This window comes from Thunnus thynnus, chromosome 7, assembly GCF_963924715.1.
Source record: "Thunnus thynnus chromosome 7, fThuThy2.1, whole genome shotgun sequence".
Classification (NCBI taxonomy): Eukaryota; Metazoa; Chordata; class Actinopteri; order Scombriformes; family Scombridae; genus Thunnus; species Thunnus thynnus.
The window spans coordinates 22,601,916-22,707,083 of NC_089523.1; the positions used below are offsets into that span (position 1 = coordinate 22,601,916).

A 105,168-nucleotide genomic window follows, 5' to 3' on the forward strand; every position below is an offset into this window, starting at 1 on the left:
GATTAAATGATCAATGCCCTGTTCCAGTAACATTTTTATGCACAGTATCTCATCTGAAATGACACAACACTGAACTTTCTGTACAAGGACTTAGATCTAGCAAAGAAGTGACTTCATCACTGAAACAAGTAGTCACATGTAAAAAAAAAAAAAAAAAAAAGAATACACAATTTGCAGCAGAACTTTTTCTTTCACTTGTTTGAAGTGTTATACCTGAACTGTCATTTTTAAATTAAATGAGAACCTGCTGTAGAAATCACACACACTCAGGACATCTGGCAACATCTTGCTCTGATCACGTAAGGCTGTTGATTGCTTTGCAAAGGAGAAATGTGTCAGTGCTGACACATTCAAAGTCACTTTGTATATCAGCAGTGCACACAAAGTCTAAGTCAGACAGTAGAGCAATGAGATAATATACAGTAGTCTGTGCATGTTCTGCGGATATGATAAGTCCGGGGTTCTCGAATATTTTCATGCCACAGACTCACAAATCAACTAATTTTAAACCACACAACTCTTTTTGATAATATCTGGTCTTAGATGTGATCATGACACAAAAGACAGACACATTCTTTTGATCAGAAACATTATTTATTGTGCAGACTTACTGTACAGTCTACATTCAACAACCTTCAAAAGGGGTCTTTTCTTAACATTAGTTGTGTGTCCTTCCTCAAAGTCAAAGGGATGATTCATATCAGCTAAATTAGATCATTTCTGCCAGTTGTGCTGACAATATGACTCTCATATAAGGAATTTACTACTGTACTGACACATCAACAACATCCCTCTATTATAAATCTCAGCTGATTACTATCAAAGAATCATTTCAATACACATTTTGCCAACTTTATTACTGATATTTCAATATCCTCTAAGATAGATTAGAAAACGGGACTTTTTGTCAAAGGTACTGTATATCAAGGTGAAAAGTAAATCTAAGGTGAACAATATACTGAATCTGTTATGTATGAAAATTATAATTACGAACCACAAAAATCACCCCACATCTCATTTGGTTTAAATGTGAACATACTGTAGCATGTTCTTACATTGTGTTTGTTTGTCCTGAATCGCATTTTGATGTAGCACATATAAAGATAACTGAAAGTGTAACTACAAAAGTGAGGCTAGCCTCTTGTTTAAAACACTGCTGACCACTACTGGTCAAAAGACTGCTTTATATTTAGAGGGTGTGTGAGACTATATGGATGTACAGAGTTTATAAAACACCATAAAGAGACATGCAGCAGAACATCTGTGCAGCAGCCGGCGTGCGTGACATCTTGTTTGGTGCAGGCAGGTTAGTCAGCTGCAGGCTGACTGACCGATGCTGGATGGGGCCTTCAGTGTACACATCTATATGTCTTCGTGTCACTTAAGTATTTGAGTCTGTGTGAGTCTATGCTTAGTCACACGAATGCACGGATACATGGGAATAAAGGAACAATGAAATTGTATGGTTTTGCTTCAACATTATTGATTAGAGATGCCACAATCATATTCTTCTTCAGTTTTTCATCTATTTTTTTCTGCTTTGGAGGACATGAAATAAAGCCTTCACAATGTGAAACATCAAAAGGTTGCCTGCTCATAGTTGTGACAGACTCAAGAAGATCCCACTGGACAATGACCCTAAAAATAAATGAGTGTGCTGCACTTGAAGACAAATATCCATTCATTTTTCATTCCCTTACTTTTGGCAGGGCACTTAAAAGACAGCAGATGCAGAGATCTGATGCGGATCTTACCTTATCCTAGCACTTATCAGAAAAGAAAAATACGCAAGTGTTCTCTTTATTGCTTGTTGTTCAAAGTAAGACTATACAGTGATCAACCAATCAGTCAGTGGGGCAATTGGTTATGCAACAATGGGACACATACATTTAGAACATATAAAACACAGGGCACACAAATACAACACTAAGATCAAAAAACATAAATACACAGAAAAAATACTCAGTCAATTAAACATTATGAAAATAACTACCTTTCCCTCCTAGAGTTTAGGAGGGAGATGGCAGAGGGGATGAAGGAGGGTTGTGTCTTTTTGTTTTCAGCTAGTGGAAGTCTGAGGAGGGTAGCAGATGGCAGAAACTGAAACTGTTGACGGGAACAATCAGACAGGATGGATTCTGCTTTCTGTAACTGTTTGTTGTAAAGATCCTGCAGAGTTGCCTGTGCACTGCCAGTTATTTTGCTGCAGACATTAACCACCTTATTGAGTACATTTTTGTGTTTTACCTTGAGAGATTGATACTAGCAGATAAAGGAGAAAGTGAGCACAGACTCAATAAAAGATCGATAAAACGTTGTCATCAGGTTTCTGTCAACCTGGAACTTAGTTTCCTGAGACAAAAGAGACGCTGCTGGCTTTTCTTGTACACCTAGTCAGTATTACTCTCAAATGTCTGTTTATTGTCTAGTATAGCTCCCAAATACTAGCAGGACTATTTCTATATTCTGGCTATCGATCACTGTACTGACAGGAGAGGGGCGAGAACGTCTAAAATCAATACACATATCCTTAGTCTTAGACACATTTAGTACTAAAAACGATTCATGACAACAATTTGAAAAATAGTCAATAGGACCATGGGAAATTTCCTCACTGTTTAGTAGGCTCACTATGACTGTATCATCAGCAAACTTCAAGATGTGATGGCTTTCATACATGCTGCAGCAGTCATTAGTGTACAATATGTAGAGTAGAGGAGAGAGGATGCACCCCTGGGGAGAGCCAGTGGATGTTACAGACAGCTCAGAGAATTGACCATTTACTCTCACTCTCTGCATCCTGCATGTGAGGAAGTCTAGGATCCAGCCTGTGAGCTTCTGGACCAGCAGATGTGGCTGTATTGTGTTGAAGGCTGATGAAAAGTCTTCAAACAATAATCTTGCATGTTTAGTAGAGCTAATTTTGTTGTTAGAGCTAAGTTTTTTTTGTATTTTATGATCTAAGAGGCTGCAAACATGCACAAACATCCACATGAAAGTCAATAAAAGAGAAATCTGATTAATCACACATTTACTGTAACGAGGGCTATGACCATTTGCTACAGAAAATAATCCCATACTTGTTTGTCTGGGCAGCACCACTGGTCCCTGCTGCATTTAAAATTCAGAAAGATTTCATGTTCAAGCTCTGGCCTTTGGTAACTCAGCCATCCCCAATCTCCCCTGACAGGGCTCCAAAACTAATAGTTTTGTTGCATAAGAGATTATCTTAATTGTTCTTTTCTTTTCTCTTCCCTAGCATGTAGGAAATCAAATTTTGTAATGGAAACAAAGAAAAAACAATCTCTCCTCTGGCCTCATGAAGCAAAAGCCATTATGTCATGTGTGTGTCACTGTGGAAACAGACTTATGCTATTGAAGGTAGAGGCCTTTATGTTCTGGTGTGGTGTCAGGCACTCCTGTAACTTTTTTTTTGTGAGGGTTGGAGGGGGTGTGTGGGTTAATGCGACCTTGTTTTGCCATGCAGAGGTCACTGCACACTATTACACACCTCCCCTGACAGTAATTGTGAGAATCTGTGAGTCTGACGGATGCTCCACCTTCAAAATAGCTTGGCCACTGAAGATAACAATTCCTCTGTGCGGCCCTCTCTGAAGAGAAGAGTTTAAAACGTGAAATCCGTTTCTGCTGTTTGGTCAAACAGCTGCGCTACTAAACAAGAACTCCCTGCTGCACAGCTATTGATAATTACGATTCATAACTTATGACTCATAGCCTCAGTTGTGCGAGTATGCCTTCTGCAGAGAGAAGCTTTCTCTCCGGCAGTAGTCATGCTGCTATCTTACAAAACTTACGGGAGGTTTTTATGCCCAAGTTTTCTTTAGCCTCCAACACTTGATATCCCATCTGTACCTGCTCACACTGAATCATGTGCTGTGTGTATGCGGCATGTTGTGTCCAGCTGTGAGGGAGGAGCTCAGATGACTGAGTAGCATCATCCAGTTATACCTCCACATCTTTCTTTTTTTGTTGTTTTTTTGTTTAACCTCCACATCTTTCATATCTTTCAAATAATTTCTCTCACTCGCTCATCACAGGTTGCATGTCTGTAAGCTGTGAGCATATTGATCAAATTGAACAGTTTTTTAGAGGCCTAAAGTTGTAAAACTATCCAGAAACATCCAACAACATCCGTAGGAACCTCGTGACCCCCAGGTTTTTTAAGGAACACTAACGTAGAGACAGACAAATTAAAGTAGAATAAAAAAAACTCAATATTTGAGTGGAGAAACATAATGAATGCAGATACTTTCATACAGGACATGAGGGTTTACTGAACCGTTTGATGAATCTGAAAATGATGTGAATAAAATGTGATGACCTTTACAATCATCTTAACCCAACTGAACATTTTAGGGAGATTTTGGATCTATGTACTAGACAATGCTCTCCATCAAAACAAAAAAATGGGAAGACTGCTGCTCATCCCTCTAGTAGAGCTCCACAGACTTAAAGCTATTCTGGAGGCTGGTGGTTCATGCTTTTTTTTTTTCCTTTCATTTGCATTTAACATGCAGAGGCCTGATCTGATGCCTTAATAAGCTCACACGTGAGCACAACAGCCAGTGGTTAAGGTTTAAACACACTATGCTGCATGGTTGTAGGCTCAAGGGCTGCAGGACCGGACTATTCAAGTCCAGTAAGAAAGGAAACATTAAATTACAGTCAAAACTGTGCCAAGGCTGGATTGCAAACAGTGATAAAAAATTTACTCAGCAGGATATCAGTGCAAGATTAAAAAGGGCTAAGAATGGGGACTATTTAGACCGGAATAGGACATAAAAATATGATATAAAAAGATGGGAGGGGGGAGACAGATAGACAGACAGACAGACAGACAGAAACGCCGAGACAAAAATGTGACACACTCCACAAAAATGCCAAGATTTTCAGAATATGATCCACACTAAATTCCTCCCAAATGACAGATCACCTCCAGTAGCCTATATCTGCCAGTAACACTCAGCGGCCGGTGTAAGCGGTGTTATTTGGGTGAGATGTGAGCTGATGTCGAGCAGCCAGAGGCGAGCAGGCGTTATGATTCCTCTGTGGTCATGCATTTAGAAACAGGGAGAGTGTATCTGAGGTGGAGGGGAAGGGGAAGGAAAGGGAAGGGGGGCTTATCAGTGGTAACCATGTGTGCGCAGTGGGCAGCGCGATGGAGCTGCATCCTCGCGCTCGCGGCCGTCGAGGAAAAAACAGGGCGAACGGTATTGTAGCGATCTGTCGCCACACCCATCACAGAAAGCCAGACACGGTGCGGTAACGGGGCCAAAAAAAGAGCGTTTATATGTCGGTGACAGCGACATGACAACAGCCGAGGGCTATGGGTGAGCGACAGATGAGTCACACGCACACACATCCACCATGCAGCTTTCCCCCCCTTTTTCATCGCATATGCACCTGCGGCATAAACAGACGGTGCCAATATTGATATGATGAATTGTGCAAAAAGCCCGTGTGGGTGAATGGATGATGGGCGGTGATGGTGCACGTGGGGCCAGTTTAGGAAAGGTATTTAAAGATGTGGACACGGCTCTCTTGTCAATGCGCATGATACTGCGGTTCCACTACTACGGCACGCTCCAACTCACCTTGAATCGGCGCACGGCCGCTCTCCTGTCATTCGGGTGCGGGGCGTACGGAGAACCAATACACGCCCCAAAGCCTCAATCAGCAACCAATCCAATGACAGAAGAGGCGGACCTGTGGCTGCATTCTCACACTTGGTTTCACTATGCGCTCGTAAAACGGCTCCGTCTACTACAAACGCGGCGGTGCAGGTGCTCTGTCTCTTCGGGAGAGGATGCGGATGGAAGGACGGGGGAGGGAAGGGATGAAGGGAAACGCCACGAGGAAAGAAAATAGGATATGAAAAGGGGGTTTTGCTAAGAGACCGTGAGGTGCAAGGTCGAATATGAGAGATTGGTTGAACGGGGCACTTTGCGTGGTAATAGCTGGTCGGCAATAGTACTATGATTTGGTATGTGGCCACTCTGATAGCAAGTGTATTCAGCACCAGAGGAACGGCCGCTCAAGGTGAGTTGAAGTGCAATATATGTTGTGCCGCACATAGCAAATGATTTCTGGTGTCTTCGTGTGCGCTCTGTGCTGCTTTTTTTGTGATCGCATGACATTTTTTTTTGGGTATGTTAGGTCATATGAACTGTGGGGCTATTTCATTCTAACAAATGGCTGCATATGTCACGTGAAAGTTCAGCCCTGGTTAATTCGTATCAGGGAAACAATTGTCTTGAAATGGCCTGGCTCACATGCGTTCTTATCTGAGATCATCTGGGATAATTCACGTGCCACTTATAGAAACCCTAGAATGATTGGCCATGGCAAAGATAGGTTGATTGATATGGCTGTGGGTTAGGCCTGTATTGTGCTATCTGTAAGGCCCATTTGTGTGATAAAACGGCGAGCAAATTGGACATAACGTTACCGCTGGCTGAGGGGGAAATGTGTGCATTGTATCATAGCAAGCAGTCCCATTTGAGTTCTCCAGAGAGGGGTGTGACCGTCTGATCCCTCAAGATGGAAAAGTAACTAAATAATGCATCACGTGTCAGATAAAATGCACTCTTCAATTTGATAGAGCCCACTGCTGCATGCATGGGAATCATATGCTGAATTTCACATGCATAGGGTCACAGTGGCTGTGTGTGATGCACGGAGCACATACAGGCTGCAAGGCTCGCCTTGTGCTGATCCTTCATAAACTAGTCATTCCTGGAGCAACAAACTGCATAATATCCCTTTTGTTCATATTTTTTTTCTGACCCATGTACTTACTTAACCTTGCTTTCCCATTCATGTCCAGACGAGGGAGACATGTGCCAAGCTGTCGCCTGGTAACTGATCCCAATGACCCCTCATACCCAGTCAAAACTGGTCTGCTCACAGGTCTGGCTCCTCCAGTGATGCCAGCCAGGTCCAAGCTGAGTACAGTGTGAAAACTTCCTGTAATGCAGTGAAACACATTTGATTTAGGAACAGATAACCTCTCATGGGTGTCATTGTCATTAAAAGTCTCCATTTTATAAAAGCATATGTGGGTTAATATTATTGATTCAAAGGTGCTGTCTGCTGTGGCAACTGCATTGAAAGTGATGTGCTTTTGGGTAAGCCTACAGGCCGCACCGGAGAGTCGCAAATCACAACCTATTAGTAATGATGAATTAGAGTTGGTCTACTTCTTATATTACAGTGTCCCAGAATGTATTTTCTGAACCCAATCTTATATTCATCAACTTTTTCCTACTGTTAAGGACAACACTTGAAGCCTGTTTTCAGAGTTTAGGCAATATTCATGCAGTTTTAATGCTATGAATGCCTTGAAAGTCATGTGCATTTATTGCAGAATAATCCATTGAAAGACTGCTTTCTGAGGACGTACGTAAGTAAAAAAAAAAAAAAAAAGTTGACATTTTTATACACCTGCTTTGTGATGCGAAGTGCCATGCAAGTCAGCGGTTTCAGCATCTGCCCTATCTTGTTGGATTGGATATCATGCGAACTAATGGTGGTCCACACCTGACCATGATCTAGCAATTAGAAAATACTATATTAATGAATGTTTGATTTCTTTTTCTGGGATTTTGCGAGGTCAGACTTGGAGGATAATGTGATTGAATTCATGCATGGGAGCTGCAGGTCAGATTTCTAGGTACCAGTGAACATTAATCAAAATGTGGTTGAAAATATGCACTTTGCTTAATGTTAGACATCAGCAAAGAGCCAATGAGAAAACAGAAAAACTAGATTAAGAATAGCTTTATTTGCCTGTGGAGAATTACATTTCAAAATTGCTTAAATTTCCTGCCACAATTAATGTAAAATATTTTTTCTTGGAATATTTTCAGAGAATCATATTAACAACATATACAAGCAAACAATATTATTATGTGAGTTATACAATAATCATTATTTTATAATCGTGCCCTCAATGTGGGGGTGCAGAATAATAATTTTACTACAAAGAAAGCCTTAAGTAAGACATAAATGTAATTTCCTAGAAAAATGGCAAACACCATCAGATAATACTATATCCTGGACATCAGGTATTTTCAGGAGAAGAGTTGATGCGCTTATCTTTAATGGACTTTTACTGAACCGCTCATTAAAATATCATGCTATGGTATCACACAGCTGTGCTTAAACTGTAAAAATAAATAGTAAAACACAAATCAAAGATGAACTGAATGTTGTATTGCAGTGAGACTTTGCAAGATGTTCTGGATTGTCAGTCTAGAAGAGGTGATCACTCAGGCTCTACTGGAAGTCAGTTCTCACTTCAACATGTGAGTTTTGTTGGTTGCACAACCTGATGCGATGTGGGACGTGTTCTTTCCATACATGGATGTGCTATTCACGGCATGGTGGCCATGAAGACGGTGTCATCTGCAAACATGGGTAGTTTGAAAATCTGAGGCTGTATGATGTAAACGGAACATAAGAAAGCAAAAGCACATAATATATAGCTGATGAATCCTTCAGACAATTAACAGAAAATGAATGGGAATATTGAAAAAAGATTTCCCCTCTATGTTTAGTGTCACTGTGAAGTAAATACTTTTGGGTTTGCTGTTGTGTGAATCTGGGAAAAACGCCATTGTAAGAGACTGAATTTGGCTCCTGTACTATAATCTGTGATGAATATACAGTATTATAGACTTATCAAAGAGAGAAAAATTGCTACTGAACATAATCATTTGTTGCAGCTCTGTGTCCCTATAGAGTTGTGTTTATAGAAACTGTCTGACATGAGGTGTCTCAGATCTGTAAGAAAAACTAAAAGCTGCCAATGCAGTAAATGGGTCAAGTTTAGCTGGGATTATATTTTTTGTAAGGTGGCTGGCAGGATGGTGTTAAAAGTGGAAGGTGAAGTCAGTGAATAAAGACCTGACAGAAGAGCCGAGGGAGTCAGGATTTTTCAAGACACAATGTTGTTTGTTCGTGAAGCAGGAATAAAGCAGTGACTGTGTCTAACCAAAAGTGGGATAGCACCAATGTGTTTGAAGGTTTACATTAGGATTGAGGGTTTACATTAGGATTGAGGGCCTGAGTCGTTGTTCAGATAACCTTGTCCATCTTTAATGTGTGAATGGCTGAATATTCTGGTTAAGCCTCAGGACAAGCTTGTCCATCCAGCTATTCAGCCTTTTTGTTGCAGGCAAGACAACATGTCGGACTTACAACCAAAAGAAATGCCTGCAGTTACTAAAGTGTGCACAGAGTCAGCCTAAGACCATGTTCAGACAGTCAAAAAGACTGAGGAGGTGATGATGCAGAGTTTGGGGAAAAAAAGGAAACAAAGAAAAATGCATGCTTAACATTTAGCTCAACTCTTGCTGCAGCACAATGCAGTGTCATCTGGTGAGGTGCGGCATTGACCAAGCAAATATGCGCAAGTTAAAATGCCACATAACTTTGTAATGTGAACAACTTGTTACTGTTTTGGTATCTGATAAGCCTTCAAACTCATGAATCTATTATTTAGACTGGCCTATATTTCATCATTTCACCTGTACCTGAAATGACTCCCCCCCCCGCCAACACAGCCTCTGGCATTAATGCCCAGTAGCTTGTCTAAATTGTGACTCTAATGGTAACTTGTCTAAATTTGAATACAGCCTTGTTCACCTGCACGTTGTCAACAGTCTCATGTATTTGCCATTTGTCATTCTCGGCGAGTGCTGGAGGTGTTGAGCTTTGCAGTGAGCTGTGGATTAACTTCTTAATTAAAGAATGAATTAAACTTAAAGGATGGAAACAAGTTACAGCCTTATGAAGGGATAATTAATTAAATTAAACAAATAACCAGTTTCAAAAGCCACAGTGTTCTGAAATAGTAATTAATAAAACTTAAGTGACCACATTCTCATCAGAAAAATAAGACTAATTACAAAAACTCTTAAGAAAATTAGACCATTATCTTCAGATGTTTATCTCATTAGACTCTGTCCACAAAGCAACCAGTTAAGTACATCAATCAGTGATCTACACAAAATAGCTCAGGTATGAGCAGTCAGTCACAGTAAATGGACGGTCAAAGAAGTTTTCTTGTGCCAAGTGCCCATTGGGGAGGCAGCATATGGTCAGGGAGACTCTAGGTTAGTTCAGCAAAGTCAACGGTGACTTGGCAACCAATCAAGGTGACGCTGATGGCGATATAGAAGTAATTAAATGTCATTGGCAAGTGTCGGGGAGTGGTGAATTTGAAGGACTATTCTCACTCTGAGTCACTGATGGCAGACTGACTTTCCTCTCAGGTCCTGTGCTGGGACTTGGTGTTTTTTAAGCATTTGTTGAGCTGGCTTTTGGCCAGATGGTAGCCTATTCATCTGTAATTCCCTTCTTGTGAGCACGCTCCTTGATGTTTCACAGGATCCGGAGCTCACTCGGGAACCTTGGCGTGCCATACTTGTTCTTGTCACTGGGTGTCTTCTGAAGGCATGCTTCTTCAAAGAAAAAGATATAGATGCAGACAGTATTTTGTGAAGGTGTCACAACTGTCACTCACATATCTGAGGCCTCCCAGAAGTGCTGAGGCAGAGTCTGAAAGCCCTCCTACCTTCTCGAGGGTCCAGCTGTAGATTGTGGCTCAGATAGATTGGGCTGTCTTCAGTTTTTGTCTGGATGCCGGAACTGTCTGGGACATTGTGTGAGGCTGCGTGCTGTGACATATTTCAGAAAATGTTTTGACAGCAGTGTTTTAATTTGTCTGCTGTGGATTTAAAAGTCTTAATGATATTGGTAAGGGGCATGATTGTCTATTTTTCCTGTATTGTTATGACTGCTTTTCAGTGTTAGTTAGAAATCAGAATCCAAACCTCATAAAACCACAACAAAAGAATGGAAATCTGTCTCTTTGTAAGGGACAATGTTTGTTTTGGTTGAATTCCCTTTTTAAAAAAAATATGATTCAGTCATTGAATAATAGTTGACAATCCATCCATAAGAACTAAGGCCCTCTTGACCTCTGAGGTCTCTTGCAAGCCCTGGTAGTATTTCAGTGTTCAATGATGGACACTAGATGATACAATGCCACATGGGGTTGCAGAGGTGAGGTCAGTAAAAGCAATCAAGGTCATAAATGAATAGAGGAAAAAACGATATTTGAAGAGGACAGTTGTATCATCTCTGGATTGATGTGGTTATGGATTAGACCCGTTGCAACTTTGTATTTCTTGTTTTTTCAGCTATTACAGCTTCATATGAATCTGTGATGTTTAACTTATGTTGTCCATATGATATGAACACATAACATCCTGACTGATCAAAATCCTGTGAATTTTTTTTTTTTTTTTTTGTTTACGCCAGAATATTTTTATTTTTATATGAAGATATATATAAATGTAGTGGAGTGGCAGTATAAAGTTGCATAAAATTGAAATACTTGAGTAAATGTAGGTAACTTCCTGTCACTCATGTCCATTGCCTTGATTCAGCACCCATTGGGTAAAAGGTGGGAAACATCTTGGACAGATTACCATCTCAATATTATTATCTCAACAGGCCCAACAGATAACACACACAATATGACTTGGCAGTCTTTAGTTCACCTGCGCTGCAAGAACCAGGACTTTCTTGCTTCCATAAATAGCCGCCATGCAGCTAACTGCTGTATCATTAGATTAAAAACCCTATCAGCCAACTCAGCTCAACCTCCTGTTTTCATAGAGCATCAATAAACTGTGCTCACTTCCCCAATGTGAAGAGAGAAATCACTTGGGCACAATATTGTTTAATTACTGTCCATTTTTAGCAGCACTATGCAAGTTGTGCTGTCACCGATCCCATTTTTGGAAATTAGCTGGTTAACGCTAAGTATTTCACATATTTGCTTGACTGGTGCTTTAATTTGCCTGCCAAGCCGTTCTGAAATGATCTTCCCCTGATTTGGTCCAACCAGTTTGTCATTTTCCAACAAACCTACAGAACAACTTCATGTCTCTTATTCATTTTTTTCTTTCTCTGCTGTACTTTTTCGCTCACAATAATGACAGTAAAGCTTATGAGCTTAGGAAAGGGCCTGTGCTCAAGCTGTGGATGGCAGACTCACAGTACTGGGCATGTGCCAGCTCTTTCTGGTGATGCCCCCTCCACTTCCCTCCCGCTCCCCCTCCCTCTCCTCTCCTCTCCTCTCCTCTCCTCTCCTCTCCTCTCCTCTCCTATCCTTTCGTCTCCTCTCCACTCCACTCTCCTCCTGCAGCCAGTCCAGTCCCAGTGGAGTCTCCTTGCAAACAAAGCCTGCAGCATTCTGGGAAAGCCAGTTTTACAGATCATGTGGTTCTGGTTGGATGGACGTCTCTGCCAGCTACTAGATCCTCATCTCTCTGAAAGCATGTAGGGCTATTTTTTCACCATGCATAATAATACAAGTACAGTATGATAGTGTGTTGATATTTCTATTATAGTACATCCAGTTATATGATCTATACAGCAAATAGTCTGTCTCATTTGGTAGCTGAAATAATTAAATATGTATAGATCTGTGATTAATTAGGTAGTCAACTGATAAATTAAGTTAATCACGGATTAAAACTGAGAGAAAAAACAATAGTTTGTGGATCACTATAATGTAATTTAAGTTATACACAACATTTTATGTGGGCGTAAATTAGTGTGACTTTTTTGTCTCACGTTTAGGCATTTATGTGGTAACATACTGCAAAAAATATTTTCTCTGCACCAATTTCCAAATTGAAAAATGATTAACAATATACCAATTTAGCTTCTTAAAGGGGGCATAGCTTGGTTTTTCTGTTATTTTTACACTGTTATAATGTCGGATGTCTATGTTTAACATGGTCAAAGATCCAAAACTTTTGGTGAACAAATGTAAAATTGCTCCCTGAACATCAAAATCTAAGGTTTCAGCCTGTTCTGAATGCTACATTTGCAATGTTACCTCTATTTCCTTGATCAAACTGATGTCAAATTGTTTGCGCATGCTGACAAATGGCCGTCTATTCTTTAGACTTTATTGCTAAGGTTGTTCCATGGGTTGCTTCTGTTCTCCACTCGCATATTTTAGATCAGATTCAAGCTTAAAAGTGTACGAATATATTTGACAAGTTGACATTTTAAGTAAAGAATGGGAAAAAAAGTGAAATCCTGTTACTATAGCTTGTTGACGTTGCCTCCTGAGTTGGCAGAAGTCTGTGGAGGCACAGCTTCCAGAAGCTGGCCATTCAGAACAGAGTGGGCTCCTCGGGAGGGGGGCCTTAAAGAGATAGGAGCTAAGACTGCCTGTTAAGAGACAGAGGCTGAGCTGAGGGGCTGCCTTAAGTGCCAGTATAAGATAAATAAGTTTAGAGTTTTTTCAACTCTAAATTAAGCAAAGAAATTCCAGTAAAACCCCAGAATAAAAATATAGACCTGGGGAGGTCCATGATACGTCCCCATTAAAGATTATGTTGGTCAATGTTGATAGGTGCATCTCTACGTCATTGTACCTGCTCCACAGGGTGTATTCCTACCTAACGAGGGAGAATCAACTTTGATTTCTCTTACCACAAGGTTCAGACTACTCCTTTAAGACTCAACAGAAAACAACAGCATTGGTCGTTCATTCAAAATGACCAACAGTATGTTTCCAGTTTCCTGACGAGTGACCACTTCTGATTGTATGAATAATGACTGTTGTCTCTCAGTTGCAAAGGTGGAAGTAGTATAGTGTTAATGTCTTAGTGAGGAGTTCAGGTGGACTTTAGAGACAGATAAATAGAAATACTCAAAATACTGCAGGATTTGGGGACTTACTACAGCATAAACTGTATTTTTTCCCCCATCGTAACGTTCTAAGAAACATAACTGGCATCCCAGTTTCATAAGTAGGATCCGTAAAAGCAAAATGTATATATTTTGGGAAATAATGAGTGTGCAGGCCTATTTAGCAGTGTCAAATCTACTTTTATTGATTACGCCATGAGTATTATATTATAATATTTTAACATTTTTGTCACTACAGAGTTTAACCTGGGGAGAAAATCTTTTGTTTTCTATTATAAATCTTACAATGTTTGTTTTATTTGACCAGAATACTCATGATTTGACTGCTATTCAAGTGTTAAAACGTGCTTAAAAAGTAATTTACAAAACACAATAAGTAAAGCAAACAAAAGTCATTGTTAAATGATGGTAATGATGCTAATGAGTTAAAACAAGTTTCCCATATAATAAGATATTGAAACTTGAAACAAACCACATGATGAATAATAAATCATATTGATATAGTATTCATAGTGTATAGTATTCATTCCTTCAATCAAAGACACATTTCATGCATCTGAAAGGAACTTTTGAATCCTGAATATGTCATGTGTTCCCTCTATTTTCAGGAAACACATACATGTATTTGCCCAAGAAGTACTTATTTCCAGTGATCAGTGTTGAATCCACAGTGAGCACACTCATGTCACTTCTAACTGCAGCTTGAGTGTGTATACGAGAGACTCACAGAGGAGGAAGTGAGAGGGAGCGAGCAAATGGGAATTATATGGAAGTGGATACATTGATTTGAAGATATGTGGAGCCAATGTTGTTCTGTGGATGTCTGAGCAGCTCAGATGTAATATATGAACATCTTGGCTAAAGGGTTTATAACTTATCTAAAAAAAAATGCTTTGAGCGACTTTAAAAAAATGACTGAATTTCTGTGACTTACAGCTTCTGCCAAAGACGCCCTATAATGTGCACCTCCGGCAGTGCAGTACCCAGCAATGTTGGTTTGCCCTTTGTGCCTTTGGCAGGCAAAACTCATTTCACACATCTCTCTCTCTCTCTCTCTCCTTGGTCTGTGTTTGAGCAGGTGTCAGCACATCCATTGCATCCCTGACTGAGCATTGCTTGTCAGAAGGGGGAACTTTGCCATTAAAGAAGACTAAATAATGAAGAGACCAGGGGCCAGTTGCATAAAGATAGGCCTAGTCTTTGACTTGAATATAACTTTTAAGTCAGACTTGCTATAGACACTTAAATTTACTTCCCTATGAGTGATGAATGTAAGACTGAATTAGATTAGCCTGTCATGCAGTGCATTACGGGAGAAAACACTTCAAAGAAGAGAAAAAATGGCAGATGCGGAAGATCGACACATTTTACACTTGCTGAAAACCTGTGTCTGCTTTTTTAGTTTTTATCAACTTAACGGAAATCTGAAGTGACACCAAGTATTGGAGAAAATAACTGAAACGGTAAACAGCATAGATGCAACGGTTGTTAGAATATGGTACAAGCTGAAAAAGCTGAAAGCTGAAAAAAACAATTGACAAACTCAGGCTTAGGGCAGGAGGGGGAGGTGGCTAACTTTCCTACCTCAAATTAAGTCAGTCTTAACATTTATGCAACAGACACAATATGTCATTTCTACCGCACAATTTGTCATTTCTGCCACTAGGGATCTCTCGATCAAAACAATAACTAAAGATGGAGCTTGGTGATGTTGTGAAGTAGCGTGAAATCATAGTAGTTATTGTCTCCATTGTTTAACAACCAGCTTCTCCTGGTTAGGATTACTTCAGTGTTCAGCTTTCAGGATGTTTTTACCAAGAGCCGAATTATCTGCAGAAGTCTCCTCCTCTCCAAAACAAACAGACCCGGTGATTAAAACACTGAATAAAGCAGTTTCACATACAAAAACAGTGTTTTTCCGACGCTGTTGAGCTCCTGCTAACATTTGCTCAGCTTGTTTCTCTGATAACTTAAGATCCAGATGTCCAATGAAAAAAAATCCTTCATCCAGATAAAAGATATAGTTAAAAACAACCAAGATCTAACAAAGTTTAGCATAAAAATGTGGCTTAAAACTGAATAAAAGTAAATTTATGACAGTTTCTGGACAACCACAATGTTGACGTATGCATCTTGTGCACGTATAATCTTTGGTAGAGGGCGTATGATGCCATTGACAGACGACCAAATGTAATGGACCGTTACCTTGATTGAAATTATGGATTTCTGTGGATTTGAAAATTGTTGGAAACATTTGGGACAATGTAAGTACACAACTTAACAAAATATATGATATAGGTCTAGTTGGCGTGTAAATTGCTGTGTAAAAGCGTGCAAAATGTGTCAGATCACATTTTGAAAATTCAGGTTTTGAACGTCCCGCATGCTGAAGAGTAGTTGGCTTAGTCTTAGTGTTTCCTGCTTGATACGTGTAGAAGAGAGAAACTGAAAGAGGAGAGGAAACAAGGGAAACCAGAGTTGATTGTATCAGTCACTATGAACGATAAGAGTGGAAATGATAAGAGTCTTTGAGCTGGAGTCAGATTCCTGATGCTCACCAACAATCAGAGTAATTCTTAGCAAGTTGCTGCTGCTGAGTAAGAGCTCTGAAATATGTGGGTGCAGTACATAAGTGCAACTATCCCTCTTTTTTAAAATTTTTATTTCTTCTGTGCTGAGAGCAGTGCTCTTGTTCACACTCACACATTTACACACATTCATAACTTGATGCTGCCCAGTACACGTAACCTGCAAAACACTGCAGGATGCTGTGAGAGAGAGAATCGTGTCCTCTGGCACGAGGGGCATCACTTCCTTTTCTGCCACAAAAAGTATAAAATCAAACCGGCCTACTTTTATGGTTTATTTATCACCCTTTCACTCAGAACGAGAGGGTAAAAGAACCGTATTTCTGTGTAAAAATATGCTGTAAGTGAAATTCAAATCCAAGAAAGCCACATGAGTGAAATGTTCAAGTATTAATGGGGAAATGTAACCTTATCTTCAGTCTTTTATAAAGATGTTTGTTTCTAATAGTAGCATTTTAACATTAGCAAAGTGTGGAAAATGCTGACATTAACATTAGCTAATGTGCTGTTAAAAATTAGCTTGTTGTTTAACATTTCTGTATTTATGTATATGTTTTAAAATCACACATAATTCACTAAAATCAAATGCTGACAGCACAAGAGAAGTTGATTTCAGTTTTATTCCAGGGCATATATTAGATAGGTTTAGGTTATATAGGTTTTATAGGACTTCAGTAACATAAACATTAGCTTGTCCAGCAGGCCAACAAAACCTGCATTTCATGTTACGTCAACCAGGTTGTATTTTTTCGGTAACATTTTTCTTTCATACTTTATGTAGCTAGTTTTTTTAGCTGACAGAAACCAGAACATTAATGCTACTTAAACTCTTTAGCAGAAAAATGATTTCAAATGTCAAAAATAAAGAAGAAAAAAAGATTGCTAACAGAAGTGATGCATCTCACTTCTAGGGACCCTACTGGCTCACGGTAGGGTCCCTAGAATGGGTATTTGAAAAAATTTCCTTAATCGATCATTGGGAAAATTAACGGTCAATTATTGATTCATCTTTTTTTATATGTATTAAAAATGCCTCTGGCAGAAAATACTAAAGAAAGCGTGTTTTTCCTCAATGAACTCTTAATTCCAAGAAGAAATTATAGACCAACACCAGTCCTCTTATACAAGGCAGTTAAGCTCTTAAACAGAAAACAAAACAAAAAGGATATGTGGCGCGCTCGTAAAGGCAGCTCTGAGCCAAACCTCGCAAATTAACAAGCTAAAGCTATGGCGCTCGTGGTAAACACAATTGTTAGACACAATTCCAAAAAATCATAAATCATATCAAACGATAATATGTAAATAAAAAATATAATATTATTTAGTGCTGACAATTTTTACCTAAATGTAACTTGAATAAATCCAAAAGGCACGCAGCCGAGAGAATAAAGTTACTACAGCCTACTGATTCTTGTTGAGGAAGATGAGCATGTCAACGTGCTCAGGAGTTTATTAGTCTAGCAGCTGAAAACACCTGCTCCGAAGGGAGCGACGTTGCGGGGATGCAGAGGTATTACCCGCTGTGCATCACAGCTCCTCCGTGCTAACACTGAGGTGAAGGTAGGTTGAGAGGAGGAGGAGGATTCATTAACCAGTGTCGGGTGTAAGTTGTTCAAGTGGTACATCATTGGGGTCGTTGTTGTGTTGTAGGTATACACGGCATTGCAATGTTTACAATGAGCTTCGTTGTTTTTTAGCTCGAAATGGTTCCACACCAAACTTCGCCTTGCTCTCTTCATGTTTACTTTTCGTCGGCATCCCGCCGGCAACTGAGTATTCATTTTCCCTCTTGAATTTAAATTGCGCCCCCGGCTGGTTGCAGCACATTCATTGCAACTTCAAGACACATATATACATAACATACTTTGATACGAACGTTAAATCGATTTAATTCCACGTGATCGAAAAAATTCTTAACAATCAATCATCGATCATCAATTAATCATGCCCATCTCTAGTTGTAAACATCATATCCTGTTCAAAAAGCAGTCCCTGCCCTTATCCGGGTTTTAAGAAACCTGAGCTAGCTGGATTACCCCAGTACAAACCAGGATACTGTGGCATAGAAACACCTCAGGGACCTCAGTTGAATAATATTAGGAACATATACAGAGAGATGAATTACCAGGTTTCTCCATATTCCATGTAGATGTCATATCCTGAAGATGATCAAAACTAGGATACTAGTGAGCATGTAAATGTGCTGTGACAGCCTAAATTTCATCTGACAATAGGTGTCTAGTCATCCAGCTGTTTGTGCATCTGTAATATCCATTTCAGGTTGTGTGCAGTTTTATGCCATCTACTGTTTTCCTAAACAGGGGAAGTTTGTATTCTGTTGTACTTTAAATGCTGTATATTTGAATTTTACAGACCCAGATTAACAGTGATACACATACATGTACAGATACAAAATTCCCCAACACCACCACCTCTTCACACACACTCACACACAAACACACACACACACACACACGCAAGCCATTCTCTGATGTGACCTTCAGCACATGCAGGCTGGCATTCAATTACCGCCCTGTCAGTGGCCCATCCAGCCCAGTGGCTGCACGTCCTTGAGACTCTCTCTCTAGCCTTCGTCCAGTCTATATTCCATTACATCCTCCACATTAGAAGCTCTGTCCAGCGTAAAGCGGCGCTCATATCCTCATCACTGTGAAGCACACACAGCTTTTCAAATCTTTGATATATCCTCTACAAAGTCTCTAACCGCAGTGAGCAACGGTCACCATCGCTCATACACACAATTGAATCCAAGTGAGGTAAATGTTAGATTTTAGTTTTAAGTGTGTGAAATATTGTGCTGGTGTCAGAAAAAGAGGTTTAGACACCCAAGACCAGAAAATCCAAGCACTGCTCAACTAAAATTGTCTCTTATTGAACCCCCTCAGTTTTCATATTTTTTCTCAATATTGTACAGTGCGTTATTGGACCTCATTACTGTCAAAACATTTCCCAGGCTCTGCTCGGCCTGATTATTGCCCAAAATTGCCTTGAGAGACTATTTACTGTACAAATCTGTGATCATTACTGAAAGTACAGAGTAGTGTGCTTTTTGTGCGAAAGCCACTTTCAGCCACTGCCACTTGAAAACACTCCCAGCTGAAATCTCTCGTGGATTTAACCCCACATGACCCCCCCGTTCTGCCGTAATGATTCATGTGCTGGTCTGGGCAGCTGTTGCTTGACCTCGAACAGATGTCTCTTATTGGTTTATGATGTTTGTTACTTCACATTGTGTGTATCAGTAAATGTTTTTCTTTGGCTGCTCCGATCAGTTCATAGTCTTATTCACATTCGTGCTGTGCTAATACTTTTTTTTTTATTTATCTTCTAAATCATGGTGAGACACCTCTCTGATAAGTGCTCTATAAATAAAGATCATTATAATTATTGAAGCTGTAACAAAAGCAAAGCCCTCATTCTGACTAACTCGCCGTGGCACTGCCTGTTTAACCTGTGCCAAACAATGAGGAATTATTCCCCCTGTATTTTGCTTTTGTACATGAACTGCCTGCTGTACAGGTGATTTATCTGACAGTTGAGTGAAATGTTACCCTTCAGGAATTCACAATCATAGCAGTAAATCCACTGTATGGCGAGGATAGATACATAAAACATATTGGTCTCCTGGATTTATTAGCTGTGTGATTTATGCAGATCTTACTCAACAGATTTCTGCCTGTCTGTATTTGGAGAGTTTCAAGCTTCACTCTGCAACTTGAGTCCAGTTGACATGTACAGTGCCAAAGCAGTCTTGAGTTGCCATCATTTCTTGGCTGTATTGATCCCTTTAATATCTATAGTACTGTTTATTTGTAAGATTGCAGGCTGAAGACAAAGCTTGTACCCCTGTGTCACATTTATGTGTTGTTGAGAGCATAAATATTTTCCTCTGAATAAGCCCATAAACCCCTAGCGGGTCACTGTGTCTCCATTAAGGAAATGAAAATGGCAAAAGCTGTGACCAAGCCTGTGCTGATTGTCGCTTCATGAGGATCTCATAAAGGAATTGGATAATTATTAGCCCTGCAATACATTATCTCAAGCCTTTAAAGTCTATTCTCAGTCCAAGATGTGCTCTCCCCGCCACCAGGATCCAAAAATAATGTCAGCCAGAAACCTGAACCCACTAAGCTTTTGCAACCTGAACTGTCTGCTGAGAAAACAATGGATTTCAGCAGCATGCACTGTTGTGCCACAAGGTTTGAGCTTGTGCTTCATGTCAAGTGACTCTACTTACTCAAACCAAACAATGTATTCAGTGTGTTTCATTATGGATGGGAGCCTGCTTTGTTTCCTCTCAAAGCTATAGAGTGCAAGTGCTGGACCCGTAAGTTAAAGACAGTCAAAGTCTCTACCATCATTTGTTATCCGACAGTCGTGCGCAGGTACACGCGTGTTTCCAGAAAACCTAGAACAGTGGGTCCCAGACTTGGTTGTCTCAGACTGGAGATGGGGGCTGAGATGTATCAGCATTTCTGTGACAAATCTTCCCGTTGCTTACTCAGACAGTCACTATTTCTGACCGCTGCCCACCTGGAAAACTTTGCATGCCACAGAGCAGGTTGTGTTACTATGACTACCAGCAACCGTGAGCTGTTGTCACTAGTCTTAGCTGCAGCAAAAGTGCATATTCAAGAATTTTAATATGGGGATTTTGATGTTGATATCTAATTTCTTATGTTTTGAGACATTTGGAAATGTAATTTGTTAATGTAAATGTTGCCTTTGATGTGGTTAAATTTTTTTTAAAAATGTTCTGTAAATGTACAGTAAAAAAAAGGAAATAAATTGGATTTCTTCAATTAGCCCTAAGGCTGTAAACAGGGAAACAGCTAGCCTGGCTATGTACAAAGGTAAAATCCGTCTGCCAGTACCTCTGAACGTTTGTATGGATTCAACAATCAAGATACAACATTAATTAGTGAGTTTTCGAGGTGCTAGTAGGTGGATTTTGTTACCTTTGCACAGAACCAAGCTAGCTGTTTCCCCCTGTTTTCAGTCTTTATGCTAAGCTAAGCGAACTGTTGCCTGGCTGCAGTTTAATTTTTAACAGATAGACATGAGAGTAGTATTGATCCTCTCATCTAACTCTGAATAAGAAAGCAGGCATTTTTCCCAGAATGTGAAACCATTCCTTTAAAGCACCCCAGAGTGCTGCAGCACCCACTGATCTAGAATCTAAATTGAGTTGACTTTTCTAAAGAGCATTTAACAGGAAAGTTTTGTGTCATATGGCTCCGCACAAGCCCTGTATGGGGTGTTGAAAGGGGTTAAATATAATCTTTTTTTAAAGTTGTTATAAATGAGGCTGCAATGGAGCATGCTCAGGTGTGAATTTCAGGCTTTTGGAAAGCCTGGAAGGATTAGTTTGGGAGATTTCTGATTTTGTTTTGCTTATAACTGGATAGGACAGGTTTCTTCAGAAGCGTATTAAAAGGTCATAGTTTTTACAGGTTGTACGGCAGCATCATGCCCACAAAAGCTTTCCGCAACAATCAACTCTCCTCCTGTTCAGTCTTAGCAGTCTTTATGCATTTTGACACGCTACACTGTGCTTGAGCAAACACTGATTCCCCCTTAGTTTAATTTTAATGAAAAATGCTGCTTTATTACCGACATTATTTAGATGGTCCAAATTGGTGAATGTATTTTGTTCGATCTTTGATGCACAGCCTCTGTAGCTTGTCAATCAGCTCCCCTATGAGCTTTTTTAATTGTAAAATTTACCACTGGTTGGTGGGTTTTAATTCTGTTTTAGGTTAGTATTCAGAATTGTGTAGCTTCTAGTGTTCTTCTGCTGGTCTATCAAAAACCTACTACAGCTGTTAAATTTTCATGCATGGTGAGCATAGCATAGCTATTTTCCCCCTACTTACTAAAGAGGCACAAAGCAGATTTCAGGACTGAGGCCCATTAACTGGCAGACCACATCACCCCTTTAAAAAGTGTAATTTGATTTAATCTGCTCTGTTTCTGTCCAGAATCTGTGTTGGCTGAAATGAATAAAGTGGATTAACTCTATCACAGGATAATGCAGATTAAACTGGTAAACACAATCACTAAGTGATGCATATGGCCTTTAGGGGTGGAGTTAAGGCTTTATTTTTTCAGACAGAAGAGCTGGGAGAAAATATTTGGGTTTTAATTCCAGTGTGCATAGTTGAAAGTGTTGAAGTTGGAAGTTCAAAGTGCTCGCAGGTTAGACAAGAAAATTTCCATTTCACACAACAGCGATGGTGGTGAAACATGGCGCAGAGAACACAGATCATGATGCCTCAAAATCCCAGTATTTGTTCTTCCTGTAAAAATTATCCCTTATAATGCAAATGATACTGCTAATGAAAGTGTTAAGTTATTCAGGTGGTGTTTCTCTAGAGTGAAACGTCAGCATGTCTCTTGATCCCTGAAGCGATTTTCCCCCTGGGCGAGGGCGGGTAGTCATGCTTGCTCTGACGGTGGAGATACAGCCAGTTCAATGAAAGCGGGGGTGGCAGCTGGAGAAAATCCATTCCCAGAGTGAGCGTTCTGCTGAGGCAGGTATGCCGACCTTTCAGTCATCTGATAGGTCAACGCTCGGCAGCATGCCTGGACATTCATGGCTAAACGCCAGGCCTGGTGGTGCTCATAGTAAAGCTCATCTGAGCAGCAGCCAGCTATGATCAATGGAACCCCTTGGCAGCTCATTTATAGTACAGTATGGCAAAGCCACGAAACACACACCAACAGATGCAGGTGACAGATGACGATAGGCCATTCTGTGGAGAGATGAAGAAAGCTGGTAAAAGGGAGAGGGTTTACTCATGTGTATTGTCCCAGCTATCTTATTGTAGTCCATGAGAATTCACTGTATTTTAAGCTAACAATAGGTTTGTTCCATTTTTCTGCTTGGTCTGCAGGATTTCTGTGCAGAAGAATTTTCATGCACCTTGTTCTCTTGCATGTCAGACTCCAGCACCACTCAGATGAACATTAAGATTCCTTGGTTATAGTAACAACTACTTCTTCATCCTCTCAGGTGCCCACGGAGTGAGAGAGGAGCCCCGGTTTGTGACGGCACGCGCTGGAGAGAGCGTGATCCTGGGGTGTGACGTGTCCCCTCCCCTGGATGGCCAGCAGCCTCCCTATGTGGTGGAGTGGTTCAAGTTTGGAGTGCCTATTCCCTTCTTCATCAACTTCCGCTTCTACCCTCCTCATGTGGATCCAGAGTACACTGGTAAGATGAAGTAAAAGAAGAGTAATCCAGCTCAGAAAGAATGCAGAGACATTGTGAAAAATCTATTTGAGCTGTAGGAGATTTGGTTAAAAACTTAGATAATAATCATTTGGATAACATCTTGGGATGAATCAAGATCAAGATCTTTTTGATTGCCAAGAACAGTAAATCCAGAAGACTTGTCTTATTGACACCACAGCAGAAACAATATTGACAACAGAGTCCCACAGTACTTACTGATAAACAGTAGCCACAAACCATTAGAAGGACATCAGGGCTTCATATGTTCACAGGTTTGAACTATATTTTAGCAAATGTGAAAGATGGAGGCTTGCAGATAAAATCATAATTAAAGCTGCAATACGCTACTTTCCATGTGTTTAAAGGAGTAGTTTGACATTTTGGGAAGTATGCTGATTTGATACCACTCTCATGTCTGTGTGGTAAATCTAATGCTACTCTCAGCACCAGCTTAGCTTACCTTAGCATTAAGACTTGTAACACAGGGATCCTGTTGGCCTGGCTCTGTCAAAAGGTAACAAAATCTGGAGGTAATGCATATAACCAGTGTTCCCTGAGGGAGGGAAATGAGGTACAACACATCAGTATGGGGATTGCATCCTCGCAAGACCAACAAAGAACCTTTCTCAAAACACCTGTCAAGGCCAATGAGACTGTCAAAGGCAGGAGGAGTCCCGTCTTATCGTGGGGCTACAAAGGACCCTGCACAGTCTCTGGTCCTCAATCTAAACCGCACATCATCGAGCCAAACAATAGGCAGTGAGGGGCTGCCTTGTGTTGTACCTCGTTTCCCTGCCTCAGGGAACATTGGTTATATGCATAACCTCCAATTCCCTTTCGGTCAGTACACTCGGTACAACACATTAGTGTGGAGATATAGCAACATGCCCAAAAACACCCCTGCAGATAGAATTAGTTGCCCTGATACAGCAGGCGTGATGACGTCAGCTACATCACCCTCCTGCTGCGAGCACAGACTGAGTGACATCCTGGGCTGTCACATCCAGGCAATAAAACTTCATGACTGTATGGGGAGAAGCCAAGATCACAGCAGAGCACACATCCTCTAGTGAAATCTCTTTAAAAAGGGTCCAAGATGCAGCCATCCCCCTGGTGGAGTGTTTGTGCACGCACCCTCACGCATCTTTGAGGGCTTGCAGGTATAAACACACAAAATGGCCTCTACTGTCCAATGAGAAAGGTGATGCTTGGAAAAGTGCTTTCCCTTTAACTGGGTTAGCAAAACAGACAACAGGCTGGTTAGTTGTGCGTCCCTCATTTGCTCAACATACACGCGCAACGCACATACTGGGCATATATTATGCAGACACTGTTGCTCGGTTGATGCAAATGGGGACGGTGAAAAGGATGTGAGCTCAAAAGATATATGCCCTGTATGACAAGGTAGGTGCTTTAGGGATGTATGTGGGATTAGGCAGCAGTATCACCTCAGAGCTGTCCAGCGCAAACTGTGAACATGAAGGATGAACAGAGCATGAATGTCTCCCACGCGTTTCGCTGAGGGCCAATAGGAACGTGGTCTTATATGAAAGCATATCAATGCCCAGACTGCAATGGCTCAAAAGGTGCATCGCTGAGCAAGGTCCCCAAGGATTTTCCGTCAAATCCCACATGGCACGCAGAGATAGCCGAGAAATAGATTTAAATAGTGGAAAAGGAAAGACTTCTTTCCAATAATTCTTGGAGAAATGTCAAAATATCCACCACAGAGCTTTGGAACAGAATAATATTCCTTTCGTGACACCAAGCATTGAATAAACGCCACTTCAGCGTATATAACCCCTGCGTGGACACTGCTCTGGCACTCTGTATTATGTCAGTGACATTGGCAGGCAACTCCATCGCTGTCAGTTTCTCCCTTTCACGGGCCAGGGCCACAGATCCCAGATTTCGAGATGCAGGTGCCAAATCTGGCCCTAGGCCTCCGACAGTACGTCTCCGCGCACAGGGAGGCACCATGGTTTCGTGGGCCATCACGTGGCGATCAGAATCATAGTTAATCTACCTATGCGCGCATGTCCCAGTGTGGCCTGGATCAGCGCCACCGGAGGAAACATGTACAGGAGTGTCCGAGGCCACTGATGAGCCAGTGCATCTAACCCGAGGGGCATGCTCCCATCTTGTAGCGAGAAGAATATAGGACAGGGCATGTTTTCTCCTGAGGCAAACAGGTCAACGGCGGCTTTGCTGAATCAACCCCATATCTGTTCCACTACATCGGGGTGCAGTCTCCACTCTCTCGCCAGTGGAAAACCTCTTGAGAGAAGGTCTGCTCCTCTTTTCAGTATTCCCGAGATGTATGTCGTTCTGAGAGACAGCGGGTGAATGCTGGTCCATGAGAGTAGGCTGTGAGACAGGGAGAGGAGGGGAAGAGAGAGCATTCCTCCCTGTTTGTCTATGTGCGCAATTACGCATGTATTGTCACTGCGTACTAAAACATCCTGTCCCAACAGCAGACCCATACTGTAAGCAGACTGATATGCCATGACCTCTCCTCATCTGTCCATGTCCCATTCACATGCACGTTCCTGCAGAGGCCTCGCCAGCCCCATTTGGATGCATCCGCAGTAACTAGAACATGTGAGAGAACCCTCGCTCAAATGCGATGGTGTTCTCCATGGGAGCAGAGCCCTCAGGCACAATGGTGTGACCGGCCTCCTCTCCTCTCTCTGATGAGAGGAGAACACCTGTCTGGCCTGCATCCAGCGCTGGAATTTTCTCATCATCAGCAAGCCCAGAGGCACCGCTGGAATCATAGAGGCCACCAGTCCCAGCAGGCACTGGCACTGACGGAGACGCACAATGTCATGCAGCTGGAACAGAGACAGACATGGGTTGAAAGCGGTCACTCTCTGGGATGATAACCGTGTTCGGTTGTCTATAGAACCCGGATCCAGACAGTGAAAACAAATTTTGTGGCTGGGAGTGAGACAGCTCTTTTTCTGTTTTATGACAAATCCCAGAGACTGTAGGTGAGTCACCAGCTGGGATGTGTGGATATCGGCCTGATGCTCCAAGTCCAACAGAGTCAGTAAATTGACCAGGTAGTCAAGAGTTCGAATCCCCTGGCCTCTGATTGGTGCCAGTGCTGCATTGAGGCATTTGGTGAAAATGCAAGGAGCAAGGGATAAGCCCAATGGCAGAACTTTGTATTTGTATGTTGTGGCGTCGTAGGCAAAGTGCAGAAACTATCTGTGTCTCGGTAATATATATTTGACTTTGAACTTTTGCAGGTATTTGTTTAGTATCCCAGGTCCAAAATAGGACAGAGACCTCCATCCTTTTTAGGTATCACAAAGTAACGGCTGTAAAATCCGCCCTGAGCTTCATTCATGGGGACCCTATAGCCTTTTTCTCCAGCAGAGAGTGGATTTCCTCTCTTAATACTGAAGCACAGGATAGATGTACTTTTGACATTACAATGCCTCTGAATAGAGGGGGACGCTTCCTGAATTGGAGTCTGTAGCAATGAACTACATTTCTCATGATCCACCGTGATGCTCTGCATGTCTGCCAAGAGGTTTCCCTCACGGCTTATCTGCTGAGCATTCGTGGTACTGCATTTCCTTCTGCTGGGGGGCTGGAGCAATGACCAGGAGCGGTCTGAGGCTAAGTTTGGGAGTGGACAGAGGGCTATTTCCTTGTTTATTTCTGCTAATGAGGATATACTGTGGGGCAGGAACAGCCCTTTATTGACATACAGGTTTTCTGAACATCGTGAACTTTCTGACCTGGTGAGGAGGGAATGAGTGTGGGGGCTGTGCCTTAGTGCAACTGTTTGTTTAACCAAGGTTTGTTTAACACCAGTGCAAACTGAAATTGAGGGATCTCTCGATTTTGCCTTGTGGGTCAAGAGCCTGTAGTATAAAGGGACACCGCAACTGCCCCCAGCTCGACTGTCTCCCCGTTCCCCGCGGGAAAGCTAGGCGTAAGACTTGCTTCCTCCCTCTCACTGTGGAGGATGAGTTAGTAGTTGTTGCTTGTTTCGGGAAAAAAATGACGTTTAGCCCATGTGGACTGTTTCGGCTGGGATTGGGGCCACGGCTCAGGTGTGGGTACCGATGGTCTCCAGAGCCTGTCCGAATAAGCCAGCAGGCTCAACAGCTTGGTGGAGAAACTCGGTGTACTGCATCTCTGGCAGTTCCTTGAATGTCAACCACAGGTGACGCTGGGCAACTACCGTCTCAGCCATGCCTGTCCTCGGAGTTATGGCCACTGTCCTGTGTGCTTCATCCAGCAGCTTGGCGGGATTCTCCTCCCTTGCCAGGGCCTTGTGTAGATCCCACAGCATCTCCGCTTGATAAGCTTGCAGCATCAAGGTTGTGTTAAGCCTGTGAGCCATCAGCCCCTATGTGCGGTATATTTTCTCGAGCTGAAAGGTGGAGAATCTGTACTGCTTACTGAGTAGAGTGGGCTTGCTGCTTGTGGTGTTAGACTTTGGTGCCAAATGGATAGCACGTATCTCATCCATTGGAGAAATGTTAGCTAGCCGTGCAGCCTCCATATCCTCCAAGTCCAAGAACTAGGTAAACGGCAGCCTTATGGGATGTCCAGGCCCGTGTGAGCTCATATGTAAAGTCGGGGAAAACAGGTTATTTGTCTCACTGCTGTGAGCTGCTGCAGAAGAAAATAATTTCCTGCAAACTGAGTTTGCTGTTAGTGAGGAGGTGGAGCCGGCCACGGCACTTCAAGGCGCTCGGCTGTGTGGTAGCACAGGTCAATCATGGCCAAGGTGGTGCCGTTGGTCTCGGTCGGAAGATCTCCAGCACAAAACCCGGGAAGGCTCCTCTTCGTCTCCTCCATCTTCGACCTCCTCTTCCGAGCAGCCGTCTGAAGCGGTGAGGGAAAGCTCATCCTCAGACAGCACACTGAGCTCTACATTGTTGATGGAGACTGTGTGTCACCTTGTTTCAATGATGATGTTATTGACCAACCAGGTTGCTGTACATGAACACAAAGTTTTATGTCTCTAGCATGTAGTCCCATATGACAACCAGTTAAATATATTGCAGTGCAGATGTGCTGTGTAAATGCACTGTATTTTCCAATCCTATTTCATTGAGAAGATTGACCTGCAATTTTAGTATAATCCAGTGTGTTTTTCCCTCAGAACAGTATTTCAGCTGTTTGGGCTTTAAGACATAGTACAGTACTGAGGCCTTTAAGTAGTAAGAAAAAGACTTGGCCGGCTTTGCTAACTGTTCTTTCTTTTTGTTCTAATATGGCGTTCAGAGCTTTGCAGGGGCATCTGCTGTGTCTGAGTGCACAGAGGGAAATAACCATGGCTCAGCAATTTACTACTGCATTGTTCATACATGCTTTCCTACACATTCCAGTGACAATGCAGCACAGAGCACATACTGTACAGTATAGAGGCACTACGGTATATTAAAAAAACCTCCATGCTGTACATATAAAGACATATAGGATGGCAGTTTTAAAAGGAAAAAAAACAAAATGAATGAAATAAAGCATGAAAATCTTTGCTTTTATGAAGCTACAATTAACAAATTTTGGTGTGTTATTGATAAATGACTTAGACAAATATAGTATTTTACTCCAAGTTAATCATATATCTTGGGCTGAAACGATTACTTGATTAATCCATTAGTTCATCGAAAGAAAAATAATTGGCAACAATTTTAATAATTGATTTCTCATGTCAGTGATTTTTTCGAGCTCCAGCTTTTCAAATGTGAGGATTTTCTGCCTTTTTCTGTTTTATATCAGTATAAGCTGAATATCTTTGGGTTTTTGACTGTTGGTTGGACAAATTAAGACATTATCCTGGGAAATTAAGGGACAATTTTTCATAACTTTTTGATATTTTATAGACTGAACACTTAATTGATTAATTGAAAAAATAATCTGTAGATTAATTGATAATGAATATAATCGTTAGTTGGAGCCCTACATATATCTAGCCTGCATAGTAAGTCCAACTGAAAATATAGCCGCAAGCAGCAATTTGCAGGCTCATTCCTTTGTGTGCTCAACAGAAGGAAGCAGCTCAATCAGCCAAAATTAGAGACGTAAGCAGCAACAAGCAGGTTGCTGAGCAAAGTCACTAAAGGAGTGAGGCCAAGCACATACATGTTTCATTACAATGGATGCAGAGTTTCAATAACTCCTCACTCAAAGTTCTGCTCTTTGTCCCCCTTTCATCAGATGTGATGAAGGAGATAACACAGGATGTCTCCAGTGAGTTTAATCAGGAATGTTGAAAGCTGCATCTTGAGTTATGAGTAAATATGTGATAGGCCATGCCCACTTCTAAATGTTTGTGGCATTTGTGGCGCCCCCTATGGGTCAGGCTCAAAACATTTTCATAGACCTATTCCCAAACATGGACTGAAGTTATGTACCAAGATTTATGATGACTGGACAAATGGTTAATGAGTTATGGCCAATTTCCTGCAAAGCCCCGCCATTGCAAAGATATTTTGGTTGACGGTGGCCCTATTTTTGGACTGATCTTGTTAATTTATAGTAGAATTGTGTTGGCTATCTCAGTCTCCTTAGGCTGTACACCGAATTTGGTGTCGATTGAGTTAAAATCCAAAAAATAGATGTCACATTACTGTTTTTCAGTTCATGCAAATTAGCATAAAATCCATCATGGTAGACTTTTATGGGACAGGTCTTTTTTGTAGAGCACATTGAGCTGGACGTTGTGTGAAATTTCAAGTCAATTGGACTTACAATGTGAGAGGCGTGGCCTTTCCAAAATTGCATTTTTGGGCCTGAATTACAGCACCACCATCTGGATGATTGGGTTTGTATGTCTTGGGAAGAATTTGCACATTATTTCCAGTTATTGTTATTTATTAAATTTCATGGATTTAGCTCATTCCAGCTCACTGCAGGTTGTGCTGCAGCAGAAGACAAATAATAATATGGCACAAACTCAGTAGCGCTCTGCCCCTTCAGGGTTTGAACCCTAATTAAATTGCCTTTTTTTTGTCTACAACATTATACATATCTGCAATAACGAGCGATAACATGTAGTTCGATCACAGGCAGAACAGACTGTCACTCTGAGCCTGATAGCATCCTGCCGCAGACAGACAAAGCACACTAGCTTTCCTGCTAAATTCTCCTTCTTATCTAACTTACAAACATGAACACGTCTTGACTGCACCTTAGCTTGTTCAACGAACCACCAAACAAACATTCATCAGGATAAAGTGCACTGCCAATGTTAGTTAGCAGGCTAGATAGCTAATTAGCTGCTCAGCTGCAGCGCATTAAACAGCATGTAAACATACCTAAAAATGCTGGTGTGGTCATTGCTCTTCAAAATCCTTGTTAGTGACACACTGTCTGTCCATGACTTGTAGCTACAGCAGTTTTTTTGACTTTGTCTCTGTTGTGTATGGTGTAACACTGGTAGCCTGTCAGTTAATGTCAATCAACAACCCCCCCCCCCCAGCTGACTAATCTTTTCCAAAGACCTTTTTTCTTCATTATCATAGTACAAAACTATTAAGAATAGATTTAAAAGACATGTTGACATTATTTTTGACTGCAAAGAGGGATGGTTAAAAAAAAAAACTTCCTTCTGGTATAGACAATGTATCTGCAACTGCCTTAGTCCTTACGGCAGGAAAATTGGTTCTTCTGATGTTGCTTCAGTGTCAGTGACAAGATGGCGAGCTGTCAGAATGGGGTCAAAATCATCCCTTCCTGTTCTCACCTCTTTACCAAGTACAAAACCCCCTCCTGACCTGGTAATATGCTGTGAAATAAAGGCAAAGCATGGCTTGTCAAAAAGCTGCAGTCTAATCTCCCTAGTGTAGGTGTCGTAAATGTCGTAAATGTTTTTCAGTTGATAGATTAACAGGAGTAGAGTGAGAATTGTCTAAATAATATTGAATCCATTGAAATATCTCCCTGTGGGCATTTCAAGCAGGGCCATCACTCTAAAGAAGCCTAATGGCAGTGACTCACTGTCTGGGGAACCCTCCTTTAGTTTTGTAGTGGCTGCTGTAGATGCTCCAGCTGCTGGAGTGTTTCATTGTTTACTTTAACCTCCTGACTAACAGCAGGATATGAGTGAACAGTGCTTTTTCAAACAGCATCACACTCCACTGTGCTCACTTTGGGCTCGAGTGGGCCCCTGCCATGTGGCGTCAAGTCCACTGTTGAGGAATTAACAGTGAACAGATGCAACATGAATATGGCCAGTCTCATTACATAGATTAAAATGTATTTTGGGGATTTCATTTGCATGGTGACGGTGTGATAATGACACTGGACTGTAGTTTATGAGATGTTCTTTGGGATTGCTTAATGGGTCCATGCAGTCTCAGAGCTCATTTGGGCTATTCCCATGAATTCTTATCACTCAATATAAATAAAAATGGTGAATAGAAGTAAATGTGCTATTAATTCATCACACAGCTGCTACCAAAACAGAGTAGGACACACATGGATGCTTTACATATGGATCTATTCCAGTCCATCTTGATTTGTTTGGGTCAGTGAGTGTTACCACTATTCAGTTTCCCATATTACTAATTGTTAAGAGACCTATTAACTTTGATATGTAATTCAAGATACCTCAAAGAGAAGATGTGAATTTTTCCTCATTACAACTGTGTATTTTCCCTGTCTAATTTACTGCTAAATGAGAAATTGTGCATATCTGCTTGCAGACTAGATCTATCCTAGATCGTTCTGCCAGTTTGTCCTGCGGCTATATGGAAATTACAACATTTAAAAACATCTATTTTTGTGCCCACTCAAGCAAAGACGTGATCAATAATTCAGATGTGCAGCTTGTGAAATTTTAGTGTCAGATTCTCCCGCTTTGGGACAAGCTGTTAGGAAAATTAAATCATATCTCTCTTAACACCAGCTTTAGCTGCAGCCTGCACAAGAATAATATGGAGTTGTAGGTATATGTGGGGCATTATTGAGAAGGAATATGTGATCATATACAGTATTAAGGTACGACTCTTTGTTGCTTTGTCCTCTGGATTGTAAGCTATCTTGTTAGCATGCAGTTTATCTTCAATACTGGCCGCAGTACACCTTGTTAACAGCCCTTTTCATAGTAGAAAAATGCTATGTTTACATTATATTGGTCATCATTATTACCAGCTGCATGAAAAAAAACATGTTCACGTCAGCCTCCTCATTGTTATTCTGGGTCAGAGATCTCGGGAATTTCTGACATCTCCCATCTGGTGAAAAGAAGTGTCAACAGACTTAGTAAAATGGCTGCAAAGCCAACATCACTGACCGTTACATGTAAATGAAATCCAATATTATCTCTAATTAAATTGGATTCAGCTAATTAAATACACTGTTTGCATCTAGTTTCAGTCATAAACAATATATAGCCTAATGAAATGCTATTTATATGTGTCACTACAGGACTCCCAGGTCAGTGTAATGGGAGGCTTTCTAGTTCTTCTTATTTTGGTGACATTGCATGAACACAGCAAAACACAGGTGTAATTAACTACACCAATAATGGCTGCATTCTATTAAGTTATATTAGCTCCAGGCAATTGTGGTATTGTGCATGCTGACTCATTGTCACTCCTGAGCTTTTCTTGCTATAAAAAGTTAAAATGTGTGCTGGGTCTAATAGGGAGGCTGAAGGTTTCAGTATGGTTCAAATGAAGTGCTTGTCAGATCATCTAAAAAACCCTTTCAGAAAGTGGAATTGGCTGCATCCAACAATTTCTGTTACTTCCCCCGAAAAAGACAATATGACAATCAAGCCCACTTTAAGCAGTGATTGGCCGCAGGTATGCGGAGGTACAAGAGTGAGGCAGGGCTCTCTGTTTTCAGTCTTCACATTACTCCTTCTGTTACTTTTTGTGTATATAATCAAGTGAAATTGTGCGCTATTATCCACATTTGTACAATCCATTGCGTCAAGACTACAATTAGACTTGCACACTTACAGTGCCCCCTATAGGACGGATGGGGACCAGGCCACAAACAGAATAACCCATAGGACTGTAATGTGCTGTTTTCAAAAACATCAAAAATAATTATGTTTTATGTTGTGACAATGCTGTGGTTAAGGTCTGGTTAGGTTTAGGCACAAAAACTACTTGGTTAGGTTTAGGGAAAGATCATGGTTGGGGTTAAAATGATCACTTGAAATGTGATTTCTACTTCCTTAAAATTACGTTGTGGTGGCAACAGTAAACACCGTGTTACAGGTGTTACAGGTTTAAAAAAATGTCCCGACTCGTGGTTGGAAACGGCCACGGTGACGCGAACAGCGAACCCCTGCAGCAAAGTCCACTTTTTGCCATCAAACTGTGTAACCTATCTAGCCACTCCTCCTAATAAGGTAAATAATCAATATAAAGTTACCTTATATTGACTTCATCTAATGCGTCACTTCCCAGGTCATAATTACTATGGCCACTAGATGGCGTAAACATAAGTATAGGTCGTTTTTGATGGCCTGAATTTTAGACCTAATGTTATTACATTTAGGTAGCTTTAGTGTTCATAGTTCACTGTATTCATGATGTGCTAATTCCACGTAATTATAGACATGAGCATTGCCCTTTAGCTATATATTGTCTAAAGTAGTTTTTTAGTGCACCACACTGTGTCTGCCAACTTTGACATTTTGGATCTTTAGAATTTCCTCTTCAAAGCGTTCCTAATTGACAAAGCTTGTGATGTGATCTGAACAAGGTGTTAGCTCCTCTGTTTTCACAGTAGACAGAACTCTGTACTGTGTAAGTGGTGTATGCCCAGGGGGCCAGTCCTGACGTGGATACAGTGCTGTTAACTCTGTTTACAGCAGCACCCTCTCACTTCTTGACAAATGGGAGCTGAGGTTGATCCCTACCCTTCACGCCACCACCCGCCCCACTCAGCACTTCAATGCCCAGTCAAAAATAGACCTGACTTTTTAAAGACAAGCTACCTTTTTACTGCAAGACTGCAGTCCCCGCTCTTCTCTCTTCCCTTTTTGGTGTATCGATTTTCTGCTAACAAAAAACGTCAGTTTTCTACCGCAACTATGGCAGCAATCCCAGGGTTGGGGTATCTATCTGCTGCATTAATATACAGTGCTGGAAGAGCAGTTCAGCCTGCCCTCAACGTCAATATATTTGCCTGACACTCAGTCTGAAGTAACAGGAAACAGTACTTACAGTACATCTACACATCAAAGATTGGAAAAATACTCCATCTCAGAACACTCGTCAGACAGCGGAAGCGAATGTTTTAGTCTGTTGGGCTGTCAGAGGCAGCCATGTGAGCAGCGGGCTAGAAGCTTGAAGACAGACAGCTTAGCAGCTGAAGATTTCACCATGCCTGGTTTCCTGAACTTCCCTCATCCCTTGTGATTTCCTCCTTTTAGAATTCCAATTTATCCCAAGCCTTGAAGAAAAAAAGAGGCGGGCGGGGGTGGAGAAGTTTGATATGAAATAGAGAACTGGTAAAGATGGAAGGCTAGTCTGATACTTCATTTCAATTCAGCTGAAGGTATGGCCTCCATGTAAAATCCACCTACCTGCACCGTTAAAGCTCACTAATTAGCTATATTCTTATTTGTTTAATTTGTACAAAAAAGAAAGTCGTGGCTTAAAGGACTTCCAGTTATTATGCTAAGCTAATCATCTCATGGCTGTAGCTTCACATTTAGCGGACAGATATGCATCTAACTCTTGGCAAGACAGCGAATAAGTGTCAAATCTGAATCATACAAACAGAATTGCTAATACCCCTTTGAGTTTGGGGGGATTTTAGAGATTTTATATTCTTGTGTTTCCTCCAACAGTACTTGGAAGTTTATTGAAGGCTCCAAATTGCCCATAAGTATGAACGTACAGTGAGTGTTAGGGATTGCCTGTCTCTGTTGGCTCTGTGAGAGACTGGCAACCTGTCCAGAGTATTTTCCTGCCTTCCATCCAGTGCTTGGACCGACTCCAGACTGTTGTACTCCCTGAATAGGAATAAGTAGGTAAAAAACAACAAACGGATTAATGAATATGTTTGGCACACCCGACTTGCACTATGTACATCAAAATAAGTTTCTTTTAATAACTATTAGTCCAAAGACTGAGTTTATGGAGGCCTTGAAGGAAAATTCATATAATATTGTACTATTCCTGACCACATAGAGTGCACACATGAGGAATCATATGTTTTATTTGTCTTTTTAATATCTTTAAAAGACAAATGAAGCATTATCTTAACATCTAGCTCCTACTTGAAACTTTTATGCCTTGTGGGATACTGTCAATACAAAAGGCCAAACCAGAGCACCATAAATCTGTTTCATGCTCCAAGGAAAAAAGGTTGGAGACCACTGCCCTGAAGCGAAGCACTTAAACCCCAACTGTTATGATGGATCTCTGTGGCGACCAGCAAGCCACCACCGAGTACCTAGTTGTGAGTTTGTGTACACATTTAAATGCAGAAGCCGACCACTGCTGGAAAAGAGCATGCGTGTGTTTAGAAAGACAGAGAAAGACAAATACACAGTGTTGTTAATCCAAGTGTTGTTTTTCATCTGTCTCCAGGTAGAGCCTCTCTGCATGGGAAGGCCTCCCTGCAGATTGACCCAGTGCGCTCTGAGGACCAGGGCTGGTATGAGTGCAGGGTCCTGATGCTGGAGCAACAGTACGACACCTTCCACAACGGCAGCTGGGTGCACCTCACAGTCAATGGTGAGTCACCGCCACATTGTTTGCGCTCTCTGACCTGGGAACATATGTTTGTGGGTGTGAATGCAAAAGAAAAAGACAGAAAACATAACTATGTCACACACTTGAGCTCCTTATGTAATAAACTAATATTTGTTTGAGGATAGGGACATTTGGACACACATTCATTTCAAGGTCATAAGTACAACCATAGTAACTAGAGGACAAACAACACACCTGATGATAATCATATAATTATACTGGACAGCCATTCAGGGTGGAGCTACCTGTTAATGTGCCTTCAGCTAAATCCAGTTATGCCATTAGATCAGTTATGAGATTGTAATGTTATATTTGTCATTAGTTTTCAGATTTCAGTTTCTATATAAATGTTTCAATTACTTTTCAGTGTAGGGTTTGTTAGATTTTTACTTTTTAAAAGTCATAATGGGTTTTTTGCATCATGTGTTAGTCAGGTGGACGATAAATATCATTTTATACTGTGATACTGATACAATATATATCACAATATAGTACATTTTCTTGAAAATTGGATAAAATAATGAGACAGGCATGTCTGCTTTTGACTAATCCAATCCAGATTAAGTACCTTAGAAATCAAGGTACCTCATCACATAAACACTAAAGAAACATCTTCCTACATTTATATTGTACATCATCAAATAACCTAACTTAAGTTTTAAAGTGGACCTACAGTTATTTAAAAAAAAAAGCTTTAGGCATGTTTTTAACATCTAGTTTAGTTTTCGAGCTTATGTTTTAGTTTTCAGTTATAACCTTAATTTGATTAATTTTTGCTGGTATCTGAGTATCATGTCTCATTAAACTACAGTATGATATACTGTATTTTTAATAACATGCAGTTAAAAGTAGTAGTTAAGAGTCCTTACTCCAGTTGGACTTTTCGTTTAATTGTTTCCTAACTTTTTACCAGCCAATGTGGGTGAGTGGCCATTAAGCTCTGTTTTAGCTAATTCCTGCAGCTCCTTTTCAAAAGGCATCGGGTAAAAAAGGGATGAGAGGCTGGTTAGAAGAGAATTGATTGTGGCCTGTTTAAGGCGGTTCTGGCAGGGATCGTCTGTGATAGTCTGAGAGCTATCAAAGTGATGACCAGGCAGAAAAAAATCTGCACCTTTGCATTTCCCAGGAATGCCCCAGTGGCTTAGAGAATCCTACGTGAAGCGTGTCTTCACATTGTTGCAGCGCACCAGAGGCTACAGAGACAATGATGTCTTTTTTTTTTTTTTTTTTTAAGTCCTGTATCTGTTTCATATAAGGAATGCTTTTTTGACAGATATTAAATTAAGCTGCTTCATATGTTTTTGAATAAAGGCTTGCAGTTTGCAGATGCATGATGCAGCAAAGATGCAGTAAAGTATCTGCAGCAAATTCATGTGGTACAGTATGTCTCCCTCTTAGTTGGCTTACCTGCAACTGGTAAATATGAGTAGAGGAGTATTTCCTGAGTAGACATTTTTTAAAAAAAAAGAACAGTTCAGGCCGAAAGTGGTGATTTTCTGTGCAGAAACTTCACAGGTCTCTTACTTCAGGAAGCTATAATCCTCCATGTTGTTAGTGGCAGACTTTGCGAGCAAAGTACTGTCAAGCTCATTCACATGTATATTTTTGGTCTGTGAACTTATGAGCGCTGTGTGAAACTCATGCATATTCGATTTGATCATGCATATGTTTTACAATGGATGCGATTCTCGTATTTGAATAATGATTACGACGCGCTGTATGCGAAATACTGTGTAAAGAACCATTTATTAAGTCCATTGCACCGCGTAATCACTTTGGAATAAAAAATGCTGATCTGTATAAAAGGTTATTATCAATGCAGAACATAATGTTTTCTTTTGTGTGTATTTGTGTGTCAGGATGTGTTAGTACACCACACACTGCAAATTACTTTCTGCACAGTTTTCTGTGTATGGCGCATTACATCAACATTGACATGAGAGCGTCTCATCGCGTGTGTTTGTATGTGGCTAAATGAGACGTCTGCTGTTTGAAGTCGGAGTTGACGAGTGAATAGGTCATACTCTGCCGCCGAGTGTCACCTGCACACTCTCGTGATGTTTGGCGTCTGTGTGTGTGTGTGCGTGTGTGTATGAATGTCTTGTTGTGTAGGCATACTGCATCTCTGTAGCTTTCCTCATCAGTATTCACTCTTAACTTCAACTGCTCCCTCCCTCCCTCTTCTGCTGCTCTCCACTCCTGTCAGGCCTTTCAACAGAAACTGAGCTCTATGGGCTGTAGCAGAACTAATAATATCCCTGAATGTCATATGTAGCTGGCATATTAAATCATGGCATTTTACATGACCTCATGTATGTAATGTGTCTTGCTACAGAGATGCATTGGCCACACACACTCATATACTTGAGGTAAATATGTTAAACTGGTACAAATAAAACGTTTTCCTGGGGCTGTTATTTGAATTCAGATACAGACATTTATGGAAATATCAAAAGCTGCAGTTGTTTCAGAGTCTAGACATCTAACAAGAGAATTCATATGAAGACTTTATGCTACTGTTGTCCTCTAAATGGGTGTCTGTAAGGGAAGCAGGTGCCATTTTCGTCTGGCCTCCGCACAGACACTAGGGCACCCATTTCCTTTGGCCGTTTTTTTTCTCCTTTGGTATTTGCATACACTCCTCCTTTGAGTTCCTGTTTGCTGGCCTTCACTTCCTGCCAAGCTGACAGGGAATTCATGCCCACTCAGTGGCAGGTGTCAGATGGCAAGGCCTTGTGCCCGAAAAAGACACTAAGGCCACTCTCTGTCCTCCCTCCTCCTCTCCTCTCCTCTCTTCTCTTTCTCTAGTCTTGTCTCTACCCTGTGCTTCCCTTCTCTTTACTCTTCAGGCATCAGTAAGGTTTTCAGAGGTTTAAAAAATACGCCAGCGTGCCAACATTTTCATATCATTTTAAGTTAAGCATCTACACTGAAACATAAAAAAATAGACAGTGCTACTGTGTCGACAGGTTAGGGATTTGCTGGCATTTTGGCCCCATTTGGTCGACCCAATTGGGACCCAAATGTCAGCTCATTTGTCCATCAGCTACATACAGTATATGTGTATCTGCCATTGTCAGTCACTAATGGTCTCAGTATTGCAAGAAGTTGAGCCAATGTGAACAATCATCCTCTGGTCGATATGGGACCCCAAAATACTAATTTAATCCATTTTTTTTATTTTTTTTAAACATTTTTTCCCCTAAAATTGCTCACATGGATAAAAAATCAGCCCATTAGGAACCCAGATATGGTCTACTTGAACAAATGGGCAAAACTCTTACAGTAAATCTCAAGCCATTATTTTAAAATAATAATAATAAAAATAAAAAATAAGTTTAATACTGGGGTCACACTACACAATATCAGCCCAGGCACCTCATGACTTCTCAGCAAAAAAAATCTATTTTTTGCATTCTCTCGCCTTTTCTGGTGGCTTTGACAACAGTGCATAATGTGAATCCAAAGGAGAACAGAGCGTTCTTTCGTGCACTAACCTATAAACACGGAGGAGGAAAAAGATACTGTGTTTTACTTCATTTCAGTGAACCTGTAGCCATTTGTCTGTCACCTTCGAGTGAGGAGAATTATACCAAATTAAAGAGTAACTTAACTCCAGGCTGAAAGTCAGTGCTTCTCTGAAGTCTGTTTCACCTTTCACCTCTCACCACACCCAGGAGTGATGTCACAGTGTACTGACACACCCTGCAGTAAACTGCTACACCACTGCAGCAAGGACAGAAGTTAACCCAGTGGAGGTCAGAAAAAACAAGATTTTCAGAGGGTGTTAAGTCACTTTTTAACCACATCTGTGAGTGCGACATCACCCTCTACACTTCCATAGCTGTGTCTGAAATCACTCTCTTGCTCTCTCATTCACAGCAAGCTATGATTAGGTGGGATCCAACATGTAGTCTCTCGGCCAGGTCACTGCAAGAATGTATGACCACTTTATTCTCTTAATTCCAATTCTGTGTAGGTTGAAACACCTTGAGTAAGTTGATGTACAGTAAGAGGAGGGAGTAAAGTCTCCTTGAGTGTCTCTTTCTTCTCTCTGTAACAATTTACACTGAAACGTTTGAGGCTCATGATGTGAAATCAATGAAAAATGTGTACTCCATGTAGCTGCATTCTCTCAGGAGCAGAGACAAGAAAAGAAAGACCAAGCAAGCAAATAAAATGATACAGACACACTCTTGAGTAAGTGATCAAATAACATGTAAGCCTTCAAAGAACAGCCCCCGAACCCTGCGTCTAAACATCCAGGCCATCTGCTGGATGTGGTGTGTGGTATGCAGAGAAGAACAGTGGGGAGTGCGGGATATTTAAGCATCTTTAATGTATATAATTGATGAAAAGCTGCAATAAGTAGGGCAAGAGTTTTATGCTCCGCTTACTTTTTTTGTAGAGCAACTCCCATGCTTCCCAGCCATGGTGACACTTCCTCTGTGATGAGCTGTACCTGACGGTGTGAAAAGAACTCCCAGGTTGTCCGATGTACCTGCTGTTGTCGCTGCCATGTGTGCCACCTACTTCCTGTCAACTGATGCTCATTCCCTTGAGAGGAATCTAAATAAGGATGAAAATTAATATGTAAGAGGAGGATGTGGGTATGAGCAGCACCGGCTCAGTGGTTAAACAATTAGGATGGGCCAAGTTTCCCAATAAGAATCAATAAAGTATATCTTGAGATAAAAGCTCATTGCAAAGCAACTGCACAAGGTTGCCTCCTAATAACTACAGTGAAAAATGATGCGTCATGATGCGTTTAATGTAGCCGTTAACCCATCAACTACACGTGGTTCAACAGCAGCAAAAGTTACTTAAACCGGTCGTGCATTTCATTAGACTCTCCATTCATCTATTATATGTAACGTATGACTGTTAGGAAGTAAGGGGGCAGTATGGACAGGCAGATGTCTCAATGTGCTAATTGGGCGATTTGTTTACTCCATGCCAGGTGCTTGTGTGCAGTCTGAAGCATGGCAACACTCCCAGCGGCAAGCAGTGACCCACTTGTATGGCAGCGCCGTCCTCTCTTTAAACACAGTGCCACCATTTATAATCAAAATATTATGTTGAAACACTGAAAGCAGCTGGCTGAGGAAGACTACAGTTTATTGGCCTGCGGTACAGTAGGTGGTAAAGTGCTCCCTTGTGGCTGTTCGTGAAGCTCAGAAACATCAGGTGGAAAAGCGGTGATGTCGCCAAGTGGCTTCTTTAGGGTAAATGGCGGCATGCAGAGGAGAAACCTCATCTCTTTCTGATGTCCAGCTGGTCCAGAAAACTGTGGCAGCCACATCCCCAATCTGAGCAATTTATCCTCTCATTCAGTACCAGGGATAGGTCAGAATAGCCAACTAGTGTGGTGTTACCAGTGGTGGAATGTCACTAAGTACATTTACTGCACTTAAGTACAAGTTTAAAGTACTTGTACTTTAGTATTTTCATATGCTAGTTGATACTTCTACTCCACTATGTGTCAGATGGAAATATTGTACTTTTTACTCCACTACATTTATTTTACATAAAATAATAATAATGATGAGCTCATAAATTACACTGCATTGTTAAAGATCAGTTCCCAAACTTCTTGACTTGTGGCCCCTTAGCAGGCTTGGGGAGTAACGGAACACATGGAACGGTGTTACATAATTAGGATACAAAAAATAGGTAACTGTGTTCTGTTAAAATTACAGAAAATAAGATGTCATCAGATTGCTGATACATTTAGTGAAAATCAGGGTTTATTAGCAGGATTACAATTTTAAAATACATTTTAAAATAAAGAACGATATACTACCACACACTGTAAAAGTCCCAAATGTAAGCTGTGCAGAAACCAGAGGGTAAAATAACTCACTGATCCACGATGTTGTGAATAGAGGATGATAACACATGGCACGCGCAGGTGCGCACAGTGGGCGCATGTACACACATTTCACACGCAGGGAACCTATGTTGGGAGAGCAGGCAGGGACGGTTGTTACGTACTGTGGCAGTCCCAAAGACTCGTACAAATAAGTTAAAAGAGAGCTTGAGTATATGACAGCTTGTAGTGCACATAACGGCTCTCTTCAAGATGACTGTGTGGGTAACGTGTCCACAGCTGACAGTGTGTCACTGGTCGCCGAGCCTGTTCAATACTGAATGAAGTAGAGAAAACTGAGACATATCATGCAAATAGAACCGAATAAAAGGACACGGCGAAGCCCATGATGCCGCTGCACATATGTCTGCCACTGCCATTCCAGAGAAGCAGAACAGCAACAGCGACAACAACAACAATAGATACATGACTAGCAGCAACCACAGCTGTGTTGTGCACCTTCGTTGTAGGACGACAGGCTACTGCCTGAATTTGCTTAATGAAATTTTTTTTTAAAAATACACTGAGCACATTTTTGATTCTAAAAATCTTGGTTTCCCCATTTTCTTTTCTAAGGTTACATTGGTCTGTTGTCTTACAGAATACACTTAAGTAAAAGTCATCTTACTGATATTTCTTTTCTCTTGTCTTTATTTGCATATTTGGTATTGAGGTTATCCAAAAGTAACGGAAAGTAATCGAGTTATGTTACTTTAATAATGTGATTCTTGGATTAGGTTACTGGCTACAGTTTTTAACAGGTAACTAGTAATTGTATTGGAATACATTTATATAGTAAACCTATATATAGTTATATCTCCTTGTCATGTTTCAGATGTCAGAGTTGTTAGCAGTTCCACCAAAGATGCATTTCCCCTCTAAATATTCCCTTATATGGTTCAAATAAATAACTGTTTGAAGCCCAAAGAGATAAAACCCTCCATTATTTCTCAAAAACGCAAAAATTAAAGAAACATTTTGAAAAATTAATCCAAATTTATGTACTTTCCTACCCAATCTCTCATCTCAAGACCCCTCAGATTTATCATGTGACCCTTATAAAGCAGTTCAAACTAGCTCCACCTCAACCAGCTACAATAACAAAATGCTGCTTACACATTAACTGTTAAATGTATTAAATATATCAGTCACAACCCAATTTTCTGCAAAACAAATACTTTTACTTTGGTACTTGTAAGCATATTTAGCTGGTTATACTTCAATACTTTTACTGCAGTAGGATTATGAATGCAGGATTTTCACTTGTAATGACGTATTTTTACATTCTTGTATTGATACTTTCACGTAAGTAAAGGATCTGAGTACTTCTACCACCACTGGGTATTACACTGTCATTGCACCCATGGCAGCTGTTTCCAACAATAAAGCACTGATAAACCCAGAGTACACTACTTGCCCAGCACCAAACAACAGACAAAGTTAGCAGATGCAGTAGCTGGTGAACACAGAGTAGCTTTTAGGAGCAAAGAGCCAGATATTCTATTCAGGAGTTGGATATTGGACAGATGGCCAGAAACACGACTCCAAATGGATGCTAGATGTGTAAATAAACAACAGTTTGGTAACACGCTAACATGTGCCATATCAATTTAATAGGTGATGATGTGTTAATGTTGTTTTTACAGCTTGTGGCGCTGCCCCCAAACAGCCAAAAAAAAAAAAAAAATCAATTTCATACTGTTTTAAATCATATGTAATTTCTGCCTCAGTCATTTAACTCATTACAGCAACAGAAAGAACAGAACGACAAAGGCAAATGGATTCTAAAAATCATCCGTGGGAAGGCAGAAACATTATCTAGATTCAGGAAAGAATCTGAAAACCTTACATTGAAGACGACACCAGACAGGATGTTTTAATGCAGTGTAACAATTTCTGTTTTCACTCTCTCCACAGCCCCACCTACATTCACATCAACGCCACCACAATATGTGGAGGCGAAGGAAGGGGGCAGCACTCTGCTTAGCTGCTCTGCCCAGGGAAATCCTAAACCAATGATCAGCTGGCTGAGGGAGGGGGAGGAGCTTGCAACCAACGCAAAATATTCGGTAAGAACAAGATAATGGCAATAACTCAGATTTATGATTGTGTACAAATATAGAAGCAGGGCTTTTGCACAGATGGTGTCATCCACTGAGTCCATCTGTACTGAAAGTATGTTTATGGAGTCTATCTCACTCAGGCTAAAATCAGTTTATTCTGTTGTTGTGCTGCAAGGAAAATCATATTTTGTTGTAATAAAGCTTCAGTTGAAGCTTTAGTCTTTGAAATTATGTCGCAGGCCAAAAAAACAATAAAACATCCAGCAGTGAGTTAGTATTCATGTAAGAATATGATAAAAAATAATAGGAATCTTTTGTTTTTTACATTTTAAACATATTGTATCACAAATACTGAAACTGAATTTCAAAGCTGCAGACATTTGATTGATTAACTAGACCGCAATCTGTGATCGGCCCAGCATGACTGTCAGTCAGGCTCTTCCTGCTACTCTGTAATGTCTTCAGTAAAAATAAAAATACACCCTGAATCACTTTAACGATGTTAAAAAAACTGCTACCGGCAGCACACTGTGCATTTCTGAGCCCCCTTTGTAGTCTGGTGATACATGATTTTTATTCCCGTGGATAAACTCCCAAATGCAGACGGTATGATGTCATGACAAGATATTTTTGGAACAGCCTCAGTGTGGTTTGATATGAAAATGTTTCAGTTACATAAGCCATCAACAATAAACAGCAGGTTTGCGGTGTCAGTCGCACAGAATCAAAGACGTTTAACACACCGCTCCGTTATAGATGTATCAGACACACCAGATGCTTTAAACGGACCATGATGCACTGCAGCCACAGGATGTTTGCATCTTGAGTAAAAGGTACAAATCTCGCTTTTTCATCAAGTGGAAAAAGTCTCGCTCATTCGCTCTCACTATACTATCGCAAGTGCTCTTTTCCACCTACACGTCCGGTCCTCTTGGGGATTGTAAGGAGTCATTCTCGTTAAAGTAGGAATTAGACGTAGACGAGGCAGGTTAAGTAGGTTCACTAAAAAAAAAAAATCATCACAAAAAGAACTCCTGGAATGCTTTGAACACAACAACAGGTTGGTGATTAAATCTAACAAGCAACATTTAATGGCATTTTTAATACCTCCTTTTGTTGTTTTAGGAACTTTTTGAAAGGTAGATGCCTCCTTCCTTTTCTGCATGCCTTCACATTCTCATATGTCACTGATATTGCTGTCTGCTGCAGGCGCTATCAACCCTTTAGAGCCGCCTGCGTGATATAGTGCACAGGAGGTGACGGGGGGGGTATCCAGTAGTGTGTTCTCCTTCATTTTCCCCTTTTTTTTGCTCCGCCATTTCTCCCTCCAGTCGCCTCTTTTTAACACCGTCCCCTCAGTAAATGATTTGACAACATTCTGATGCATTATTAATCTCCTTCTTCTACATCAATATTACATAAGCCCTAATATGAATGTTACACTAAAAATGAAAATCACTACTGAGAGCAGCGTTTATCAGCTTTCCTCATCCATTTGCCTTTTCTGAGCGTATATGTTGAAGCAAAAACCCTTGAACTTGGGAAAGCTCCTTCTTGTGGTGAGAAGAAAGTATTTGTGTGTGTGTGTGTGTGTGTGTGTGTGTTGGAGCAAGCAGGAGGGTATATTTGCTCACCCACATGCTCAGTTCCATGGAGATGTCATGGAGAAAGGCAGGAATGTGACAGACAGGGTTAGAGAGGAGGAGGAATCCTCATCATCCTCTCTTTACTTTACTTTATTACTTTATTTGCACATGAAAAAAAAAAAGAACCAAGACGCCAAACAAAAGAGTCGTACAGGAGAGGATAGAAACCCTAGGTGGGATTATGAGGGTCTTCTACAAAAAGCGCTCAAACCACAAACAAAAAAAGCAAGCAGGAAAACAACATCAACTCTCAGCAACCGTCTTCTGCTTCACATCCAAATATTGGTCTCTCTGGATGTGTCAGAGTTTGAGATCCTGCCTTCACCTCATCTACTGCCTCTTCTTTCCTCTTACCCTTCCCCCTCTTCATCTACTGCTGACATCTTCCTCCCTCCCTCCTCCTCCTCCTTTTCTTTAATCTTGTCTCCCTCAGCTTGGATTGAGTACAGCTATGGCTCAGGATGTATTGGAATGGACTGATGACCATTACATATTATCAGATCCTGTTAAGGTTACTGTCTTGGAAGTCTGCTACAATCACCACTACATGTGCTGTCTGTAGGAGCGCAATGATTTGATCCAACAGATTTGATTCTGATACTTTCAGCAGAGATTTAGTGCAACGTAAAATCCTACAATGTAGTGAACTTAAATGCAACAGCTCTACAGATTGTGGATTGTAACAAAGCTGATCAAGTCTGCTGTTTATTTTCAAGGCAAAAATGAGCCTCAAAGGACAGCAGATCAGTAAAAAGGTACTGGGTCATGAGGGAGGCTGAAAATCTGCCATATCAGCCAGACAGTCATCAGTTCAAGTGTGTAAATATAATAAGGACAATTTTAATCAATTTTAATCTCTTCCAACTTTTTGAAAATCAATGCGAATGGCTTCCCAAGCTCTCACATCGATGCCTCACAACACTTGGGTGTTTAGTTTACACTCAGCATGACACACACGTTGTATGTTGCAGCAGTGATGCACAAAGTGTTAACCTTGATAGACAAATCTGAGCGATGGCGATACAGTTTGCCAACAGGCTGACAGAAGATAAATGCTACTCCGAGTCGATCTACTCGTAGCATCTCTCAGATAAAACATTTGAAAGAAGGATGAATTGGAATAATTCTGCAGGCGTAGCAGATGCCCCCCCCTCAGCTGCATGAATAGACAGACTACAGCTGTGTGTGACTTGAATGGACAGAGCCTCGCAACGTGTTGCATAATTTATGAGGGTATTTCTATTAGGTCTGGTTAATGTGTTTCTTCACCACTTATTGGTTCTCATCAGTGCCTGCGCACAGGGACACGCAACAACATGGAGTTAGACGTTTCCAAGGTTACCACATGCAGGAATCAGACCTGGAGTTAATTAAAGCATGACACATTCATGACTTTTAAGTGTTTGATTTGTTTTCTTTAGAGTAGACTCTCAAACTTACAAACTTACTTCAAGAGCGGGGGCGTTATATACATTACCATTCAAATGTTTGGACACTCTTTCTTATTGGTGTGTCCAAACCTTTGGCTGGTACTGTATCATCTTTTAGATTATCTGACTGTGTTGTATCTCTCTTTCTCCTGCACATGTAACCACAGGTACACGATGGCAGTCTAACCATCCTTGGCATCACTCGAGATGACAGAGGGGCCTACACATGCAGAGCCTACAGTGACCAGGGAGAAGTGCTCCACACTACCCGTCTGTTGGTTCAAGGTACAGTAAACATGAATTAGGCACTCTGTAGCATAGCCACTACAAAACAACTGTTTTTGATAGATGTATTTGCACAGATCACAGATTTTGAAATGAAAACATGTTTCATACCCTGTAGCTGTGGCCTAATATTGCATTTGCATCACTAAAGTAGTTAAAGGGGATTTCACAAATTTTTCTTGTTCTTTACTTGAAATGTCAACTTCTCAAATACATCGGTACATGTTTGAGCTGAAATCCAATCCGAAATATGATAGTGGACAACGCAAACAATATATGAAAAAAACCTTAGCAACAGCCTTAGCATCAAAGGCTAAGGATCGGACTGCTGTTTATGGGCATGTGTGACGAGTTGACATGCAGGGAGCATTTCTGTATATGTTAACCTCAAGTTTTGGACCCAAAAAGCATAATGTCCCCTTTTAAGTTTCACTATTTATACTTGAAGACATTTCTCTGGCTCTCTGGTGTACTAATGTATTTACTGTAACACACCTTCTGGGTCCGTATCAGTCAGTCAGTAGCTTAGTCTGGTGCCTCTATGTGCATGTGTGCCTGTCTTTTGTGCACAGCCATGTGTGTACAACAGGATCTGTCTGCGAGAACGTCACTGTCTGTCTCCGCTCCATTAACTAGGCTCTCTGCTAGACACAGATCAGATAGGTGGTTGTGATACCAGCCTCCAGTGCTTTCAGTCTCTTGACACTGCAAGGCTGGTGGGAGTCAACAGTGTGTATTTAACCAGCAAGTGAGCATCTTGCTTTTATGGGAGAGTTAGCGTAAGGTCTATTTTAACGCCTGACTTGTGCAGGTGCAGTATAGTAAACATATGTGCACACACACGCACACCTGCACACACGCATGCACGCACGCACGCACACACACACTGCAAACACACATTAAATAATCATTGCGATGAAACCTGAAGAATAGAATAACCAGTGGTGCATGTGTTGCAACTGCATTAAGGCTTCAGGCCTCCAGTGGGCTCAGTAATACTACGATACGTGTTCTTTCAACCACAACACACTGCAGCAGTGGTTGCATTACATCACAGCAGGATGATACTACCTGTATATTCAGCTACTGAACAAAAACTACCTTTATAGATTGTTGAGACTAGTATCATTATGTATACTGTGAGATGGAATAAATTTGTCTATCAGAGATTTTGTTGTACAGTTAACCATTCTAGCTATGACTTTAATATTTCTGGGTGTATTGTACCACTGTTGGCATGGTGGATATATCTGATGTTATCAGCTGATTTAAGCTGATCACAGATATGTCGGTAAGATATGTTTGAGGTCGTTTAGAAACAGTGTCATCATCACATACAGAAATGTGCAAAAGTTTTAGGCACTTTAGGTGTTTAGATTCTTATCCGTCACACAACACCATCAGGGAGGCCTCTGATGGGTCCCAAATTCATACTGCAGCCTGACAATGACCCCAAACATGCAGCCAGAGTCATAAAGAACTATCTTCAGTGATCTCAACATCATCGAGTCGGTCTGGATTTACACGAAGAGAGAGAAGCAACTGAGACAGTCTAAAATGTATTAATCTCTAAATAAGTTCTTTAAAATGCTTGGAACAACCGACCTGCCAAGAACCTTGAAAAGCTGTGTGCAGGTGTACTGAGGAGAACTGGTGCTGTTTTGAAGGCAAAGTGTGGTCTAGAGCTGCTGCGTGTTGACTTTTTTCCTTACCATACAAATTGGCAAAGCCATTCAAACCGTTGCGGTAAAAAACAACAAAAAAAATTAAACCTTATAAAATAATTGGTTCCTAAATACTGTATTGGCTCTAATATAAGGCAACCCTGATTATAAGACGACCCCCACTTTCCAACACCTGTTTTTGGAAAAATGCTTTTTGAATACAACTCACATCATATAGTTACATACTCACACACTCCCTTACCAAGCGGTGATCAGCTCGACTCTAAAGTGGGCGTGACGTGGTTGCGTTACCATGGTAATGCAGTAACTGTGTCAGCTCTAGCGTGGTCACACCAAATATTGATTTAAGTTTTTTCTGTTTACTGCACTTTATATGAAGCTAATTGATTAAGAAAAGCTATTCATGGCATTCTTTTTGACAGCATCCTCCCTTTACATTAGTTTTTTTTAATTTTTAATTTTTTTTAACTTTTGCACACTACTGTAGTTTGTCCATCACATAATCAATAAATTGTCAGTTATTCAATTAGATGGTTTATCCAAAAACATATATTTCTGTCTTTTTATTTTATCCATAAACATTTTTCAAGTTATTTTCCAGAAAATGTACCATATCATGATATATATCAATTGCGCAATATTGAATTACATATAACACGATAGAGCATTTTATCCATATCACCCACTCTAGACTGTGTCACAGGTGTTATTTTAGTGCTATGGTCATTTTTGACCAATTAAAGGAACCCCTAATAATATAATGTAATCCAGTACAACATCATCTCAAGCTGCTACCTCAAATTACCACAGAGTTTAATGATATTGGCATATTAAATCTGAATAATGTGAGCAGGATGTGTGATAGAAGCAGAAGTCTGATGACAAATATGTTACAGCGCTGACTGCACATACACGCAAACAACGTCACATTTAACTTTATAAAACCTTTTCAATGTTTAAAACATTTGAGTAATACTATAGAAATTTAGAGGGAGGTATAATATGAATATGAAAACAAAAAATAAAACGTTTTTCCTGGTGTTGAGTGCGGTTGAAAATTAGCATGAAAAGCAGTGTGAAATATGATTAGGACTTACACCCAGAGCAATAATAAGCAGATATCTGAGGAGTCATGATTCTCACTCCGGTGATCTGTTTTTAATTGTTATGTGAGACACACTGTGGTCAGTAGTCCCACCTGATGTATTAAGCTGTGCACACTGAGAGGAAAATAACTAGCAAGCTTGTATCTGGGCCCACTCATAAAAGACAGCTTACCTTTCATGGCTTCTGCTGTTTTATTGAGAGTTAAGAGAAACCTAGAGTACCTCGGGGGATGGGAAGGTTACAATGTGAAGCACGCATAAGCTTCAACACTGACTACTGTTAAGGTTACAGTAGCTGGCTGCTCGCTGTATTTTACATCAGAGTGCGGTGATATATTGTAAATAATACATAGTGTGTGCTCTGTCTCACTCTGATCTGTTCCTGAAAAAAGGCCACAATCCCAAAGTGGAAGCAGAGTAGGCCTGCATGTGGTGCAAAATCATTTCATAATACTTTTTATAGCTTTAATGACCTTCTCTACCATTTGGTAGAACATATTATAACTTCTGTTATCCTGTTGAGAAATTAGCTGAATATTGCCATGGAATACAAAGTTATTGGTTGAAATCATTATCTCAGTATCATTTGTTGGACATTTTCAGATGATTACATTAAAATTGCATCCGTAGTATTAGTCTGATACATCTAGTATTAGTAATTTAAGCACAGTTTCACAGCTGTGGTTATCGACCACTTCACTCTGATTGCTTGAGGCGGTGCAAACAAAGAGTGTGTGCATATTGAAGTGTAGAGGAAATACTCATTTGTGTTTGAATACAAGTCAGCAATGCTTTGTGGAAAAGTAAAACAACAGAAGGAGAATTTATCACCCAAATCTGTTGTGCTGTTGCACCAAAACATAGACGAGAAGGTCTAATTTAATTCTACAAAGACCGAACTGCATGTTTTATGTGAAATGTAAAAAGTTTTATTTGTTGGGTTTTAGACATTACTGTCTGTGACTAAAAAATGTTTTTTATTTTACTTAAATGGAGACAAATGAGGTGATTTACAGATTGTAAACGGACATCTTTGCAGTTTTGGTTGTGGCTCATCATTAAAAAACTGTGTAGTCAGTAGAAAAAGTTGTTAGTACCCAAAGGAACTAAGAAATGCAAAAAAGAAACATTTCCTGGTGCTTTTTACTGGTTGGGACCATTAAAGCGACTATGATTGATCATTTTATATTAACAATGGATCAGATTAGTATGTGTAAAAAAAAGTGCTTGCTCATAGTGACAAACCCACAGAGAATTGTCACCCGACTCTGCAGTTCAGGGTATTTTAGGGTCTTTCAGCTCCTTATTTTCGTTTTCTGGCCCGCAACTTTACTGTTTGAGTTCACTCTCACTGCTCTCATCAGCGTCAATCTCAGCATCATACCAGTCCAGTGCAAAATGGTAAATAAACAAAGTTAGCAATTAGGCAGTGAATGTACTATAGCATTTAGCAGCTAAACAGTCAAATATTTCCCTCAGGAGTTAGTTGAGACCGAAAACAGCCCGGCTCAAACATTAAAAACTTAAAGGTGATAAAATGTAAGTGTTTTGTTTATAGCTTCTTTCAACCGCCACAATGGAACCGAAAGTGGCTGTTATTTGGTTGCACAACATACTAAAATGTTTCTGTTTCTCTCAGGGCCTCCATACATTGTCTCACCACCAGAAAACGTGACTGTAAACATATCCCAGAATGCACTCTTCACCTGCCAAGCGGAGGCGTATCCTGGCAACCTGACCTACACCTGGTTTTGGGAAGAGGATAACGTCTACTTCAAGAAGTAAAGTTATGATCAAGTTTACTTCTGTACTGTAGTTGCAAACATCTGCGTTAAGCACTTGGTTGAGGTTACGACTTAAGGGCCCCTTGCTTAGAGGCTCAGTCATTTAAATCACCAACACACAGGCTGCATGAGGCTTTTATCCGAAAGCCTTTGTGATCAGAGTGACATTGTGGGTCTCTGAACCCTTTGCTGTGCTGTATTTTGAGTGACTGTAACCGGGTATTTGGTGTGTGTGTGCCTGTGTGTGTGTGTGGCAGTGCCCTGTCCTGCTGCGGCCCTAGAGGCAGTAAGAGTGGGCCTGGCGGGGGTCTGTCTGGAGCGTGCCAGGCGAGTTAGTGCACTCTGATGACAATACCACATGACTCAGGCCTTGTGTCATCATATGCCTCTCATGCGGTGATGATCTGAAGCATAGCCAGGACCTCTGCGGGCTCCCCAGAGCAGGTCTTAAGAGTCGGAGAGGGTTTTACAGAGAGCGAGTGACAGACAGAACAAGTGGGAAGAGAGAATAAGTGAATGGGATTTTGACTGGCAGGGAAAACAAGCGTCTGAGGGACTTTCACAGAGGGAGTGCACTGAAGTGTCCGATGTAATTTTAAACAGCTTTTATGGCGTCAATCCTGATTTTTTTTTTTTTTTTTTTTTTGGCAGGATAGAAGATATACTTAAGAGAATTGCGCATGTTTTTTTTTTTGGTTCCACTTTATAAAAAGTCACCCTTTATAAGAATTTATATGTTTTAACCAAGGGCTTTAGCAACAGTTCATCTAAAAACATCACTATCCAAGGAATACGAGTATTCAAAGTAGATATGGCATAATAATACAGCAACCCATAAGTTGTTCTAATTAAACACCTATTAATAATCTATAAACCTTTAGCAATTTATTTATGAACCATTCATAACTTAACCTGTTACAAAGGGGTAACATTTTATTTAAAGACACATATTCTGTTTGAGCTTCAATTCTGCTGCATGATAAAATATTGAATTACTTTACTGTGTGGGCAAAAAGAGCAGCTCCATTAAAAAAAAAAAAGAAACAACTGAATTTGTGCTTCATCATTAGCATGTTTAATTTTAAATGGTGTCAGGGGGGAAAAACATGAAAGCTGTACCAGTTGGCGATTATGGCATTTAGCAGATTTATTTGAATCTCTTGCTCTGTACTCTGTGTTCTTTGGATCCCTCTCAGAGCTTGTTGCTGTTTGACTCTCTGCTGCTCTCTTATGGCACCTTGATGTAATTTAGCCAAAAAAAAAAAAAAAAAAAAATAGATGAGTGCCTGGCTCTGATGGTGTGTTTGAGTAACATGGTGTGACAAAACATCTGTGTCTTCTTGCAGTGATCTGAAGCTCCGTGTGCGCATTCTCATCGACGGCACCCTTATCATCTTCCGGGTCAAGCCAGAGGATGCTGGGAAATACACCTGCAGTCCGAGCAACAGCCTCGGTATCTCGCCCTCAGCATCAGCCTACCTGACTGTTCAGTGTGAGTGTTACCGTGGCAACAAAGTGTAGGGGGAGGGGCGGGGAGACGGTACAGCGAGCTGTGTGTGAGGAGGGAACAGCAGCAGCAGTATGGAGGCTGCTTGTGTCGGAGGCTGCTGTATTATCCGGCAGTGCTGCTCTACCACTGTAACGCAAAGTAACCTTCTTGAATTTCAAGGTCAGACGTTACAGACAGGGAGCAGAGTTAGCCCCCTCGTCGTTTTGACTCAGCCGCTTTCACCATTTTCATATTCTCAATGGATGTTAATGATAAAATGATCATCTCCAGCCTCATTACTGTGCTCAAAGATGAGGACGGGCTCGTCCTCAGACTCCATTTTTCCTTGTTCCTTTAGAATCCGGTCCCCTAAACGAAATGGTGACCTTCCTCTTCGTCACATGAGACTGATGAGAGAGGAACACCACTCATGGCCATCTGACATTTCATCGTCAGCCCTTGTGTGTTGAGTTAATTTGCTCCCAAGTTGCCATCGGTCATTGATTACTGTGCTACAGTATGTGGGAGAGCTTGGGGATTCGCAGCACTGCAGCCACAGGCACTGATTTCATCTCTGGCTTCAAATATCCTGGATGCCGAGTACAACATTATAGCACATGGGCATTTTCTGCTGTGAAATTTCTTTACAAATTGGGTTACACTAAATATAGAAGCACAAATGTTATTGATTATGTATCCAGCATCCCCAACACTGATCTTAATTTTATGTTCAGACCCTGCCCGAGTGATCAACATGCCCCCGGTCATCTACGTCCCACGGAAACTGCCAGGCATCATCCGCTGCCCGGTAGACGCCAACCCACCTGTGACATCAGTGAAGTGGGAGAAAGATGGCTACCCTCTCAGAGTTGAGAAGGTCGGTCTGCCGCAGCGCTGCGTTTGTCTCCGCTTTCATTTACCTTACATTACTTTAACGTCTGTCACGTTTACCTGAGCAGAGATAGCTCTAGTTCTTAAATCACACAATTTGCTTTTTTAGTTTCGAATGTCTTAGTGTAAAATTAAGGACAAGAGGTATGATTATGTTGAGATACTATCAGTTCATAGAGGTCCAACAGTACATTTGATCAGATATACGATACATTCATTCTTAATTTTAAGATAAGAAGTGAAGATGCTATGATTTAATTTGCTAGACTGAGATTTCTCACTTGATACGCAATCAGCAGATTTTACAGAAATTCACTGCCTCAAGTGATGAGTGTAGCTAAAATCTTGACTAGTTTAACCCAATGACACCCACTTCCCTCTCATGTGTGCTCCACCCAAATTAAAATAACTAGATAATTTTAGATTGTTAGAAGTGTGCAGGTTTTTAAAGTCCCTCTCTGCTCAAAAATGTGTTTTTGTAATTGTTACTTCAAGTGGATTTTTGACCTTCACTCTGCACAATGATGTACAGTACGTGCAGAGTTTTTGTCCAGTATGCACCTTCTCACTTCAGTGTGATGTAGAAACTTGAAATCTTGGGACTCTTCAGTTAAGTAGGAGACATCTTGTGTCCAGCAGTTAAACATTTGAAATGAAAAGTACTTGCATATTCATAGATTCTGTATTTTTCAATGAGTTAATTTAACTTTTTGTGGAAAAAAACATATCAGACGCTTATTATTATTCAAAGCAGAGTATTTTTATATTTCTTAACCATGTCTGGAGGGGTCTTTAGGGATTTATTACATTTGTGGATGGCCAGATTACTTTGAAGGTTGGAAGATGCCATATTTTTAAGCTGGCAGTTGCACACTCCTTTGTGCATTTTGACTCTATATCTTTTTTTTTTTAATGACCACAATGACCAAAAAGTAATATGATGTAATATGATCTTTGCAAATATATTAGCCTACAGCAATAATACCACAGCTACATCACGATAATTACGTCACAGTTTCTTCACCATTATTGTATCCTGTTTAAAGCAGGGTCATTTTCAAACTTTTGGAAGTGCCCCTACATATCTCTGTGATCAGAGCTCTCTATCCATTGCTCTATTTATCTTCTATATAATCTAGGAAGGCCTGCACTGCATAAAAATGCACTCCTTGGTCATCTGATTTAAACAGATTTTTCTGTTATGCAGGTCAAAAACATTTAAATGGGACCCTGAGATTTCAGGAGAAACCCTGAAATCAAGCATTTCAGATGCCCTCTTGTCTTGTAGTACCCTGGTTGGAGCCTGATGCCAGATGGAAGTATCCGGGTGGCGGAGGCCACAGAAGACTCTCTGGGCACCTATACCTGTGTGCCTTACAACGCCCTGGGTACCATGGGCATGTCCCCCCCTGCCACTTTGGTGCTAAAGGTACATAACTGCTCATGTTTGCTACCGTCTGCTGTTCAGTTTCTGCATGCTTTAGCATATGCTGTTCTATCCAAATGTCTACATGATGTGCTGGTATTTGTGTGTTTCTGAAGGATCCCCCTTACTTTAATGTGAGGCCTGGGGGGGAGTACCGTCAGGAGGCTGGGAGAGAACTCGTAATCCCCTGTGCTGCTTCTGGAGACCCTGATATACCAACCATCACCTGGAGAAAGGTGCAGTAGACAAACACACACCATACTTTTTTCCTGAAAGTAAATCATCTTCTGTGCTTGATTTTGCTTTTGTCTGCCATTTACTGAAACAGTATATTTGTTTGTCCACCACTATTTAACCATGTAACTGTAATTCTCATGTCCATTGAAGGTGGGGAAGCCAAGCAGGAGTAAGCACAACATCCTTCCCAGCGGCAGCTTACAGTTTCTGTCCCTCAGCAAGGAGGACCATGGAGAATGGGAGTGTGTAGCCACCAATGTGGTCACAAGCATCACTGCCAGCACGCGTATCCTAGTCATCGGTACAAACAATCTGCACAGTGCTCTCAGCTCGCCAGAGTTCTCTCAATTTCCTCAACCATTGACCTTTCATAATGAGTCTGAGTTCATTGGGTTCTCACTTTGCTGTGTGGTTTGAGTGATTTGCATGAAGAAAAAGTGATATTCGTCTCTTAAACTTCTTGCCTCTACCCAATTTTGCCATGGGCGTCATTAAAATTCCATTTAATCTTATCTGTAAAAGCTTTGTACGGTTAATTTAAAGCCTGAATCTGTTACTGCAGTGTGGTGCCCACCCTCCTGCTAAAACACAATGACTCAACGGCCTTTGTCTGTTGAGTCATTGGACCAAGGACATATTTTTACTCTTAAATTGACTGAAGTGTTGATACAGGGAAGCAGGGTTATGCAGTTTAAATGAATCCTAGGTCCAGATACACTGACAGGGCATTGTTGTTGTTCCAAATAATCTCATAATAGTGGAAATAATCTCATAATAGTGAGAGGCACAAACATCTTGTTTCTTGTGCTGTCAGGTTTGTTTTGCAGTCAGTAGAGCTCTTTCCTGTGCAAACATTTAGTATATTTGAGCTTTATTATCAGACGTTTGAAATATGTAATGTATATTGTAATTTTTAGTCCAGGCTTTTAAAGGAATACTCCAAGGCCTATAGGCTAGAAAGGTGACTGTATATACAGTATTTGTCTCAGTTAATTGCAAAAGTAGGACACGTTTTAATGACTAGTAGTTTTTGCATTATTTGAGTATTCCTCAAAAGATATGCTCTTACTATAACAGTGTTTTATAGGACTTGTAAATGTGTATCTTTAGGTCTTTATGGGGACAGATGTATGAAGAGAACTGGATTCAGTGTTGGAGGCAGGGCCCCGTTCATGCCTATGAAAGTTGCTCAGTGGCGCTTGAAGCCAAAAAAGTCACTTCCTGCTGTAAAAAAATTACCCGGATGAAAACATACTGCGCACGTTTTATGGGCCGCATGTGTCCATAGAGCGTGCTCACTAGAGACTTCCGCAGGCTGAGACAGCTAACTTCCAGTTTAGCCCTCTGGCTAACTTGAATGGAGATAAAACAATTCAATTGTGCGGTTCTTTTAGACCTTCGAAATTTGATCAGACCGAATGGATCAAATTCTCATCATTCTGGTCATTTTGCGGGAGTTGTGACGCTCAAAAAAATTTATCCACCATTTTACAGCCGCTCCTTTTCCCATGATTGTATGCGGGAAAAATGCTTTTTGGGCCCCTGTTGGACCCAGAAGTTGTAAATCCTGGGTTTGGCCATCATGTCAAATTGGCTTGCTTTAGGTGTGCTGATCACTGCATCCGAATCACAACTCCCCACGAGAACTGGTCCAGCATCCGAACCCCTATGAAATCACAACTAGTATTTTTTTACACATTGCTTTTTGTACGGATTAAACAAATTAGATATAATCTGTTATTAATTAGAGGCTGATATTGTTACATTTGGACAGAGCTAGGCTAGCTGTTTCCCCCACTTCCAGTCTTTATGCTAAACGGTACAAAGGCTAAGAGGTATAAATCTTCTCATCTAACTCTTGGCAAGAAAATGAATCAGTGTATTTCCCAAAATACCCAGCTCACAAAATGAACTACTCCTTTAAGTCTGTACTTTCATATCATTCGCTTGGTCTTTGAAATGTGAGTAAGTCTGCCCCAGTAGCCCATTGCCCCAGTGCCTACGGTGTAGTTACACTGTTGCACAGCTGGCAGCACCTCAGTGTGACCAGCCCTCAGCTGACAGGTGTCACAGGGCATCGGAGACAGCTGTGCTCCTCAGACCACGCTCAGGTCTCTCTTTTATCCCACTGAGAAGTAACTGGCTTCAGGCCACACAGCACAGCTGTTAGGTGGGTGGGATGTGCAGAGCCGCAGACAGAACTGCTGCTCTTGAACTTGACCTTACACTGGTCACCACCTCAGCCAGCGTCACATTATCCACCGAGCAGGACACATGACGCAGCAACAAAATGCTCCTCATTTGACTCACTATGATATGATTATTATTGTGTTTTACTTGATGTGAACTCAATCACTATGAGTCAGAGTCTGACTTCATAAAATGTTAATTCACTATGCAATTTAAAATGATATCTAGAGCTTCTTTGCTGCTAGTGATGACATTACATGATAATTGTAAGTAGTTATATATTTGATGAATAAATTGGTAAGTGCGTGTTTTAAATATATTCTCTGTCTGTCTCTACAAACCACTCAGGCACCAGCCCACACGCTCCTGGCAATATCCATGTATTGCCCTCAACAACCTCTGCTAATGTGTCCTGGGAACCAGGTTATGATGGCGGCTTCGAACAGACGTTCTCTGTGTGGTACGGTCCAGTGTGAGTGCTCTTATTTTCCTTCCAATCAATAATATCAGTCTACAGATGTGGAAACACTACCTAGAGGTTATCAACCTAGTTTGACATAGGAGCAGGTTTTTTTTTTTTCCTGCACTCTCCATTGATGATGATGAAATATGAAATTCAATCAGAAGCTCACAGCAGAATTGTTTTGACAGCATATTTCTCAGGGTATTTAGTTGATGTGTATGTGCATAATTCATGTTGTGTAAAGTCAGTACAGTAGCGTCCCACTCAGCATCATACATGAGGTGCTGTGATGATTATGTGCACCTGCTAACAGTCGGGACAGAGATTTCTTGCTTAAATGTATCCAAAAATTTAAAAAACTATGTGCTTGCACAATTATATACACAATTGTTTACTGTCAAAGTTAAGAAATATATACTTCTACTACACATGTTCTCTGGGGTATTTATGTAGAATAACATTTCACATAGTGTCGAAACTACAAATTTGTGAGTCAAAGCCCTGTAATTATCTTGCTAAGAGATAATTATATACTTAACACATTTTACATTGTAGAGCCAAACACATTATAACCTAGTGGTGTGGAGTTGAGTATTGGAGGTTTTAAACACAACAAAATAACACTGATTTGTTGTTTATATGGCCTCAGTGATAACTTACAGAAGGTCATAACTCCTGTTAATGTAATTTTTTAACTACAGTTTACAAAAAAGCAAATATAAATCAAGTGAATTTAAGATTAAGATTCTGTTGCTGCAGTGACCTCATTTCCCAGGTGGATCATTTAGTGTAGTATATCACTTCAATGTTTGTGAAGTGAAAAATCAAACTTTATTAAACCCTCTGAGTTCAGAAATTGGTTTTACAGTTTCTTGAGGCACCAAAAAGAACAAGATGTTCCTTTTTCACTGTAAAGCTCACCAGTGTCATTACAACTGGGAGCTTTGGCCAAATTTCCATTGATGGACTGATCTGGTTATTACAGTTTTGTGCACATATGAAAATGCTGTAATATTTTAATTTAGTTGCAGACATATTCTTGCAGGCTATTCCATGTGTTATTTGCAAAAATCATTCACATTAACTTGATATATAGGAAACACCATCTTTAACCTTTCTTGATAACGTTAAAAAACAATTTCCATGTACAGCAAGGACATTGTTGAATTACTCAAGGTTGGATGTGACTTAGAATAGCATCATGGCCATGATGAAAGCCTTGATGTTTGTAACTTGTCCTTGGATTTGTTCTCCTTTGTTAAAAACCCTGAAATATGGATAAAATATTTTTTAAGATCTACTGTACACAAACTATAATACAACATCCTATGGCCAATCATAGTTACAATATACAGCGTTATATTTACCCTTATAATATTTATATTTTTCTTTTTTTCTGTCTAATTTCTGTTCTTAGGTCAAAGAGAATAGACTTTGGTCCTCATGACTGGCATTCGATGCCAGTTTCTGGTGCTCAGACCTGGTTGGTGGTGCCAGGGCTGGAGCCTGGGACAGAGTACCAGTTCAGTGTGTTGGCACAAAACAAACTGGGCACAGGCCCATTCAGCGAAGTTGTGACAGTCAACACTGCAGGTGGGTACTGGTCATATTCACTGCAGCACAATGAAAGGTTTTTTTCATCAATGTTTACTGCTAGTTGACCGCACAGAGACACTATTTTTAATGTTTTTGAATACTCATTAGAGACAGTATGAAGTATACTGCCCTCTAGTGATGTTTAAATTAATTTATATAACATTATTTTTCACTTTGTCATCCATATCAAACAACAACTTCAAGCCTTTAAGTGTCACCTTGCGCATGCACACACCACTGCATCTATTTACTCCATGATAGACAGTTGAAGTGATTAAAACTGTGCATAAAGATCTTTCTGTCTTCATGTTTAGCACATTTATGTTCTCCTTCCATTGTGTTAAGCAGGAACTCCCCTAATACTAAACACCAAAGACATCAAATCATTCTAATGATGCTATGACTAACCAAACAAGATATGTCATCCAGTACTATATGTGCTTAAAATTTCCATGCATCATTAGAAAGGAAGGTTGTTTTGGATGATAGGAACCATTTAAATTTGAGTTCAAATTCCTGTGTACACAGAGCATGGACCTGGATGGGACTAGCTGATATTTCATAGTGTAATTAAGTTTCAATGCAGTGTGCAACGCAATAAGCCTTTCTCACTGCAGACATTTTGACTTGTCATTGTCGGAAAAGCACAAGTGTAACTAATGACATTAATGATGGCACTGTTCCATTCAGGTGTGCCCATAAGACAGTGTGTACAATGCCAAAGCCCTGGCATCAGCACACCTGAGTGGAATACCAGCTTTATTATTAGTTGCACCTGTGTTTGACAAGTCAACATGTCTGCTGTGAGAATGATTTATTAGAGAGTGAACTGTAGTTGTGTTTAAGAAACTCATGTTGTCTTATGTTGATGTAAGATGTAGATTCTTCTGTGTTTCAGTCCAACTCATGCCTCAAGGGTGTGCTGCCAATTCAGTCTTTGTATGCAGCTGCTCTCACAGAAACTAAATTAAAGGTATATGGTCTTAAAAATCAATGTCTCAGCAAAAAAGGCATGAAGGGAGAAAAGTGTCAGTGAAGGTTTTGAATAAAGGCACGCACAGATCAAGGCACACCCCAAAGCCTCTTATGTGGGCATTGAGCCACACTTTGAAAAGGAACAGCATCTATACTTTAAACAGACCCATGTAAAGAAGTGTAAAAAAATTGAAATGTTTGCATTAATTGACCAATTTACAAATTAAATCCAAAGCTGTGCAGAAGTCTATTAGCTTGAAAGACTGTGTGAAGTGGTGATTTAAGGAATAACAATCTCAAATTCCTGATGACATCTACTTCCCCGTAACAATGGCCTTGTTTTATACTGTGAAACTCCCTATTCTGCTGCATGTTGCCAACAAACAATGTGTTGGAAAGCTTCTCTTTATTCAACAAAGGCTAAATGAGGCTTGCATAGTTCTGACCTAGTTCACACACTTAGATAGCAGTCCTAAGGTGGACAATCAGGTTTCTGGTTTCCACTGTATGTTTACAGCATTTACAGTGCATTATTCCATAGCTAATAATCTTATTACCTTTATATAATATTATTTTTTTGAAGTCTTTACAATAACGGATTGTTAGGATTGTCAAAGTGTTAAGACATGTTTGAGACCCAGCTTTAGGTCCATCCTTTGTATTGTTAATGCATTGCTTTTGATATTTCCTCTTCTTTCATCTTTGAAACCCAAGCCAAATGTACTGTATTGTTGTCATTTAATTGTGATTTCCTGCTGTGTAACCAGACCACTGATAGCGTGTGTGTTCCTGTGTCGTAACATTCATGAATTTTGGGTTCAGTTTTTGATTTGGACCACATTACATTTTCTCTTTGTTTAAAGTTGTTCAACAGACTAATGTATTTCTGTGTGCTCAACTATCTACCGTACTGTAATTCTAGGAAGAAGCGGTGTACCTATTCATATCAAAGTGCTTTTGTTTGTGGGTAATTAGGAAAACTGTTTGAGGTCACCACAGTTTAGCCAGTGGGAATGCAGAGGGAGGCACTGTAGAGGCAGCTCTGAGACAACAAGTCCTCCAAATTAAACGACCAAATAGGTTGTTTGACCATGCACTCCAGAACAACCCATAGGAGCGTTTTCTACTATGCTGCCTCTATTAGCAGTAATCAGCAGGACAACATCATTTGTCTGTGCTTTCCAACTGTTACAAATCACTGTTAAAAAATAATGATGTTTTATGGTGTGACAAAGCTGTGGTCTGCTTAGGTTTAGGCATAAAAACCACTTGGTTGGGGAAAGATCATGGTTTTGGTTAAAATGATCACTTGAAATGTGGTCTGGGTTAAACCCACTACTTCCTGACTTCCCTGACTGGCAGTTGGAAATGTGACACTTGTGGTTTGAAGCAGGAAGCAAACAGCAGTCTCCTGCAGCAAGGTCCCCTAAGTCCACTTTTTGCAAGTTAAGATCTAACCAGCCACCCAACCCACCACCTCCAAATATGGAAATTTGTCACCTTATATAGACATAACGAGAACTGTGCCACTTTCTCCAGATCATAATCACTATGGCCGCTAGATGGCATCTGTCACTCAAACGTAACTATAGGTCGTTTTTGGCAACTGATATTATGACCTATTGTGTCATTTTTCTTGGGAGGACAGGCCTCTTTCAGAGTATACAGTCTGAGGTCAGGTAGAGTGCATGTGAAGTTGCATATTTAGGGAGCTGAAACACTCCTTCTTCTCAAGGCTTACCATGTGTTTCATCCTGAGCAACTCAATGCACTACTTTTATATAACAAAACAGCTATTGAATCATTTTTGTTGCACTCAGCTCTGTTTGGAAAATCCATAGACCTTCCATCAGACCTTCGAATTTAGTTAAGTTTTAACCACACTTTGGTTTTCAGAGTATTTTTTTCTGCACAGGATCATTCAGAATGTTTCTATCTGTTCCATGTCAGAATTAATTTCCTCTTTGTCAACTTTTCTGTACAATATTTTTGGTCTGCTCCACAGGCTCTCCCCTGGGTACCCCAGAACCACTGGTGCTTCTTACTCCACCACGGTGCCTCACAGCCAATCGCACGCAGCACGGTGTCCTCCTCACATGGCTCCCTCCAGCCAACCACTCCTCACCTATTGACCGTTACATCATGGAGTTCCGTCTCGGGGAGAGATGGGAGGTCCTGGATGACCTGATCCCATCCACCGAGACTGAGCTCATAGCCAGAGACCTTGTTCAGGTGAGTAACATACACATTTAAATACAGAAACACAGCTGTGTTCATTTTTTTTTTTTGTCTTTTTCTTGGTTGGATATAAAAATAGCACAGTGCTCAATTTGGGGGAGTAATTGACTGAAAAGTTAATTAACAGAAGTCCTTTTTGTTACGAATCTCCCTATTTCATGGTGCCAAGCATATCTGGAAATAAAATTATTCTCAAAACAGTGACTACTCTGTTCTTATGCAGTTCTTTATTATATGCCAACATTTCTAAAGGACAGACTTGAGATATTCCATTTTATCTCCACTTTTCAGCTTTTTTGCATTTTCTCCTTTTATATAACCATTTAACTATAGAATATAGTTGGTTCAAAATGACAAAAAAAGTGGTTTCTTGAGCTTAATCACTAAATAAAAATATGCAAACAATGATCATCCTATCATGCAAACAATAATACACAGAATGGAATTTATAGAGCAACTTTTAAAGGTCATTATAATTTAACCTTACCTAACCTACCTACCTACCTTGAGTAAAGATGATTTGGTCAAATTATCATTTACATTTACAGACCACTCTCCAAAATACAGTCACAGAATGTCATGTGATAATAAAATGATTTTTTTTGAAATGTCTCTCTCACAGGAGTCCTGGTATGAGTTTCGAGTGATGGCTGTCATGGATGACCTGATCAGCGAGAGCAGCAATGTAGTGGGAGTGTCTAGCACAGGTCAGTTTCTTTACCAAAGCAGTATTACAAACAACACACGAAAACTGAAATGCTTGAAAAGATTTAGTTTTTTTTTTTTCTTAATAACTTCTTTTTTTTACCCATTAGACCCCTTCCCCCCTGCGGAGGTGACTGACGAGGGGCTAGCGCGGCCGGTGGTGGCGGGTGTCGTGGCAACTATCTGTTTTCTGGCAGCGGCAGTACTGTTCAGCACTCTAGCAGCTTGCTTTGTCAATAAACAACACCGTCGCAAACTCAAGCGTAAACCAGGTCGGTCTTCCTCTCCGTTACCGCTTAACATACATACATGTATTAATCATTCTGTAGGAAACGCTAAATTTAAATGTTTTTGTCCTCTCAGATCCTCCCTTGTCGGTGACACACTTCAGGAAAAGCATAGAGTCACCGTAAGTAAAGCCAATGCCAGAGGCCCTGCCAGAGGTGGCTGCTACTGTGCATCTTCTTATGCACCTCATCATGTTTTTTTTTACAAAATTTTTCTTCCCATGCATCCTGTAATAAGGCATACTGTAAATTTTAACAAAAATAGCAATAAAACTGGAAATACATGATCTTGTTAGTCAAATACTGCCTTATTATACACAGCAGTCATTCTCTTGTGTTTTTTGGCAAAAGGAAGGTTTTGTTAAAGTGATATGGAAAGACATGTTACACATGTTACGAAGTATTGAACTAGTACACATGCAGAAGAAGAAGCCTTGCTGGATGAAACAAAAAAAAAAAAGATTATATGCTCAAGGTATATGGGAGGTGCAGAGGAACATGTACAGTAGCAACCTCTAGCGGATCATGGGCGGATTAAGAAGAGTTCAAAGCAGCCAAGTCAGCATTTTAAGCACATTACCCAGAGTGCCCAAGCTGCAGTATGTGTATTGATTTTTGATCCATCTGTATTCTTTAACCTCAAACGCTGTCTGCTTTCTGCATGATCCTCAGTGTTTAATAATGCTCTTTTTCGTTTAGCTGCACATTTAATGTACAGTACCAGCCACATGTGTGTATTTGTCTGTCTGTCTGTAAAACTTGTCTGTATGTATGACTGCATTCCAATCCCAAAAATATCTAATTTGTGACAATAATCTGTGTGAATCCCATTCCAGAGTAAATGTTTGTCTGCCTGTGACTTTAGGTAAATCATCAGTAGCAGATACTTTTGTTTATTTCGTTAAATGGTCCAGGCAGGTCAGGGAGTTCACACTTAGTCCTTGATGCAAGGAGTCTTGCCATAGTAAAAGATGAACCAGGCCCATGTCGTTTGTCTCCCATCGCAGGCCTCCTCTCACCCCCTTGCCAGGGGTAGAGCCCTGCTGGGACGAGCCTGCCAGGAGCAGTTTCTTGCCCCCGCCCGCCAGCCCCCTGTGAGTGCCTGCCTGCACCAAAATACAGAGTGTGCTGCACTGCACTGGCTTGGCTGCATGGTTAATGCATTGCATAGAGATTATCTACTGAAATGACTATTTGTTGTAGTGAGGCCTACCGCTGGCCTTTTTTTGCATGCTCAGACTTCCACGCACCATACAGGGATTAAATTGCATCAGCTAGGCTGCATGTACAGTACAGTACTGTGTATATGCACTCTTTACAAAGTATGTCTACCTGATGTATTCAGTGACCCAGTAAGTGTCGACTATGCTGCTCCTGGTGTGGGCAAATGAGGCCTGGTTAGATGTCATCTGCTTCCCTCACATCACCATTTGGTGCAGCATATGGAAATTGGTCTCACGTCTGCTCAAGAAGATGTAGATTCAATAGATCTGTGATATGGTTGTCATGGTTGCATCGTTGGTTCTCCTTTCATCCTGTCATTCTGGCTTGGTTCATTAGCTGCTGTCCTATCAGGATGCCACCGCCGCCATAAACTGGTCATTATCATAATGCAGTTCATTATGGCTGCCTTGATGGAGTGCATTGGCTTTGTATTTTGTCATCTATTTAGTTTAGGAAATAAACTGCAATCATGCATATTCATTTACAGCACCAGAGATCTTTCTTTTGTTTTTCTTTTCCCCCAGGGTCTCATCGGGTATTTGTTAAATTAAGCAAGTGTCTATGTTTGCGTTTTTCTATGTCAGGTTGTCGTCGGGGAAGATAAGTCCAGAGAGCTCCCCTCCGTCTCGGCCCCGCTCTCTTTCCTCAGAGGGTTCCCAAGGTCCAGGCCTGTACGTCAGGAAGCTGCCCAGCCCTCAGAGAGAAAGAGAAAAAGAGCTCTCCTTCTACAAGAAAACCAAGCGTGCCATAGCCAGCAAGAAATACAGTGTGTCCAAGCACGAGGCAGAGGTCACCACGCCTATTGAGCTGATATGCCGCGGCCCTGATGGCCGCTTCGTCATGGAGACCAGCCCACCGCCCCGCCGCATCCATGGTTTCCCCTTCGCAGAGGAGTCTGACATGTACCCTGAGTTTCGGCAGTCTGATGAGGAGAATGAATTTGACCCCGGGCCTCTGCCGCCCATCATGCCCACGCTGCGGCCCCAGCTCTCCCCAACGTCCTCCAGCCTGGAGTCAACGCAGCCCCCCACCTACAGCCCCCGCCTACACAGGCCCATGGAAGGTATGAGCTTTGCAGAGGGCAGTGCACTTCACGCCTCAGGGCAGGCCCCATCCTCCCGCTACAGGGGCTTTCCCCAGGGCCCATTCTATGGGTATCTAGGCAGCCGCGGCGAATCAGGGATTCCACCACCATTCTACATGCCTGACATCAGTCCGCGTAGCTCCGCTCTGTCCTCCCCCCCAGGCACTGCAGAGGGGCCCTTTGGTTACCCCTCCATCCCCGAGGAGAGTGGAGAGATGGAGCACCATCAGTACACTGCCTCTGGCCATTCTCTGTCTCACACACACAGCCCTCCTCGCTCACCTGAAAGTTGGCAGCCTCATGAGCTACCCTTCCTGGGTCTAGAGGGTCCACGGTTCATATACCCACCTCACCATCCCTTACATCATCCCCAGGACCTCCCTGACCCACCCCCATACCCTCCTCACTCTCTCCCCCCCAGTCGCCTGCACCTCCCTTCCCTAAAGGATCCAACAAGCCCTAGACTCCTGCAGCTGGAGGTCCCTGTGGCTCCCCCAGGCAGAGACAGGCCCCCGGGGCCTCCGGTTAGGCGTTTAGCTATGCAACAGGCCCAGAGTCTCGGCCAGCTCAGACACACGGCCCACGGTGTGGGTGTACCAGTGTTGCCTTACCCTGACCCGGCAGCCCGTGCAGGGAGCCCAAGCACAGCCCCCAGTAGTAGCCCTCAGTCCTGGCTCAGCCCGAGGGCAGGGCGCCGGGCAGACCCCAGCCTACCCCCACTAGTACTCCAGCCCTCCCGCCTCTCCCCGCTCTCCCAAAGCCCCCTTAGCACCCAGCCAGGTTCCCCAGATATTCTAGTGCGGCCCCCTCCGCGCCCCAGCATCCTCCGCACCTCTCGGTCTCTGGAGATGCCTGAGATCACCCTGCAGCCCTCGGCCACTGTCAGTTTCTCCCGGAGGTCCTCCCTGACCGCCTCTCCCACTCAGAGCCAGGGCGCCAGGCACCCCAGCCCCAGTTACCACGCCCACATGTCCTATGCCTCCACTGCAGCCAGTTACCCCTCCCAGTCCCCCTCTCCCCCTCTGGAGGGCAGGGATGTTTTCGGTCAGAGGCCATCCCAGAGAAGGACAGAGGAGGAGATGCTACCCTCAGAGCCCTCCCAGCTCCAGATATCAGCCTCAGGGTAGGTGATCCATTGCAGTAGAGAATAGTCACACATTTATTTAAAGAGGAGACTTCTCTCCTCATCTGCTCTCTATTCCAAATTTCCTCAGTATTTATCCACAGTTTTACTTTGATGTTTCCATTTAGGCGTAATTAAGATGCATATTGTACCTTAATATGCAGAAGGCATGTAATTGCATTTAGCACACATTGTGTCAGCTCATAAAAAATCTCTAAACTTTGACAATTTGATGGCATGTGAAAGCTCAGTTTGATTTTGTATTACTGTCTTTATCATTTGATAGATCACATTCAATCTCATAAAATATGGATTCATGAATTAAATATAATGACTGGAGGAGGATTTAGTTAAAACACTTTAAGCTACAGAAAACCTCAAGTTTATTGTTTTTAAAAAGCTGCCATTTTTTTCATTGAAACTTTCAATTGAAATATTTTAGTTTTATGTACTGAATACTAGAATTATGAAAGTGAAAACATAATGTGTGAAGCGCTAGCAAAAGTTATTTTCATGCCTAACTTTAAGAATTAACTGTATATTTGATGAACATTTACATACTTTTATTACCCTACATGGCATAAAAAGTACCACTTTCTAATAAGTCACCCTTTATTAAGCATTTATAAGTTGTAACTGATGGCTTTATTAATGGTTAATAAACTGTTTACAAATGCTTTATAGAACAGACATTAATAAGAACCACTTCTTGGTAGCCAGGTTGTTCAATAAATGAGTCAAGTCAAGTCATTAACATCACTAAAGGGTAACACACCATCAGGTCTGGAGTTATAGATGTTAAATCATTAATAAAGGGTCAAGAGTTTCTCACTTGCTAATAATCCAACAGCAGAAGTTAGTAAGTAATTTGTATTTATATTGTTAATAAGACATTAGTAGAGGGATCTTAAAATAATTCTACAGTTGCAGATAATAAAAAGTTGTTAATAAATAATTTACATTTTGGTCTGCAGCCTTTTTCTGAAAGATCAGAAGTCAAATGATCCATTACAGGAGTCTAAGAGCTAAAAAGACAAATCAACAAACCTGGCAACCCAAGAGTTGTTTTCATTAATGTTTATTTATAACTGTTCTATAAGCTACTAATAAACTAATATGTATTAGTAACTATTAATTAGCCATTAATAAAGGGTGCCATATTAGAAAGTAAAAATAAAACCTCACAGATATTGTGCTACAGTATCTGAGCTTAAGCCAGTTTTAATGAGGGAATACTATAATCAAATCTCACTAGAGAGATAGATCAGTGCCCCTATACACAGAGTTTCCGACACACACACACATACACAGAGGAAGTTTTTTTTAAGGCCTACATGAAAAATGTAGCTGAGACACATAAACTTTTGTGCCCAGTAGTATTTCCATACAGTACACATTCCTGTGCCCCCTCACACCCACCTCACAAAGCTGAAGCCATGAAGCAGAGACTTGCTCCTGCACTCTCATTGGCCTATAAAGGAAAGTAGCTTATAGGGCTGCTGCTGTATAGAGGGTAAGGGTCTTACCTGATTTGTTTTTGATTGATCTCAGCTATCTGGGCAGCGTTGTTGTGACCCGGTCCCCTACGCCGCAATAGGTAAGGGTCGGACCCATGTCTGAGAGGGGAGGGGTCAGCAGGGGGAGGGCTCCAATCACTCTCTCCTTTAAAGGGGAATCGCTTTGGGTTGTGCCTCTGTGCTGGATTCAAGTGAAGTACAACTAATGGTAATAATGATTGCAGGATGCATTTGTCAATACAGTACCAAGGCACAGAAAGCCAGCTGTGGCGTAAGGCTACAGTAATTAGGCTTGTGAGCAAGCACGAGGAGCGGTTTTGGACTGTGGAGAAGCATTTAATTTTGTGTTTGGATTGTTTGAATTACAGACATGTTTCCCTGCACAAACAAAAAAAGCCTTGAATCAATAGAGGACGCACATGAATGATAGACTGGAGTATTCCCCTTTAAAGTTTTGTTCCATGTGCAAAATGCCATGCATGCATTCTCTAAACTTCTCTCTATGACCAAACAAATAACAACAATTCTCCAACTAAATTCTTTGTCACATTTGTTGTCCTAAGTGCTTTCGTTTTTCTGTCATGTGACCGTTTTTTAATGGCCATTTCCTCTTCCTGTCATGTGACTTGTTCTTTAACGGCCATTTCCTCTTCCTGCCATCTCCTCCCGTCAGCATGGTGAAGCCTCTGTACGCAGTGTTCATGTTTATGAAAGTGTGCTGTACAGTGTTTATGTCTATGGAAATGTACTTATATTTAACACACTGTGGCCTCTGCACACAGTTTATGTGATAATGGAAATGTTCTCTTATCTGTCTAGGACTGTTGATTCTCAGATTTGTCTCCCCCTCTCTGCTAATGGTTCTCAATCTCTCTCTCCACAGTGACAAATGATGGACAGCATCTCTAAAGCTGTGTGTTCCTATGCCTTTTGAAACAATACATATTTGGCACAACAACTTGACTTAATGAAGCATTAAGTCAGGTTTTGAAGCTGTTTTGTATTCAGTTCTTTGAAAGGCAAAGACATTGAGTGTCATTGAGTGAGTCTGTGTGGCTATTTGGACTTTAATTTAATTTTATTGCATCTTTCTATGAGAGATGGACAACAAAACCAGAGTATTCGGTACGAGGTAAAACTGCTTCTAAAACAGACTGCATACTATGACAGTGAAGATAACTTTAACTTGATGTGATTATTGTTTTGCTGATTGATTATTTTCATTCAACTTAGCATGTATCACTCATGAAATGAAAATAGTTCTCCAGGATTCAAAAAAGAGCTCCCTTTTTTATTTTTTCAAAAAAAAAAAAATACACACCTGCATACGTACATGTTAGCTCACTCAACAAACTGTCAGAGAAACGCTCATGCATGCACTGTAAACAATAAATAGAAGTATTGGAGGATTTTCAGAGAGAATCTACAATAAGACTGTATTGTTACAAGAACAGTAATTTCACAGTTCCAGAAATTATTTTCATTTTATGAGTATTATACAGCAAAGAGACCAATAGTGCCCGCATCTCTTAAGCAGTCACTATTTAAAGACCCACACCTGAATGAGCAAAGTAATCACAATTATTGGCGTAACTTGTTTATTTCCATTTTTAGCACTACAAAATTGATTTTGAATTACAATGATGGGACCAAAATTGGAGTGATTTTTTATCACTAACAAATACTCTTGAAGAATAAACAACCTGCATCAAAATAAATCTTGAACTGGGTCTTTAATGTAATGATTGTTTGAGAAGAAACTTTTAGCCAATAAATTCACCAAATCCACGGCCATGTTATGTCAACTGTTCTTTCTCTCTGTTACTTTCTCTTTTCTTTTTCTCTTTCTTTGTGTCTAACTTTTATCATCCATCAACGCAGATAGAAAGTGGAAATTCATCTTCTTAGTGAAAGAGCTCTCAATAGCAGTACAAGAGCTCATCAAATCATATGATAGCACCTACTGGACATAGCAATGAAACTGCCATTCTGTCTTTTCACTCTGAGGCAGGATCACATACGACTGTTGGATTAATGCAGAACAATGTATGCTGTGCCTCTCTCCTCTTCTCAGGGAACCTCTAGGTGCGTCTAGTGATCCTGCCGGGTCTGAGAGCTTACCAGCACTGCTACACCACTGTATTACTAAAGCCAAGGGAGTGGCTGCCAACAACAATAACAACACAACCTCCGGAAGGAGAACAGGTTTGTCCGACGATTAGAGCAAATGGACAAAAGATTGATCTAAAATATGTGGCTGGTTTATTACTCCTGTGCTTCTCTTTGCCTCCCTGTCAGGTGTGTCTCCCTCTCAGACCCAGCAGCAATCTCAGACACCCCAAGAGGGAGAGGATCTCAGCTTCCACAGAAAGAGGAAAAAGCAAAACAAGAAGAACCCCTATCTCTATTTGACCTCCTTCCTGCATCGCAGGCAGTCTGAGGAGGACCAGACAGGCATTCTGGCCAGTGCAGACTCTGAGGGCCCAAATTATGGGACTCTACGCTGACCCGCGTGCCCACCACTGTCACTGACAGGCCAAGCCATTGGACTCGACTAAGCTGACCTCCCCTAAACCCCACCTCAGCCCTCCCTGCTCCGCCCCCGTCTCTGTATCAAGCTAATACGTTTCTTATAATCTCTAAAGTTCATCGGTGTTCGGGGAGCGGGAAACATCAAGCTGAATACTCCGGGGGTTAGAAAATCTTATTTGAAGACAAGAACAATGGCTTTTCTGAGTTATCACCACTACCTGTCTCTGAGGAATTTCACTTGAAAATGCTCTGAAAATATATAATGTATATAAATAGTAAAACAAGGGAATTAAGCTTCCTCCTACAGTAATAAAAATGTGTTGGTTGAGTATGTCACAACACGTTAAAGATTTTTCACTCACTGGTCATTGAGGGGTCCATATCTTTAGGTTTTTCAGTGATACAGTGTACTGTTAAGCCTGGTGCGTCCTCGGACAGGGACATGAGTCTACCTTTCCTACAATACAAATAGTGTCAGTATTTAAACACAGGGTTCTTACCACAAAATATACCTCAGAGTAAACGCAGAGTTGCTGTAATTCTTGTGGTATACTGTACGTACTTGACCTTTTTACATATGAAAAGTATGGATAAAAAGGTTTATATCACACGCCGCACTCATTCAAATGGATAATATGGCCTAACTTGATCTAATTTAGAAGCTTTTTATTATCAGTAATAGCTGGCATATTGTGTTTTATTTTGTTTCACTCTCCAATGCCAACCATTAGAAGACAGTGTCTTAATTTTGGTGCTTGATGGCTCAGTGTCATTACAGCACTGTATTAAGACAAAAGACCATAGCCTTCATGAGAACTCTCAAAATAATTTGGGACTTACATGCTAAACAGAGAGGTTGGACTTATAGAAGAACAGGGTGATGAATTGTGAAGTGTACTGTAGTATGTATTTCATTATTAAGGAATCATTTGTGAAATGTGGCACGTCTCGAGGTGCCTTTTTTTGCCTTTTTCTCTCTTGTTTTTTCTAACATAAGAATCAACTGCCTTTTCCTTCGCCTTCTCATATTTGTCTCTTCGGGGAGTGAGGGACTCCAATATCACATGTGTTTTTACTTTCTCTGCCAAGGACACATAAGAGAAAATGCTACAAAGGATGCATGACTCTTGATTTCTTTTTTGTTTGTTTTTTTTTTTACATTTATATTTTAAATGGGTACCTGCTTCAACTGTGTATATCCAAGTAAAAGGACAGAACCAGAATACCCATAAAAATAAAGACTTCTGGGTTAAAAGAACAAAAAACAAAAACAGAAGTTTAGATTCAAAAAAGGCAAATAAATCAATAAATGTAATTTCAGTGGAAAAGTACAGAAGCACTGTACATGAGTTTTCATGCAGAAAGAACAAAGTGGTACAATAAGGATGTTAATGTTTAACAGCAGCTGTTAGAGGAGAATGTGATTGCTTCATAAAGTTGGAAAGTGCTGTAAACTAAAAGCAATGGGGAAATATTCAAACAATGGCCACCCTGACTGTTTATCTTTAACAACTGTATATTACTTGCTAGCTACTTCTCTGTATGTTTGTTAATTTTCAACACTAACCGATAATGAATGTATGTTTTGCTGTACAGGAAATGAATGTCCTGATGTCACAGTACATTGAATGACACATTACGTTGTTTATAGTGCAGCTGCGATTGGTGAGATGACCAGTTGGCACATTAAGTCCAAATTGTTTAAACTTCTCTGTGCTTTTCCTGTATGCATTTAACAAGAGGTAATAACTGGAGGGCCCCCAACACAAGTTCTGAGCCAAGCTCCCTTTTTGCTCTACAAAAACAACAGTTTTCTTTTGGTTGTTGAAGCTAGTTCAATCATTCAAAGACATATCAGATAGATATCCATCTGCTACCAACAAATCAGAGGTTTTCCAACAAATATCCACGTGAATGAATCGACTCAATGTCTGCTTACGCTGAAATCTCTTTTGACGAGTGAGAAAGTGATGATTGCCTGAAAGTGAGCGTAATTGGTTTCATGTAAGATATGAGGAAAAAAAAAATCTATATTTGTTATGTACTGTACATGGTGTGTATTGTATTTGTAAAGATAAATCAAACCATGTTTTACAGGAAGACGTTCTTGTATGAGGATGTATGAAAAGACGGGAAGATCCCAAGGAAAAAGAAATTAGATTATATATAAAAAGTATTTGCTTACAGTACGGCTTTAAGTGGATAATGTTTTTAAAACATTTTAAGGTGCCTCATTTGTCATACTTTAGCAGACGTTATTTTATCTGAGAAGAAAAGAAACCTTAATGTTAGTACCGTACGATGTATTATTGCCATAGCCCGCTGGCTGCACAAGTTGAGTAGTATTTTCTCTGATGTATAGTACGTGAATGCCCATTGGAAAAAGCTTTAGAAGCAGATGTGTGTTGCCCTCTGTAATATTTCTGGAACAAGTAATACCATATTTTGCCCGTTCATGAGCACACATGTAGATTCGCTCCAGATCTCTTCGCCTTCAGGTGTCCAAAGCAAATAAACTGAAGGAAACTTTTTTCTAAGAGTCACAGACATGCTATAGTCATGTACAATACGTGCTGTGGAGGAAATTGTGTTTACATTAGTTTGATAAAGAAAAGTGTGTTAGGGCATAGTTGCTTTGAACATTTACAACTTGGTGCTATGTTTAACTTCGTGGTGCTGTAGAATAGAGGTCTAAAGATTTTTCCGTTGGGTTTTTTTTTTTCCACAAGCAACTGTTTTTTCAGCCCTGTGTGTTTGAGCAACTAAACTAAGCTCCGGTAGACACAATAGGTCCTTATCATAACATGATGTGATGACAGTGATAGCCAATACTGGAAAAATAGTAGTATAACCTCAAATAATAGAGACTTGTGATGCTACTTTCAAATGAACTCAAGATGACCTGTTTCTATAGTGTGTTTGCTATGTCTGTCTGTGCTTCCAAGGTACCCTCTCTAAAGTATATTTGTGATGATATTGAGAATATTAACCCAGCCTAAAAGGAGAAACATAACCTGATTTAGACTAGTACGCGCCACTGGACACATGGGAGGGAATCTGAGAGCATCGTCAGGTCACGAGGGGATCTTTTCTACACACACACACACACACACACTTCCTGTTAGGTCTACAATCTGTGGTTAACAGCACTGTTTTTCAAGCACACTACTGCGTCATCTCACCACCTTTTGACGGTAGAATTCCTACTAGTACTGTACATTATAGCCATGAGTAGTCACCAGACCACATTTGTATTTATTGCTGATTCTCCTGGTATAAAAGGTATTGGGAAAGCTGTTAACTCATACATCCTCTCCATGGGTTTTAAGAATGGATGTCGTCTTCCGGGCTCTTTTTTGCATATTCAACAGAAACATGTACAGTGTTTAAGAGGGCTGCTTTGGACGTACTGTTAGCTCAATTTTTTTTCCTCTCTCTCTCTCTCTCTCTCTCTCTCTCCAATTTTTCTGCTTACAGCTTTTAGTGCATCACTAGGTGCTGGTAGGATGATACTTAGAACCGATTTGATTTTTTATTGTATTAATCTTGCATGTAGAGACAATACAAAAACGCCTATTTAGCAATCATTCATGGACATCTGAGCTGGTTGTTATTGGACAGAAAATAGAATATGTAGTATTTTCTATATTCTCTGTTTTTTCATGTGTACCAGCACTGAGAAACTAGAATGTATTATTATCGTAGGCTACAATAAGCACTACATTGTTGACTGTTTTAGCTAATGCTCATACTCAAGCAAACCAAGTAGTGCTTAAAGGAAGAAAATTTACTACATTTCATTTCATTTTCATCCACTGAACTCTGTGCTGTACATCACATGTTTACATTCTGTATTCTGTTTTTTTTTGTTGTTGTTTTTGTTTTTTTTGTGCATAATCTGTTTCCATAATGTTCCTCTTTTGGTTGAAACATATATTCAACGATGTTCATATGTAAATATTTCAAAGCAAAAACATTTCTTTTTTTTTTACTTTTGTCTGTTTTAAAATGATAACCTGATGTTTCTCTTTTGTTGGTCTGTCTTAAGACTTGCCGTTCTGTTCTGTCACTACATCAGGTATTACGCTTCACTTAACTTTTTGTGAGCAATTAACTCATACTGTATGGTGCTGTACCAAAGCCTTATGTATAATATTTGTATTACTTTTTTCTCGTTTGCCACTGCTGTCCAGTGAATTCTGTATCGTCTGAGATCATGTCTTACTCACTCTTCATGTTCAACTGCCATGGATCTTGTTTCTTTTAGAGTAAACAGAAACCTGAACGAACTATAATGTAAAACCACTCGGGCCTGTTACCAACCGGCCTGGATATAATGACAGTCGCCATCTCAGGCGACGAGGGAAAACGCACAGGCTCACTCCTGGTGGCTCATCATGACGTAGACATGGGCCTAGCACATGATCTATGCTCTATCTATGGCATGTCTGTGAGAATATGAAAGCAGTGTTGTACTCATGTCACCATATCATTTCAAATGCTTAGTCCCATACGAAATTTTCCTCTCAAATTTTTGTATTTTGATATAATAAAAAAATCAAAAGAGGTTTTATTTCTTTCTTGTGGTTTTGTCACTTGGAACAAACGCTGCTCTGATCCTATCTGTTGAGATGGTGTAGTTCATATGCTGGACACAGGGTGTAAGTGTTGGGCAGAGATTGGGGGAGATAGTGTGATGATAGCAGCAGCTTAATCGGGTCAGGGTTTTTTTTGTTTTATTTCTAGGACACACAGAAGTTAAAGTGCTATGTTTCGTAATCTTAAATAACAGTTATCTCTTGAATTCAGAATAGTTTTAGATCTACTACCTAGCCTATATGTAATTTCACATAGACGAAAGAGTTGCTAAAGGCAGTTTCTGTTTAAATGCTTGCATGTTCAATGATTAATTTAACGTTCCTTTAATGTTAAGGAATGAATTGTGTGGCGGCTCCACAAGGACAAGGAAAACAAATAACAAAGAGGATGAGGTCTGTTAGAGTGACCTTTGTGCTTTTGTTCAAATTGCCCCAAGTAGACTAGCAAACAAACAAATGAGCAATCATCTGCATACACCTTAGGAAAATGAAAAGTGCACTTAATCCACTGGTTAAACATACAAACCTTTAGACTCATAAATTTACCCACAAATGCTATTATCACTAGTGCATTATTCATATAGGTGACTTTATGCTAGGGCTGTTCTAGGGCTATTCATTTTGAATAATCAGTTGATCTAAAAGCTGTGAAAAACTGTGAAAAATGCCTATCACAATTTCCCAGAGGCCCAAGGTGACAGCTTCAAAAATCTTGTTTTGTCTGTCCAACGATCCAAAACACAAAGATATTCAGTTTACTTTGAAAATAGAAAAAAGCAAGAAAACCTCACATTTAAAGGAACAGTTCAACATCTTGGAAATACCCGTATCTGCTTTTTTGCTAAGGGTTAGATGAGATAAGATAACACCACCCTCATCTCTGTCCAGTAAATATAGTGGATGGCTACAGCTAGTAGCCAGTCAGCTTAGCTTAGCATAAAGACTGGAAACAGGGGGGAACAGCTAGCCTGGCTTTGTCCAAAGGTAGCAAAGCCCCTTTCCCACCCCACCAATAGCTCTAAAGCTCACTAAGTGACATGTTATATCTTATTTGTGTAATCTGATCAAATTACCAAGTGTAAAAAATGAAAAGTTGCAGGTTGTGGGTGGGACTATTTTATGGCTGGGAGCAGTGACTTCCTGGAGGCTTGTCATCAATGTGAGGTTGCCACCAGCTCAGACTGAAAGGAGTTACTGCTACCTGTTGTTTTTATGTTTTATGAACAGATTAAACAACCGAACGGATCATTATTTTGTTTGCTGTTGGACAGAGCCAGGCTCTTTTCCAGTCTTCACGCTAAGCTAAAATAAGATGCCTCATATTTAGCAGAGAGTGGTATTGATCTTCTCATCAAACTCTGGCAAAAAAAAGCCTAAGGATATATCCAAAAATGACGAACTACAATCTGTTTGGCATTTATGCTGGAAAAATGGATTAATCGATTGATTAAATAATTGGAGACTCATTTTCTGATTCATTTTCTGAACATTAATGTTCTGATTAAGGAACCCCCAAAATGTGCTTAAGATAGTCTTGCAGGGACCAAACGAGATCATAAAGGCAGTCCCCCCCCCCTAAAAAAAAAGGGAGGAATAGATGAATTTCACATTATCTCCTCCAGTGGACAAGCACAATGAGATGATGTATTACGATGAGTGATTTGCACACCAGGTTTCACTCCTCTCACTGTTACCACCCCACCTACACTAGATGGTTATGTAATTCAGTACCAGGCATTACCTAACACCTCACAACTTGCCAGATGGGGCTCCTCGGGCCGGTGAATTTCATCAAACAGGGGCTGCATGTATGCTCTCAGGCCTACCTCACATTTAGGTCCTTGACATTGAAAAGGTCTGGGAATCCCTAGGGCTAAAACATCCCAGGGCGCGGGCACGAGATCAGTCGTGCGCGCTCCCGATAGAGGGTGCAGATTCACAGCAGCCAGTCAGCCAGTCGTGGCTCCGGAGTGACTCCCACACAGCTGCCTCGGCGATGTCGCACCCGATCGTGGTTTTTATGGTATGATCATCTACCTCAGATAACTAGCTGTCGTCTGTGTTTGTGTCCGAGCTGAACGTCTCTGCAGTGCGATGCTGACAACATGTTTCCTCGCCGAGAAGCTCAGCGGTGTGCAGCATAGAGGAGGCACCAGAGAGGAGCAACGTGCACAGTTACAGGTAAGCTGTTTGAAAAGGGATTGTCACAAACTATCACGTACTGTACAGACAGACCGGTGTTTAATGTTGTCACTGCCCTGAATGTGTGATCTGAACATCTGGCTGAGACATTTAGTCTTGATTAAAGATCAGCCAATCAACATTGAAGTTGACAAAGGAACCCTCTGTGTCTATATATGTGTGTGTGTGTGTGTGTGTGTGTGTTTAGCTCAATATGAAGCTGACCACAGATCTGTCTGTGAGGCCCAACAGGTCAGAGTACACCTGTATGTGTGCGGTAAACTTTCCCCAGGCGAGTTTTCAGTCGTTTTAAAGTACTGGTAATGTGTGTGTGATTGCATCACAGGTTATGAAAACAAATCTGAGTTTATCTGTCAGGAGGATTTCTGTACTATTTTTCTAGGAATCACTGTAATGCAATGCAGTGTGTGGGCACAAAATCACCTGCATAATCTAATACAATATGAGGCAACAGTCCTGCAACAAGTGTGTGTGTGAGGCTTGATGATTTCATAAATATATATTTTAAGATTATGTATATTTTTTAAGCCTCTGGTGGAGGTTTTGATTAAACTCTCTGGCATATTTTGAGGCTGTATAGTACATTGTGGTGTTGCTCTATTGGATTATTGTAAAGCCTGCATCCACAATGTACTTTGTGCATATGTGTGCTGGAAGGTGCAGCTGCAAAATAATACATGTTAGGTATAGTATAGGACTTAAACAATAGCTGATTAATAAATTAGGATTGACACAAAATTAAACAGCTATTATCATAGTTAATTCATGTCTTTCTTTTTTCTTTTTTTAAGCAAAAACACGAAACAATACCCAGATGCAGCTACTCAGTTGTGAGGATTTGCTGCTTTTCTTTGCCTTATGTAATACTGAACTGAATATCTTTGGGGTTTGGACTGTTTGTTGGACAGAACAAGCTATTTGATGGCATCAGCTTATGCTTTAGAAAAATGTAATGGGTATTTTACACAATGTTCTGACATTTTATAGACCAAGCATTTAATGAAGAAAATAATCAGCAGATAAATCTATAGAGAAAATAATCGTCAGTTGCAGCCCTACAATATACTGTATTGTGAAGCCAGTACTCACAATATACAGTACTGTACAGTACAGAATAATAGGTAAATATTTGGAGTTTTAAGATATAATGCAGTCCAATACAACAGCACAAATGTAAGCCTCAAAAATGACCACAGAGTTGAATCAGCACATCTCTCATTACTTTACAAAGCTAGTAATTGTTGCAGGGATGTTGTATTGGGTTGCGTCAAATAGTACAGGTGGCTGTGATCTTGTATCATCGCGTGGGAGTTTCTGTGACACTCAATACTGAGGTGGTGAGCAGATGGCATAGTGGTATCCTGATATCTTCAAGAATCACTGTGATATTCTTAAAATATCTCATTAGCATCATTGTCCTGCTTAGTAAAAGTTCCCTTTACTCTATTTTAAGCGCATCATTAGTCCAACGCAGAGCAAGTAAGTGAGGCCTATAATTCACTGTCAGGCTTAGGATGTCATCCTGAGTGACAGCTCTGCTTGTTGATTAAACATTTGGGTCTTTGTTGTCTACAACTTAATCGCCCTGCTGTTCACCCTGCTCTCTGCCCTTCATCTGTGATCACTGGGACTTTGAAGGTTGCAGGACAAAGATTGTGCTGTGACACCGACTCAGTGTGAGATGAAATAAAGTTAATCTCACTCTGGTAGATTTCAAGAAGATTACGCTGTAGGATCATGTGACCCCCACCCCCTCCTCCCCCAAAGAAGTAAAGCACTGACAAAAGCTCCAATGAAAATGGTTGGTTTTAAAATGTTCTGCGTTGTGGCTCATTGAGACAGCAGCCGCACAGGGGGTGTCTGAAACCTGCAGGGTAGAGGAACGACGATGTCATCGCATCAGGCAGAAAGGGTGAGTCAAAGCTTGTGGTCAAAGGTTCTTCCAAGGCTTCATTCCCCTCCCTTTTGCTACCTCATCCTCAGTCTGGTGAAGCATCAAGTCACGATGGACGGGAGAGGTTACCATGGCAACCGCAGACCTTTCTCCACTGCGTCTCTCGCTTGTGTTGACTGCATTCCAGAGCTCAGAATGAGAGCATGAAACTAACTTTCCCCCCTTGTTGACAACACGGGACTGTCACATCCTCTGGGGAATGTGACCCTACGCTTTATCTGCATCAAATTCAAGACATGTTGAAGGTTCAGTTAAAGCTGCTATAATCAGTATATTTATATTTACAATGGAGTACATGACTGTGTATGTTAAAGAGATTGCTTATAGTGATTAACTGACAGAGAATTATCACTCAACTCTGCAGTTCTCTTCAGCTCTACAGAGTGTTTCAGCATCTTTTAGCTCATTGTCTTGGTTTTTCCGGCTACGACTTGTACTGTTTTGGTTCTCTCAGCACTCTCATCAGTGTAGTTTACAGACACAGCTGTTTTCAGTGAAAAAGCTCTGACAAAACCATTGTACACCACCCGTCCAGCACCAAACAGCAAACAGACAAAGTTAGCAATTTGCTGGTGAACATAGTGGAGCATTTAGCAGCTAAAAAGCCAGATATTTCCCTCAGGAGTTAGTGGAGACCAAAGACAGAGTTAGAAGGAGAGTAAATATTGGACTTACATTCATCAGGTGGACACAAACATGACTCCAAAAAAATGCTATCTCTGGGTTTGCTGGATGTTTAAATAAGCAAACATTTACAAACGAGTTGGACAACTTAAAAGGTGAAAGTATGTCATTGTCGTTAAAAGGGCTTTTTCTGCTGCCCCCAAGTAGTCAAAAAAATCAGTTTAATATGAGCAGAATTATTTCAAGTTACCTTTATGTGTTTGAAAAGCTTTCAATGAACATTTCAGGCGTAGAGATTTCTGCTTTACCTGTAGCTTGTACTTTGTGTTGCAGCCGTATTCTCCATCCATTTCCACCTACTGGCTTTTGCAGTTGCGTTATCAAATAGTACAGTTCTACACGCTAACAAAGATAATGATGTAACAGCCTCAATGCTGTACCTTCTATAGCTGCAATGATCAGTTGATTGACAGAAAATTAATTATGTTGGTTATCATTTTTTTTTTTTTAAAGAAAAAATACAAATTCTCTTTAGTCTTCTGCGATATTATAAACTGAATATCTTTGCGTTGTGGACTGTTGGTCAGGACAAAAATGACATATGAGGTTGCATCTTAGGAAATGGGAAACAGTGATCGACATTTTTCACCATCTTCTGACATTTTATAGACCAAACAACTAATTTAGAAAATAATCAACAGATTAATCGATAATGAATATAATTGTTAGTTGCAGCCCTAGCACCTGCTCTAATTAGCTAGTCTAACATCTCTATTATGAAAATGCATCTTCGTGTGTGTTAAGTACAGCGCACCTTAAACGATGTATTGGAGTATCTGTAATCACTTATAGAGGTCAATAAAAATAATACTTGATATCCATATTTTGGCTGTATGAGATTTAATAATTAGGTTTCATTGTGTTCGGGTGGAGTCTGAATTGTCAAACTGATACAGAAAAAGTGTGAAATGGAAGTTTTTATGTTCCTTCTCCTTTTTTTTTTAAGGCATATTTCTTCCCTCCTCTTGTATGGGATAAATTATCTATGACTCACTTTGACACATCTGCTGTCTGTTTGAAGCTAAACATATGTAGGCAGCTATTCTTCATGTCAACACATGATACCGGTTTCATAAACAGCAAAATTGTGTAGGCTGCCCTATTTTTCTTGAAAACGCCATGTAGGCCATCAGATACCAGGGCGACATCCTTCTGTGCTGCTCCAGTCTCTCGACATCAGAGACGCATCTCTCCCTTTAAGTGTGGCAGGTAGAAGTCTTCTTTATTCTTGAATCTGGAATAGTATTTCCAAGTACTTCGGATACAACTGATAGGGAAGCAGTGGAACAATGATGTGTGCAGTGTTGATACCAAGATTTCTAACATTGTACCAGTGTCAGAGAACTTATGCTGCCTGGTGTCACTATCTGCCTTGGACAGTGATACATGTGGTACTATAAAGAGCAAGATCACCTTCTAACATTTAGGCTTTTCTACAGTTGTGACAGCCTCATCTGAACATCTTGTCTTTTTATAGCCCGGGCTATTTGGGGCGTTTCCAAAATAGTCTACTTTTCATGTATTGTGATTTTCACGATACTAAGAAGTGCTTGCTATAAGGGCACTCAATGTTCATATGTTATTGTTCTCCCACAAGGCCTTTACCAGGCAGGCAGCTTTGAGTACACAGCTATCCATCCTCCTCTACGATATGAAGTACAACATGTTCCTACACTTGAAAAGACTCACTGTCTGATGGGGTACAATCAGCAAGGTCAGGCATTGTACTGTGTACCACACTTTTTTTTTTATCAAGGAATGCACGCAGCTGCTAGGAATCTGTCTGCTTTATTAGCACCACATAGACAAAATATTATGAGGTAAACATATTATCATGATGACTGTGCAGTACATCTTTGTTTTTGTGTTGTTTTGCATATTTAAAAATCCCTACCAGAGATGTATTAAAACATATAAAAATACTGTATTTGGAATAATAATGTGTGTCTGATTAGTTTTTCCACAAAAAAAGTAGAATCTCCACGTTAAAATCCTTAAAACACCATCTACTCCTTCTCCCTCATTTAAAATGCCAGTATCTATGAATATGCAAATATATTTCATTTCAGAGGTTTAACTGCTGGACACAGGATGTGTCCTGCCTCACTGTAAAGTCCGCTCTCAGTGTATGTGAACTGGAGGCTTTAAGTTTCTACATCACACTTGTTTAAGTGTGTTTAACTGGGATTGTACAAATTAGTTGTGATGTCAGAAATCCTGTTCATAGACCCACCCCTTAAAATCAGATTATCAATGAGCAGAGAGAAAACTTCCACTTTCAGCAGATGAATGTGAAAACAGCCTTTTAGTGTCAAACATCATTCTGCACAGTGAAGCTCAAACATCCATCTAAAGGAACAAGAAGAAAAACCTATTTTTGAGTGGAAGGGGACTTTAAGATGAATTAAGAGCCATAATTATATTACAGTTACTCCTAACACACTCTGTTCATTCATATGACTTTCCAAAGATGTTTTTCCCAAGTGACCCCTATAAAACAGTATTGAATGCAACACTTTTCAACAGTAAATTAATTTGCTGTCCATGTAATGCATTGGCTATCCTCTGGCAAGGTTACGGTGTCTATTAGAGAGGAGATACAGTATGAGATGTGGATAGAGTGGAGTCCGATCTGGCCTGTATCCCTGTCTGCCTGCTCACATTCTGCTGAGTCAGGAGGCCCTGTGGAAGTCAGTCAACAGCAACTCAGTGAGGCTACGGGCCAGAGGGGCTGGTGGGAAACTGCTACTACAGCAGTGGTCAGGGCTGATGAATCTACTTGTTACTCCAAACATTTCTGTGTTGATTAGCAGACCTGCTTAGGGAAGAGATAAAACTGCTTCATTGTTAATTGGAGGGATTTTTAAGTGCTGTAGCCAGACCTCTGAGGTGATAGAAGAGGCTTGTTTTTGTGCCCACATGCCCTAAAGTCATTGTTTATTTCTAAGCACCCACGTACATTGGGAAGCTAGTTATGGGAAAATTGTGGAGGAACATTAGGAAGAGTCTAGTTTCACTTGGTCAGGGCATTCCTTCTGTTTGTTTACAGTACATAAAGAGAGGAGTATTAATAATGGAGTTGTATAAAACTGGTAGTTTTATATAAAACTGGTAGTTTTATACAACTGTCAACAGCCCCAGACAAGAAGTACACGAAAGCACGTGGACATGTCTACATATACTAGGTAGTGCTTCAAGTAATGGAGCACAAGATGGCCCAGGGTTTTCTGTGCACCATGTTCCATGTTAGCACAGTTTAAACTCAAATACAGTCTTAAAACTAGATTTTTAACAAGAGCTGATTTAAAAGACAAGGCCAAAACCTCAGGTAACAATGCAGAACCCATTATATTTGATATCATACTATAGTGATGCAAATTTGCAATTAATCAAATTGCATAAATAACCAGTTGAAATACAGTAAACCTGGAAGTTTTTTGTATGTATGCACATTTTTTGATTTTGTTGTAGGAGTAAGAATATGACTGCACTGCCATGAATAATTTGAGAGAAAGCCAGGATGGACCCAGAGGTGCTAACTCACTGTGTATTTGGTGAACATCATACAAACAACATGATAGGTTTTGATTTTCATTTCAGGGTAGATTATTCTTAAATAGCAGCCCCTCTTCATACCAAGAGTGTAAACAGTCAGGAAAAATACAAATTTCTATTGTTGAGTAAAATAATGCACTGGTGACTGTTAAAAAGCAAAAAATTGTCACATGTTATCCAGGCACAGAACTAGACTGAAGCTGCCGTGACAATCTTGACATTTTCGTGAAGAGGGATGTTATTTGTATGTTTTCCAGCTAAAACCTGTCAGTGCTTCGTTAAAAAGAAGCTGATGTTCTCGTGAAAACTAAACCATCCTATGAATTTGCAGCCTGACATGCATTATCACTGAAGCAGCTCCCAGCACTGTAGCATGATGTCATTGCAGATTACAGTCTGGACTCTGTGGTTTCTAGCCTTGAGAGTCGTGCAAGCTGCAGCCTCAAGTGGGTTAACGTCTGGCGGCTTCATTGCATCGGACTCTTCCTCCCATCCTCTGCTCTTCACCCACCCACCCATCCGCCTTCCTTCCTCCCTTCCCTCGCTCACTCTCCTTTCCCTCCCACTCACGTTCTCTACAGCAGGCTGTTGCAGAAAGCCAGTATCATGGAGGCTGGATGTGTGGTTGCCGCGGTGATTGAGAATGCTGCCTCAGGACCCCGGGGAGAACCAGGAAGTAGTGACGTCCTTGAGGGGTGAGTTACTCTCTTTTTCTCTACGCTCGTGTCAGCTGATCAGAATCATGAAAAAACCATATGTCGTGTACTAAGAGAAATATATCCATGTGTGTGCATGCACGGTCATTAACATGTATATTTGCATGTGAATGAGATGCTACATGAATAGAAGTAGGAGCAGTTCAGTGGTAAAACTAAAACATGACCCTGTTCTCTGAGTCAGACAGAGAAAAGAGAAAAAACGTTTCTGTCTAAACCTTCATCAGATCCAAAGAGCACTGTATCTTACAGGTTTACATCATGTCTATGTGCATCACATAAATCATACTGTATGTCAGTGTTCCTCATGTCCTGATCTCATCATGCTGAATCGCTGTGACAAATCCAAGGCCTTTCTCTCTCCTCTCATCTATCTGTCTTTGTTGCTCATAAAAGTTCAGCTGAATGGACCTCACCCTCCGCTACTGACTACATTGAGTCACATTTCAAGTGAAGGCTTTGTAAAGCACTCCCTTGTGGGTGTATTGCATTTATGGCTCTCTGAATACACAAGCTTTGCCCTCCTGGGTGCATACAAAAGCCGCTGTGGCTTTTTGTTGACCCTGCCACGGTGTAAGATGCTGCCATCTTTGAGACTAATCTGTATCCGGGAGGAATTTACCGCATTTTGTTCTCATCTAGATCTGTTTGGGAACAGATGATTATTTTCTCATGTTTTATGGATGATATTAGAGATTCAAACACCACAGTCCTAGTACAACATGTTTTCTGGGCCATGCTGGTGCAATGTCATGATTTGAGCCCAAGCCACATATTGAGAATTCATCTCCCTCACTTGCTCCCTCTGCTGTATTTTTAAAAAAAATGCAGGTTTTGTTTGAAAACCTCACACAACATACTGTAGATGTTGACATCAAAGAATGCTATATTTCTTGTATTTTGATTCCTCTAATCGCCCTGTGTGTTTCTGCAGAGATGTGCTTTCATCCACTGACTTGGACAAAGACGATGCCTTACCTGAAACTGCCAACAATAATCCTCCAGAAGAGAAACAACCACAGGAGACATCCACTGCCATGGTACACGCCCACACACACAAACACACACACACACACACAAACGACTCTGACTCATCACTCGAATGTCGCTTATCTTCCATGAGGCGACATCGGTTGATCAGTCGACTATATAAGGATGTCTCACCTTCAGGTTGTGGATGAGGTTGCATGTTTTAGAACAGCTGAGGTAAAGGTGTTATGACAACGTTGTACGTCATGATAAGCGATGTCACAATCCCCTCACTCTCTGTTAACTAAAGGTTATTACAGTTTTATGTATATGGCCTCCACCATAATATAACAGCATAAGGTAACATAAGAAATTAATCAATAGGCTACAGATGTACACCTCGGTACTGTATATACCAAATGTCTAAGTCTGTATCATGCATGCTTTTCTGCAAACCCACAGTTTTATGGTGATCAACATGATTACTGTCAACTGTAATCACTTTTCTGCCAGTCGTCCAGTGTCTGACTGACACTTATTGATGTCTGCTTTCTCTGTTTGGCAGGTGAGGAGTGATGACATCACAGAGCACCCAGCCGAGCCCCTCCTCCGCTCCTGCGTCAGCACGGCTAGCATGAAGGTCAAGAACATGAAGAAGTAGGTGCTCCCCGTGACAGTGTTGCTGCTATAATCGGCTGTAAACCAGGGCTCTTATCCAGGCCAGTGAAATAAGGAGCTATAAAATGATGGGCGAGGCACAGACAGACGAGTCCGTCTGCTGCATCTCTAACCCTGTTCTCACACATAGGCCCGATCTCTTTCTTTTCCCTCTTTTGCTCTCTTTCCTTTTGCTTTTCTCTCCATCACAGTGTCAGTGTGTTGAATACTGATGAGGTGCTGTTGTGTGTGTCTTTAGGCTGACGTTCCCCAGAGGTCACTTCCCCAGGTTGGCAGAGTGTGCCCATTTCCACTATGAGACTGTTGACTTTGGCAACGTTCAGGTGAGCCCTGAAAATACTTACAGTGTGACTTCTGCAGGAAAGATCTATGTTTAGTAATTGTGTCGTTGGCTCAGGTTCAGTGGCCATTTTAGTGAATTGCTCCAGAAATGCATCATTCTTGAAATGAAATGTGGCAGTCGAATCAATATCCTTGTTTGTCTCCTCTGGACAGTCCCGCCTTTATCCCCTTTTATCCTAAAATGTCACATAAGAGCTGTCAGTGTGTCACTCCATCTTGGAGATATAAAATATTAATTGGTTCAGAATGATTGCCTGCCATGCATACATCATTTGCACTATTACAGATTTCATTGGTCCCATTCATGTTAAAGCCATGATCCAATCCCACCAGCGTGTTAATTCTCACAATTTAACAATATTAATATCAGTCATCTGATCGCTATAAACTTGTGAACCTGCCTATTAGGTCAACTCATAAGCACACAATGTCAACCAGTGAGTAAATGAGATACAGTAGGTTCACTATTAGACAGCTCAGTCTGTCCAGGAATAGCAGAAGATGTCTCATTTGAAAGTAAAAACGTGTTCTGACTAAGCGGTAACAGGTGTGAGAATAGACCATTACATCTAAGAATCGGTGGAGATAAATGCTAAATGGTAAGCAATTTAGTGCTATTATAAGAATGGCAATGATGCTCAGTTGGTTGCACAGTCAGTCGGTCCACCACTTTGGTCCAGACTGAAATATCTCAACTATTGCATAGATTAGCATGAACAATGTGTAGACATTCATGGGATTTATTCTTAATGATTCTGGTGATGTTCTGACCTTTCATCCAGTGCCACCAGCAGGTCAAAATTTTCATTTATCCTGTGAAATATCTCAACAACAATTTGATGGATTGACACAGACTTTTGTACAGATATTCATGGCTCTCAGATGATCTACCCTGATGACTTTAGTGATCCCCTGACTTTTCATGTAGCACCATCATCAGGTCAAATGTTTAATTTGTCCAATACTTTGCTTTATGACCAAATACCTGCAAAACTATTCAATCAGCCTCAGTAGCACTGTGTGTTAAGTACTAAGTGGCAAATGTGAGCATGTTAACATGCACTTAGATGGTGATGGTATTATTTGCTGAACATGTTAGCGTTGTCATTGTGAGCATTTATCATACAGACATAAGAATTCAGATCAAAGCACTGCTGTGACTAAGTACCTCACAGAGATGCTAGCATGGTTGACTCTTAGTCTTCTTTCCATATACACTAGCTAATTTGGAGAAAATCTGTAAGTTGCAAACATCATCTGCAAAGAATTATTATTATTATGAACTCTTACCAGCTAACAGGCGATTGCATAGATGTCAAAGGGCCTGCATACCCACACTTTTGTTCACATACTCTGGCTGATTACACGTCTTGTCAGCTTAAAGGTGGCGCTATGTGATGTCAACAGACTCCATGTACTAGTAAGGATGATAAAGGTGTAATTTGTCCCGCCTTAACAGGTGCAACAAAGCTAACTAGAGAGTCGGGGAGATGTCAGTCTGCACAACTCCCTCACAGCCCCAAGATAATTCAAATCACCTGTGTGGGTGAACCTTAGGTGTGCAGTGCCTTTAAGTTCAAAACAGAGCTTGTTTGTTGCAGTGATAATAAGAAGCAATGGAGCACTAGTGGTTATTCAGTCATGTGTGGAATTGGCTTCTAGCTGCCTGATTAACCTCAGTGCAGTTCAGCTTCTTTGCCAGCAGAGTGCAGCAGTCGTCTCTCCACGACCAGAAGCTGCCTATGGAGCTCAACACAAAAGAGTGCATGAGCAGTGTGTGTGTGCATGCTGAGGGGCAGAATCCCTACATACTGTATACCATTAGTGGACTACTGTGTAGCAGGCTGGACTGGATTTAAATCCCAGGATGTGCTTGCCCTGTTGGGTAAATGTCTTCCTGTGGTTGCCATGACTGTGATGGCTCCATCAGAAGAGAGGAGGGAAGTGAAGCAGCCAAGCAGTTTCAGTGACCTTGAAAAGCTCCACAGGGAGAACAAAAGCCGTGCTGAGCTGGAAGAGGAATATCAGTCTGCGGAGACAAGGAGAGCTTTCCTCTGACACTGAAAGCTGTACACACTATCTGCGCACACATTTACAAACATATGGTAGCCACTGTGCAAACTGGTGCAATTAATTTTTACTACATGTTATTTTTGATTAATTTCTTGATTTAATCATAAGAAATGAGTCTTTGTTCTTATGGTATTTCACATGATGCATTTGTCTGTCTCTATATGCACAGACTGTGGCGGCAGAGAGGGAGGGAGGGTACTGATCAGGTCTCATGTATCCTAATCACAGAATAGCACAAGGACACCAGGCTGCCTCTGTCTGCAGCCTGTCTGACTGATTCCACTCCAGATTAGCTCCAGTCTCGCCTTGAGAGCAGAATGAATGAGGATTGTTTTGAAATGAAGAAGGGGTCGTCTATCTATCTTGTGCAGCTTTGCCTCTGTATGATGGATGAGCTTGTGCATCTGTCTGTGCTGGTTTAGCCCATTTACTGCCAAAACCCCTTTTGTCACCAGAGAAAGACAAGCAGTTGAGAGAGAGAGAGAGAGAGAGAGACTGAGAGAGAGGGCAAGATGGAGAGGGTGGTGGGGGGAGGGCGATGGAGGCAGAGTACAGGAGAGGGAGGAGGGGGAAGAGATCGAAAGAGAAAGGCAGGAACGGGGGTAAGACGCACAGTGGGAAGCATCCTCTTTTCATATTTTCTGCTTTGAATTGAGCAGTGAGTGCGTGGTGATCCAAAGACCTGTGAATGAGCGTTTTACGTAAGGCGGCAGGGAACGGTAAACAGGCGAGCAAGGAGCAGCATTTAAACTCTGCTTCCCTCAGCCAAGATTTGGCTTGTTGGAGGAGCTTACTGGGGTCCAGGACTGCGGCTGCACACAAAGGAAGAGCCACTTCCTCCAGCTGCGGATGGATATCTGAGATGCTGTAGTGGCAGGTAACATTGAACGTGTGACGTGATTAGTTTGAGCTTCTGGTGCCAGATGTTTATGAATAAATAACATAATGCAGGTATGTTTTCGTGCAAAGAGTTGAGCTGTGTGAGCGTGTTTTCAGTTCGGACTAGCCTTTAAAGGTGTTAGCATCATGACGGAAGTGATGCTGGAGCATGACTTCACTAAAAAACTTTGTTTTATTTCATCATGTAACATTTTTTAAAAAGCTTGGTTCTTGTTTCACCCACAAAGGATTTTGGTGTATCTGTAATTCTTTGCCCCTTCATTACTGTATAATTCTTCCTGCTTCCCATCATCCTTTTGGCCTCTTGACCCTCTTTGGTACTTAATGTAGCTGTTTGCTTGCTTGGGACTATTATTTCAAACAAATCCTCGCAGTGCATGAGAGCTCTTCCATCATCACTTATTCAAGAAGAATTTTCTCAATGTGTGTTCTTTGTCAGTCCAGTTTGCTGTATTACTGTTGAGCAGTAACTAGGTCGCTGTGTGTTGTGTAACAGTGTATCTGGATGAGCTACTAACAGTTATAAATAACTAGAACTTCCCTTGGCTTGGAGGCCTTTGAAGTCTCTTCTACAGTTATGTCTATCAATGTATTCCCAAACTCCTGCCAAGCTTTGATCTTCTCAGTTTTGGGCCATGTAGAATATTGGTAAGGAGGACGGTAGAGGAAGACAAAATCGACGCTAAATCTACATCGCCTCCGAGCGCTGATATCTTAGCAGCTTATGTATTATACATTTCATACTGCAGGATTTATGGCGAATTGAGAATATGAATCACATCCATGTTGGAGGCTGAGGAAATATACATATATCCCCAAAAAACCTTATAACGAATGCTGTCAAATTATAAAAACATCTGTCAGAATTCATGACGAAGGCAACTTTTTAATAAAAGATCCTTTTATTATATTTTTTAAAAATGCTCACCTCCATCTTCTTTCAGGCATTACTTCCCATGCTTCTTTGTTGCATATGTTTAGAAGGTTTCTATACTCCAATCCACCACTCAGTGTGAAAGTGGTTTTACAATTTAATGGAAAAATGGGTTTGAACATGGTGTTCTTCTTGTATACCAGGTCACAGACAGAAACATTGCTGTATTATACGCATCCATTATTTAGAAGATGGGCCCTCTCAATATTAGCTCTTTCTCTCTTTTTACATCTGGTTCTTTTCCTTCTTAGTTGGCGTTCGCAGAGGGCCAGGGTGAAGGACCGAAGGCTGGTGTGGACTCAAAAGAGCTGGTCTTCCTGGTCCAGATCACTTGCCAGGTACTATTACTTACATTTGTGAGACGGACTCCTGTAGATGGTATGATATCACAAATTTCTTAGTAATGGTTTTCTTCAAACTAACTGCAGTTTCTAATGTTTTTCTTTGTCAGGGTCGAAACTGGCTGGTAAAAAGATCTTATGAAGACTTCCGGGTTCTGGACAAACACCTACACTTGTGTATCTATGACCGCCGCTACTCCCAGCTCAACGAGCTGCCGAGATACGACACGTTAAAGGACACTGTTGAGGTACCATAGAGCTATAATTCCATTATTTTTAATCTTCAACATAAATGACTCACAGATTAAAACTAAAGCTTCTGTAACATTAAAAACAATCAGTTTGTTTTAGATGTCAGATATTACTAAATTTTGACAATCTTGTGTCTCCCTTCAGTCTGTAACCAAGATGTTGGCGACCTACCTGTCCCGCTTCTCAGTCATCGCTGACAACAAGATCAACTGTGGTCCAGTACTAACATGGATGGAGGTATCGGTGCTTCTTTCTTTCTTCCCCAAGCACGTTTTTAATATTCACAATTCAATATTGAAGTTTTTTGTTCTTTTTTCTTTTTTTTTTTTTTTTTTACATTTTTGTAAATATACTTGTAATTATACTTACTTGTTTGCTCAGTCAGCATTTTATTCGATCACTAATTTTAGTCTCTAGTTATTAGATCCAGGACATTCTGGCCTAGCTCAGCACAAAAACAGCTAATTCATACATTATTCAATACCTGCAAGTGACTACAGTTTATTGTGGTTAAATGTGGTAACACTGTACAGCTGGAGAGGCTGTGTAAAATTTGTCAGCTGTTTGAATTATGATGTTTCTCGTGGGAAGTTTCTGGTGTTTTATTTTTTCATTTATATTTATACTTAACATGTGCGAGCAGACTGAAAAACAATTCTTTGTCTCCTCTTTGCTGTCAACTGATTTGTTAAAAAATCCATCACATAATAAATATATGATTGGCTTATTTTTGAATAAAACCAGGAAAAATACCAATTAAATGAATGCAAATTCAAGTGGGAGAAAACTTAATCTTCTATTGTACTTTGTTTGCTTCCCATTCTATCACTTTTAATGAAGCTAGACTTGCTACCTCCCTGCTTCTGGCCTTTGAGCTAAGCTAAGCTAACATGTCTCAAGTCTCAAGTCCTCAAGTGTTGTTTAAGTAATAATTTTTATTTTTAGATCGACAACAAGGGGAACCATCTGCTGGTGTCTGAAGAAGCCTCAATCAACGTCCCTGCCATCGCCGCTGCACATGTCACCAAACGTTACACAGCTCAGGCCACAGACGAGTTGACCTTTGAGGTAACGTCTATGATATAAGACACCATTTCACTAGCAGCCTTTTCATTTTTGAGCAGATCTTTTTAACTGGCTGTGCTGCATATGTGTATTTCTGGTCCCATCATAATGTTGTTTTAATGTGTTTAGCTGCGATCAGACTTTATACTCATGATCACACTCTTTGTGTATCAGGTGGGGGACATTGTGTCGGTCATAGACATGCCTCCTAAAGAAGACACAGGCTGGTGGAGAGGGAAACATGGCTTTCAGGTAAAACGTCTGCAAGGCTTCATTCATGTTGTGGTCATATCAGGTTGACGATGAATCTAATGTTTAATCATTTGTCTTATCTTCCAGTGAAAACAAACTTGTGATTAAATAAAATGTTTCTTCTTCCTAATTGCATTTTGTAAATTTAGTTATACTGATGATAAAAACAGACTGCCATTTGCCTTCTTGCTTGTTAATATTGATTGTATGAGCTGAAAACCATTGTTTTTAAAATAACCTTAGCAAAAAAGAGACTAGTTTGTCATTGCAGACGACTGACAGCAAAAGATGCTAGCCATAATAACATGTAGAGTAGATATTTTAGGCCCTGAAGCAGCTCTGCATCCTCATGCTTACTGACCTATTTCTGCACCTTTACCCTACGACAGTCTGCTACAGCTCCACACCCCCCACCGGTTCTTTGAACGTACAAGTGTATCACCATCTCAGTCTCTCTTCTTTACTCTGTTCATCCTCTCCTTTCTACTTGCAGGTTGGTTTCTTCCCCTGTGACTGTGTTGAGCTGATAAATGACAAGATTCCCCCCAGTGTTCAAAGCTCTGTGCCGAAGCCAGGTACTCATCTCTTTTTCTTCCCAGCATATGTCTGTCCTGCTGCTGATGATTTATTTAAGACTTGCTCCTGGGATATGAGATGTATTCATTTAAAGTGGCTGTTATATGTGTGTGTGTGTGTGTGTGTGTGTGTGTGTGTGCTATCCTAATCAGTGTGTAAGAAGCATGGGAAACTAGTTACGTTCCTGAGGACTTTTATGAAGTCGCGACCTCCACCTCAGAAGCTGCGGCAGCGTGGTATCCTCAGAGAGAGAGTGTTTGGCTGTGACCTGGGGGAACATCTCCACAACTCAGGACATGAAGGTAAAATATTCCTACAATGGCTTCTCTTTTTATTTTCCATTGTGTAATTCTTACCTGCCGGGAGTTCACACTGAAATCTTTCACATTTTCAAATTGACCCCAAGACAGGATTACCCAGTGAATCTGCTGCCTGTACAGTGGATTTGCGATACATTGCTGTGATGTTTGATGTGAATGTGAGTCGGTGGTGTGAATAACTGTTTTTATGTTTGCCAGCAGAGTGTGCTTCTGCATCAATCCTTGTAGATCTGCCAAAAGCTCTGTCTTTATTTCTGTTCTCTCAGACATGTGTTGAAATGTATGGTACAATAAGGTTGCAAAGCTCACAGTAATTTCACCCATCTATGTTCAGTCATTCACTTTACACTTGTGGCTTGTGACTCCTTAAAATGTCAGCTTGTACTTCAACCAAGGAGTTTTTTGTGCTTATCACATTGTTCTATTTGAGTATTTTTAGAGGCATGTAGAGGGGAAACTATACAGTGTTTAACAAACAAAAGAGGCCAGATTGGAGAAAAAAAACAACCATTTTTCTGTTAAAACAATCTATTCTGTTAAAAGAGATATAACATGCTTTTTGTGATTTTTCTGTCATTTATATATTGTCATAATATCAGATGTCTATGTAAAACATGGTAAAAGTTCCAAAACTTGAGGTGAACATATGTAAAGGTGCTGCCTTTAAGTCAAAAGCCGGGGCTTCAGCCTGCTCTGAATGCTCTGTTTGCAGTGTTACCTCTATTTCCCCATCGAACCGACGTCAGATTGTTCAGCATGCGCACAAATGGCTGTCTGTAGTCTTCGTTGCTAAGGTTGTTCCACAGGCTGTTGCTGTTGTTCCCTCGCGTATTTCAGTTCAATCAGATATGGTCTCGAACATGTACAGATGTATTTGAGAAGTTTATGTTTCGAGTAAAGAACGTGGAAAAAGAAGTGACAAGTATTGTTTATTTACTGGAAATCTGTCAAGGAGCAGCTTCCAGGAGCTAACCAATCAGAACAAAGTGGGCTCATTGGGAGGGGGGGTCTTGAAGTGATAGGAGCTAAAATGGCCTATTTCAGATAGAGGCTGAACTGAGGGGCTGCACAAAGAGCCAGTATAAAGACCCAGAATAAAAACATAGGCCTGGAAATGTGCATAATATGTCCTCTTTAATCGTCATGTGACCCCTCTGATGTAGGAATATTTTATGTAGACTGATATGTACGGAGCTATATCCCTATCTTTATTCAAGAGTGTGGTATATCAATTTGAGAGCATAATTTATTGATTTCACATTCAAATTTTGTAATTTGTCCCTCAAAACCCTGCCTTCGCACTCAAATAGCCTCTGCTTGCGCTTAGATTTGCTCTGTTTCTGCTCAAATTGTGTACTTGCACTCAAATATAATGTTGCTTGCACAGATTTCCTGCACTCAAGCTTCAGCTCTTCTCCTCGCAGTCAGGCTGCTCCATAGATATGTGAATGACCGGCTGGTGTACTCTGTTTTGTTAGTGTCAACAAATCCCACAAAAAGAACTGCATTCAGTCCCACACACAATGGAACATGTCATGCAGTGCAACAGTGTGATGCATTTACATGTTTTTAATGTTATTTGGACAATAATGGAGGTCCGGCACAGGCAATACTTGTTAGTTGTTGGTTTTGATCTTTTCAAGGGATTTGTTGATAATATGTAAAACATTAAAAATTACCAGACTTATATCATTTTAACATAATTTATGTAGAATTTAAATGTTGACGCGTATGATCACATATGGTTATGTTATTACATGGGCGGATATGGCTCAGGAGGCACAGTGGGTTGTCCACTAATCAGAGGGCCGGTGGTTGAATCTAGGACTCCTCCTGTCCACATGTCAAAGTGTCCTTGGGCAAGATACTGAACCCCAAATTGCTCCTGATGGCTGTGCCAGCACCTTGCATGGTTGTTTGCTGCCATTGGTGTGTGTGTGTGAATGTGAGTGTGAGCTCACTCAGTGAAAGCACATAACAGTATTACATCTTGTGCATCTGCCTGTTTTATAGAAACCTATAACCTATATATATATATATATGTGTATATATATTTAGCGTCCTCTTGTGACTGTCTACTCTCTCCTGTAGTGCCACAGGTTGTTAAGAGCTGCGCTGAATTCATAGAGAAGCACGGAGTTGTGGATGGAATCTACAGACTGTCTGGCATCTCCTCCAACATCCAGAAACTCAGGTTTATGTCCGTTTTGTTCATGACATGAAATGTTGTTTGTCAAGTCAGAGCGAAGAGCTGCTAACTTTGCATTCACATGGAAAGTGACTTGGTAACTCTATCCCAACAACTTGTAGATGTCTGTGTAAGATCCTTTACATATTGAGGATGCTAAAGCAGATAATCCCGGAAATCCTGGAAAATCCTGCTTTTTTTTTGGTCATGTTTGTGAAATAGGATGTACAAAGTTGGCAGCTTTATCAGCATTATCAAAATAAGCCATAGAGAATCTCTTTAAAGCATTCATTCCCTATAATTTGAAAGATATATCATGAATTCGCCATGCAAATTATTCAGCAAAGAGTAGCTTATATCTTTGAAATGTCCTCCTTGTTTTTCTGTTTTTATACGGACAGATGGGCAGTAGGATGGCTCCCACGCTGTTCTATATCTTCTTCTCCTTTCTGTCTCCCTCTAGGCACGAGTTTGACTCAGAACAAATCCCAGACCTGACCAGAGATGTCTTCAGACAGGATATCCATTCAGTGGGCTCCCTCTGCAAGCTGTACTTCAGAGAGCTGCCCAACCCTCTGCTCACCTACCAGCTCTATGACAGATTCTCAGTAAGGACCGGAACAGTGGAACTGGGGCAGGGATTTGTGCTTGGGATAAATACGAGAATGGGAACTGGAATAGGGGTCATGCATTGTGAGGAGAAAAGTCTGCAGAGTAAAAATTTCCACTTACTTAGTGATAATCAAAGAGTTGGAGAAACAATTTAAAAATTCCATCTCATTTTTAAGTGCTGCTTGAAATGGGGTCATTGCATTATGTTGAGCTCTCTAGGAACAGCGGGGGATAGGCATGCTAAAACCGAATAGCAGATTAAGCAAGCCAGAACACTGGCTGCTCTAAATATAAAAGGGAAAAGAGAACGGGAATGTTAAGGCAACTCCCTCTGCTGTGATTATCAGCCTCTCATTGATGTGCTCTTTATCCTCTGTCTTCTCAGGAGGCCGTGTCTGCAGCCACAGATGAGGAGAGGCTGGTCAAAATCCACAATGTCATCCAGCAGCTGCCTCCTCCACATTACAGGTCAAGTACGAAGCTCTGTGTTGCACCCTGGTGGCCTGAGCTGGAATTGTTTTAATTTCTGGAAAACTATGCACCACATAAGAGAGAGCAGCTGCATGTGTCTCTGTTGCTGTACAGATTTGATTTGTCTGAAGATACTGTGCCACCAAAAAAAAACTTTTTCACACAGTCATATGTCTCAAAATAGCCTTGAGCCATGACCCTTAGTTTAAAATAAGTCCCTAAAAATGTAATTCTGATGACCACTGAGTACAGCACAATGTTCCTCCTCTACATAGGGTTTTTTTTTTTTAACACAGTATGTAAAGTTAAATTAAAGTCCCCTTCCAGACAAACTATTATTTCCTTCTTGTTACTTCAATTGCATGTTTGAGCTTTGCAGAATGATGTATGTTCAGAGTTTGGTGCTAGAAAGCTGTTTTCACATTCATCTGCTGAAAGTGGAAATTTTATGAGTATGATTTGTGACACCACAACTAGTCTGGAGCCAACTGTGGTCTAATATAAAACTTACAGAAGTCTGATGTGGAAACTTGAAGCCTCCAGTACACATACACTGAGAATGGGCTTTACAACGAAGTAGGAGACATCTTGAGTCCAGCAGTTAAACTTTTGAAATTAACAATATTTATATATTCTTAGACTCTGGATTTTAATGAGGGAGAATGAGTAGACATCACTTTAAGGATTTTTTAAGGAAGTAATTTAAATGTGGTGAAAAAAAAACATCAGACACAAATTATTAGACAAAGCACAGTATTTTTATAGTCTTCAAATGTGTCTTGGGGGGAATCATGCATCTTACCTGATGTACTGCACTCATGAGTAATGACTCCATCTGCTGGTAATAGGCAGCATAACAATGTTAGATGACCTCTGTGACCCTCTCCTATGTTCCAGCATTGACTCTCTTAACTGCCAAAATGGATTTTTTTGTCCAATTCTGTGTGTGAAGTTTATATTAAATGTTTGAATTTTCTGTATTTACAGGACTCTGGAGTTCCTCATGAGACACCTCTCCCACCTGGCTACCTTCAGCCCCATCACTAACATGCACACTAAAAACCTGGCAATTGTCTGGGCACCTAATCTCCTCAGGTGACTCTTGAACTGTCACTGCCAACGTGTAGCTGAATGCAAACTGTTAATTTAGCACCATTAGCACTGCTGTTTCATTTATGCCCGCTGTGACGATGAACTGGGGCATGTCTCAGTGGTCCAGAGCTGTGAAATAGGTTGTTCTGTACTGTAACTGTGTTTCAGGTCCAGACAGATCGAGTCGGCCTGTTTTAGCGGCACAGCGGCGTTCATGGAGGTGCGTATCCAGTCGGTGGTGGTGGAGTTCATCCTCAACAACACTGAGGCTCTCTTCAGCCCGAAACTCAATGCCATCATACGGGAAAGCACTGGTAGGTGGAAATAGGAACAAGACAACATGTGGCATCCCTTTTGAGAAACTACAGTATGTAACAAACTCTGAAAACATTGTCTTTAGGTAACAACACTTTATCCAGACCCAAGTCTCTGCTTGTCTGCTCCCCGTCCACAAAGTTATTGTCTCTGGAGGAGGCCCAGGCTCGCACTCAAGCACAGCTGGGCTCCCCAGCCACCACCCCCTGCCTCACCCACAGCGACTACATCGAGGTGGGGGAGGGACCCGGAGCTCTGCTTGGCAAGTTCCATACAGTCATCGAGATCCCGCTGGAGAGGTAGTTTTATAGGCTGTCAGAGCAGTTCTTGTTGTTTCCTCTATCAGTCATTCTCCTTCTTGAGCATTACTAAAGATGTCAACATTTATGAATTGTCATTGTTCATTGTACTGTGTTTATTCAGTCACATTTTGTAGTGCCGAAACAGTAAGTCCTTTAACCAGTAGTCTATTGACAGAAAATTAATATACAACCATTTCAATAATCAATTAATCATTAAAGTTATTAATCAAGCAAAAAAAAAACAATCATTCCCTATTTCCAGCTCAGTAAATGTGAAGATTTGTTGCTTTTTTTCTGTTTTGTATCCTTGAAATTGAATATCTTTGGATCTTGGACTGTTGGTCAGACCAAACAAGCAATTTTATACTTTGGATAGAAATTGCAGTAGGATTTTTGTTACTATGAACTGCCAAGCTATAACAATATTTTTTTAATTGACAACATAAAAAGATCACTAGTTATAGCCCTAATATTTTATTTTTGTCGTTTTTATTCATTTCTGCTCATGTAAATAACTGAGGTCACTTGTATATTTGTTGGATGAAAAGATGAGTGTTAAAGATGATTTGTTTCTGTTTTGCAGCAGCAAGCGGCCTCCTACTAAGGCTAAGAAGTCTCCTGTGGGGAACTGGCTCTCCTTTTTCCACCTGGGAAAGTCCCACTCTGTGTCTAAACGTAAACTGAAGCGACACCCCAGTGAGCCTAACGAGATAAAGAGCATTGCACTGCCAGGTCAGATCACCCCTGTTGTTACAAAGCTAGAAAACTTAAAGCTTCCATATCTATATTCTTTAATCATTTTCATCTTGTCAAGTGACACTTCAGTGTGTTGAAATGTTCTATTAAATGGGAGGATTTATTTTATTGAGGGAAAACAATTTGTTTGAAAACATTTGTAGGTGGAAGAGGAGATAGTGGTACATTGCGCTCTACCAAAAGTGAGGAATCTCTCACCTCTTTACACAATGTGGAAGGTAATTATTTATCAACATTTTGTTTACCGCAGTTGCCTCCCAGTGGTTTATATGATTTGTATTTTTGTGAAGGCTAAGTCTGAATATGCATGTGTTTTTTCCATCGCAGGGGAACCTCCAAGTTACCGCCGCCTCAGACCTCGTTCGACTAGTGAGGCTATTTCTGCAGTCAGTAGAGATGACCTGCGCAACACCAGAAGTAAAGATGACCACAGAGCCCACTCACTAAATGAGAGTTACAATGGTGTTGATCGTGTCCGTACTGCAGCCTGTATTTCACCTCCACATCAGGAGGATGATCTCGACCTCTGTCCACCGGCTGCAGGCATCTCTACCTTGGACTTTGACCCCATGTCTTTTCAGTGCAGCCAGCCCTCTGTGACACCTGGACAGCAGCAACACAACAAAGACGGAAATAAATGGAGGAAGAGCGGAGGGTGTTCCAGTGAATCAGAGCCAATCTCCTCTCCAAACAACAACAACATTAGCTGCTTTCAGTCTCCAGATATTAGCCCAGTTCTTGGTAAAGGTGGGCGGAAGGTTACTTCCAAGCCGCTTTCTCCTAAACTCAGGAAGAAATCCTTTAAGACACAAGCAGATGTTCAGACTGCATCCGCCTCCACATCGTTCGGAGTGGCAGCATCCTCTCCTCCACCTCTTCCCTCCTCTTCTCCTCCAGTGGAGAAGCGTGAAGTTTCCGTGGCAGATGGAAAGGAGCCCAGATCACCTTACCAACACTGCAGCCCACTCAGCACAGTGAGCCAGGCATCAGCCCTGACAGATCTCAGTCAGTCTGCACAGAACCTGCCTGATCCAGGTCAGTATCACTCCTCTTTAACAGCATGCATACATTCACTGTATATAGTTAGTATGTATTTAAATAATAATGCATTCTCTAGTTTCTTATGAAAGCTTTTGTGTCTTGTCCCATCATGTCTTACCATAGCTTTGTTTGTCCTGTCATACTGTAGCGTTGTTTGTCTTATCCCTCCCCAGGAACAGATAGACTTATGAGTTCAGTGTCTGTTCTCCCTCCTCACCCTCCTTTGACGAGTGCTGCACGCAAGTTGGCTTTGGCTTTGGCTGAATCTGCCCAGAAGGCCAGCAGTGGCTCCCAGAGAAGAAACAACGTCCCGACACACCCTCTCCAGAGACAGGAAGCTCCTCACACTGCGGACAGACCCCCTCGGCCGTCTGTTCTCGATCTCAAAGTGTACCCCCAGGAGTACTGCAGCCCTCATGTCTCTGCTGTTTCCCAGTGGCAAACGTCAGGGCATGGCCTTGTAGAGAGCCACTGCTGCCCTCACCCTGTTCATTTCCTACCGGCGCACCTCTGCTCGGAGCCGTTGCAGGTCACTGACGCACAGGAAACCATGTGCAATTTCACACCTAATGTCAGCCCCCTCGGGTCAGGGAGCTTGGATGAAGGCAGTGCAGAAATGAGAGACCGCAGAAAGGAAAAAGAGCAAGTGCTTAGAGATGTCACACAGGCAGAGCCCACCTATCAGAGTGTTGGTGTTTCAACACCCACTCAGCCTGTCTGCTCCGCTCAGAGCCCTTCAACTTCTCCCATATATGTGAACACTGACTCGATCAATGTCTTTAATTTCCGCGCTGTTCTGGCTGAGACCTCCATGCCTGCCTCGATTGAGGAGGCTCTTCCACGTCCATTACAGACTTCATCAACCCATCATTACAGCCCGGAGGAGGACAGACCTCTGGACCTGGTTGAGGATGTCTACGGTAATCACCATCATCATCGGCCAATTCAAACTGGACGAATGCCTGCAGCTCACTGCCCTCGGCCCGACGCTCTGCCACATCACCTTTCGGGGCCAAAAAGCGTGTACAGGCAGTCCTCTGAAAGCCGCTACAACACCTTAGGTCTAAGACACCCTTTGTCACCTCAGTACAGACGTTACAATAGAGATGAGCACCTTATCAGTGGCTGCCACAGGCAACAAGGCCAATGGCAGAGGTCAGACGATAGAATAGTCGGGCACCCAGCCATCCGGAGGGCTCGCTCCTTCCATGCCCCTCAGATTAGTCACTATGAGCCAGTAGAGACAGAAGTCCTGCCACCTGACACCATGTTTTATGTTGAGCAGACTTCGAGCCAAGAGGCGCCCTATCAGAGGCTGGTTCAGACTGGTCTTCACCCTGTTCGACCACAGTTTGAGAATGCACATGCTGACTATCATTACAACCGCTATGCTGATATGAGCCCAAGAGATGGCTCCCGTTATTACGTGGAGCCCTGCCGGCAAAGCGGCATCCGACACAGTCAGTCTTATACCATGCGTTCCACAAGGGAAAGCGGACAATCAGATTACTACAACTACTCTCCACACCATGTCCCCCCTGTCAACAAGGAGCTTTACATAGAGAGCAGGGACACAGTAGTTTACGAGGCTAGAGATGCAGAAGTGTTTGAGAGAGTCGTTTATCAACCAGTCAAGCACGGCAGTAGGCGTAAAAACACATGCCCAGCTGTGTCTCCCTATGAGAGTCCCATCTCTCCGACAGACTCAAGAGGCAGAGAGATAATGCACACAAGGAGCAAGTCAGACCCTGGAAATGCTTGCCTCCTCTCCACCAACAGGACAGAAAGTCAAAATGTTGTTCTAGCCACATCCCCAACATCCCCCAGGTCCCAACAGGCAGACCCTGAGGTGGCCCGGCAGCAGCGTGGTCACCGGTCCAGTGCAGAGGCAGGAGCATCCAGGCGGATTCAGATCAAAGAGAGCTCCTCCCAGCAGCCACCGCTACGTAAAGTACCCTCACTTCCAGAGGGGGGCTGTGCTAACCTCAAGAATATCGAGCACAATGACAGAAGCCATACACAAGGTCACGACCAGGATCGATTGATGATGACCAACGCTGTCAACAGCTACTCCGGTATGTTGAAACCCAGCATCCTCAGGAGACCAGGCCGCTCGCAGAGCACCAGAGAAAATCGTCACTACTATCATTTCCACGCCAAATCCCCCCTGGATCCTGAACATCTGGGATCCTTTTCCACTCAGCCCAACAGAAGGACTCAGAGCACTAAAGTCAGGCCCACACAATATGACCACATGGAGGGGTATTACGCAGCTCCCAAACCTAAACCCGCAAGATCCGGTAAAGCCGTGGCCGGATATTTGCCTGGCCAGGGTTGTATGTCTCCCCGCGGGCACAGACTGCTTTCCAAGGCTCTGGGTCATGAGGTTTTTTATCATGCTGCACTGAGATCAGAGGCCGGGGTCTATGAGTGATTCTGACTACTGGTTTTTATCTAATTCCACATCGGGGCCAAAGGAGAACAGCACTTTATACTCTGCCAGACCAACAGACTGTTGCGTTGAAAGTGTGTTTGTTTTAACCTTCAGGAGCTGCTAAAAAAAGTGTGAGGTAAAGCTGCTGCTGCTGCTGCTGCTGCTGCTGCTGCTGGGGATTCATACTGTTGCTGGTAGTGTTATATTTTGCAATTGTGCTTGAGGGAGCTGAAAGGGAACAAATGAATTGTATGCAGATATTGTCTTAAATTTAGAGATGTGAGTGTAACAGTAAAAGGCATGTTTGAGAAAATAATGGCTGATATATTTTATTTAATGTCTAAAACAGAAGGGACGACAAGGTAAAGTAACAACTGGTTTTATTAATATGATTTTAAAGTACATATAAGGAATGTGCATAAAATAACATTCATTTTAAATGTATTATATTTGTATAAATAACACACAGCTAACATGTGGCCAATGTACTGTACATTTTGTTTTCTATTCTAGTCTGCTCAGACTTCAACAAGCACTTTTGAGGATAACTGTGTCTGAAACACATTGTCTTAACGTGGTGTACATGAAGCCTCTTGATATACAGTATATATTTTTTTCTGTAAGAAATGGCTTGCTCTGAATCATCATTAAATACTAAATTAGCACTTTTTGGAGAGGTGAAATGGAAGATAACCCCATGGTTTTCAATTTTTTTCCCCCTTTATCACACATTGTGTAATGCAATCTTTAAATAACAATGAGTGCTATGATTTCTGTTAAAGCTACCTAGGCAAAACATGCTATACATAAATGCAAATCAGCTCATTCGTTAAGAGATGTGTATTTTGTATGGCATTGTGGTTTTGTCACAAAAATAAAATTTTCTTTCCTCTTTTAGGGAACTTTTAACAATGTGGTGTTTTACATAAGTATGATGTTGTTTTATTCATTAAAGATGCTATTTCAAGTCCAAACATGTAGATGAGGATACTCTGTTAAGACATGTTAAATGCGTTATTTTAGTGAGCGTCTTGAAAAAAATAAAGATATATTATCAATGATTATAGTTTGCTGACCTCTTGTGTCATTAATTTATATTTTATAGGAGAGATTTTTCTGCCTCATGAGCCCTTAAAATTAAGCAGTTGCTTCTTTCGACCCCTCGTCACAAGAAACAACAGTGAATGATTCTCAGATTAAATTATAAGGAAAAATTTGAGAAAACTGATTAAAATTTTGTGTTTTTTTCCCTCCTACTTAATCCTTTTACTCATCTGGGGACTCCTCATATTTGCGGTCCAGACATTAAGTATTTGTACAGTTATACATTATTTGTACCTCTGTACTCTGTGCTTCAGCACATTCAGTGGAAATAAAATCAGGCATACTACATTTC

At 41.0% G+C, this 105,168-nt stretch overlaps 2 protein-coding genes across 4 annotated transcripts; both read left to right on the top strand.

Moving 5' to 3' along the window:
• Window positions 1–5,726: 5,726 nt before the first annotated feature.
• Window positions 5,727–76,717, top strand: igsf9ba (immunoglobulin superfamily, member 9Ba). 3 transcript variants are annotated; one of them, XM_067595007.1, is made up of 21 exons: window positions 5,727–6,060; window positions 23,389–23,586; window positions 36,141–36,287; window positions 44,092–44,243; window positions 47,481–47,598; window positions 52,029–52,170; window positions 53,520–53,665; window positions 54,397–54,539; window positions 55,842–55,982; window positions 56,096–56,215; window positions 56,367–56,517; window positions 58,755–58,878; window positions 60,287–60,462; window positions 63,446–63,672; window positions 64,301–64,385; window positions 64,494–64,655; window positions 64,747–64,792; window positions 65,678–65,764; window positions 66,479–68,101; window positions 69,653–69,698; window positions 71,693–71,781. In XM_067595007.1, the coding sequence occupies exons 1-20, from the start codon at window positions 5,997–5,999 to the stop codon at window positions 69,696–69,698; spliced, it is 4,098 nt and encodes a 1,365-aa protein (XP_067451108.1). In that variant the 5' UTR covers window positions 5,727–5,996; the 3' UTR covers window positions 71,693–71,781. The 3 variants fall into 3 exon arrangements, with proteins under 3 accessions (XP_067451108.1, XP_067451106.1, XP_067451107.1); XM_067595005.1 differs by lacking the exon at window positions 69,653–69,698 and adding an exon at window positions 71,917–76,717 and having other exon boundaries at window positions 5,730–6,060; window positions 71,693–71,823; XM_067595006.1 differs by lacking the exons at window positions 65,678–65,764; window positions 69,653–69,698 and adding an exon at window positions 71,917–76,717 and having other exon boundaries at window positions 5,732–6,060; window positions 71,693–71,823.
• A 1,800-nt stretch (window positions 76,718–78,517) lies between these two features.
• Window positions 78,518–104,833, top strand: arhgap32a (Rho GTPase activating protein 32a). Its single transcript, XM_067595008.1, has 22 exons — window positions 78,518–78,929; window positions 85,725–85,838; window positions 86,794–86,899; window positions 87,394–87,485; window positions 87,745–87,829; window positions 92,007–92,093; window positions 92,207–92,344; window positions 92,493–92,585; window positions 93,294–93,416; window positions 93,588–93,665; window positions 94,159–94,240; window positions 94,394–94,543; window positions 96,653–96,755; window positions 97,213–97,357; window positions 97,747–97,829; window positions 98,820–98,927; window positions 99,093–99,238; window positions 99,325–99,538; window positions 100,125–100,273; window positions 100,441–100,515; window positions 100,625–101,332; window positions 101,512–104,833. The coding sequence occupies exons 2-22, from the start codon at window positions 85,750–85,752 to the stop codon at window positions 103,770–103,772; spliced, it is 5,115 nt and encodes a 1,704-aa protein (XP_067451109.1). The 5' UTR covers window positions 78,518–78,929; window positions 85,725–85,749; the 3' UTR covers window positions 103,773–104,833.
• Window positions 104,834–105,168: the final 335 nt, after the last annotated feature.

What these genes read in the sequence shown, in the direction of transcription:
- arhgap32a (XM_067595008.1), top strand. Translation starts at nt 85,750, where the DNA reads ATGGAGGCTGGATGTGTGGTTGCCGCGGTGATTGAGAATGCTGCCTCA. An exon ending in CGTTAAAGGACACTGTTGAG is followed by an intron (nt 92,345 to 92,492) that starts GTACCATAGAGC and finishes GTCTCCCTTCAG; the next exon opens with TCTGTAACCAAGATGTTGGC. An exon ending in AGCTCTATGACAGATTCTCA is followed by an intron (nt 97,358 to 97,746) that starts GTAAGGACCGGA and finishes CTGTCTTCTCAG; the next exon opens with GAGGCCGTGTCTGCAGCCAC.
- igsf9ba (XM_067595005.1), top strand. Translation starts at nt 5,997, where the DNA reads ATGATTTGGTATGTGGCCACTCTGATAGCAAGTGTATTCAGCACCAGA. An exon ending in CAACCAACGCAAAATATTCG is followed by an intron (nt 44,244 to 47,480) that starts GTAAGAACAAGA and finishes ATGTAACCACAG; the next exon opens with GTACACGATGGCAGTCTAAC. An exon ending in ACCCTCTCAGAGTTGAGAAG is followed by an intron (nt 54,540 to 55,841) that starts GTCGGTCTGCCG and finishes CTTGTCTTGTAG; the next exon opens with TACCCTGGTTGGAGCCTGAT.